The sequence below is a fragment of the Bombus vancouverensis genome, chromosome 17 (assembly GCF_051014615.1).
Source record: "Bombus vancouverensis nearcticus chromosome 17, iyBomVanc1_principal, whole genome shotgun sequence".
NCBI lineage: Eukaryota > Metazoa > Arthropoda > Insecta > Hymenoptera > Apidae > Bombus > Bombus vancouverensis.
In genome coordinates, this window is record NC_134927.1 from 765,364 (window position 1) to 909,542 (window position 144,179).

A 144,179-nucleotide genomic window follows, 5' to 3' on the forward strand; every position below is an offset into this window, starting at 1 on the left:
TACTGTCAAGTGCCGCCACAATGTTTATTAAACCCAAGATACAATTTTAAATACATTTTGGTATTCACAATAAACGGTGAATTTATGTAATGATATCTTAGGCAAAGGTACCGATACGCAACGGTACGACGTAGCCATGCTATAATATGTGTCGGCGCTTTACATTTTTCCTGATTAATATAATTTTTTGGTTTAAGCCGCTGGAGGGAGCGAAGCTTCTATATGATTCTGTTTTCATTTGTTTTTACTGTCCTGAAAACTGGGTCGCAAAACAGGACGCTTCGGTAGTATATTTTTGGGTGCTGTGAAATTTTGGGGAGGGGCGGGATGAGGGGAAGGGGGAGGGGGATGTCTTTAGTGTCTTTCAGAGGGAGGGCCATGTTGTATCTGGTGTTGTGCCTAGTGTCTGCGGTCTGTCCATTTAGGTTTTCTTCGTAAAGTATAGTTTTGATCCCTATTTTTCTTTTTATGTGATAAATTATTGGAATATTATTTATTATGGTCCTGGAGGTAGTTTTTTTCGTCAAGGTATGGGAAAGCTTCTGGCGGGATGTAGCCTGTTGTCAGAGTGTTTTTGTAATATGCGTCATTTGGAAATAAGCAACTGAAGATTAAGCTATTTTCTTTTATCTTTGCCGCTTGCGCGAAGTGGTTTCTTATTAGCTTTAGGATGTGACAGTCTATGCGGTGAACGTTGGCTAGGTCGTATATTATTTTGTTTTTTTACATGTTTTTTGAATCCGCTGTGTTCGGATCTGTAAGTACTCAAGCAAGCCCTGATGCATTTTCTTTCGAATATGCGAATTTTTTCCATTTGGGAGGCTGATATGTTGTACCAGATTGGGCAGCCGTAGGTTATGATCGGTCTGATTAGTGCTTGATAGCATAGAATTTTTACTTTGCTGTCGAGATGTTTGGAGTAGAATAGTTTTTTTTATTTTCCAGAATGCTTTATTGGCCTTAGTAAGTTGAATTTCGGTGTGCTGCTTGTAGTTTAATTTATAGTCTATGTTTACTCCTAGGTATTTTACGCAATTTTTGTCTGGTGTGAGAGAGAGCCCCTTTGTCTGTTTTTTCTCTTAGTTGAAATTTTTTGCAGTGTTCTCTTTCTATTGGGCCGATTTCACTTGACTTGGGTCTAAACAGTATGGTTTCGCATTTACTTATGTTGATTTTTAGTTTCCATGCGTGGTAATAGTCGTTTATTTTCTCAAAGAGTTCTTGGAGTTCCGTTTTTATAGTTTTGGTTTCGCGGCCTGTTACGTATATGATTAGGTCGTCTGCGAAGGCTATGGAGCGTTTATGGGTGGATGTATTGAGATCAAAGAGGTTTAGTAAGTCGCTGTTGTAAATACTGAAAAGTAACGGGGAATTTACTGTACCTTGTTGTAGACCGTTTTTTATGGAGAATTCTTTGCTTGATGAGTGTGAACCTTCAGTCATTACGAATGTTCTGCTTGTGATCATGTCCCAGACTATTTTAATCAGGTATTTAGGAAAATTTCTCTTGATCAATTTGTATATGAGACCTGGGATCCAGACTGTGTCGAAGGCTTTTTCGAGGTCTATTAAGCAGGCGGCTACTCGATCTTTTGCGTTTAGAGCCCAGCAGATGTCCGACGTGAGTTTGTTTATTGCGTGGATTGTGGAGTGTTTGTGTCGGAAGCCGAATTGATTCTCTGGGATTATGTTATTTTTTGTGCAGAAGGAGGTTAGGGTGTTGTTTATGATTATTTCAAATACTTTGCTTATGTTGGGTCGTACTTATGGGTCGTAGGTTTGCGGGCGATGAGCCGTCTTTATCCTTTTTTGTTATAGCTATCAGTTTGGCTTTTTTCCATTTTCTGGGGAAGTATGTGTTGTTTAGAGCATCGTTGAAGAGTACCGTGTAGTACCATTTTATTTTGTTCGGTAGGCGCTTGAGTAAGATGTTTGGGATGCCGTCGAAGCCGGAGGATTTTTTGTTGTTTAGTTTGGAGAGGATTGTGTTTAGTTGATTGTAATTTGTGAAGTAGTTTATTTCTGCATCTGATTGTTTGGGGTTGTCTGCGGTGTTTTCGTTTGAGAATGTGCAGACTGTTTTGTCTTGTTCCATTTCATTTTTGAGTTTGTTTGTTTCGGCGATGATAATTCTGTTTAGTTGTTCTCGGCCCATGTGTTCGTTTTGCGTATGTATTTTGGAAAAGTGGGTGCCGATGATGTCTAGTTTTTCTATTGTTTTAGGTATTATGAAGTTACCCGCGGTGTCTTTGATGGTGTTGTGTATCGTTATACCTGCTTTTTGGGTGAGGGAGGCATTTTCTGGGGGCAATTTGAGAGGTGGGATGGGGTTTTGTTCTTTTGGTCTAAAGATTTGATTTATTTGTGGGAACACGTTGGCTGAGTCGTTTTTGGAGATGTTTTTTATTTTGTTTGTCCAGTAATGGTTTATAGAAATTGCGTATTCTTGTTTCAGTTGCGCTTTTATTCTGTGTAGTAGGAACTGTAGGAATTCTAATTCCTCTCTTTTGTCGTAAGAATAGTTAAGTTTTATATTGTTTATTTTGGAGAGTATGTAGCTTTTATCTCGATGTAGATCTTTTATTTTATTGTTTATATAGGGCTCGCATGAATTTTTTTGTTTTATGATTGGCACGGATTTTTGGAGAGCGATTTGTGTGTGTTTTTCTATTTCGTCTAAGAATGAGTCGATTTGTCTGTTTGTTAGGTTGACGTTGTTGCAGATCTTTAGGTCGCAGTTTTGTTCGAGTGTGTTTTGGAACTTTTTCCAGTCTGTCTTTTTGTAGTTGTACCTGGGTGTCTCGGTCTGGGTTTCGAGTGTTAGGAAGTCAGATGTGTTTTTGTTAATTTGAAATACTAGGGCACTTATGGTCACTGTCATAGGCTAAGGTTTTTAGGGTGCTATTTGGACGTAGGTTTTGGAATTTTAGTCGCGCATCTGCTAGGCATATGTCCAGGTATGAGCCTGCCTTTTGGGTAAGAGGGTAGCTCGGAGCTGTACAAGTTTGTTTTGTAGTGGATGCTTTTATTGTCTAGCCAGTTTCTAATGAAGTTGCCTCTCGTGTTGTTTATTTCGTTTTCCCCGCTTGTATGTTTTGCGTTAAGGTCTCCTGCTATTATACAGTAGTTTTCCGGTTTGTTGAGCTGCAAGAGTTCGAAAAGATTATTGAATTCGTAGATAAATTCTTTCTGGTTTCCGTAGGTTGCGTAGGCTGCAGTGATGAATAAATTTTCCTTATTGCTTATTTTTATTTTTATGATCGTTGTTTCTAAGGTTCTGAAACTTGTTTTCTGATTTCATCAATTAGGATCGTTTTGTATTTTATAGGGTTTTTTTATGAGGATCGCTGTTCCTCCTCCTTGACTGGCGTTCGGTCTGTCGTGTCTTATCATGGTGTAGTTTTTGAAGTGTACATTGTGTCTTTTGTTTAGTTTTGTTTCTGAGGTGAGTACCATATCGGGGGCTTCTTTATTTATTAGGGTTAGCATACTGTATCCTTTTTGGTTTGAAATTAAAGAGTTAGCATTTATTGCAATTATTTTCAGATGTTTTAGGTTGAATTTATGTGTTTTTTGCTGTGATTGTTGGTTTGGCGTGTTTTGGTTATTCGTCATCTGTACTATTGAAAGTGCTGAAGATGGCGTCGAGCCTTTCTTCGTGCGTTGATAGTGTATTTTTTATTTCGTTTAATTGCATTTGTTGTTCTTTTAACGCTTGGAGAATACCTTTTTTAAAGTCTTCGATAACGTTTATAATGTTTGCATGGGGGGAGTTATCGATTGTGATTGGGCTTTGGCTTGAGCGCGGATCTAAGTTTGCTGATTGTGATGTGTTTTTGGTTGTTAGATTTGGTTTTGTTTGCTGTTTCACTACGTCAGAGAACTTTAGTTCTGGGACGTATTTGCGGCTTATTTGGGCAATTCGTTGTGTCTTTGCTTTTTTGTCTTTTTTGACTAGTCTTTATCGACTAGCTTTTTACGAAGCTCTACGAGTTTGGGGCAACCTTTGTATGACGCGGGGTGTCCGTAGTTTTTACAGTTGACGCAGAATGTTTTGTCTTTGGTTACTGCGTTTTCCCTTTTTATTTTGCAGTCGCCTGGGCCATGGGGCTCACTGCATTTAACACAGCGGTAGTTTAGGTTGCAGTTTTGCGCTGTGTGGCCTAATCGCTGGCATTTGTGGCATTGAGTTATGTCATCCTTTTTTTTTTTTTTTCCATTATTTTTTCCCATTTTATCTTGTAGTAGTTAAAATGGTTTATTTTTAGTTAGGTTGCTTATATTGCTGTCGGGGGATAGCTGTATTATGTAAATTGGGAGCAATATGTTGTTCTCCCTTGATCTTTTGATCAGTCGTGAATCGTGTGACTTTTATGAATTTTACGTCGTCAATGTGCAAGGCTTGTAGGTCTGTAAGTATTTCTGTTTCGGTGTAGCTATTGTCTAAACCTTTTAACAAGTATGTATGGTGTTTCTCTGTTTTGGGTGTATACGTGTAGAAGGTTGTGTTAGCTGAGAGGAGAGTTTGTTCTGCTTTATGGAAATCGGCGGGTAGGTTTTGGAGGTAGAGCGCGTGTTTACCTGCGTGTATTCTTTCGATGTGAAATTGTTTAATGTCCGCTACTTTCTCTATGAGCGTTACGGTGCCCCTTGGGTCTTGTAGGATTATGTTGATGGGTGGCGGCCTGTTATCTCTTGTGGTGGGTGGGGTGCTCGTACGCTCCTCCGCTCCTCCGCGGAGCATCCGGTGGGGCGTCCGTCGTCCGGTGCTCGGTCCCCCCTTGGCGGTGTTGGAGGCGCCGGGCCTCCTGGGTTGTACGGTGGGGTGCGTCGCCCCTGCTGCGCCGATTGTTCCGGTGGCGTGGTGGGACCGTGCCTTCCCGTTTTGCCTCGTAATGTTTCGTTTTTTTTTTTTTCTGATTTCATCCAGGGTTGAGCTCGAAGTGTGGAGTAGTTTGATGGTCCCGGTTGTGGATGAGGCTCTGGTTCAGATTGCAATATGCTGTATCTATTTTTTGTTTTGATCGCTGGAGGCGAAGTAGCTCTTGTGGGCTTCATGTTTTTGATTTCGTTAGCCTTTTCTTCTTGGCTGGGGTGATAATCTACAACTGTGTTTCCTAGGATGTTTGCTAGACTTTTTGCCCTGGCGACCAGGTTAGGTTGTGGGTTGAGTTTCCGCGTCTTTTGAGCGGGGAGTCTTAAGATATTGTTGATTTCCCTGGCTGTTTTATGTGAGATTATTTTTCTCTTGATGGCTTTTTTTATTGGGTCTACGGTGGGTTCCGTTTCGTTGCTCTTGGCTTCATTATCGGTGGCTTTTATTTTCTTTGTACAGTTTTATTTTGTCTTATCCCATTTTATTTTCTTTTTTGTTCCTATTTGTATTTATGGAGATGATGTCGATGCGGTATTTTTCACTTTTTTGTCACTTTTTTGTCACTTGATCCTTCTACTTTAGTGGATGTTAGTCTACTCCGACGCGCGCACCGAGGGGTCCGACCCGCTCGGCGGTCAACAGTCGACGAGAACGAGTGCACTCAGCGCGGTATGAGCGTTGGCTGAAATTAATAGTTTCCTTATTTGTTTTCCATGGTCAAAAAATAGAATATTTAAAGAAACATAGGTGTGTGCCAAAATGAGAATGATACAATATGCATGATAATGGTCGCGTAATACTAAAACATTTCTCTCTCTCTCGATGCTTCGATTGTAGATTATTAAAAATAGATTGTCAAGAAAAGTAAAAAAATATTGGAAAAATAAAGAAAAGCCAACACCACACAGAGTTCCCAGGCGGTCACCCATCCAAGTACTATCCGTGCCCGGCGCTGCTTAACTTTCGTGATCGGACGAGAACGAGTGCTTTTTTTTTTTTTTTTTAAACTGTTTATTAAAACCCAATATACAATTATAAATACATTATAGTGTTCACAATAAACGGTGAATTTATATAATGGTATCTTAGGCAAAGGTACCGATACGCAACGGTACTACGTAGCCATGCTGTAATATGTGTCGACGCTTTACATTTTTCGTGTTGAATATATCTTTTGGTTTAAGCCGCTGGAGGAGCGGAGCTTCTATGTGATTTTGTTTTTACTTGTTTTTATTGTCCTGGAAACTGGGTCGCAAAAACAGGACGCTTCGGTAGTATGTTTTTGGGTGACGTGGAATTTGGCGGGGGGGGGGGATGAGGGGGCGGGGGAGGGGGATGTTAAATAAATAAGTTTCTTTTAAAAGAAGGAGGATTGCGAAGATTACAATGTTTGCACCTGTGTTGTGCGGGGGCAGAATTGATTTTTATCGGTTTAATAGATTTTCTTTCTTATTTTATTATGGGTTCAGTATCCACCAATATTTTTTTGAATTTTTTCTATGTTTGTCTTTGGTGTCTTTCAGGGGGAGGGCCATGTTGTATCTCCATCTAGTGTCTGCGGTCTGACCGTCTAGGTTTTCCTCGTAAAGTATAGCTTGGGTCCCTATTTTTCTCTTTATAGGATAAATTATCGGGATGTTATTTTGGTCTTGTAGGTAGTTTTTTCCGTCAAGGTATGGGAAAGCTTCCGGCGGGATGTAGCCTGTTGTCAGAGTGTTTTTGTAATATGTGTCATTTGGAAATAAGCAGCTGAAGATTAAACTATTTTCTTTTATCTTTGCCGCTTGCGCGAAGTGGTTTCGTATTAGCTTTAGGATGTGACAGTCTATGCGGTGAACGTTGGCTAGGTCGTATATTATTTTGTTTTTTACGTATTTTTTGAATCCGCTGTGTTCGGATCTGTAAGTGCTCAAGCAAGCCCTGATGCATTTTCTTTCGAATATGCGAATTTTTTCCATTTGGGAGGCTGATATGTTGTACCAGATTGGGCAGCCGTAGGTTATGATCGGTCTGATTAGTGCTTGGTAGCATAGGATTTTTACTTTGTTGTCGAGATGTTTGGAGTGGAATAGTTTTTTCATTTTCCAGAATGCTTTATTGGCCTTGGTAAGTTGAATTTCGGTGTGCTGCTTGTAGTTTAATTTGTAATCTATGTTTACCCCTAAGTATTTTACGCAATTTTTGTGTGGTATGAGGGCCCCTTTGTCTGTTTTTTCTCTTATCTGAAATTTTTTGCAGTGTTCTCTTTCTATTGGGCCGATTTCACTTGACTTGGGTCTAAACAGTATGGTTTCGCATTTACTTATGTTGATTTTTAGTTTCCATGCGTTGTAATAGTCGTTTATTTTCTCAAAGAGTTCTTGGAGTTCCGTTTTTATAGTTTTGGTTTTGCGGCCTGTTACGTATACGATTAGGTCGTCTGCGAAGGCTATGGAGCGTTTATGGGTGGATGTATTGAGCTCAAAGAGGTTTAGTAAGTCGCTGTTGTAAATACTGAAAAGTAACGGGGAATTCACTGTACCTTGTTGTAGACCGTTTTTTATGGAGAATTCTTTGCTTGATGAGTGTGAACCTTCAGTCATTACGAATGTTCTGTTTGTGATCATGTCCCAGGCTATTTTAATCAGGTGTTTAGGGAACTTTTTTTTGATCAGTTTGTATATGAGACCTGGGATCCAGACTGTGTCGAAGGCTTTTTCGAGGTCTATTAAGCAGGCGGCAACTCGTTCTTTTGCGTTTAGAGCCCAGCAGATGTCCGACGTGAGTTTGTTTATTGCGTGAATTGTGGAGTGTTTGTGTCGGAAGCCGAATTGATTCTCTGGGATTATGTTATTTTTTGTGCAGAAGGAGGTTAGGGGGTTGTTTATGATTATTTCGAATACTTTGCTTATGTTGGGGAGGAGACTTATGGGTCGTAGGTTTGCGGGCGATGAGCCGTCTTTATCCTTTTTTGTTATAGCTATCAGTTTGGCTTTTTTCCATTTTCTGGGGAAGTATGTGTTGTTTAGAGCATTGTTGAAGAGTACTGTGTAGTACCATTTTATTTTGTTCGGTAGGCGCTTGAGTAAGATGTTTGGGATGCCGTCGAAGCCGGAGGATTTTTTGTTGTTTAGTTTGGAGAAGATTGTGTTTAGTTGATTGTAATTTGTGAAGTAGTTTATTTCTGGATCTGGTTGTTTGGGGTTGTCTGCGGTGTTTTCGTTTGAGAATGTGCAGACTGTTTTGTTTAGCGTTTTATCTAGTTCCATTTCATTTTTGAGTTTGTTTGTTTCGGCGATGATAATTCTGTTTAGTTGTTCTCGGCCCATGTGTTCGTTTTGCGTATGTATTTTGGAAAAGTGGGTGCCGATAATGTCTAGTTTTTCTGTTGTTTTAGTTATTATGAAGTTACCCTCGGTGTCTTTGATGGTGTTGTGTATCGTTATACCTGCTTCTTGGATGAGGGAGGCATTTTCTGGGGGCAATTTGAGAGGTGGGATGGGGTTTTGTTCTTTTGGTCTAAAGATTTGATTTATTTGTGGGAACATGATGGCTGAGTCGTTTTTGGAGATGTTTTTTATTTTGTTTGTCCAGTAATGGTTTATAGAATTTGCGAATTCTTGTTTCAATTGCGCTTTTATTCTGTGTAGTAGGAACTTTAGGAATTCTAATTCTTCTCTTTTGTCGTAAGAATAGTTAAATTTTATATCGTTTATTTTGGAAAGTATGTAGCTTTTATCTCGCTGTAGATCTTTTATTTTATTGTTTATATAGGGCTCGCATGAATTTTTTTGTTTTATGATTGGCACGGATTTTTGGAGGGCGATTTGTGTGTGTTTTTCTATTTCGTCTAGGAATGAGTCGATTTGTCTGTTTGTTAGGTTGACGTTGTTGTAGATCTCTAGGTCGCAGTTTTGTTCGAGTATGTTTTGGAACTTTTTCCAGTCTGTCTTTTTGTAGTTGTACCTGGGTGTCTCGGTCTGGGTTTCGAGAGTTAGGAAGTCAGATGTGTTTTTGTTAATTTGAAATACTAGGGCGTTATGGTCACTGTCATAGGCTAAGGTTTTTAGGGTATTGTTTGGACGTAGGTTTTGGAATTTTAGTCGCGCATCTGCTAGGCATATGTCCAGGTATGAGCCTCCTTTTGGGTAAGAGGGTAGCTCGGAGCTGTATAAGTTTGTTTTGTAGTGGATGCTTTTATTGTCTAGCCAGTTTCTAATGAAGTTGCCTCTCGTGTTGTTTATTTCGTTTTTCCAGCTTGTGTGTTTTGCGTTAAGGTCTCCTGCTATTATATAGTAGTTTTCCGGTTTGTTGAGCTGCAAGAGTTCGAAAAGGTTATTGAATTCGTAGTTAAATTCTTTCTGGTTTCCGTAGGTTGCGTAGGCTGCAGTGAAGAATAAATTTTCCTTATTGCTTATTTTTATTTTTATGATCGTTGTTTCTAAGGTTCTGAAACGTGTTATTTTATCAATTAGGATCGTTTTGTATTTTATAGGGTTTTTTATGAGGATCGCTGTTCCTCCTCCTTGACTGGCGTTCGGTCTGTCGTGTCTTATCATGGAGTAGTTTTTGAAGTGTACATTGTGTCTTTTGTTTAGCTTTGTTTCTGAGATGAGTACTATATCGGGGGCTTCTTTATTTAATAGGGTTAGCATACTGTATCTTTTTTGGTTTGAAATTAAAGAGTTAGCATTTATTGCGATTATTTTCAGATGTTTTAGGTTAAATTTATTTGTCTTTTGCTGTGATGGTTGGTTTGGCGTGTTTTGGTTATTCGTCGTCTGTACTAATGAAAGTGCTGAAGATGGCGTCGATCCTTTCTTCGTGTGTTAATAGAGTGTTTTTTATTTCGTTTAGTTGCATTTGTTGTTCTTTTAACGCTTGGAGGATACCTTTTTTAAAGTCTTCGATAACGTTTATAATGTTTAGATGGGGGGAGTTATCGATTGTGATTGGGCTTTGGCTTGAGCGCGGATCTAAGTTTGCTGATTGTGGGGAGATTTTGGTTGTTTGATTTAGTGTTGTTTGCTGCTTCACTACGTCAGAGAACTTTAGTTCTGGGACGTATTTGCGGCTTATTTGGGCAATTCGTTGTGTCTTTGCTTCTTTGTCTTTTTTTATTTTATCTGCTACCTTTTTACGGAGCTCTACGAGTTTGGGGCAACCTTTGTATGACGCGGGGTGTCCATAGTTTTTGCAGTTGACGCAGAATATTTTGTCTTTGGTTACTGCGTTTTCCTTTTTTATTGTGCAGTCGCCTGGGCTATGGGGCTCACTGCATTTAACACAGCGGTAGTTTAGGTTGCAGTTTTGCGCTGTGTTGCCTATTCGCTGGCATTTGTGGCACTGAGTTATGTCATCCTTTTTTTTTATTATTTTTTCCCATTTTATCTTGTAGTAGTTAAAGTAGTTTATTTTTAGTAGGTTGCTTGTATTGCTGTTGGGGGATAGTTGTATTATGTAGATTGGGAGCAATATATTGTTCTCCCTTGATCTTTTTGTCGTGAATCGTGTGACTTTTGTGAATTTTACGTCGTCTATTTGCAAGGCTTGTAGGTCTGTGAGTATTTCTGTTTCGGTGTAACTATTGTCTAAACCTTTTAACAAGTATGTATGGTGTTTCTCTGTTTTGGGTGTGTACGTGTAAAAGGTTGTGTTAGCTGAGAGGAGTATTTGCTTTGCTTTGTGGAAATCGGGTAGGTTTCGGAGGTAGAGTGCATGTTTACCTGAGTGTATTCTTTTAATATGGAACTGATTGATGCCCGCTACTTTCTCTATGAGCGTTACCGTGTCCTTGGGGTCTTGTAGGAGTATGTTTATGGGTGGTGGCCTGTTGTCTTTTGTGGTGGGTGGGGTGCTCGTGCGTTCCTCCGCGGAGCATCCGGTGGGGCGTTCGTCCGGTGCTCGGTCCCCCCTTGGCGATGCTGGTGGCGCTGGGCCTCCTGGGTTGTACGATGGGGTCTGTCGCCCCTGCAGTGTTGATTGTTTTGGTGGTATGGTGGGACTGTGTTTTCCTATTTTGCCTCGTAATGTTTCGTTTTTCTTTTTTATTTGTTCTAGCGTTGAGCTCGAAGTAGAGTAGTTTGATGGTCCCGGTTGTGGATGAGGCTCTGGTTCAGATTGTAGTATACTGAATCTGTTTTTTGTTATGATTGCTGGAGGCGAGGTTGCTCTTACGGGCTTCATGTTTTTCATTTCTTTAGCCTTTTCTTCTTGGCTGGAGTGATAATCTACAACTGTGTTTCCTAGGATGTTTACTAGTCTTTTCGTCCTGGCAACCAGGTTTGGTTGTGGGTTGAGTTTCCGCGTCTTTTGAGCGGAAAGTCTTAAATTATTCTTGATTTTGTTGGCCGTTTTTTGTGTGATTATTTTTCTCTTGATGGCTTTTTTTATTGGGTCCACGGTGGGTTCCGTTTCGTTGCTTTTGGCTTCATTATCGGTAACTTCTATCTTTTTATACAATTTTATTTTGTCTTATCTTATTTTATTTTCTTTTTGTTTTTATTTGTATTTATGGAGATGATGACGATGCAGTATTTTTCACTATTTTGTCACTATTTTGTCACTTGATCCTTCTACTTTAGTGGATGTTAGTCTACTCCGACGCGCGCTCCGAGGGGTCCGTCCCGCTCGGTGGTCAACAGTCGACTGACGAGAACGAGTGCACTCAGCGCGGTATGAGCGTTGGCTGAAATTAATAGTTTTCTTATTTGTTTTCCATGGTCAAAAAATAGAATATTTAAAGAAACATAGGTGTGTGCCAAAATGAGAATGATACAATATGCATGATAATGATCGCGTAATACTAAAACATTTCATTTTCTCGATTATTCGATTATAGATTGTTAAACATTGTTTGTTAAGGAAGCCGAATTGATTTTTTTTTTTAGGATTACGCTATTTTTTTTTGTTCAAAAGGAGACTAGGCGGTTATTTATGATTATTTCGAATATTTTGGTTATGTTGGTTAGGAGACTTATATATCGCAGGTTTGAGGGTGAGAAGCGGTCTTTATTTTCTTTTCTTTTGTGATGGCTGCTAATATTATTAAAGAGCACTGTTTAATATCATTTTATTTTGTTGGTTAACCGTTTGAGCAAAATGTTCGGGACGTCGTCGAAAGCGGATGATTTTTTATTGTTTAATTTAGAGGAAATGATTTTTAGTTTGATTATAATTTGTAAAGTAGTTTATTTCTGTGTCTGGTTGTTTGGGGTTGTCCGAGGTGTTTTCATTAGAGAATATGAAGACTGCCTTATTTAGCGATATGTCTCGCTCTATTTTATTTTTCAGTTTATTTGTTTCGGAGATAATAATTCTCGGCCCAGGTGATCGTTGTGTGTGTCTGTTTTGGAAAAGTGAGTGCCGATAACGTATAGTTTTTCCGTTGTTTTACATGTTGTGAAATAACTAGACTCCATGTTTTTATTGATGTTCTGTATCGCTATACCTGCATCTTGGAGGAGGGGAGCTTTCTCTGGAGGTAGTTTGAAAGAAGGGATAGAGTTAGATTCTTTTTACCTAAAAATTTGATTTGTCTGTGGGAACATGCTAGCTGAGTCTTTTTAGACATATTTTTTTTATTTTATTTACCTTCTCTTTTTGTCGTAAGAATTTTGTTGTACTTTAGATTGTTTATTTTGGATAGTATGTAGCTTTTGTCTCGTTGTAGCTCGTTGTTGCTCGCTTTCGCAGTCAAGGCGCTATTTTAGAAGGGTACTCCAATAGCCAAAACGATTCTCTTCAACATTCGTAGCAGTATTTCTAATTTCCTACGCTACGAGTTCCTTGTAAGGATAATTGACGGATTTTAACGGCCCGAGCGGTCGAGCGCCACTCTTACCCAATTACATCGAAGCCTCGCATTCACCCAGGTATCGTTCACGCTCTTCCAGCGAAGGATCTGCCCCGCACTTGGAGCGTATTCACGCAGTAAACGCCATCTTGCGGGCGAATATGGCGCGTGACGATTTTCTTGAAAACCACCAATCAGCGTGCGTATTTGGGGTCCTCCGTTTCGAGCCTTGTTGGAGTCTAACAACGGTATCGGCAGTCTCGTTCGAGTAGTTTAATCGTGAGCATGTAGCAGCGAGTCAGTTTCCGTGCGTTCGAATCGCTAAACGTGGACTAAAGAACCGTTTCAATCTCTTAGCGCTCTTCAAGCGCTCGTGCAGGTGAAATCGTTTCGTCAGTCGCAACGATCAGTGATACTTTTCTGTGCTAGCTTCTTCGATGAGTCAATATCTTGAAGCATTCGTGGACATGGCTGCAAGCGTTGGTGGAGACAGAGTCGTTCCATCAGGCGTGACGATCAGTGGACAGTCCTGTGCGAAATCTTCAATTGTGAACAGTATCTCCAAGCATACGCGAAGGTAAGTATCATTTTAGTGAGCGAACGATTAGTAAACCGTCTCGTGCTGGTCTTTCAATTGCGAGCGGCATCGTCACGCGTGTATCGTTAATCATTCGTATCGTCGTACGATAATTCAGTCGCATTCGTTCAGTCGTACATCGCGTCGCGGCATTCGCTTCAGTTGCTTCGTATCGCATAATCGTCCGCAGTAAGTATTCCTAAATTTCGTCTTAATCGTCGAAAACAATTTGAAACTTTCTCATTGTTTGTTCTTTTTTTCTTTTTTTTTTCCGAGTTTTAACTTCGTCAATTGTTCTTCGCGCATTGAGTCATTACTCTCCCTCGTAAATCTGTCACCCAAGATTAATTCGACGGGGAACGAGTTACAGAGCGCGGTATCGTCCGATATCAGAGACACACGCGCATGTTAGACGTATCGTTGTTTCTTTAACCGATTGAGTACCAAGCAGCGTGATCGCGGTGTTTAGATTTTATGTCGAAAAGTCCCAGTACATTTGAACGCTACGGACGACTGACGGTATTTTGTATTTCATTGTTATCTTAATAATTTTTATTGAACAAAATTTGGAATATTTATAAACTAATAGTACGCATATATAAAAATATAGATGTATTTCATAAAAATAACACGTATGACGAGCGCTATTGTGCCGCTTGTTTCTCTCGCGATCGATTAAGGGGTTATCCTGCCGTTCCGGACTTTTCCACTGTCACGTGAAATAACAAAATAAAAAAAGGAATTTGAGGTGAAAAATAAAAAAAGAAAACTTTATTTTTTTTTCTTTCCAACAACAATACACTTTACAATCTACTTCTGAACTCTAGGCGTGACTTTCTAAGACTGACTCTTACGATTTTACTTTCGATCGGATCCGATTACTTTCTTTTGTCATCCCTCAACATCCATCCCCACCGTCCATGCATTTGCTAGGCGTCCGCGATCGTTGCCACGTGCTCTTTCTTCTAGAACCTTCGGTGGAAGGACCGTTGGGATGTTGATGGTTCATTAGGCACTTCAGCGATATACATTGTCGCCGAGTGCCGCCACATCTTTATCTCTATCGTCAGTCCGTCGGATTTGAAGTATGCCGATCGTGACACGACCCCTTTTGGTTTTTCAAAGACCCCTGGGGCTCGAACGGTTAAATTATGTCAATATTATCAGCAAATAATTATTTTTCTATTTACTCTATATGATTTTCGAAACATTGAAAGATCATTATTACTCGACTACTTCAATATTGATTACGATACTTTTTTAATTGCGGTTAAATTTGTCACTACTGGTGTGAGAGACTGTAAAATTGATTCGAAATAGTATTTTACAGAGACTGATGAAACCGATGAGTTAGATATTTATATAATTAAAAGTTATTTCTATTTCTGAATTTTCTTTCTGAATATTTCTTTTAAATACTATTTTAAGTAGTTGTTGGTCTACAGTACGAATAAAATATTTTGAATATGTAGTAAAAAATAAACTATCTTTATTTTCACAATGTGGTATATAAAATAAAGTATTTTATCTTTGTATTGTAAATAGTGTTTAAAATGTTTCTTAACGATGAAAATAGATTAAGCAGAAGAAGGTTAATATCAGGATGCAAGAAACCAAAATATTTAGAAATTAAATTCATGTTGTTTTTAACCCTGCTGCGGTCTCCGGGTCTCTTTGTTCTTACTGCTCTCCTTTCTTTCTCTAAGAACTTCTGTATTCTTTTGAACGTATAGAGCAAAATTTTATCTGACTCTTGAAACCGACATATTCGAGAAAACAAAAAACGCGCGATCATAGCAAAAATTTAGGGAACGCACTGATACAAAATTATATTATAAGACGGTAATATGACCCGCGTAGGAAAGCTGCAAAAGAAATAGCAGAGGGTGTTATAAATACATTGGAACATTTCAAAGAGAAAATACGAGTTTGTAAAAATTTCACTAATGCCAAAATTTTCTTTGCGATAATAGAATGTACCGGTTCTTTGCAATGAAAGTTATTATGAAGGATATAGTAACGTACCGCTACATTTCCCCGGTCCTTAGTTAGAAGATAAAATAAAGAAAAACGAATCTTTGTATGCAAAGGTAACTTTCTTCTTCAAACTCTTACCGAATAATTTAGTTAAATGGAAGACCGCAGCAGGGTTAAGTGTGGGTATTCGCAAGTAACAAGCATTATAAAAAGTTTTCATCACTTTGATTACTCCTTTATGGGCAAACATGCTATCCGTTTCTTCTTTTTTTTTTTTGTTTGTTTTTTTTTCATTTATTTAATTTGTACTTTACAATTTGGCTTGGACGCGTTGCCGTTCTTTCCTTGTATTTTTTCTTTTTTTTTTCCTTTTTTTGAGTACTTGCCGATTTCTTCTTTGACCATTGGTATTTTTAGGTTTTGCGTATATCCTCGTTTCTGATATTCCATGGGGCGTTGACTACTGTTCTGAGTATTTTCTAGAAGCGATTCTGGTTTAGTTACCTTATTATCCTGGTTTTGGATATTTTCAATTTACTTTCTATGCTGAGTTTACAGTTTCGACTAGTTAGCCAGTACGTCTGTCTCCTTTTTATCCGTATTTTGTCTATAATTGATTTGGTATGTTGCTTTCATGTAAGTTATGAGTCTAAGTGGAGTCTTAGTATTTAACTTGCTTTGTTTGTGTTATGTGCGTGCCATTCAATCGGATATTAGGTGGTTTCCGCTTATTGTAAATGTAAATGTAATGTGGTTAAATTGACTGGGGTTTGCTTTTATCTTGCAGTCATTTTTCTATTTTTCTGATAAGTTCTGGTAGTAATATGTTAAGTTTATGTTGCCTATATGTTAAGTCTATATGTTTAAGTTTATAGTTGGCGAGACTTAAGTTTTGCATGTCCTAGCAACGTGCACATCTTAAATCTTACAGATGTCCTTGAAACTGAAATTTTGGATGTTCTCGGAACATCTCTCCCGAAAGTCCTACGAATATTCTTAAAGTTTATATTTCGAATATTTTACTAATATCCATTTCGTAAATCTAAAGAATTAAATATCAGATGTTCTAAGAACAACCGTTTTGTAGGTTTTACAGATAGAAATATCACTTTACAAATTAAATTAAACATTTACAGATTGAACCACAGATATTGCAAGAACAACCGTTTTCTAGGTTTCACAGTTAAGTTTTGAGTGCTGAAATGTTTTTAGAACATTCATTATAAAAGTACAAGGTTTCCAATTCCACGAATTTTTCCAATTTCCGCAAAGTTTCCATGTTTAGGCTATACACGCACTAGAAATTCTAATTTCAGGAAGTAGTAATGCAATAAATTGTGGCGAAATTGTGGCGAAATTGTGGCGAAATTGACGCGAAATTGACGCGAAATTGACGCGAAGAATCGGTGTCTAACCATTCATAGTTAGAACAAGATGTTCTGGAAAGATATGCTGCCAGACGAAAGTAAATGATTCCCTATTCAAAAGTAAGTCCAAAATGTGCAATGACAATTTTTGATACAAAGTTTTGTTTTCGGAAAAATTGACGCTGAAGTTTCGTCGAGTACGCATGCACTTGAAATTTAACGATATCAATCTGTTATCATAAAATTTCTGCATATCAAGAAACAACGTGACTTCTTTTAGCTTTAAAACATGCAACAATTTATTTGTACGTCTATGAGAGAGTGATACAATGTATGATAATGGTCGCGTAATGCTAAAACATTGCATTTTCTCGATTATTCGATTATAGATTATTAAAAATAGATTGTCAAGAAAAGTAAAAAATATTGGAAAAATAAAAAAAAGCCCACACCACAAGGAGTTCCCAGGCGGTCACCCATCCAGCGCTCCTTAACTTTCGTGATCGGACGAGAACGAGTGCTTTTTTTTTTTTGTTTTTTTTTTTTTTTTAAGATGTTGAGGTGATATGTCGTGATAGGGTCGGAAGGAAAACTCAGATTTACTCAACGATAAATGTTTATTCACCGTAATGTGAATGAGTACACTTGGCGCAGGACTCGCGATTATATTCGGTTCGCGAATGCGCGGTTATAAGTTCGAGCTTGGATAGCTATGATTCGAGATGCGCTACGAGTGCGGACAATGATTGCACGAGATGTCGAGAGCTTAGGTAATTATTCGACTCGAACCGTGTAAGTATAACGATCGTGGTATGTTGACTCGCTGTAATAGACTGACTTTTTTGTCGCGATGCTGCTGCGGAGGAAGACTGCGTTGGGATGTGTCTAAGGATGCGAAGGCATCGGATTCCTTGAGGAAAGCTTTGGTTCGGAAAGTGAGGGAAATGAAATGTACGTTAATGTTTATTGGCTAATTCGTGTTGGTCGTTGGAAAAGGATGCTAGCTGCCCTTGAGAGGGTGTCGCTAGCGGGAAGCATCGTACGTGAGAGATAGCAGATTTCTCGCGTGTCCCCGTGGTAGGTGGTCGACTTCGAGACTGATAAACAAAGACTGTTTGTCTCTTTGGAGGACCTTAGCTGAAATAAATCCTAAGATTTATAGCGGTCCTTAGGCTAGCTGGAAATATTCCGTAGGAATGTATCGACATCTGGCAATCATCTTGTCCGCAGGTATAGGGTCTTTGTGTCGTGCGTCACGCGACGTGAACTGTTGGGAAGTTTACTGTCAAGTGCCGCCACAATGTTTATTAAACCCAAGATACAATTTTAAATACATTTTGGTATTCACAATAAACGGTGAATTTATGTAATGATATCTTAGGCAAAGGTACCGATACGCAACGGTACGACGTAGCCATGCTATAATATGTGTCGGCGCTTTACATTTTTCCTGATTAATATAATTTTTTGGTTTAAGCCGCTGGAGGGAGCGAAGCTTCTATATGATTCTGTTTTCATTTGTTTTTACTGTCCTGAAAACTGGGTCGCAAAACAGGACGCTTCGGTAGTATATTTTTGGGTGCTGTGAAATTTTGGGGAGGGGCGGGATGAGGGGAAGGGGGAGGGGGATGTCTTTAGTGTCTTTCAGAGGGAGGGCCATGTTGTATCTGGTGTTGTGCCTAGTGTCTGCGGTCTGTCCATTTAGGTTTTCTTCGTAAAGTATAGTTTTGATCCCTATTTTTCTTTTTATGTGATAAATTATTGGAATATTATTTATTATGGTCCTGGAGGTAGTTTTTTTCGTCAAGGTATGGGAAAGCTTCTGGCGGGATGTAGCCTGTTGTCAGAGTGTTTTTGTAATATGCGTCATTTGGAAATAAGCAACTGAAGATTAAACTATTTTCTTTTATCTTTGCCGCTTGCGCGAAGTGGTTTCTTATTAGCTTTAGGATGTGACAGTCTATGCGGTGAACGTTGGCTAGGTCGTATATTATTTTGTTTTTTTACATGTTTTTTGAATCCGCTGTGTTCGGATCTGTAAGTACTCAAGCAAGCCCTGATGCATTTTCTTTCGAATATGCGAATTTTTTCCATTTGGGAGGCTGATATGTTGTACCAGATTGGGCAGCCGTAGGTTATGATCGGTCTGATTAGTGCTTGATAGCATAGAATTTTTACTTTGCTGTCGAGATGTTTGGAGTAGAATAGTTTTTTTTATTTTCCAGAATGCTTTATTGGCCTTAGTAAGTTGAATTTCGGTGTGCTGCTTGTAGTTTAATTTATAGTCTATGTTTACTCCTAGGTATTTTACGCAATTTTTGTCTGGTGTGAGAGAGAGCCCCTTTGTCTGTTTTTTCTCTTAGTTGAAATTTTTTGCAGTGTTCTCTTTCTATTGGGCCGATTTCACTTGACTTGGGTCTAAACAGTATGGTTTCGCATTTACTTATGTTGATTTTTAGTTTCCATGCGTGGTAATAGTCGTTTATTTTCTCAAAGAGTTCTTGGAGTTCCGTTTTTATAGTTTTGGTTTCGCGGCCTGTTACGTATATGATTAGGTCGTCTGCGAAGGCTATGGAGCGTTTATGGGTGGATGTATTGAGATCAAAGAGGTTTAGTAAGTCGCTGTTGTAAATACTGAAAAGTAACGGGGAATTTACTGTACCTTGTTGTAGACCGTTTTTTATGGAGAATTCTTTGCTTGATGAGTGTGAACCTTCAGTCATTACGAATGTTCTGCTTGTGATCATGTCCCAGACTATTTCAATCAGGTATTTAGGAAAATTTCTCTTGATCAATTTGTATATGAGACCTGGGATCCAGACTGTGTCGAAGGCTTTTTCGAGGTCTATTAAGCGGGCGGCTACTCGATCTTTTGCGTTTAGAGCCCAGCAGATGTCCGACGTGAGTTTGTTTATTGCGTGGATTGTGGAGTGTTTGTGTCGGAAGCCGAATTGATTCTCTGGGATTATGTTATTTTTTGTGCAGAAGGAGGTTAGGGGGTTGTTTATGATTATTTCAAATACTTTGCTTATGTTGGGGAGGAGACTTATGGGTCGTAGGTTTGCGGGCGATGAGCCGTCTTTATCCTTTTTTGTTATAGCTATCAGTTTGGCTTTTTTCCATTTTCTGGGGAAGTATGTGTTGTTTAGAGCATCGTTGAAGAGTACCGTGTAGTACCATTTTATTTTGTTCGGTAGGCGCTTGAGTAAGATGTTTGGGATGCCGTCGAAGCCGGAGGATTTTTTGTTGTTTAGTTTGGAGAGGATTGTGTTTAGTTGATTGTAATTTGTGAAGTAGTTTATTTCTGGATCTGGTTGTTTGGGGTTGTCTGCGGTGTTTTCGTTTGAGAATGTGCAGACTGTTTTGTCTTGTTCCATTTCATTTTTGAGTTTGTTTGTTTCGGCGATGATAATTCTGTTTAGTTGTTCTCGGCCCATGTGTTCGTTTTGCGTATGTATTTTGGAAAAGTGGGTGCCGATGATGTCTAGTTTTTCTATTGTTTTAGGTATTATGAAGTTACCCGCGGTGTCTTTGATTGTGTTGTGTATCGTTATACCTGCTTCTTGGGTGAGGGAGGCATTTTCTGGGGGCAATTTGAGAGGTGGGATGGGGTTTTGTTCTTTTGGTCTAAAGATTTGATTTATTTGTGGGAACACGTTGGCTGAGTCGTTTTTGGAGATGTTTTTTATTTTGTTTGTCCAGTAATGGTTTATAGAAATTGCGTATTCTTGTTTCAGTTGCGCTTTTATTCTGTGTAGTAGGAACTGTAGGAATTCTAATTCCTCTCTTTTGTCGTAAGAATAGTTAAGTTTTATATTGTTTATTTTGGAGAGTATGTAGCTTTTATCTCGATGTAGATCTTTTATTTTATTGTTTATATAGGGCTCGCATGAATTTTTTTGTTTTATGATTGGCACGGATTTTTGGAGAGCGATTTGTGTGTGTTTTTCTATTTCGTCTAAGAATGAGTCGATTTGTCTGTTTGTTAGGTTGACGTTGTTGCAGATCTTTAGGTCGCAGTTTTGTTCGAGTGTGTTTTGGAACTTTTTCCAGTCTGTCTTTTTGTAGTTGTACCTGGGTGTCTCGGTCTGGGTTTCGAGTGTTAGGAAGTCAGATGTGTTTTTGTTAATTTGAAATAATAGGGCACTTATGGTCACTGTCATAGGCTAAGGTTTTTAGGGTGCTATTTGGACGTAGGTTTTGGAATTTTAGTCGCGCATCTGCTAGGCATATGTCCAGGTATGAGCCTGCCTTTTGGGTAAGAGGGTAGCTCGGAGCTGTACAAGTTTGTTTTGTAGTGGATGCTTTTATTGTCTAGCCAGTTTCTAATGAAGTTGCCTCTCGTGTTGTTTATTTCGTTTTCCCGGCTTGTATGTTTTGCGTTAAGGTCTCCTGCTATTATACAGTAGTTTTCCGGTTTGTTGAGCTGCAAGAGTTCGAAAAGATTATTGAATTCGTAGATAAATTCTTTCTGGTTTCCGTAGGTTGCGTAGGCTGCAGTGATGAATAAATTTTCCTTATTGCTTATTTTTATTTTTATGATCGTTGTTTCTAAGGTTCTGAAACTTGTTTTCTGATTTCATCAATTAGGATCGTTTTGTATTTTATAGGGTTTTTTTATGAGGATCGCTGTTCCTCCTCCTTGACTGGCGTTCGGTCTGTCGTGTCTTATCATGGTGTAGTTTTTGAAGTGTACATTGTGTCTTTTGTTTAGTTTTGTTTCTGAGGTGAGTACCATATCGGGGGCTTCTTTATTTATTAGGGTTAGCATACTGTATCCTTTTTGGTTTGAAATTAAAGAGTTAGCATTTATTGCAATTATTTTCAGATGTTTTAGGTTGAATTTATGTGTTTTTTGCTGTGATTGTTGGTTTGGCGTGTTTTGGTTATTCGTCATCTGTACTATTGAAAGTGCTGAAGATGGCGTCGAGCCTTTCTTCGTGCGTTGATAGTGTATTTTTTATTTCGTTTAATTGCATTTGTTGTTCTTTTAACGCTTGGAGAATACCTTTTTTAAAGTCTTCGATAACGTTTATAATGTTTGCATGGGGGGAGTTATCGATTGTGATTGGGCTTTGGCTTGAGCGCGGATCTAAGTTTGCTGATTGTGATGTGTTTTTGGTTGTTAGATTTGGTTTTGTTTGCTGTTTCACTACGTCAGAGAACTTTAGTTCTGGGACGTATTTGCGGCTTATTTGGGCAATTCGTTGTGTCTTTGCTTTTTTGTCTTTTTTGACTAGTCTTTATCGGCTAGCTTTTTACGAAGCTCTACGAGTTTGGGGCAACCTTTGTATGACGCGGGGTGTCCGTAGTTTTTACAGTTGACGCAGAATGTTTTGTCTTTGGTTACTGCGTTTTCCCTTTTTATTTTGCAGTCGCCTGGGCCATGGGGCTCACTGCATTTAACACAGCGGTAGTTTAGGTTGCAGTTTTGCGCTGTGTGGCCTAATCGCTGGCATTTGTGGCATTGAGTTATGTCATCCTTTTTTTTTTTCCATTATTTTTTCCCATTTTATCTTGTAGTAGTTAAAATGGTTTATTTTTAGTTAGGTTGCTTATATTGCTGTCGGGGGATAGCTGTATTATGTAAATTGGGAGCAATATGTTGTTCTCCCTTGATCTTTTGATCAGTCGTGAATCGTGTGACTTTTATGAATTTTACGTCGTCAATGTGCAAGGCTTGTAGGTCTGTGAGTATTTCTGTTTCGGTGTAGCTATTGTCTAAACCTTTTAACAAGTATGTATGGTGTTTCTCTGTTTTGGGTGTGTACGTGTAAAAGGTTGTGTTAGCTGAGAGGAGTATTTGCTTTGCTTTGTGGAAATCGGGTAGGTTTCGGAGGTAGAGTGCATGTTTACCTGAGTGTATTCTTTTAATATGGAACTGATTGATGCCCGCTACTTTCTCTATGAGCGTTACCGTGTCCTTGGGGTCTTGTAGGAGTATGTTTATGGGTGGTGGCCTGTTGTCTTTTGTGGTGGGTGGGGTGCTCGTGCGTTCCTCCGCGGAGCATCCGGTGGGGCGTCCGTCCGGTGCTCGGTCCCCCCTTGGCGATGCTGGTGGCGCTGGGCCTCCTGGGTTGTACGATGGGGTCTGTCGCCCCTGCAGTGTTGATTGTTTTGGTGGTATGGTGGGACTGTGTTTTCCTATTTTGCCTCTTAATGTTTCGTTTTTCTTTTTTATTTGTTCTAGCGTTGAGCTCGAAGTAGAGTAGTTTGATGGTCCCGGTTGTGGATGAGGCTCTGGTTCAGATTTTAGTATACTGAATCTGTTTTTTGTTATGATTGCTGGAGGCGAGGTTGCTCTTACGGGCTTCATGTTTTTCATTTCTTTAGCCTTTTCTTCTTGGCTGGAGTGATAATCTACAACTGTGTTTCCTAGGATGTTTACTAGTCTTTTCGTCCTGGCAACCAGGTTTGGTTGTGGGTTGAGTTTCCGCGTCTTTTGAGCGGAAAGTCTTAAATTATTCTTGATTTTGTTGGCCGTTTTTTGTGTGATTATTTTTCTCTTGATGGCTTTTTTTATTGGGTCCACGGTGGGTTCCGTTTCGTTGCTTTTGGCTTCATTATCGGTAACTTCTATCTTTTTATACAATTTTATTTTGTCTTATCTTATTTTATTTTCTTTTTGTTTTTATTTGTATTTATGGAGATGATGACGATGCAGTATTTTTCACTATTTTGTCACTATTTTGTCACTTGATCCTTCTACTTTAGTGGATGTTAGTCTACTCCGACGCGCGCTCCGAGGGGTCCGTCCCGCTCGGTGGTCAACAGTCGACTGACGAGAACGAGTGCACTCAGCGCGGTATGAGCGTTGGCTGAAATTAATAGTTTTCTTATTTGTTTTCCATGGTCAAAAAATAGAATATTTAAAGAAACATAGGTGTGTGCCAAAATGAGAATGATACAATATGCATGATAATGATCGCGTAATACTAAAACATTTCATTTTCTCGATTATTCGATTATAGATTGTTAAACATTGTTTGTTAAGGAAGCCGAATTGATTTTTTTTAGGATTACGCTATTTTTTTTTGTTCAAAAGGAGACTAGGCGGTTATTTATGATTATTTCGAATATTTTGGTTATGTTGGTTAGGAGACTTATATATCGCAGGTTTGAGGGTGAGAAGCGGTCTTTATTTTCTTTTCTTTTGTGATGGCTGCTAATATTATTAAAGAGCACTGTTTAATATCATTTTATTTTGTTGGTTAACCGTTTGAGCAAAATGTTCGGGACGTCGTCGAAAGCGGATGATTTTTTATTGTTTAATTTAGAGGAAATGATTTTTAGTTTGATTATAATTTGTAAAGTAGTTTATTTCTGTGTCTGGTTGTTTGGGGTTGTCCGAGGTGTTTTCATTAGAGAATATGAAGACTGCCTTATTTAGCGATATGTCTCGCTCTATTTTATTTTTCAGTTTATTTGTTTCGGAGATAATAATTCTCGGCCCAGGTGATCGTTGTGTGTGTCTGTTTTGGAAAAGTGAGTGCCGATAACGTATAGTTTTTCCGTTGTTTTACATGTTGTGAAATAACTAGACTCCATGTTTTTATTGATGTTCTGTATCGCTATACCTGCATCTTGGAGGAGGGGAGCTTTCTCTGGAGGTAGTTTGAAAGAAGGGATAGAGTTAGATTCTTTTTACCTAAAAATTTGATTTGTCTGTGGGAACATGCTAGCTGAGTCTTTTTAGACATATTTTTTTTATTTTATTTACCTTCTCTTTTTGTCGTAAGAATTTTGTTGTACTTTAGATTGTTTATTTTGGATAGTATGTAGCTTTTGTCTCGTTGTAGCTCGTTGTTGCTCGCTTTCGCAGTCAAGGCGCTATTTTAGAAGGGTACTCCAATAGCCAAAACGATTCTCTTCAACATTCGTAGCAGTATTTCTAATTTCCTACGCTACGAGTTCCTTGTAAGGATAATTGACGGATTTTAACGGCCCGAGCGGTCGAGCGCCACTCTTACCCAATTACATCGAAGCCTCGCATTCACCCAGGTATCGTTCACGCTCTTCCAGCGAAGGATCTGCCCCGCACTTGGAGCGTATTCACGCAGTAAACGCCATCTTGCGGGCGAATATGGCGCGTGACGATTTTCTTGAAAACCACCAATCAGCGTGCGTATTTGGGGTCCTCCGTTTCGAGCCTTGTTGGAGTCTAACAACGGTATCGGCAGTCTCGTTCGAGTAGTTTAATCGTGAGCATGTAGCAGCGAGTCAGTTTCCGTGCGTTCGAATCGCTAAACGTGGACTAAAGAACCGTTTCAATCTCTTAGCGCTCTTCAAGCGCTCGTGCAGGTGAAATCGTTTCGTCAGTCGCAACGATCAGTGATACTTTTCTGTGCTAGCTTCTTCGATGAGTCAATATCTTGAAGCATTCGTGGACATGGCTGCAAGCGTTGGTGGAGACAGAGTCGTTCCATCAGGCGTGACGATCAGTGGACAGCCCTGTGCGAAATCTTCAATTGTGAACAGTATCTCCAAGCATACGCGAAGGTAAGTATCATTTTAGTGAGCGAACGATTAGTAAACCGTCTCGTGCTGGTCTTTCAATTGCGAGCGGCATCGTCACGCGTGTATCGTTAATCATTCGTATCGTCGTACGATAATTCAGTCGCATTCGTTCAGTCGTACATCGCGTCGCGGCATTCGCTTCAGTTGCTTCGTATCGCATAATCGTCCGCAGTAAGTATTCCTAAATTTCGTCTTAATCGTCGAAAACAATTTGAAACTTTCTCATTGTTTGTTCTTTTTTTCTTTTTTTTTTCCGAGTTTTAACTTCGTCAATTGTTCTTCGCGCATTGAGTCATTACTCTCCCTCGTAAATCTGTCACCCAAGATTAATTCGACGGGGAACGAGTTACAGAGCGCGGTATCGTCCGATATCAGAGACACACGCGCATGTTAGACGTATCGTTGTTTCTTTAACCGATTGAGTACCAAGCAGCGTGATCGCGGTGTTTAGATTTTATGTCGAAAAGTCCCAGTACATTTGAACGCTACGGACGACTGACGGTATTTTGTATTTCATTGTTATCTTAATAATTTTTATTGAACAAAATTTGGAATATTTATAAACTAATAGTACGCATATATAAAAATATAGATGTATTTCATAAAAATAACACGTATGACGAGCGCTATTGTGCCGCTTGTTTCTCTCGCGATCGATTAAGGGGTTATCCTGCCGTTCCGGACTTTTCCACTGTCACGTGAAATAACAAAATAAAAAAAGGAATTTGAGGTGAAAAATAAAAAAAGAAAACTTTATTTTTTTTTCTTTCCAACAACAATACACTTTACAATCTACTTCTGAACTCTAGGCGTGACTTTCTAAGACTGACTCTTACGATTTTACTTTCGATCGGATCCGATTACTTTCTTTTGTCATCCCTCAACATCCATCCCCACCGTCCATGCATTTGCTAGGCGTCCGCGATCGTTGCCACGTGCTCTTTCTTCTAGAACCTTCGGTGGAAGGACCGTTGGGATGTTGATGGTTCATTAGGCACTTCAGCGATATACATTGTGGCCGAGTGCCGCCACATCTTTATCTCTGTCGTCAGTCCGTCGGATTTGAAGTATGCCGGTCGTGACATACCCTCCTGGTGAGATTGATCTTGGTCCTCTAAGATCGTAGTAGAATGGAATTATTTAAATGTAGATCATAGTATATGTTTACGCTTTTTTTTCAGGGATCGCTATGAATTGATTTTCTGCATGGGATGGTACAAAAGTTATTTCGTTAATCTTAAATATAGCAATTTTACAATATTTGTTAGTGTTCGAGAAGCTAATAATTTCAGAGGCGTTATCATGTTGTAGTTTTCGTTCGTGAATTGGTTGGGTTTGTTTACAAAGCGTAATTCCTATCCCGTGAATTTAAGGCAACTAATTAAGGGTATTGTTACTAGTGCTAGGGTCAGCATTATCCTGAAAATAGTACGCTTTCAATCAGTTACCATGTATCTTTTTCTTAGCATTGTCGATAGAAATAATGTAATAAGGAGTTTTCACATCGTTAATCCTGTAGGGTCCTAACCATTCAATGTCCAACTTATCTCTTTTATGGTCGTTGTGAATTAAAACAAAGTCTCCTTTCCTAAACACAGTCCGAGTTTTAACAATCTTTCTTTCTTGGTCTCGCTTGTATCGCTGCTTATTCTGAATAAGTGTTTTGTGAGCTGTTTCCCAATATTTATTCAACTGTTTTTGCCAAAGTGAGTACATATCATCATAGGTAAGTGTGGGAAATTTGGATATTGCGGAAGGTAAGTTAGCTTTTCGCCCAAAGGTCAATTCAAAGGGAGAGAATCCTGTTCCTTCATGTTTCGCGGTGTTGTACCCTAAACAAATGAACTTAAGTACTTCATCCCATTCTTTGTCATTGTCATGTAATGCAGTACGAATTAAATCTTTAACTGAGGCATGCGTTCTTTCGAGGGATCCGTTACTTTGTGGGTGAAATGAAGTTGTTTTGATGTGTTTGATTTTAAAAGCTTCTTCAAATTTCGTCATTAAATCACTAACAAAATTTTGTCCCTGATCTGTTAGGATCGTTTTTGGTGCCGAAAATATGTAAATATAGTGTTCAATGAGCGCGTTAATTATGGACTCAGTTCGTTGCGTTTTAAGGGGAACTAGTATGAGATATTTCGTGAGTTCATCGTGTATTGAAAGTATGTATTGGTTTCCGCGTTTGGTTTTCGTCATCGTTCCTATGATGTCCATAGCGATTTTGTCGTTAGGGTTAAGTGGCGTGTCTGAGATTTGTGGGGATTCTTTGGGTCTGATACGTGTTAGTTTCTCCTTTTGACGTGTGTCGCATGTTTTCACAAAGTTTTCTACTCTTTCTAAAAGTCCGGAAATTTTGAATTTATCCTTGATCCGTTGATACGTTTTCTGTATTCCTAAATGTCCTACGGTGTCGTTATGGTTTTCCTTTATTGTTTGTATTATTTCGTTTTCGTCTAGTTTTAAGATGGGATTAGGTGCATAAGTAATTTTCTTGTACGTGTCGTTAAAATATATTAGCATGAGTTTAATCTGTGTTTTCTCTAATTCAGTGAAATCGTTATTTCCTATGCCGATTTTTGTTGTATCTTTAAGAATTTTGTAAAGTCTTCTGATCCAAAGTGTCTCGTCGTATTCTCCTAAGTCGTTTCGATTTAATTGGTAAAATGTTTGGTCATTTGGTGTAATTTCTAAGAGTTTCGGATTCTCGTTGTTGTCTTTCCATGCGTTGAATGAATTAGTGTGATCAATTACTAGGTCGAGGTTAACTACTTCGTCGCGAGTTACTGCGTGAACTCTAGATAAAGCGTCTGCAGTTGTGTTATCTTTACCCTTTGTATATTCGATTTCATAGTCATATTCTTCGAGTCTAAGTCTCCAACGAATCAGTGTGCTAGAAGGGTCTTTGCAATTGTGTAGCCACTTAAGAGCTTGGTGGTCGGTTCGAATAATGAAGCGTCGTCCTAACAAATATCGTCTTAATCTTTTCACGGCCCATACAATGGCTAAGAGTTCCTTTTCTGTCGTGGTATAGTTTCGTTCGGGTGGATTCAGTGTTCTTGAAATGTAACAACAAGGATGACCGTCTTGCGACAGTATTGCGCCTAGTCCTTCGTTACTTGCGTCGTAGTTAAGGTAGTTAAAGGTTTTGTTAAAATCGGGATAAGGGAAATATTGGGAAATTACAGAGTTTGTCTTTTAAAGTATCAAAGCTAATCTGGTGTTTGTCAGTCCAATAGAATGGTGTGTCCTTTTTTGTTAAGTCTGTAAGGCTTTTCGCGATTTTGGAAAAGTTTCGAATAAATTTGCGGTAATAACCTGCTAAACCTAAGAATGATTTCACGTCCGTGGCATTGCGGGGTAATCGAAAGTTTTTTACAGCGTCTAATTTCTTGGGGTTTGGTTTGACTTCTTCGGATGAAACTACATGGCCTAAGTATTCTAATTCCGGTTTTACGAATTCACATTTGTCCGGTTGCAATTTAAGTCCTAATTCTCTGAGTCTCTGAAATACTATCGCGAGGTTTTCGTTATGTTCTTGAATCGTTTTTCCGAATATCACTATGTCACCCAAATAAACAAAGCAGTATTTTCCTACAAGTCCAGTTAAGGCTCTGTCCATTAATCTTTGAAAGGTAGCGGGTGCGTTTTTAAGTCCGAATGGCATTCGATTGAAATGAAAATGCCCTTGCGGTGTCGAAAAAGCGGTATATTTTTTAGATTTCTGGTTCATTGGAATTTGATGGAATCCTGAGGATAAATCAAGTGCCGAAAAGAATTTCGCGTTTCCCAGTTGTGTTAAAATGTCGTCTATATCAGGTAAAGGGTAAGCGTCTTGTTCTGTGAGTTCATTTAGTTTCCTGAAATCGATAACTATCCTCCATTTCTGTTTTCCTGAGGCGTCTAATTTTTTCGGAACTACCCATACCGGAGAGTTATAAGGGGATTCGGATTCTTCTATAATATTTGTCTTCAACATGTCTCCTATTTGTCGCGAAATCTCGTCACGGTGACATTCCGGTGGTCTATACGATCGTGTGTTAATAATTTTGTCTTTGGTTAACGAAATTGTGTGCCGAGTTAAATTAGTACAGGGTAAAAGATCGGTTTCTAAATTAAAGATGTCAATATAATGGAGGATAATCTTTTCGATGGATTCACGGATTGGTTTTTCAATGTGATCTGTTCTCACTAGGCTTTTTAGTTTTGATACGTTGGAAAAGTCATGAGAATTTTGAATATTGCTAGAAATTTCAATGTTTTGCTCACCAGTGTTGATAAAACATACTTTAGTTGGTTTGCCTTCCAAATAGATTGTTTGAACTCTGTTTTCTCCAGGAGTCAAATGTATTGGTTCCTGAAATAAAATGGTTTTGTCGTTTAATCGAATTTTGTCATTGGATATTGAATAGTTATACTTCTCTAAACATGGTAGCCCAATGATTCCGTCTTCGATAATAGGGAAATTGTTCGGTATGTGAAATTGTTCGGAAAAATGTTATTTTGTCCAAAAATTCGTTTCGTTACGTATTCGTTAGTTTCGTATTTGTCTCGTCCCATAGAAAATTTTTGTTTAGGCCCTATTTGTATCGCGTTGACAGTTTTGTTACGTTTCACCAGGTTTATCCCTGCTCCTGTGTCGACCAGAAATACTCGCTCTTCGGTTCGGGTTGACAAAGGTATTGCGAGTAGTCTTCCCGTGGCGATGTTGACTCGTATGTCTCGTACGGTTCGTCCATCTCCTGGTTCGATGTTGTTTCTTGTATTTCGTCCCATTCCTGGACTGCCTGAATCCTTGCGAATCCTTGCGGGTGGTCGATCGCGCTGGCTCGGTGGTAGAAAATTTTGACACTTGTTGGCAATATGTCCCAGCTTTCCGCACTTGAAGCACTTCATCTGCGCGCGTTCAGCAGGTGATCTATTTCCTACTTGGTTAAATGTAGCAGGTTTCTCAGCTACTGGCGTGTTAGGCGATTTTGATGGTACATTAGATCGTCTTACCTGCATATGCTGGTTGTTGGGGCGATTACTAACCAAAGGTAAGCGATTACATGACCAATTAGGTTGTCGTTCTTCTCGCAAGTAGCGTTCTACATCGGCTGCCTTTTTTTCAGCTTCCGGAAGATTCAAGGGTTCACTGCTTAATAGTATTCGCCCTATGTCGCGTCTGAGTCCCTTTAGGTACACACGAACAGTCTTCTTCGTGATTTCATCGGTCATAATTTTACGTGTTAGTGGTTGTGGGTACTCATTGGTTACTGCGTACAGCAAACGGTTGAGTATTCTTCTAAACCGAATATTAAAACTTTGCACTGATTCCTCGCGTCCCTGTCTCAACTCTCGTAATTGTTCTTGGTACTCATCCGAAGTCACTTGTGCTGCTAAGTTATTTCTCAGTGCGTCGTACAGATCACTGTAACACTCAATAGGAATGTTGCGAATACTTTGGGCTGCTTTCCCCACGATTTTTTCCACTTTTATTGCTTTTAGCAATAGATCTTGCTCCATACAGCGATCCTTCATACTTCTCACTTCTTTGATGAAGTCTTCAACTCCTACATCATCATCTCCGTTGAGCGTTGGGATGTAGCGTATTGCATCCTTAGCTCGTAGAGTGGAGAGGAGCGGGCGGAAAATAGCCTCTTTCTTCCACCTCGGGTTGTTCGATGTCGAGGTGGACAGGTGGGGTGTCTGGAGCTGCTAACCCTGACAGTTTGCGTGCTTTTGCCATATTCACGGTGCGATTGATTGCTGTCGACGCACTTTCATTGTCTTCGGTGATAATGGAAGCAAATTCATCGGTCGCAGGGGATCCGAACCCAGTCCGTAGCCCTGCGACGGTTTTCCCGAGATTCTCGATTTCTGCTGTCCTGTGTCTGTTCTCTTCGTCATTTTGCATAGACAAACGTAACATTTCCTCTCGTAAAAGGGCAATGTTCTCGTTCTGTTTTTAAATACTGTCCCATATTGCTCGCAACATTGGGTCAGTTGAGGTTGAAGTTTGAGATTCGTTTGCCTTGGACATTATTGCCCTGATTTATAATTTTCAGACGAAGACGAGTCTTGGCTACTGAAGCTAAATTTTCTTTCACGGTAACGTACAAAGGAATTCAGTTTACCTTTTATTGTTACTTCACTTGGTTCGTGATAGTTACTTTGTTGTTGCGGATGACCGTAGTCCCAAATAATTCGATCTTCCGTAGATGATGAGTGTCTTTTGGTTTCCGAACAAACACTTTTCACTATCCTGGCAGGATCGCCAAAATGTCACGTAAAATAACAAAATAAAAAAAGGAATTTGAGGTGAAAAATAAAAAAAGAAAACTTTATTTTTTTTTAACATCAATACACTTTACAATCTACTTCCGAACTCTAGGCGTGACTTTCTAAGACTGACTCTTACGATTTTACCTTCGATCGGATCCGATTACTTTCTTTTGTCATCCCTCAACATCCATCCCCACCGTCCATGCATTTGCTAGGCGTCCGCGATCGTTGCCACGTGCTCTTTCTTCTAGAACCTTCGGTGGAAGGACCGTTGGGATGTTGATGGTTCATTAGGCACTTCAGCGATATACATTGTCGCCGAGTGCCGCCACATCTTTATCTCTATCGTCAGTCCGTCGGATTTGAAGTATGCCGGTCGTGACACTGGTTTAGTTACCTTATTATCCTGGTTTTGGATATTTTCAATTTACTTTCTATGCTGAGTTTACAGTTTCGACTAGTTAGCCAGTACGTCTGTCTCCTTCTTATCCGTATTTTGTCTATAATTGATTTGGTATGTTGCTTTCATGTAAGTTATGAGTCTAAGTGGAGTCTTAGTATTTAACTTGCTTTGTTTGTGTTATGTGCGTGCCATTCAATCGGATATTAGGTGGTTTCCGTTTTCGTATTGTAAATGTAATGTGGTTAAATTGACTGGGGTTTGCTTTTATCTTGCAGTCATTTTTCTATTTTTCTGATAAGTTCTGGTAGTAATATGACTGCTGTTTCTGGATTAGAGTGTTTGTGTTACGTCGAAGGCACGGGGAGTAGTGAAATTAAGAAATCACTGTTCATTTCCTCGCGTCGTTCGAATGATTTCGCTTAGGTTTAAACGTTTCACGAGCAAGGTAAGAAAAATTCAGACGTTTATTATGTGAATTCAACAGAGTGGCGGTTAAGAATGTTGGGACAGAGTGTGATATAACGACTCTCGATTGACGACTCTTGACTCTTCGGTGGCTAACCGAGGATCAACGGCTGCGGTGCCGAAGAAATACTCTGTGGTGTTTAACGGTATATTTATTAACAATGCTCGCTTTCGACTTTTTACGTACAACTCTCGATTCCAACTGACGATTCTCTGCCCTCGGTTACAACTCAACTGTTTTCTTGATCCGTTTCGTTTCTTTTTGTCATCCGTTAATATCCCTACTACGCACACGTTCGTTACGCGTCCGCCACCGTTGCCATTGTCACGTAAAATTGATACTTGGGTTTGAAGAGAAAAGAAAGCTGAGTCGCGTAACCCAACTATTAATTTTCTTTTATCGAACTTTATTATAATTTTGGCACTTATAATAATAGTATAACACTGAACCGTAAAAAGGGTGTTGTACAAGAATAGCAATTAGAACAAGAACTGCCCGAGCTGGGTGAAGCCTCGGTTTATATACGTTTTGGTTTGAGGATGTTGAGAGGGGCTCGGTGTAGGTTATGATGTAGAAAAGTGTCCGAAGGTCGGGGGTCGATGTCTTGTCTCTGATGTAGGTTGAGATGTGATTGATGTCACACCATCTACGCCTTCTTCCAAATATTCGGCGGAAGAACCGTACGGATATCGGTAGCTCATTAGGCCTGTCGGCATTTGCGCTTCGGTGATACCGTTGGAAAGTTTTGTTGCCGAGTGCCGCGAAGCCCTATTCAAGTTTTCCGACCCTTTCTGCTTCTCGGCATTTGCGCTTTATCGCCGACATTGTCTGTATGTCGGCGATCTTTCCGCGTTACTATAATAGACATCAAAGAAGCCGTTCTACAGTGTCACCTGACTGGTACAGTGTCACGTAAAATTTATGATAAAAAAGGAGTAACTTAACTTGACCGTGTTTTTATAATTTTATAATTTTGTTTTTATAATTTATAATTTTATTCGCGAAAATGATTAAGTATAATATTACAATGAAGTTCAAATCACGGCCAAACTGTACACAAGACTGAACTCAAAACTAAAAAAGACTCTTCTTGGTGGAATGCTTGCGATTTTTATAGGTTGCGTTTGTTGGTGTTGAGGGGCAAGGGGCGGCGGATCCTAATTGCCCTACGTAATGGGGAAAATGTAACGTTGGGCCATGTGCAAAGGTCAAGTCAGGTAGTATGGAATGACGTGGATTTGGATATGGTCGTTGTCACGACAGCCGTGTCGTCCGTGAATGTTGGTATTTTGCTGTTGGTAGTTATACGCAATCCAGTGAAACTAAATAGTTTCAAAATTGAAGTAGGCGAGAAAATTAGAGTATTATGATGGTGCAGGTCGAAAGGGCCTGATTTCCTATACAAAAATAAGTCGAGGATGAAGTGACAATTTTTGACACAAGACTTGGTTTTCCAGAAAATCAATTATGAAGTTCGGTCCACTTGACTCCGCTACTTTTTAAGTATACGCGTATCTACATGACGGAACTTCACAATTCATTGTTTGGGAAACGAAGCCAGGAAAAATTTTATAAATCTGTATGCACGTCTAAAAATACCATTTATCCTCATACATACACGTATGTTTTCTTAAATATTGTGTCTATTCGATAACATGAAATAACAAAACTGATCACTAAAGCTAACGCTCACACCGCGTTGAAAGTACTCGGTCTCGTCTGATCACGAAAGTCAAGCAGCGCTGGGCACGGTTAGTACTTAAACGGGTGATCGCTTTGGAACTCCGTGTGGTGTTGGCTCTTCTTACTTTTCTTAACACTTAGCCATCCGAACCATCGGATCTCTCCTCTGTGGAGAACATCGATGAGTGACCGAACGCGGGGAGATCTCCCTTTTTGATTTTAGCGACGCATCTTCTTTGTTGTTGTTGTTGTTGTTGTTGTTGTAATTATCAGTTATTGTTTACCTGGAATTGTTTCCAATTAATTGCGACTCTTTTTCCGCTTTTATAAAGTGCAATATGTAATAAAATACACCAATTTAGTGTTCTTAAAATTAATTAAAAAGTTACACTATCAGTTATGACTAAGTAAAGTTATAGTCGAACAATACCACACTGTAAAAAAATATTAAAATGCATTATGAATTTTCAACTTCACTTTCAAGTCGTTTCATTTATCTTTAGTCATCTTTAATGTTTTTAATTTTACCTATATCTCCTTATACTTTTAATTTGATGTTTTGTATAAACAATATGTGAAATCGTTAAACAAAATCATTACCGCAAAATATAATTGACCACTTAAATAATTTTTAGACTTCTTTGTTTTTCAAGTATTAGCGAATATAAGTCCTCCTTACTTGGAAAAATGCACGGTGGACAGCGTATAGGTTAGCCTGTGCGAGCGCGGTTGGCTAAGTGTTAATAAGCTGTATAGTCGTATACATCGAGAAAATATCTTTTTAGCATCAAACGATTATCACCATACGTTGTATCATTCTCGCATACACGTTTACTTATACAGGGTGGTTGGTAACTGGTGGTACAAGCGGAAAGGGGGTGATTCTACGCGAAAAAAGAAGTCGAAAATATAGGATAAAAATGTTTCGTTTGAGGCTTTGTTTTCAAGAAAATCGACTTTGAATTTTCGCTCGGTACGTGCGTACTTTAGCACATCTTGTTATAACGGATCTCACTGTAGATCGTTGTCTCGATGGAAAAATTAAAGAAAAAAAAAAATTAAAAAAAAATTGTATTCTATATTTTCGACTTATTTTTTCGCGTAGAATCACCCCCTTTCCGCTTGTACCACCCATTACCAACCACCCTGTATATTGCTTTGTTTATATTTTCCGATAATGTTATATGTATTCAATATTCGAAATTGGAGAACGTACAAGTATTATACATACGTATGTCGTTTGAAAGAATGCAAAGATACATGTGCCGAAAATTGTGACACAAACCGAAGGACGATGATTCCCTGTGCGTGGCGAAAATGAAGTCGAAAATGTAAAATGACATTTTCCGCTTTGTTTTCGCGAAAATCAATTATGAAATTGCCCCTACTTAACTTCGCACTCCATTTTCTTGAAAACGATGCCGGACAAGATTTTACATATCTTTCTTATCCTCCTACATAATTGTACGTTGTAAATATTTTTTATTGAATAATATTAAATAACAAAATTGATTGCTTCAACTAACGCTCATTCCGAGCTGAATGCATTCTTTCTCGTCAGAGTGCTGTGAACCCCCAGCAGGTCCTATCTCACTGGCAAAAAATACCAGGCGTAAGATTTGTTAGTGAGTTTGCCAATTTATGCAGTGATATTCAATAACGAAAAGTGATAAATAATGCTCACTAGAAAAACAATCAAGAAAATAAGAGAAGGAAAGAAGACAGATAGAATGAAAGAAGCAACCAAAAGAATAATATAGCATAAGTGGGTCAAGAACTTTCTTGGCAACACAAGCTTTGGCACCTAAAGGACGCAGAAACTCAACCATTCGCCAAACCTGACCAAGGGAAACAACAGGGCAGAGAGTAGCCAGGAAAGTGTAAGCAAAGAGGAAAGTACAACAGGAGACGCGGACCGCCGAAAAAACGAAACCATAAATTCAGCCGATAGCTCCCCATTATCAGCAATCAGCAACGCCCTCAAATAATAACAATAAAAGAATCCACAATAATAAGGAAAAAGAACGAAAACCTACGAAATAAAGCAAGTAGGCATACGGCCTCTCTGGAGAGGAAATCACAAGTCTGAGAGAGAATAATAAATGGACCGAAAAATGTATCATAACCAACGACACCCTCAACGTCCCTGGCGCAGCCCAGCGAAATACCGCGCTCTGTAACTCGTTCCCCGTCGAATTAATCTTGGGTGACAGATTTACGAGGGAGAGTAATGACTCAATGCGCGAAGAACAATTGACGAAGTTAAAACTCGGGAAAAAAAAAAGAAAAAAAGAACAAACAATGAGAAAGTTTCAAATTGTTTTCGACGATTAAGACGAAATTTAGGAATACTTACTGCGGACGATTATGCGATACGAAGCAACTGAAGCGAATGCCGCGACGCGATGTACGACTGAACGAATGCGACTGAATTATCGTACGACGATACGAATGATTAACGATACACGCGTGACGATGCCGCTCGCAATTGAAAGACCAGCACGAGACGGTTTACTAATCGTTCGCTCACTAAAATGATACTTACCTTCGCGTATGCTTGGAGATACTGTTCACAATTGAAGATTTCGCACAGGACTGTCCACTGATCGTCACGCCTGATGGAACGACTCTGTCTCCACCAACGCTTGCAGCCATGTCCACGAATGCTTCAAGATATTGACTCATCGAAGAAGCTAGCACAGAAAAGTATCACTGATCGTTGCGACTGACGAAACGATTTCACCTGCACGAGCGCTTGAAGAGCGCTAAGAGATTGAAACGGTTCTTTAGTCCACGTTTAGCGATTCGAACGCACGGAAACTGACTCGCTGCTACATGCTCACGATTAAACTACTCGAACGAGACTGCCGATACCGTTGTTAGACTCCAACAAGGCTCGAAACGGAGGACCCCAAATACGCACGCTGATTGGTGGTTTTCAAGAAAATCGTCACGCGGCATATTCGCCCGCAAGATGGCGTTTACTGCGTGAATACGCTCCAAGTGCGGGGCAGATCCTTCGCTGGAAGAGCGTGAACGATACCTGGGTGAATGCGAGGCTTCGATGTAATTGGGTAAGAGTGGCGCTCGACCGCTCGGGCCGTTAAAATCCGTCAATTATCCTTACAAGGAACTCGTAGCGTAGGAAATTAGAAATACTGCTACGAATGTTGAAGAGAATCGTTTTGGCTATTGGAGTACCCTTCTAAAATAGCGCCTTGACTGCGAAAGCGAGCAACAACGAGCTACAACGAGACAAAAGCTACATACTATCCAAAATAAACAATCTAAAGTACAACAAAATTCTTACGACAAAAAGAGAAGGTAAATAAAATAAAAAAAATATGTCTAAAAAGACTCAGCTAGCATGTTCCCACAGACAAATCAAATTTTTAGGTAAAAAGAATCTAACTCTATCCCTTCTTTCAAACTACCTCCAGAGAAAGCTCCCCTCCTCCAAGATGCAGGTATAGCGATACAGAACATCAATAAAAACATGGAGTCTAGTTATTTCACAACATGTAAAACAACGGAAAAACTATACGTTATCGGCACTCACTTTTCCAAAACAGACACACACAACGATCACCTGGGCCGAGAATTATTATCTCCGAAACAAATAAACTGAAAAATAAAATAGAGCGAGACATATCGCTAAATAAGGCAGTCTTCATATTCTCTAATGAAAACACCTCGGACAACCCCAAACAACCAGACACAGAAATAAACTACTTTACAAATTATAATCAAACTAAAAATCATTTCCTCTAAATTAAACAATAAAAAATCATCCGCTTTCGACGACGTCCCGAACATTTTGCTCAAACGGTTAACCAACAAAATAAAATGATATTAAACAGTGCTCTTTAATAATATTAGCAGCCATCACAAAAGAAAAGAAAATAAAGACCGCTTCTCACCCTCAAACCTGCGATATATAAGTCTCCTAACCAACATAACCAAAATATTCGAAATAATCATAAATAACCGCCTAGTCTCCTTTTGAACAAAAAAAAATAGCGTAATCCTAAAAAAAATCAATTCGGCTTCCTTAACAAACAATGTTTAACAATCTATAATCGAATAATCGAGAAAATGAAATGTTTTAGTATTACGCGATCATTATCATGCATATTGTATCATTCTCATTTTGGCACACACCTATGTTTCTTTAAATATTCTATTTTTTGACCATGGAAAACAAATAAGAAAACTATTAATTTCAGCCAACGCTCATACCGCGCTGAGTGCACTCGTTCTCGTCAGTCGACTGTTGACCACCGAGCGGGACGGACCCCTCGGAGCGCGCGTCGGAGTAGACTAACATCCACTAAAGTAGAAGGATCAAGTGACAAAATAGTGACAAAATAGTGAAAAATACTGCATCGTCATCATCTCCATAAATACAAATAAAAACAAAAAGAAAATAAAATAAGATAAGACAAAATAAAATTGTATAAAAAGATAGAAGTTACCGATAATGAAGCCAAAAGCAACGAAACGGAACCCACCGTGGACCCAATAAAAAAAGCCATCAAGAGAAAAATAATCACACAAAAAACGGCCAACAAAATCAAGAATAATTTAAGACTTTCCGCTCAAAAGACGCGGAAACTCAACCCACAACCAAACCTGGTTGCCAGGACGAAAAGACTAGTAAACATCCTAGGAAACACAGTTGTAGATTATCACTCCAGCCAAGAAGAAAAGGCTAAAGAAATGAAAAACATGAAGCCCGTAAGAGCAACCTCGCCTCCAGCAATCATAACAAAAAACAGATTCAGTATACCAAAATCTGAACCAGAGCCTCATCCACAACCGGGACCATCAAACTACTCTACTTCGAGCTCAACGCTAGAACAAATAAAAAAGAAAAACGAAACATTACGAGGCAAAATAGGAAAACACAGTCCCACCATACCACCAAAACAATCAACACTGCAGGGGCGACAGACCCCATCGTACAACCCAGGAGGCCCAGCGCCACCAGCATCGCCAAGGGGGGACCGAGCACCGGACGGACGCCCCACCGGATGCTCCGCGGAGGAACGCACGAGCACCCCACCCACCACAAAAGACAACAGGCCACCACCCATAAACATACTCCTACAAGACCCCAAGGACACGGTAACGCTCATAGAGAAAGTAGCGGGCATCAATCAGTTCCATATTAAAAGAATACACTCAGGTAAACATGCACTCTACCTCCGAAACCTACCCGATTTCCACAAAGCAAAGCAAATACTCCTCTCAGCTAACACAACCTTTTACACGTACACACCCAAAACAGAGAAACACCATACATACTTGCTAAAAGGTTTAGACAATAGTTACACCGAAACAGAAATACTCACAGACCTACAAGCCTTGCAAATAGACGACGTAAAATTCACAAAAGTCACACGATTCACGACAAAAAGATCAAGGGAGAACAATATATTGCTCCCAATCTACATAATACAGCTATCCCCCAACAGCAATACAAGCAACCTACTAAAAATAAACTACTTTAACTACTACAAGATAAAATGGGAAAAAATAATAAAAAAAAAGGATGACATAACTCAGTGCCACAAATGCCAGCGAATAGGCCACACAGCGCAAAACTGCAACCTAAACTACCGCTGTGTTAAATGCAGTGAGCCCCATAGCCCAGGCGACTGCACAATAAAAAAGGAAAACGCAGTAACCAAAGACAAAATATTCTGCGTCAACTGCAAAAACTATGGACACCCCGCGTCATACAAAGGTTGCCCCAAACTCGTAGAGCTCCGTAAAAAGGTAGCAGATAAAATAAAAAAAGACAAAGAAGCAAAGACACAACGAATTGCCCAAATAAGCCGCAAATACGTCCCAGAACTAAAGTTCTCTGACGTAGTGAAGCAGCAAACAACACTAAATCAAACAACCAAAATCTCCACACAATCAGCAAACTTAGATCCGCGCTCAAGCCAAAGCCCAATCACAATCGATAACTCCCCCCTTCTAAACATTATAAACGTTATCGAAGACTTTAAAAAAGGTATCCTCCAAGCGTTAAAAGAACAACAAATGCAACTAAACGAAATAAAAAACACTCTATTAACACACGAAGAAAGGATCGACGCCATCTTCAGCACTTTCATTAGTACAGACGACGAATAACCAAAACACGCCAAACCAACCATCACAGCAAAAGACAAATAAATTTAACCTAAAACATCTGAAAATAATCGCAATAAATGCTAACTCTTTAATTTCAAACCAAAAAAGATACAGTATGCTAACCCTATTAAATAAAGAAGCCCCCGATATAGTACTCATCTCAGAAACAAAGCTAAACAAAAGACACAATGTACACTTCAAAAACTACTCCATGATAAGACACGACAGACCGAACGCCAGTCAAGGAGGAGGAACAGCGATCCTCATAAAAAACCCTATAAAATACAAAACGATCCTAATTGATAAAATAACACGTTTCAGAACCTTAGAAACAACGATCATAAAAATAAAAATAAGCAATAAGGAAAATTTATTCTTCACTGCAGCCTACGCAACCTACGGAAACCAGAAAGAATTTAACTACGAATTCAATAACCTTTTCGAACTCTTGCAGCTCAACAAACCGGAAAACTACTATATAATAGCAGGAGACCTTAACGCAAAACACACAAGCTGGAAAAACGAAATAAACAACACGAGAGGCAACTTCATTAGAAACTGGCTAGACAATAAAAGCATCCACTACAAAACAAACTTATACAGCTCCGAGCTACCCTCTTACCCAAAAGGAGGCTCATACCTGGACATATGCCTAGCAGATGCGCGACTAAAATTCCAAAACCTACGTCCAAACAATACCCTAAAAACCTTAGCCTATGACAGTGACCATAACGCCCTAGTATTTCAAATTAACAAAAACACATCTGACTTCCTAACTCTCGAAACCCAGACCGAGACACCCAGGTACAACTACAAAAAGACAGACTGGAAAAAGTTCCAAAACATACTCGAACAAAACTGCGACCTAGAGATCTACAACAACGTCAACCTAACAAACAGACAAATCGACTCATTCCTAGACGAAATAGAAAAACACACACAAATCGCCCTCCAAAAATCCGTGCCAATCATAAAACAAAAAAATTCATGCGAGCCCTATATAAACAATAAAATAAAAGATCTACAGCGAGATAAAAGCTACATACTTTCCAAAATAAACAATATAAAATTTAACTATTCTTACGACAAAAGAGAAGAATTAGAATTCCTAAAGTTCCTACTACACAGAATAAAAGCGCAATTGAAACAAGAATTCGCAAATTCTATAAACCATTACTGGACAAACAAAATAAAAAACATCTCCAAAAACGACTCAGCCAACATGTTCCCACAAATAAATCAAATCTTTAGACCAAAAGAACAAAACCCCATCCCACCTCTCAAATTGCCCCCAGAAAATGCCTCCCTCATCCAAGAAGCAGGTATAACGATACACAACACCATCAAAGACACCGAGGGTAACTTCATAATAACTAAAACAACAGAAAAACTAGACATTATCGGCACCCACTTTTCCAAAATACATACGCAAAACGAACACATGGGCCGAGAACAACTAAACAGAATTATCATCGCCGAAACAAACAAACTCAAAAATGAAATGGAACAAGAAAAAACAGTCTGCACATTCTCAAACGAAAACACCGCAGACAACCCCAAACAACCAGATCCAGAAATAAACTACTTCACAAATTACAATCAACTAAACACAATCCTCTCCAAACTAAACAACAAAAAATCCTCCGGCTTCGACGGCATCCCAAACATCTTACTCAAGCGCCTACCGAACAAAATAAAATGGTACTACACGGTACTCTTCAACGATGCTCTAAACAACACATACTTCCCCAGAAAATGGAAAAAAGCCAAACTGATAGCTATAACAAAAAAGGATAAAGAAAGCTCATCGCCCGCAAACCTACGTCCCATAAGTCTCCTCCCCAACATAAGCAAAGTATTTGAAATAATCATAAACAACCCCCTAACCTTCTTCTGCACAAAAAATAACATAATCCCAGAGAATCAATTCGGCTTCCGACACAAACACTCCACAATTCACGCAATAAACAAACTTACGTCGGACATCTGCTGGGCTCTAAACGCAAAACAACGAGCAGCCGCCTGCTAAATAGACCTCGAAAAAGCCTTCGACACAGTCTGGATCCCAGGTCTCATATACAAATTGATCAGGAAAAATTTTCCTAAATACCTGATTAAAATAGTCTGGGACATGATCACAAGCAGAACATTCGTAATGACTGAAGGTTCACACTCATCAAGCAAAGAATTCTCCATAAAAAACGGTCTACAACAAGGTACAGTAAATTCCCCGTTACTTTTCAGTATTTACAACAGTGACTTACTAAATCTCTTTAATCTCAATACATCCACCCATAAACGTTCCATAGCCTTCGCAGATGACCTAATCATATACGTAACAGGCCGCAAAACCAAAACAATAAAAACTGAACTTCAAGAACTTTTCAAAAAAATAAACGACTATTACCACGCATGGAAACTAAAAATCAACACAAGCAAATGCGAAACCATACTGTTTAGACCCAAGTCAATTGAAATAGGCCCAATAGAATACTGCAAAAAATTTCAACTAGGAGAAAAAACAGACAAAGGGGCTCTCATACCACACAAAAATTGCGTAAAATACCTAGGAGTAAACATAGACTATAAATTAAACTACAAGCAGCACACCGAAATTCAACTTACTAAGGCCAATAAAGCATTCTGGAAAATAAAAAAAACTATTCTACTCCAAACATCTCGACAGCAAAGTAAAAATTCTATGCTATCAAGCACTAATCAGACCGATCATAACCTACGGCTGCCCAATCTGGTACAACATATCAGCCTCCCAAATGGAAAAAATTCGCATATTCGAAAGAAAATGCATCAGAGCCTGATTGAGTACTTACAGATTCCAAAATGAGAAATGAGATTAGCACTCACGAGCGACATCAGGACGACGGATCAATTACGAAGCGAAATGAGACCTTTCTTTTACGAGGAGAAGCCGATGTCTCCGTCAGGGAAGCCACCATCGAGCCCCGAAAATAAATGAAGCGGGTCACCAGCCTTCCGGAGCAAGTGCCGCCACTACCCTACAGGCAAACTTCTCACAATACGGTTTAACACAAAAACTGGACATGTAACACACTTCATCGACGCAGAAGCAGGAATCAACCTATTGAAAATGACAAAGTAGACTCTCAAACCTTCGAAGCCGATGAACCTCGAATTTTCTCCATGGGACTAGACAAATATACCACTAACGAATTTATTAAATCTAAAATGTTTGCAAAGAACATAAATTTTTTATAGTACCGGAAGACTTTCTCCTAATGGAAGATGGAATAATAGGACTACCTTGTTTAGAGAAGTACCAATATCAAATTTCCAACGGTAGATTAAAACTTGATAATAAGATTTTATACTTTCAGAAACCAGAATCGATACAACCAGGCGAAAAGAGAGTTCGAACCATCTACCTAGAAGGCAAACCAACGCGAGTATGCTTCTTCAATTCTGGTGAGACAAATCATGAAATTTCTAACGACATTGATAACAGTAAAGGATTAGATCAAATTGCTAAACTTAAAACCATAGTGAGAACAAATCATATTAAACGCGAACTCCGCGAACCCATAGAGAAAATATTAATACATTACATTGACGCATTCAATTTAGAAACAGACCTATTACGATGTACTAATCTAACAAAACATACAATCACATTAAAACAAGACGAAATCATAAACACCAAACCATACAGACTCCCAGAGTGCCACAAAAACGAAATCTACGAAAAAAACGAAAAGTAAATAAAAACATTATAGAAGAATCAGACTCTCCGTTCAATTCACCAGTATGGGTTGTTCCCAAGAAATTAGATGCATCAGGAAAACAGAAGTGGAGAATAGTTATTGACTTCAGAAAACTAAACGAACTGACTGACCAAGACGCCTATGCATTACCCGACATAGAAGACATATTAAGCCAACTAGGAGATTAGGATTACAAAACTGTATCAGTAACCTGAAACAACTCGCAAAACACTTGAAAACGTTAATACACACCCGAAGCAAATGAGGTTTACTCAACATCATAGGTTCCGTATCGAAACGTCTATTCGGAACTCTCGACGATGACGATCTTACACTCATAAACCAAAACATGGACAAACTATTCGATGACAACAATAAAATCAAGACTGCAATAGCTAATCAAACAGCACTTATTAGGAAAATTGTAAACTCGGAAAACCTAAACCACCTAGAGAAATCATATAACGATGTATTAAAACAACAACAGCAGGCAAATATCGATAGATTTATGCTTAAAATGATTGTGAAACTCGATACCGTGATGCAAACTTTAAACTTTCAGTTAGACGAGATACTTAACGTCATAATATTAGGCAACACGGAATAATTAGCCCACAAATACTCGACCCCGATGAATTTATAGAAAACTACACCAAAGCGATAGACAACCAGATGTGCAACACCGCTATCTCTGCCAAAACCGAACAGTTTCAGTTTATACTCGACATCAGTGATATTAAAATCATAGTACCTTTAGTCTCTAACACGGAATGGAATATATTACAGGTATATCCTATTCCGAGTAAGAGAAATGGAGTATTTTTGGCTCCAGTAGTCCAGCATCAAATATATTTAACTTCTGGACTTTCATTTATGAACACTGATATCGAATATATCGACAAACTTTGTAAGAATCGAGCCGGAACCACTATATGCAAACAAACACCACCAATCCATGACAGCGAAATAATAAACTTCAAACCTCCTATCGAACATTGTCAAATAACTGTGTTTAAGATTGAAGACATTAGCTTTATATCGCTCAGAACTAGCAACAGCTACATCGCAATACCGGCAAACCCGATAGAAATGGGCACAATTTGCCAAACGAAACACACCTTGCAAAAACTTGACAAGCCCTCCATTATAAGATCCAACACTTCCTGCGATATATTGTACAAAGATGAACACATGGGTATACTCGAGACAAAAAACGAAGTCAAATGCGAAATCAAAACTAAAACCCTAGCGCTCAAAACAAACGATAGCTTCACTAATCTGTTAGACAAACTCGAGCGAGCATCAAAGGTAATAGATAATTTACAAGACTATAAAACCACGATCTATAAAATAGGCGACGAGATAAAAACTCTTAATTTCGAACATAGAATCAAAAGTATACAGTATTGGGTGCTAACCACGCTCCAGATATTGGGGTACATAGCATCAGGCATGCTAGATATATACGGATTAAACAAGATAGGAGTATTCAAATGTATACCGAATAGTTTATGTATCAATTTATATTGCTGCAGAAATGAAACCGTAATCAACAGCCATAATGGGACATCCGCACCAGCACCAAGCGCCCCGGTCGCAAGATCCGACATCTATATCCCGACCAACTCATACCACCTCGAAGAAGAAGAGGAATCAGCTGTGATTTTCAAGCCACGCCGAGTCCGATTCCACAAAAGTCTTCTGAAGAAAACTTGAGGGACCAAGTTCAATCTAAGAAGGGGGGAATGTCACAGATGAAATCCGACTAAACAAAACGATGGGATAGCGAAATTCCAAGCGCCTTAGCATGAGTGACTACCGGGGTAGCATCCGGTCACTCTACCCGTTCTCAGAAATATATGATCGAAGCCTTTTCCCACTCCCACGAATAAAAGAATTTAAATACTCCCCCTAAAATCATCCAAGTCAGTCTTGAACAGTCACGCCTAGAGCTCTGAAGTGTATTGTAAACCAGAAAAAAATAAAGTTCCTTTTTTTCTTAAGTTTCTTTCTATTTTACGTGACAACCACCATGGCATTCAACGTGTTAATATAAACATACATTTTATTATTGTTTTTTACAGTCTACAGCATATTACTTAATTTGTTATATTATTTGTTATTAAATAGGTTTTGGAGTTTGATATTTATTGATTCACACAGATTCAGCTTTTACGTTCTGTATTTCACCACGATGTACAGCCATATAAACACACCAGATACACTCAGATGATTAACACGTGGCGTACGCCAAAACAAAAGAGCGTCGTTAGAAGTCGTACCAACTTTGCATGTAGGAACTAGTAATCACACCAACCTAATATTTTCTTCAACATTATTATAGTAATAATTGTTTATACTAATGAAAAAATGTACACAGTAAAGTTGTAATATTACACCAATTTTGTTTTAATTTGCCTATACCAGAACACGAGTGGTCTGAATTGACACCGCGCGAATCGCGGTTGCTACGTTCAATAGGAATGTTATGTTACTATGCCAGAGATATGTATATGTATATGTATATGAATGTGCATCTCTCAAACGGCGAAATTGGATTTGGAAACAATTTCTCTTTGCTAATTTAAAGATAACCGAATATAGTTCGTAAATATAAAATGGTTTAAGCATAATGTTACTGGGGACACTATTTTAGCTCCGCGTTGTTTTCTCCATTTCCAAATTTATATGCTTTTGCTTAGTTATAGATTTCGAAAGTATTACATTGTCAGTTTTTGTACTGCAGCTGCATTTATTGGGACTCTACTAACGCTTTAATTTCAGCAGCGACGGAAGAGAAAGTTTCTTCAGTTGCCTCTCGCAAAGCGCGTGTTACATATTCCTCCGTAACGTTCTCGTATGCCTCTTTGGCTGTAACATACATAAAGAGAAATGATAATTATTTATCCTGGTTTAAAGTTACAAAGAGATATTCCAATTAATAACCAATATTCAATTAATAAACATGTCTAATCATCCACTTGCACATTAATAACAAAAGCGTCAAAAATAAACAAATACGGCGCTTTATTTTTTCATGCGATAATTATGTAATTCATGATATAGACAGTTTGCTATTTCGTCATACTGAATATTAAAAAAGTTAAACAATACTTTTACAGATGATTACAAACCTTCGTATTTCTAATGGGGATAAAATGTATCGATATCATCATACGTTATAACCCAATTATTCTCTCAAAAACTAGTATAAAAGTTCCATCGTAATATACAGAACGTTTACGTTTCAAAGAAAAATGTAAAGTAAGTGATTATTGTCTGACTGTTTATTAACGCACATTAGAACCATAAATGTGGCGAATCAAATTTTTCAGCAATCAAATAACAGCAAATTATTCTTCCACTTGTGAAATATACCGCTGTGCAGTAATAACTAACTATAACTACTACATTCACTTACTATGTAAGTTAAGAACTAATATTACATCATGTTTCTTGACATTGATCTTGACAGTGATCTGTTGATTTCGTGATTTCCTGTTCTTCCACGTGACAACGGCAGCAAATATCACGATGTTGACTTAAATATCGGAGAGATCTCTACAAAAATTAATAAGTCCACTGCATCTATTTACAATTCCCTGGAAATGCCTAAGAAGTACGGTAAAAACCACAATACTGGTGACAATACTAAATTAACAAGAGAAGATCGTTTACGAATATTCAAAGAAATTGTTATTGGGAATAAAAGAGCCAGCGAAGTGACAAGAATTTTGGACTTTCCGGTGATCGCACAACGTGCCTAAAAAATATTGTGGCAAAATAGAAGATTAAAGTAGACCAAAAAATCATTGAAACCACCTTTTGAGCAGGAGCATAAAAGAGTAAGAATGGAATTCGTTCAAAATCACATGTCATAGCGTGAGAAGTGAAAAGATATTACATTTTCTGATGAAAAAAAATTTAATTTAGTCAGTCCAGGCAGATTTAAACATTATTGACACTCTTTGGTTAAATTTCGGTGAAGGAAGTTTGATGGTGTGTGGATTACATTCAGTTATTTCCAAAAAGCACCAATTTGTATGATCTCTATAAGAATAAATTCAGAACAATACATAGAGTTAGTAGATGATTGTTTGATTACGATCCTTTAAGAAAGTCACGAAGAAAATGTTATCTTTCAACATTCGACAAAAGGATTGGAGACTAAAGTGGTATTCACGCTGCCCGGACTTCCAAAAACTTAGTCGGAATGCTATCAAGAGCCGTATATAAGAGAGGCAAACAATATAATAATGTTACTATACTACAATATTTCAAAAATTAATTTGTAATATGGACTATCGAATATTGGAAATGATTAAGCGTACTAGTGGAAGTACATGTCATTAATATCATAATTTTTATGTTCTTTGTAATAATTTGGTACATTGTACTTTACACATTACGTATTGCATATGCGTTATTTTGTTTTTATTCTTTTTGTCCTGGTTTATGGTATATAATAGGTAAGAAAATGACAGCGTAGGACAATGATTGTAGCGCTTTTCCGATGATTTCATATGTAGTTCCTTAATATTTTCATTAAAAAACGACACTACAAAAAATGTTTCCTACATTTGGCTCATCTCTCGAAATCACTTGAATTTCGTGAAAGTAATTCTCATATCATCGCAGATCGAGAAAATATTTACGTGGCCTGTTTTAGGTGAAGCACCTTGTATATTGGGAATTACATCAGAAATATTGTTTAATAACCGTTTAAGCCTAGCTCGTTTTCAGAAAGTCTGGTGAGTGGCTAAAATAAAACCGCTTTTGAAGAAGAATAAGGATCAATCGGACCCAGTTAGTTATAGGTCCGTATCACTTTTTCCTAATATTAGCAAAATTTTTGAAAAAATCGTAAACAGAAATGTTATCAATTTTTGTCATAATAATGGTCTTATGTCAAACAAATAGTGAGAATTTCGCAACCACCACTCCTAAGAGGTCACCACCACTTCTAAGAAAACTCTACATTTGGTCTAACATAACTGAAAATAACACCCAGCCTCGAGTTTAGCTCCGATCATACACCCATAATAATTACATACAGAAACAAACCAATACTTTACAACAATCCAGAGACACTACGCAACAAAACCATCAAATGGCAAACTTTTAAAGAAATAATCGAGAGCAAAACCAACTGCAACATAAAACACCCGAACACATCGAACAGGCGGTAACAGCACTCACAGAAACTATCCAAGAAGCAGCATGGACGACTACTATATCTGAACCAACCAACAGACAAACGAAAATAATTCCACCAGACATACTTGAACAATTTAGAGAAAAAAGAAAAGCAAAAGCAAAATGGCAAAAACATAGAACACGAGAAAACAAAATACACCTAGACAGACTTGCAAAGGAAATAAAAAAACAAAATAAAAGTGCACAACAATACCGAATTCACAAAATTCATAGAGTCACTCTCTGCACACGAGAACTCCAACTACTCCCTGTGGGAAGTTACGAAAAAAATAAAGAAACCAACAAAACTAGTCCCACTAATCAGAAAAGCAGACAACACATGGGCAAAAAGCAGCGAAGATCAAGCTGAAGAATTTTCCATCCACCTTTACAACACATTTACACCACATAATATCAACAAAAGCAACCATAATAGTCATACGGACGAGGATGCGCAAACCACTAGTACCTCAACTGACAAACACTACACCATACCCAAAACAATAGCACGAAAAATTAGAAACATAATCGAGAAGACAAAAAATAATAAAGCACCAGGAATCGACCTAATCAATGGCAAAATCTTGAAAAACCGTCCGCCAAAAGCGATAAGACAAATTACAATAATAGTTAACGTAATACTAAGAACACAATGCTTTCCTAAAATTTGCAAACTGGCACAGATCATAGTGTTACCTAAACCAGGCAAAGACCCACATCAAACTACATCATACAGACCAATATCACTACTTCCTGTGTTTTCTAAAATACTAGAGAAAATAATATACGATCGCATAAAACCAATAATAGAGAAGGAAAAATTAATACCGGATCACCAATTCGGATTCAGAAACAAATACTCCACTATAGAGCAAATGCACAGACTGGTCAACGAAATAATACTAGCACTAGAAAACAAGCAATACTGTACAGCCGTCTTTATGGACATAGAGAAAGCATTCGACAAAATAAACCACAATAGCCTTCTACAAACAATCAGGAAACAATTCCCGGAGCAAATATACCAATTAATAAAATCTTACTTAGGTAGCAGAACCTTCGTAATAAAAATCAAGGACTCCGAAGTACTCCGAAGTCAAAGACATCAAGGCAGGGGTTACGCAAGGAAGCGTTTTAGGACCAATACTATACACGCTATACACGGCCAACATATCAACAACTACCAATAGCAAAATACTGACATTTGCGGACGACACAGCCGTACTAGTCAGGCACACTAACCCAGAAACAGCAGTCAAATTACTACAAGAACATATCACAAAAATAGAAAAGTGGCTGCAAGTTAAACAAATTAAAGCAAACCCCGAAAAATGCAACCACGTTACATTCACACTGCGAAAACAGATACCACCAAACATTATACTGAACGGCACGCACATAATACAAACAAGGCAAGTCAAATTGCTAGGACTCCACCTAGAAACACAACTCGCATGAAAACAGCATACTAAATCAATAACAGACAGAATACAGATAACAAGGATACAAATGCATTGGCTAACAAGTCGAAAATCGAAATTAAGCATGGAAAATAAATTAAAAATATACAAAACGATCATAAAACCAATCTGGACGTACGGAATACCACTATGGGGAGACAGCAGCAATGAGCCATATAAACAAAATAGAGACAGTACAAGCTAAAATTCTTAGAACAATAGTAAACACCCCATTGTACCTTAGAAACAAAGATATATAGAAGGACCTGGGAATACCAACGGTCATAGAGGAAATTAGCAGACACGCAGGAAAATATAAAGAAAGAATAGGAACACACCCAAACCGGCTAGCTGTGGAAACAATCAACACCTCAAACATGGATAGAAGACTTAAAAGGAAACACCCAACAGACCTCACAAAGGACACAACCTAACCAACACGAAATGGTATCCCACTGGGGGCAGCCACCCACATGATAATCTAACAGCTAAAAAAACTCTACCAAATATCCAAACTGGACAAATTGTGAATGTAAACAATTAAATAAAAAAAAAAGAAAAGAAAAAAAAATTTGGTCTTTTTAGTTTTCTCAAGCACTGAAGCTGAGATGTAGTTGTTGTCCGTGATACTTTTAGCGCTCGCTGTAGATGTGGCTACTGAGGTACTGCTATTTTTCTTCTAATTTAGATGCGTGGAAGAAAAATAGGACACGGGCGCTGGGATTCGAACCCGGGTCCCGAACTTTCGTAACCTAAGGCGCTAACCACTGCCCTACCGTGGTCCGGTTGTAGTTACTGTCGAGTGACGGTATTTGTTGTCGAGTGCCGCCACAAAGCCATAGACAAAAGACTGCGACGAAGTCAGACCATAAACAGTATACAGGCGACGTTGGCTTCGGGATTTTTAGTTATTGGGTAACACAGCTAGCGTGCGGATCTGGACCAACTCAAATTGTATTCTTACTTATAATTACACTTCTGCATTAAAATATATTTCTACCTTACAATTCATCCACGAGTTTCTCTGTTTATACATCAAATAACCTCAACAATAATAAACATTTTTTACAGCCCATCGATACTAACGCGCAATACGCTGCCATGGACACACAGCTATGGATTGAGTTCATTGTACCGATCATTTTTTGCGAATATCTCGGAAACTAAGCGAGACCGTCGATTACGTATGTAGGAAAAATCGGAGGTGAAGTAGCTTTTTTGCAGTTTGACAATTCAGTCTTTTCTTTGAGGTATATTATAATTTACGACCGACCTATTTCAATATTGCCAAGTGAATGTTTCAAGTGAAATTTCCATAGGAAATGAATTTCTACCACATTTTCGAGATTTTCTACAACTGCGGAACATCAGCGTGTGAGCAGCACGTTTCCTCTGACAGCGGTCTCCTGTAATGGTTGCAGATCCTGCAACTGGATCCGCATACAGGTAGCTGTGGTCACAACGGAATAACTATAGCGCGTTGTTTGAACGTACCTCAACTTTGTGCTTATGAAAACCGCACCTGGTAAGGCTTCGCGCCAGGTACAGATACGTGAAGAAAATAATAACGTATTTGCTATCGTAATCTAAAATCTCCGAAAAGTTTTCTATCTTATTCGGGATACCATTTTGTTAATTTATTTTCATCTCGACACAAGTTATAGATTAACTTAGGTATCATTTTTAAAAAATTATAGATTGTGGCTACTAAGTATAAAATATAATATGAATGAACAATAATTTTTTATGAATATACTAGGAAACTGATAAGAATATGATTAGGAATATATACGTATATATACTAACAATTACTCACATTTCATTGACAAGTGTCCAAAAAGTTCGCAAGCTGCCAGATTAAACGCATGAATATCTTTTGCACCTTGAGTAGATTTTCTGGCCCAAATATAAATTCTTACGTCTCTGTACTCCTCTTTATTTTCTTTAATATTTGATTTACCTCTCGTAATATATATATTGTGTGCTATTTGTTTATTTTGCAAATAGTCTATTATCAAAAATGCCCAATTAACAAAGTCATCCATATTCTGGACATTGGAATACTTTATACAAAATCCTTTTGCTGGGTAGTTTCTTAATATTTGTATAGGCCCTGCATGTTCTTCAAGATCCTGAAAAATAGTACTAGTGTAGATAATAATGTTATACAATAACAAATATCAGTGTTAACGAAATTATATTGAAAAGAAAATTACAAAAGTTGCAATAAATAAGCAAAGAATTTAGCCTTTTATCCATCAGTAACATATGATAATTGTTATTTAAATTTTCCGGCATCTATTTCAAGAAGGTTTAATATCTGATAGACATTACAATTAGTTAGACTAACACGTGACGTTATATATCAATAACGTAACGATATATCAATTGTTAATCATCTTCACCATTAAAATGTAATTAAGAAAAGTGAAAGATAAAATGATTGTTTTATATTGTTCTCGTTAATGATATTAATTAGATTAAGTTGCATTTTTCTGTTAATACTCTCCACATATGTCAAAAAATATACTGGATGAGTAATAAAAATGATTGTAGTAAGAAAGTTTAAAAGAAGATTGTAACGAAACAAATTATGAAATAGTATTGTTAAAATTATTACAATTGAAAATCAGTTTACTCTCTGAGAGACTTTCCTAATTACATGTTAGCATGTTTCTATACATCCAAAATAAATACTTGAGCAGATGTCTATCTTCTTCTACACCATTTACAATAGGAGGTGCAGCTACAAATTTCTTTTACTTGGGATGATAAATTTAGTCCCACAAATAATTTTTATATCATTAATAACCATATATTTATTACATATTTTCTATTTTTCACAGAGAATGCTGCAAATAGCGAGTCAGAAGCTTTTAAACAATTTATATATGTCGGGTTATCATTAGAATTTAAGGCGCGTAACGATTCTTCGTTTGAATTAGCCATTGTTTTACGAAACAGAAATTATATTTACGCGAATATACAAGATTTTACAAAATATTATGAATAATGAGTTTAATGAATGATAAGATTAACAAACGATAAGTTTAACTAATGATTAGATTAAAGAATAATAAGTTAAACGAATAATAAGAGGAACGAATAATATGTCTTACGAATAATGAATTTAACGAATAATGAGATTGATATGTTTTACGAATAATGAATTTAATTTACGCTATTAACAATGTTCCGGAGTTCAAACGAATCCACGGTCAACGGGATAACTCTTTACTATGCGTAGAATAATTTTAAACACAAAAATACGATTGCTGAGACACTCGGTAAATTGCTCGATGTATCACTTTCCAAGGCGATCACACGAATGAATATCTGATGAAAATCTTTTTCGCTATACAACTGCATTTGTTTGTTATATGCTCGCTGGAGGCATCGAGAAGGTTCCAATCGACGTTGCTAGGCAGTTTCTGTCAAAAGTTTGTTGTATACTCTTTGGAAGCATCGAGAAAGATCCAAGCGCCGTTGCTAGGCAGTTTCTGTCTGGAGTTTGATTCGTAACACAACGTGTGTCCCATTATATCGACATCTCCAAAGTACAATTCTATGTGATTTCTAGGGAGAACAATACAACCGATCCACACCTTGATCAGGCAAAACGTTTATCCCGTGACCGTGGCTACGTTCGGCGACCAGTTGTCACCTCGAACCCACTTTCGCTATCACAAATATCAAACAATTACAAATGACAATTGCTTAATTACAGCTATGATAAAATCTAGGCTAAAGCATTAGAAGACTTTCTCAAAATTGCAAAGGGAAGGCTCCGGTTTTCCTTTCATCTCCGACATATATATTCAGGGGCTCAGCTCCCTTATCGCGATAGTTAAACAAACGTAATAAAGCTGTTGTCAAACTTTAACTAAAGTCTTATTTAAACCAAAGTCTTCCATTGCTGAAGAATCATGATATTACTTCAACATCTCTTGTATTTTCTCTCCTGGTATAACCAGCAACCACGAAGAAGTCAGCCGATTTCCGTTTTCAAAATATTGGAACCAAACTTCCAGAATTTCAAGTCTACCAATAATATTTCAGCGACGCGGAAGACTGGCGAAAGCAACAATTTGACTTTAAATTACGCAAAAGCTATTATATTTGCAACAAAATCTTTCATACCACAAACTTACATAGCTACATGACATTATCGAGTGACAGCAATTTCGCTTTATGAGAAGTAATATCCAAGCTATTAACCCCTTAACCTACGATTTACGTTCGAGAATTTTGGACCGAAAACGTAAACAAGCTATTATATATTACATTATATATTATATTTGGCCCGATCATCATACATCATACCACTGCCCGTTTACATTTGACCCGATTATCGTACTACGGGCTATGCCCGCAGTTGTAGGTTAAGGGGTTAATAAAAAGATGGAAATCGAAGAGAATGTTACAATCGTCCTATACCCCGCGGCGTACTTTTTATTTGCTTTGCTGAAATTATACGAATTATTGTATACAAGGCAATAATACTCCTTATTTTCTTCATTATTACGTTATTCATTTGTATTCTTCCTCTTGATGTTTTTGATGCGAAGTCTCAAATAACTGGCGATCAGTCAGGTTGCAACTGATCGCTTGATATCACAAACCGTGAACGATATTAACGCTCAAGGTGGAGGTAAATTAAAGATACCGAGTAGTAGTACGTTTAGTTGATTTATTTGCACTCTGTACATGAAGAGAAGCTAGCAAGTTAAGATGCAGAGTAATGTTGTGTTTAGTTGATTTATTTCCAGTGTTTAGTATACACGGAAAGAGTCACTAGCAAGTTACGATGTTGACCGATTGAAGATTGGAAAACTATCATCCTTCGGTGATGATGGTGCTGTCGCTGAGGAAAATTAGTGATAGTTGTATCTAATTTGTATTAGTGATAGTTGTTTGACAATTTGTTTTTAACCTCATCGATTTTCCTTTAACTTTTCCCCACATATCAATAAGTCATCTACGAATAGAACTAAGTATACATCATTGATCTCATACTTTACATAGAGATAAGAATCACTCTCGCTTCTTTGAAATTCTAATTTTTTCATATAATCGTCGAAACACTCATACCAAGCTCTTGAACTTTCACGCAATCCATATAATGCCTTTGATAACTTAGATACTTCCCCGCTTTTGTCGTCGTAACCCATAGATTGTTTTACAAGTATTTCCGACTTTACAGCTCCGTTTAGGAATGCTGTCTCTACATCCATTTGCATAATTATTGAACCATATTGACAGCAATAAAATAATAGTAATTTCAACGCCTGCATTTTTTTTACTGGAGAGTATAAATCTTCCTGTACTTATTTTTGTTGGAAGCCTCGAACAACTAGTCTCGCTCTCTGACGATTATCAGATTTATTCGTATATGTCCATTTCAAATATAATATTTTCTTGTGTTTTAGTTTCTCTACTAATTGTCAAGTTTTATCTTTAATTAAACAATTCATTTCTCGATCCATTGCTTCTTTCTGTGAATCTCTGCCATCTCACTTAAAGTCTCTTCATGGATTTTAGGACTATCTGCGCTAACTACATTCACGTAAATGAGATATGAGCTCGTTTGGCCGTATCTTTGAGGTTTCTTTCTTTCCCGTTCTGACTGTCTCAAACCATTTCCTTTATCATCAAGTTTCCCTTCTGATTTGTTACTTAAGTTCCTGTCCTTTTTTGCTTTAACTTTTTCCGCAGAGGTCTCCGTCCGCGTGTTACCCTCGCTCCGAACCGAACCGAAAACCCAACTTTATTTATATAATCAAGAAACAATTATAAACCTCACTCTTTGATTTCAATGTATAGATCTATGCGCCTTTACTGTAGTGGCCTATAAATGTCAAAAAATATTTTGATCCATCATATCCGGTATTAGTGTGAGACCCATTTAATCCTTTCGCCACTGGAGGTTTCTCCGGCGAGGCGCTCCCGCTGAACGAGCCGCCGTGCCAAAACTGTTGAAATGTTATTGTTATTTCCTTGTATATAATGACTTAAAAGTTGGTGAATTAATTCCAGGTGAAATTTTGCCATTGATATTTGTTTGTCAGTTTTTAATTCATATAAACAATGAGAGTTCCAAACACACATATCTATTAAATAATAAAAATATTTTTATACAACTTCATACTTTTTCGTTCTGAATGCATGGTGTTTATAACCATGTTTGCTTTGTCCACAGTTCCCATCAACCGACTATAATCGACAATACGCTCTGCTTTTTTAATCATTTCTTGCGTGCGATAATGACGTTTCGTGTGAACAAATTTTTCATTGTGGAAAGAACGCAACATATACACTTCCCTCTTGTCACACCATTTCATTGCTAATAAAAGACTTGAGGAGCGGAAACTCGCTTCACCCATTTTTAATTTTTTCTGGGTAATTGGGGTGCCCTTTCGCTTTTCCTTTACAGTTCTATAGGTATTAGTTCCATTTTTATATAAAAAGATAAAAAGTGCTGGGCTTCTGCACCAATTATCCAGATAATTTGCCTAAATAAGGTTTCAATAGTTACACGACTATAGTCTTTGATTCGCAGATAATTTCATTTTCACTGCTTACAGTACTCAATGATCCACTATAAATAATAAGACCCTGTACATACCCAGATTGGGTATCACATAAAATAAAAAATTTTATCCTAAATCTGTTTTTTTTTTAGAGGGAATGTATTGTTTAAACGATAACCTTCCTGTACAAAGGAGTAAATCCTCATCAAGGTACAAGTTTTCGAAAGGGTAAAATGCCTTCTGAAAACTTTGTCTGGGCGTATCGCAAATTTGCCGTATTTTATTGCTGTATTCATAACTCCTCCAAAAATTTTGCTCTTGAACAATTCATCGTTAGACCAATATTCACAATATGACACTTTTTTATTTCGTGGCATTAATAATTTGATGGCGAAAAAGCAACAAATTTCTGGAAGAGAAGTGTTTCGGGAATTTATCGCATTAGCATCCTGATCAATTCTGCTCCGATAATCGTTTGTCGTGCCAACAATGAAATTTATAAAATTTTCAGAAGAGAACAATTGAAAAAAATCTAAAACTGGTGCCGAATAACTAATTGATATTTTTATTCCCGAATGCTCACAATTAAATTTATGAATATTTGGCCGGAATAATTCGTTAGTCCATGTAATTTCTCTGGTATCTTTTCCAGATTCAGTTGAAGTGTTTGAGGTATTTCGTCCGCGAGAAAGAAATGAGGCAAAACAAAATACTAACGCTACGTGTCCAGAGTAAGATACTTGATGTGTAATAACTTCAATCACTCGTCGTATGTACAGTACACGGCATTTTACAAAGAGCAATTATTTCGCCCATAGTACGTCAGTGACATTTTATGCAGAGCGACTGTAGTCGCCCGTAGCAGCGAAAGGGTTAAATCGGTATGTACCAATTCTAAAATTTCGTGTGCTTTACTGCGGTTATTTTGGAAAGGCAAAATGTGCATTTTATTCTGGATGCAGGTTCCACATTTCAATTCTATTCTGTTCACAATTTTCTGGCATTCCCTCAACTAAGTTTTTCTTACATGTCGTATCTAAATAATTAAAACTATTACATGTCCCAAGATTCTGTGAAATTTATCTTTTAGTGTCATCTTTTACATTTTTTGCATGAGACTCTTGCCTTTCAATATAACTATTTATTTTGTATAAACCATGTTCTTTGAATGCAATTCCTATCAAGTTATTGTATTTGTTATAAATTTTTGACGTATTTCTTACTGAAGTAATCTTATTTTCACCCATTACTCTCGCATAGCTAATTAAGTATTTGTCTATTTCTTCTAAGTAAAATACATTGGCTATTGTGATTTTAATTTTCATTTTGTTTACTACAAAGTCAAAAGTTTTCTAACTTTTGCTCCTTTTAAAATTCGTCCGTCTCCAATTTCCACATTTTTTATTCTGCTACGGCTGATATGCACGTCCTTGTCACTGCGCTCCACTACTGGTTCCATCTTTCCACGTGTTTGCGCAAATTCTTACTATGTAACCGTATTTTCCACAGCCACGGCACTTTATGTCCTATTTTTCAACGTTAAATACACTCGACCTTTTCTTGTCACTTTCAATCTGCCCTCGCGTTTCCCACATAGTAATTTTATTTTTTAGAAATTTACAAATGCGATCACTTTTTTCAATAAGTCGATTAAATCACCGATATAACTCAATGGGTCTCGTAGCGTTTTCCGCATGTAGTCTAGCTTTTCACGCTCACTTACATTTGCACCAGCACTTTTTAACTCGTTAATCGTTTTTTCAAACTCCGTGAAAAATGAATTTGAATCTTCAAAGCCTCTCAATTTCTTTCTGTCGAGTCTATTTCTTATGTAAATCTGCAATGCTGTTGTTTCCTTCAAATACATTTCATCAAATTTTCTCATTATTCTTAAAGCAGGGTCACCAACAAATTCCAATTGTTCATTTGTTATACTACAATAGATGGAGTTCATCGCTTTTAGGTTCAATAGGCTCGCGTATCTGTGTCCACTTTCTCTCGTGTAGTCAGTTTATCACACTTTTTCCATTTTAAACACAATAACATCTTTTCTTCCATATCTTGTAATCACGTCCGTCGAATATTTGAAGTTTGATTTCATCGTCCTTTCACATCTTGATTCGTTTTGTATTTTCACCCCTTTTTCTCTTTTTTCACAAATAATTTTCTATAATACCCAGATTTCTTTTATTTGTTCTGCCAATAGCCTTTTTATCTTTTCAGGACTTATTTTCAAGCTTTTTAAATCAAGTTCTATGTATTCATTCCCGATTACACGTAGTTCCATAACCTTAATTTCCGGCAACCAGGAACTTTTGTTACCATGTTGAGAATGGTGAATCTTAGTCGACGAAATAAATGTATAGGAACACACAAATTACACGTAGAAGTGATATTAAAATAGTTTGATATTTATTTAATATGTGATTTACAAGATATTCGTAGATACACATTGCACGCATCTCAGCATTCTTATTTGTCGTACCATCCTTTTTACCGCCATGCGTACGAAACAGTTGCATTCTTCTGTTTTACAAGACGCTGCGCACGCACATACCCCACACTACTCATACTCATATGTGTGTAACTGCGTCCAGAGTGTTATAACAGAGAGCCGATGAGGAATCTGGCTCTTTCGCTGTTTCTTCGTTACAATACGATTGACGATAATCTTCCGGTAGTGATGCAGTTGACTCTAGATCGTTTTTTCTGTTTTCTTCGTTGTTTGGTTTACTTGAGGTGGGACCTTTCCTTGGTTGGTGAATAGAAAATTTTGGGAGCAGCAAATCTCGGCTGCGTGTCCGATTCGTTAATACTTGAAACATTTATTTTCATGCGGTCACCTGATGGTTGGTTAGATGACTGAGTAAAAGTTCGTGGTCTTGGATCGGTAGTATTTCGTTTCGATACTGGCGTAGTGTTGTCAGATTAGCTCTTTGGGCGGTTGGTAACACGGTTTACTTCTCGTAACCATTGTCCTCTGTCGACTAGTAGTCGTTGGGCGAGATTCAGGTTCCTCAGATCGCTGGCTATTACCATCTGTGCTATTTCGTATCGTAAATTAGCAAATATGTCTTAAGTGTTTCGCATTCTTCAATATCCATAGCTACGCGTCGTTCAGTTGACGTGAGGTTTTCGTTTTGAACTGCTTAATTTAATTCATTGAGCTGTTGTCGGAACCTGGAGTTGAAAGATTATACGCTTTCTGCTGCTCCTTGTTTTAAATTTTTCAATTTGTTCCAGCAATTACTAATAGCGGTTAGCAATATATTTCTATATTGACCTACCTTGGTTAGACTTTTTGAGGCGTTCTTAACAATTGATGAACTGAATAATCCGGGATGATAACTTCTTGATTGATATTCCAGCGGAAAAACATAATTCACTTCATCTTTTTTTTGGTTTTCTTATAGATTCTACATATTCTATTCTTCCACCTTTTGTGTTTTCGTTTATGGTGATACGGAGAATAATCTTCAACGGCATGACGTAGAGAAAATCGATTTGTAATAACGTAAATCCTTAGAGTAAATCAGACGATCGATTCTGGAAAATCAATAATCGATTTCCCAAGTCCTGAATTACCATTCTTCTCTCCTGATCTAATCTATTCATCAGAATGACTGCCAATAAAACAAAGCAAAAGTAAAAATGTCAGTAGGCGTGTTACGTCGCGTAACACTCTACCTAGCCCAGGCCACACACCGCGGGCAAGATGGCAACCAGATGTCTTCGGATACTCACTGCGTACCCTCAATAATCTCAAGTACCTTCCATAAATCTCAGGAATTTCCTAGTCGAGGTCCTTCAAACCAAACAAACGTCTGTTTCCGAAGCATTTCTAAAGACCATTGTCTACCACGGCTTGACAAGGGAAAGTTAGTTTTTCTCACGCATGATGCAACTTTCCTCCCACGAACCACTTTCTCTCGAGGGCGGTTAAGACCCTTCGTTTAACCAATTAACAACGAAGCCTATTTCCCTCACTCTCTTAACTAAAATCATCACCAACAAATCCGATGGTCCCGTGCGCTAGACACACCCATCCTTAGCTTTCCTCCGACACAGCATCGTCTCCCAAGGGAGTACTGATTTTACATCCTTCGAACGGTCAACATCCTTCGACCGGGTATACACACCCGTAGATCAGTCACTCACTCATCTCGTACATACGCACCAGCGTAACTGCCATCGTTACAAGTTGTTGGAATAAACGGTGAAATATAACTTACTATACTGTGTCATACTCATTCAACCACCTCTGTTATCTTAACCGAAACAGGGAAACGACTACTTCGCGGCGTCGATTAACCGAATCGTAGCGAGAATTTACGCCTCTCGCTGACGCGTTTCCCTCGCGACCGCGTCTCTCCGCGAACAATCGTAACAAGGCGAGTAACTTGAATTCTATAGAATTTACATATACATTTTAATATATATGTCGGGTTTACATTAGAATTAGGGTTAAGGGCGTGAAACGAATCTTCGTTTGGGTTACACGTTGTCGTTATGCAATAGAGAAGACATTGACTAGTGCAAATACGATTATTATAGAACCGGACAAGTAACCGCGGTAGTTAGGTACTCGAGAAACTAATGACAATGATCCTAGGCTCAATAACGAATCCGCGGTCGACGGGATGATAGATGAACGTACTCACAAAATCTAAGTCGGACGCGTAATACTCACTGGTCGCAAAGAGCTACTCCTTTCATCAATGAGATCGCGAGCGAGAATGTCTTTCCCGTCCCGATGATGCCACAGAGGAAAACTATAATGGGGTGTGTCTAAGGACACGAGATCATCGGATTCGTCGAGAAAAGCCTTCGTTCAGAAAGTAAGGGAAATTGGCGTTGCTGCTAATTGGTCAATCTCCATATCGGTGGTTAGAAAAAGATGCTAGCCGCCCTCGAGGGAAAGTTGCTAGTGGGAGACGCCGCTCGTTGAAAAATATGTCTCCCCTATCTTCCCGTAGTTGGGACAAAGACTGTTTGTCTGTTTGAAGGACTTTAGTTAACTAAACCTTAAGATTTATAACGGGCCCTCGGGCTAGCCGAACATGTACTGCGGAGACGCATCGACATCTGGCAATCATCTTACTCGAAGAATAGGGTCTGCGTGTGGCGAGCCACGGGACAGAAACCGTTGGAATGTTTACTGTCGCGTGTCGCCACGAATATTTCTTTTAAGGAGAGCAATAGAATTACTCCATACCTTTGTTAGGCAAAGCGTTCATCCCGTGACCGCGGCTACGTTCGGCGACTGACTGTCGCCTCGAGCCCAAGCTCATTATCACAACTCTCGAACAATTACAATCGGGTTGAATAACTACAATTGTTCAGTTACAGCTATAGTAGACTTTAGGTTACAATGTTGCGGGATTATCCAAAATTCCAAAGGCTCCGGTGTTCTTTCATCTCCGACATATACATATGTTATCTATCGTGCATCGACCTATTCTGAATCTTGGTTGTGTTTCTGAGAGTATTTTCTTCCTCTCTACTTTTTTCATTGGTTGTTCTTTTAACATCATTGCGTAAACCTTATATGCAGTATTCAATGGTAATAGCCCTCTGTAGTTGTCTACTTCATGTTTACTACCATTTTTATTTATGGTTGTTATTTCTCCCTTTCTCCAATCTGTCGAGAGGTCTTCTTCATTCCAGATTCTTCTTACTATTTCCTTTAGTTTCCTTCTGGCTTCTCCTGCACCATATATTCATGCTTTATTTTGTATCTTGTCTCTGCTTACTGCTTTTCTCTTGTTTATTCTTCCTATTTAATCCTCTATTTCCCTTTCTTCTACTTCTCCTGCATATCCCTTGTTTATCTTGTAATAGGTCACTGAAATGTTATTTCCACTCTTCCATCTTTATATGAGCAATTGTCTTGCTTTTCTTCTTTCTCTTCCCATTAACATATGCCCATATTTCTGCCTTCGTTTTACAACCCCTTACCTCTTTCATCTTTTCGTATATTTTTTGTTCTTCTTTTTCTTTACATAATATTTTATACTCTTCTTTTTCTGCTCTTTATACTTTTATATTCTTCTTATGTCATACTTGTTTTACTTTTTTGGTCTTTCCAAGGTCAGTGCCTTTTTCGTTTCCCAGTATTCTGCATCCTACAACTTTAGTCTTCTTGTTCTTCCTCAGATCAGAATTTCACAACTGGATTCCATTGAACAATAAAATCACAAACTTAACCGTTTGAGTGCCAAGCAGCGCGATCGCGCTGTTTAGATTTTGTGTCGAAAGGTCCCAGTACATTTGAACTGTATTCTGTATTTCATTATTACCTTCTCAATAATTTTTATTGAACAAAACTTGAAATATTTATAAACTATGTCATAAAAATAACAAATATGACGAGTGCTATTGCGCCGCTTGTTTCTCTTCGCAATCGATTAAGACAAGCGTTAGCACGCTGTTCGCGATTTTTCGACACCTGAGACTCAAACGGTTAAGACATTTATTATTGCATGTTGCACAAATCCAAGATAGTTAATCCATTGCCTTATGATTTAAGTTCCAACATCGCGTGCTGTAACCAACGGCAGGGTCGAGCCATTTCACAGTCTGGCTGAGCGTTCAAAGTTGTGTAAATCGCACCATTCTTCTGATCAGTAAGGTACAACTGTAGAGGACAGGTATATATGGATGTTTGACCGTGAGATTTATTGGAGGTTATCGTTTGTTGTCGTAACCGTCGAATTTATTTAAAATAATAAATTAATGTACAGCCTATATTCGCTGAGGCTTTAGCACAAAGTATAAATCGCAAAATAAAATCGCGGATAAACACTCGATAAATGCTCGTCGCGTAACTTGGTAGATAACTCGTAATAACACTTGAATCGCTCGTTACATACAGAAAGATGCTCGTAATACTCGTAGATACTAAACTCTTTTTGGTTGCGTCGGTTTATTTATACTGGTCGATGGGGGGGAGGAGAGTCGGAAGATTAAATCGTCTTTGTTCGACGGTTATGCGTAACGGTAACATTGTTTTTCCCGGAGTCTATTTGTTCTTACATTACTTGTGTCCTAACGATCTTGATAATCCGAAACAACAACATGATATGAATTGTCCTCTGACTCATGTGCCGCTACACAACTAACTTTATGTTGCAAGATGTTTGATAAATAGCTACTACCAATTGATCATTGAACAAGAAAGATTTATGGGACTTTCGGTTCGATTCGGAGCGAGGGTAACACGTGGACGGAGACCTCTGCGGAAAAAGTGAAGTGTGAAGGGAAAAAGGAAAAGGACGCACAAACTGGCATGAAGAAGGGAAAATAAAGAGTGAGCATACGAGGAGCAAGCAAAAGAAAAGCGAAAAAAAAGACTAGAACAAGAGAGAGCTATAAATAAAAAAAACTAGAAAAGAAGAGGTTAGGAGGTCAGAAGCGCGGCAAAACAAAGTAAGGTAGGGAAACGGCAGATGGCGACAAACAAGGGAAGACCAAGGAGCACTGGTAAAATGGGAAATAAGGCAGTCTTCAAAAATACACTGGACAAATACAGCTCGACAGAAAAAGAGACACCAGCCAGGGAGAAAGGAATGGAAGTAATGATGGAAAAAGCAGAGAAAATGGAAAGAGGATTTAAGGCAATGATAAAAGAAATAAAAGGGATATTCGAAAAAAAGTGGAGGAGATGAAGAGGGAAATGAAAGAGGAAGAGGAAAGAAGTGAGAGAGAAGAGTGGGAAAGGGAAAAGAAGGAACCATTGGGCAGAATTAGAAGAATCGCGGAGGAGAAAGACAGAGCAGAGAGAGAGAGAGAGAGAGAAAAGAAGAAGGAACATAGTAATTAAAGGACTGGAACGAAGGAAGCAATGAAGAGACAGTAAAGGAGTTCATAAACGAAAAAATGAAGATAGGGGCAGAAGTAGAAAGAGCACATATGATAAAGGGGGGGGGCAAGAACACAATAATAGTGGCGACGATGAAATCGATGGAGGAAAAGATACGGATAACGAAGGAGAAAAGCAAATTGGAAAAGGGTGTATACATAGACGAAGATCTGACGAGAAAAGAAAGGGAAGTACAGTTACACATAAGAAGGGTAGCCAGAGAAAGAAGGGAAAAGAGCGAATATGTAAAGATAGGATACAAGAAACTAAAAATAGAAAACAAATGGTACAGATGGAACGAAAATGAAGAGAGGCTGGAAGAAGAAAGATAGAGAGGGGGAGAAAAATGAAAAAAGGGGGAAAGGGGGGTTACAAAGGGGACGAAAACGTACTTCTGGAATGTATCAGGGCTAATAAGCAACAACAGGGAGGTGTGGGAATATCTGAAGACATTCGACGTGATCGGACTCACGGAAACATGGATAAAGGAAGGCAAATGGGGAAAAATTAAAATATAGACTGCCCAAAGAATTCGACTGGAAATGCAGGACAGCAATGAGAGTAAGGAAAAAAGGTAGTGCAAAGGGGGGGGGGGGATAATAACGGGTATAAATAAAGAACTAAGAGAAATAGAATATAAAGAAATAAGTGATAATATAGTTGAAAGAAAAATAATATACAATGACAAGACATATAGAATAATGATGGTTTATAATCAAGATACAAAAGGGACATGGAAAAAATAGAGGAAAGAGTAGACGGAAGAGAAGAGGAAGTGATGATCATCAGCGTAGACTGGAACGCAAGAACGGGAAAAGAGGGAGACAAAAGACAAGACAGTAAACATGGAAGGAAGAACACTGCTAAAGTATCTGGAAGAGAGAGGCTGGACGATAATCAATGGCAGAGATAAAGAAGGAGAGGAATGGACCTATATTGGGGAGAGAGGAAACTCAGTAATAGACTATGCGATTGGCAATCAGGAGGCGACAGAAGAAATAATTGACATGAAGTAGGAAAAAGAACAGAGTCGGACCACATGCCGTTAGAAATAGAAATAGGGGGCTGGAATTACAAAAAAATGAGGAAAAGAAAGAAGAAGAGAAGGAGAAAAGAGAATGAACAAACGGAAGTGTGGAAAAATACTTGGAGGAATGTAAAGACTGGACCTACAATGGAAGAACAGTAGACGAAATGTGGACAGAAATCAAAAAGAAGATAAACGAAGCAATGCCAAAGAAGAAAGTGAAGATGAGGAAATGGGGCATGGGAGAGAAAGTGTGGTACGACAAGAAGTGGAAAGAGAGGAAAAGAGAGATAAGAAGGAAAGTGAGAAAGTTTATGAAAGGAAAATGCAGTAGAGAAGCGCTCATAGAGGGGAAAAAGGCATTCAAACAGTGGTGCAATCAAAGAAAGAAAAGACACGAAGAAGAAGAAATGGAGAAAATCAAGCAGATCAAAACAGAACAAACAGCGTGGAAATACATAAATAAATGATACAATACTTCTTAATGATACAATAAGGTTAATTGAAAATACTTATAAACTATAAACAACAATGTGATATTAGTAGTGTAAATAGTTATAATGTAAATATTTTTAAATGTCAGAAAATGTTAATAAATCATGCCAAAATTTCAAAATTTTTATTTTTCCTATTAAATTGGAATTGCATCACTGATTAAGTTTTATGTTATAACAATTAGAGTTTCAAAAATAAAATAGAATCATAAAATAATTACTTCTTTATTCATAAAGCATTACTACAATAATCTTATTTTATTAACTGAATAATGCTTAATAAATATTATTAAGAAAAATGAAATTTATGAGAGTACTGTGTATGTTTTATTAACTTTCCTTTGACATTGCATTTTTTAACAATCAACATATGTATTTATAAATTAATTAAAGATTTAATTTCTGTACTTTTGCTTCAAAGGTGGAATATACTTACGAAGACAAACTCAAGGAAAACAACTCAATAGCTTTCAATAAGCTATGCTTTGTTACAAGTTGAGGTAATTGTTTACATCTTTGTGGCAACAGCAGAGAATGACAGTATTCAATCGGACTAGCATTAATTGCAATTATATCATCTTTGTCTGTATTATTTAAATTCATTATTTGTTCTTCTGACACAAGTTTTGTAAAGTTAAAGTCTTTCTCATTGAAAGGTTGGTTCATCGAAATAATATTTTCTGGAGATCTTCTTTTATAATCGCGATCAATATTTAGCTAAAATTAATAAAAATTGTCAGTATTAAATATTAAGAAAAATAAATATTATTTATTATAAGATTATTAATAATAAAGAAAATTTTTATATGATTAAAACAAGTTTGTATATGTTTTGTCAGAGGACAATATATAATTGGATTGTTCATATAAAACCTTTATAAAAATTTGAATCATTAAATATTTTAAACATTTAATGCCTGTGTCTAATGAATAGAAAATATCAGTACATATAAGAATTAATCTTATATAAAGTACTATTTATCTTCATCTTCTCCTTATAATGTATTTTTTCTTTTGTGAATCTGTTTTTTGATTTTTGGATTTAATGTCTAGATTTACATAAAATATTGTCCAATTTTTTTAACACCTTGTATATAACACCTTAAACAATTTACTGGCTTAGCAGTTTCTGGAAGTATGTATATCTCTCTAAATAACAGATGAATTTCAGTGTATTTATAATTCAAAGGGGTTTATTTACATGGTTAAGGAGATTCCCAAACCGCATTTCTCTGGTGATGAACTATTCAATAGGTTAACAAAGAGAAACATCATACAAAAAATTTCTGTAGAAAATTGTGGCATATTACAAACATTACGAACTTTTTGACAATTTTCTTTTCGTAAAAGATGACAAATTTATAGAATTACAGATTATATATATATGTAATAATGTAAATGCTTAGAATAAATCGGACGATCGATTCTGGAAAATCGAGTTTATTTTGAGAATAATTAAATTCAATACAAGAACAGTTAATAACAAATCCACTACAAATTTTACCTGGAAAATCGATTTTCTAAGTCCTAAATTACATTTCTTCTCTCGTGATCTATTCTATTCATACAGTTACATATATATATTAGGTTGTCCGAAAAGTTTCATTCGTTTTATAAGGCAATAATAGATGCACAATGTTTTTTGTTTTATATTATTTTATTGAATTATGCACGAACATAATAATAGAAATATAATGGAATGTGTCATACCTAATTCAATAAAATAATATAAAACAGAAATTGTTGTTCATGTATTATCACCTTATGAAACGAAAGAAACTTTTCGAATAACCTAATATATATAGAACTATATAATTTATAAATTTATAGATTTTTAGGCTTTTTAATAAGATATTCCAGTGGTGAATGTGTCAAAAATCGATTTCCTCAAAAATTTCACGCAAAAAAGTAGCTTTTATGTTTTGGATATTTTAATACCTTCTATATATAATAAATATAGTATGAAATTTTAGAATTTGTGTTAATTTGAAGTATCGTTCAATAATGTGACTTACAAAGTAGTTGAGTGAATTCGAGCTCAATATAAGATCAATTATTTTTTAGATGAGAAAAAAGTTGAAATTTGATATAAGATGTTTTTTTGGTACTATCATATGGCACATCATTACATAAATTTGGTTGGAGGACTCTTTTGACCCCGTTCACTCGCTATACCTATTAGATAAAAGTAGCTTTAGATAAAAGCTACCATTTTACTAATTTTCAATTTCTTATGATGTTTAGATATTTTGCAAATTTTTAACCACAATTTTTATGGATTAAATTACTGGAAGTCATATTCACAAGGCACAAGTATTCCAAGATCTGGTTAATGACTAAATGTACAAAAGAAGGTGCAACATCCCATTGGGAGATAAAGTATATTATTGGCAAACAAATACAGGTACAGGTACAAGCTTATGAGTACAGAAGTCTTCCAACAAAGTCTCAGCCACCATAAATGTCCGATGCTGAGAAGATAGACAAAACTGTGTAGGTTCGGCATGCCATAGGTAACCACATCATTGTTCAAATCAATACCAACTCATTTTGCCAACTAACACTCTGGCAACGCACACATGTTAATCTTTTTTGCAAAAAGATGTTAACGAGATGCTAGTCACAACAATTCAGTAATAGGTGACATTTATAGCAGCGATGCATGTTTAACCATTTATGACGGATATACTCATCACGTCAAAAAAAGGCAATATTTCATGTTATAACAATTCATGTCAGCAATAAAATTAAAAAATAAAACAGTCACTTCATTATAACTTAATTCTATATTATAACAGCCACACATACTCTGTATTTGGCCATTATACTTCATCGCTTACTTTCTGTGACACATTTTAGGTATACAATTTTCAAAGTTTTCAAAGAAGGCGCAACAGCTAACTGGTTAATCAGCAATTGTATACTCCAATGAATGTACCATGGCGCGCAATATGATTTTTTTCAAATATTAAATTTTCTAAGAATGCACCCTATGGGCATTAAAGTACTGAATACTACAGTATTGCAAATTTATTTACTATGCAAAAAAAGACAATGTTATATTTATGATTGTATATATCTTTGATTATATATATTGTATATATCTTGTATATTTGACCTTTGCTCTTATAATGGAATACTTTTGCAGAGTGAGGATCTTCCCATATGCAGAATTTTAACTAAATCAGTAATACAAATGTCTTGCAGTTCCCATGTTATTTGTTGATGAATTTACATATATATGAATCAATAGAATTGTTTTTTTCCTTTCATTGTGTTACAGTTATATTAACTAAGTCATACTAGAGTAACTTAACACATTAGCACCGTGACTCACATATATGTCATTTGAATTCCTTTGCTAGAATCTAAATGATATATATATATATATATTAGTTTCTAAATGCTCTGATGCCAATGTGTTAAAAGATTATAAGTTCTTTGAAATACAATAGGGGCGAGAGACATTATGATTCTCATAATTATAAATCATAAAACATTAAATAATTTTAGTTCATCAATAGATATATATTCCTAAAAGTATAATACATTGATTAATAAATAAACAATCCTGATATTGTATTGACAATAACAAATATATATTCATTGCTACTTCTTTAACTGTTATTTTATATATGATTTTGCACTATAAAATTAATTTATATAATTTTACTCTTATAAATATTCCTAGAATAAACAATATTATCTATATTATATTATTAGATATAATTACAGTTACATAATATTTATTTCATTTTTATTTTTGTAAATTATCACTGATTTTGTAAATATTTTTGTTTTATCTGCTTATTTTTATTTTATAAGTTATCAACAAAATGTACTTGAGAGTATTAAAACAAAGAGATAAGCATATGTAACCAGATTTACATGTACTTTTGTATTAATGACATTAATACACAAAACATATTTGTAATTATTAAAATTTGAACTAGAAAATTATCTCATGAATATTTATGCAAGAGATGGTAAAATTAAAGCATACATTTACACATATGACAAGTGAACAATAAAAACATGTAAAATATTTTATCCTGTAAATTACTATATTACTTAAACAAAATTGTAACAATTAAAAAATATTTGAAAATAAATTAAACAAATATTTATTATAATTAATTATTTAATAACATTACCTGGACTAAAAAGTGATATTTGCCTTCCAATATTTTTGAATCTTGAATGTTTAATATATAACGAAACACTCCATTTTTCTGGGCTTCCATCCACTTTTCTTTTAAAACCAAATCAAAATTAGATTCCTCATCTTTTTTAATATCTTTACTACAAGCACAATTCGTTTCAGTAGAAGAATTGCAGGACATGATTGTGTCGGATTTTGTTATGTAGATTTAAATAATATGAAATCATTTAGCACAACTAACCACAGCCTATTTTAGGTATAAACCATGTGGTGATCTAAACATAACCTAGTTAATATTCTATGTAATATATATATATATATATATATACATATGTATGTATGTACTTCACCATAGATTTCCTGCGAAATTAAAAGATACTGACACGATAAAAAAATTATAATGCAGTGAGTTAGAATATGCAATAGTGAATACAATACATGTAAAATGAATTTATACCATATTTAGATTAACTAGTTATATTTATTGTTTTCTTGTGTATCATAATTACTTAGATGAAGTGAGAAGTGTTGTATAATATTAAATATTTATTTTGTATCTTTTATCTTAGGTATTTTACTCTACAATATGATAGTATTACATAATTTTTTTTACATTAAGATCTTATTAATAATATCATTGTATTACTGTAACACTAGTTACAAGAAAGTTATGATACAACTTTTTTTAAGAATTAAGGCATGATATCTTTATTATATTAGAAAATATGTTTAACCCTTTGCACTCCAAATTTTATTTCAATTTTGTTATCAGCAGCTCCTAACGCTTCTAAGTGTTTTATTTGAAATTTACTTTAACCAAAAAATAAGGCAATTTAAATAAATAAAGGAAGAAACAAATTCACTTAAATACCAGTTTTATTCACACTATTGTTGTATTTTGTAATTTTTAGGCGTATGATATATCTTGAAACAATTTCCAGGATGCAATCCTTGTTTTCTTTCGCACATTTCACAAAAAAAGGTGGAACTGAAAGAATGTCGAGTGGGACTCAACAAAGTAGCTCCTGAAATAAAAACTGATGTTGAGTCACACTCGACATAGGAGTGCAAAGGGTTAATACATTAATAAAAAATTAATAATACAAAATTTAACAAAGAAGAAATTAAAAGAAGACATTAAATTATATTTAAAATTTGTATTTCATATTGAATTTTTTGATCTCTGTTAAAAGTTTCTCATGGTAGTATTAAAGCTAGTAAGTATAAGTAAATAAAGATAATTAGTTTAAAAATTGTTATTTTAATGTTTGATCTCTGAATTAATTTTTTCATTTTGATGCTAATTTGAAATTTTATTAATTTTAAATGAAATCTTGTATTAGATTTAACTTTTGTTGAAAAATATAAGAGAACATTTTTTTCTATTGTAACTTTGGGAATATTTTGATTACAATTTTTTTCTATTTTCTTTTCAATATTATTTTTACTATCTGATATTAGTTATGAAAATCATTGTTAAAGCTTGGAAACGCGCACGTCGATTATATTAACTATTCGTTACAAACACGCACAAGGGCCGACTTCCGAAAATATGCATGCCTAACCGAATAGAATAGTGGAAAACCATAAATAAGGGAAGAGAATAAGAAGCGTATCAACGCTATGTTACAAACAGCACGCCAGCGACATCCATATACCCATTCATCAAACACGCACAAATGTCGAAGGACACTTGAATTCCTTTCTTTCTTTTTTTTTTATTTATTAAAATTTACAATCAATTCTCGCATTGAGAATTTTCAGTAATTTTTTCTGGCGTGGCGCAGTGACATGGCTAATTATTTATAATAAGTTAATACTTATTATAGATAAGTATAATTTATAAGTAAGTATTATAAATAAGTAAATATTACTTAATTTAAATAACTAATTGAATCTAGCGTTTAGGTCTAGCGGGTAGTGTCTCTTCAGCCTGCGGATCTGATCCGACGTATCAAATAGTCTAGTGATTAGGGGTTTCGGTGTTTGTTGACTCTTTTGCTATATCTGTCGCTATATTTTTCTATTTCCTCTTTGACTGTTGGTATCTTGAGATCGTCATGTATTAGTTCGTTGGTGACATACCTGTTAATTGATGTAGGTTTGGGGTTGATAATTAATCGATTCACACAGATTCGATTTTCTCTATATATTTCTCCGCCTCGTACAACACGTCTTAACTCACAGGATACACTTGGTCAATTAACACGTGGTCGACTTCTAAGACAAAAGAGCGTCGCTAGAAGTCGTACCAACTTAGCTTGTAGTAACTAGCGATCATACCAACCTAACTTTTCTCAACAATACCAGGGTGCATTTATAATGGATCTTAGCGTTTTCCATTGGAAGCGTTGAAGTATTTCAATGTTGGAATTATTTCTTGTTCCCTATAGTTGGATTCCGTAGGTCCAGACAGGTTTTATTATGGCCTTATAGAGGGTAATTTTATTCTGTGTGCTTAGTTTGGAGGATCGGCTAGTAAGCCAATAGAATTTTTTGAGTTTGTCCTTTAATTGCTTCGTTTTGTCTGTGATGTGATTTTTCCAGGTCAACCTCCTGTCCAGGATCATGCCCAGGTATCTGACTGTGTCCTTGCTAGGAATTGTTGTATTGTTGATGGTGACCTGGGGGCAGGTTTGCTTTGGGAGCGTGAACGTTACATGTATGGGTTTTTTTTCATTAATTTTGAAGCCCTATTTATGAAACCACTTTTCCATAGAGTCGAGATATCGTTGGAGAGTGGATAAAGCAATTATCGGGTTTGCGTCTATTGTCTAGAGCGTCAAGGAAGTTATCAAACTTTTCTTTGGCGATGGAGTGTCTGGGAGGGCAGTATACCGCTGAAGTGGTGATTGTACCATGGCAGTCTTCTATTGCTACGTTTGTTGCTTGAAGGTAGTCTTTCTGGAATGTTGGAAGTTCGTAGTGCTTAATGCTGGCTTTGATAATGACTCCGGTGCCGCCGAGGGCCTTTCCACAAAGACTGTTTGTCTGTTTGAAGGACTTTAGGTAATTAGATCGTAATGTTTATAACGGCCCTTAGGCTAGCTGAACATGTACTGTGGAGATGCATCGACATCTGGTAATTATCTCGCCTGAAGAATAGGGTCTGTGTGTGGCGAGCCACGGGACAGAAACCGTTGGAATATTTACTGTCGCGTACCGCTGCAAATATTTCTTTTAAGGAGAGCTATAGAATAATCCATGCCTTTGTTAGACAAAGCGTTCATCCCGTGACCGCGGCTACGTTCGGTGACTGGTTGCCGCCTCGAGCCCAAGCTCATTATCACAAATCTCGAACAAATACGTCTCCCACTAACAACTTTTCCTCGAGAGCGGCTAGCATCCTTTTCTAACCACCGATATGGAAATTGACCAATTAGCAGCAACGCCAAATTCCCTCACCTTCTGAACGAAGGCTATCCTCGACGAATCCAATGATCTCGTGTCCTCAGACACACCCCATCATAGCTTTCCTCTGCAGCATCATCGCGACGGAGAGTCATTCTCCGTGAGGTCGTATTAGCGAGTTACTTTGTGTCTGTACGCTCAGTGGATATTCCACGTTTTCGCAAAGAGTCCGACTTAGATTTTTGTGAGCACGTATATCTATCATCCCATTGACCGCGGCTTCGTTATTGAACCTAAGACCAACATCACTAGTATCGCGAGTGTCCAACCGCCGCGGTTGATTGTCGAGTCGGTAGTATCCATACTTGTATTAACAGACCGTACCTTCATTATAACCCAACGATGGCCAATTCCAATGAAGATTTATCAAACGCCCACAACCCTATTCCTGACGTTTCTCCGACATGTATATTATTTTACTATTTCATTAATAGTATTAGTAAATTATTAATAAATAATAAATTAAATATGAATTATATAAATTGTACACAAAATAGTAAATTATTATTTTATAATAATGATATTGTTGAATTTATTTATTTATTGAAATTACTTTTGAATTTACCAGAAACAATGATAGAAAGAACGAATTATTAATTAGATAAATAAATATTAGTCAAATTGTATCATGTTCGATCTCGCTTTCGTCGGAAAAGGTTCGTCAGTATCAAAATCTTTTTTCGCAGGGAACCGAAAAGAAAGAAGGTTTGCCGTTGCAACGGTGATATTCCCTGATACGTAAACTTTTAATCTTTTTCTATTGTTCCCGCCCTGTACTGTATTGTACCCCTACTGTATCCCTCTCTGTTGTACATTCGGTATTTTTTCAGTATTTTTCGCTACCGGCAAAACACAAAGCGTATGGAGAATTTATTCTATCGCCGTATCCCTTCCAGAAGAAGTAAGATTGGTGATTCGTTAGAAGTTTTTAAAATCACCTACCAAATTAAGAGAACAGGAATATAAATTATATCATTGATTCCATGTGTTAATTTTTCTAACATGCGCTAAAAATGAACCCCTCAATCAAAGAATGCTAATACATGATAACTACCGCTTGTAATTGTACTTATTAAAATTTTTTTAACAAATTTATTTCAATATGTTTGTTTGCTTACGAAGGCTATGTATATGTACAGTTTTGTTTTTCGTTTAATATTTACTCCCAAACGTAGAACTTACTGAGCAAACTACGTACTGATAAAGTTTATGTTACAGTGAATCGTTTTAAGAGCTTATTTATTTCGTGGAAATTTTGTTCTGCATGTTGAGCTATTTTTCCTTCCGGTAGAATTTTTGGTTCATACTTCAGCAATTGATAGCCATCAACTAAATACTTCTTTGACTCCTGCTGCAAAAAAAAAACAAACCGTCAAATATTTGTTAATGTAAAGTGCAAATAAATGATGGCAGAAATTTTTGTTCACAGTTTATATAATTGTCTGTTAATATTGTATAATTATCGTATTATGTAAAAAATGCTTCAGCCCCTTACCGCTCGCGTTAGAACTATAATTACCATTAGAACACGCGTATATTATCGAAAGGAATAGAAACAAGGGCGACCGAAGACAATACAAAAAATGTGTTTTGTAGATTAAATATGTTGAATATATGGTATATTTGTATTGTACGTGTAGAGTGAGGAAACGTAGAGAGAAACGATACACAAGTATAATATGTATCCCCTCCATAGTATGTATGATAGTGTTGCATGATGGCCTAGGACTCCGTTGAGAAAAAAGAGAGAAGTGCAATGTGAAATCTCGTGCCATAGGCCTCTGGCGAGTAGCCCACGCGGCGAGCAGAGTTATGTGAATATTCTAATATTCTAGTATTCTAATACTAGGGAGGGGATACATACTTGTTTGTGTTTTCGCTCTACGTTCTCTCTCCCTCGCACGTACAATACAAATATACTATATATTTAACAAAGACTAATGGTGTTGAATCTACTGATTAGTAATATTATAAAAAATTCCTTATTGACTATTTTTGACTAGTAGTTTTCAGAATCCACGAGTCAACAACTTATCGCAGATAACGTAATTTTTCACGTGCGGATCCATGATCTTAAAAATGATCAATTATTTATCAGTTATTTTGTTTATAAAAATAGTACTTACAAGTTGTTATACTCCAAATTTTTATAGAAAATTGCTCTGCGACGACAGTATCTTCAAAATGATTAATAAGTACAATATTCTACACTTATTACATTCGTTACGAAATAGTCGAATAAGTAGACAAATATCTTCGAACAATTGAATACTATACAACTTTTTGTAATGAACTTTGCAACGTACGGCAGTCAACTTGGATAAAATTTTAAGTATTTGAGGTCGTATTAACGTGTTAGTTTATTAAAGAGATGAGTGGTAAAAATGTAATAGTTAATTATATTAAAATCATTTTAGGTACAAGTACAGAGATAGTGTATGTCGGTTGTAACCGTCGCTCACTTGATTCTATCGTATGACTCGCTATGCTGCTCGCTATATTCTTCGCTATACTGATTCGCTCTAAAGACTCCTTTTCCTAGAGAGGATGTCCGTCTATTTATATTGTCCGGTGGATTTACAGAAGATCATATGTGGTTTCAGTTGACAATTATTCATAACGGCGATAATGTTTTTGCCCGGAGTTTGTTTATTCTTAAATCTCGCAAATTAAAACAGCGTTGATACTATAAGGCACAACAATATGAGTCACTCCCGATTCGAATCGTCCTATGACTCATGTGCCGCTACATATTCATGTTTATAAGAGCAGTAATAGGCCACATACTTAGCCTTATCAGAAATTATTTTAGCTTCTTTTCAAATTACAGACGATGAAATCAAGGTTTTCGAAAACTTTACATGATCTTTGAAACGGTATTTGAGATTTTGAGTGGCCGTCCGTTTATGGCTCGGATAGCACCTATCCCTTCTTTGGGAAATTTCGAACTACCTGTCCTCCCCGAGCTCTAAGTCTGATGATTCAGAGGTCAGGAAGAAACTCCAGGGAAAACCCCCGGTCGGGAAGGCATGATGGATGGAGGAGACCCAACGGCTGATGGGGGGAATCAGCGACATACTAGGACAGTCAACAGAGCGTCGTACCGTGTGGGTGAAATACTTCACTCTCAACAAAACATTACAACCGTCGTGTTCGGAACATCAAACTTTACTTTAATACAACAAGTGCAAATAAAGTGCCAAATTACACTAACACTCGATTTATTAAACCTCCTCCACCTTGAGCGTTAGTCGCTCTTTAGTTGATAACTTGCAACAAGCGGTCCGCAAGATAACATCACAGATACAGATTTTCAGAATGTTGTCTCAAAATTTTCATGTTATCTTAAAACTTGAAAATGAAATGACAACTAAATTATGGATACAATATTTCGATATGATTACAATAATAAAGCACTTCAATGAGGCTGAAAGAAGCGGCAACTGGAAATTACATTTCGGCGCTTTAAGAAGAATGAGCCCGCATTTTCATGTCAGTGGTTACTACCTTTATATAAAGCCTTGCCAATTATATTTGCAAGACATGCAGTAGCAAGAAACACAGACATACTCCATGTTGAAAAGTTTTCAAGCAAAAGATTTTTCACGGCTCGGCGGTTAAATAAATTTTGGTCGGGGATTACGTTTGATGTAACTATAGAATAAATCTTAATACGATCCGGAATGAAATGTGACATTCAGAAATGAGAGAAATGAAAAGTATGCCGAAAAAGGGGAATAAGAATGAAGCGACATAGACGATGAAGAATTTTAAGAAAAACCGAGATTATTGTAATCGAAATCAAATTTTAATTGATTTTTTTTGTGAATATCTCTAAACTTAAGACCGAGCGACGGTAATATATACGGAAAAGTTGTTTAGAACGACAACATATCTCAAGGTCACCGAAATCGATAAGGTGTAACCTTCTGTAAATAATTACCATAGTTTTTTCTGTACTTTTCTGCGACTATACTCCTCTTTTCTTAATATCCTTTCTTTTCTCAGACATTGATTTGTCGTCGATGATGACATCATGGGTAGTTATAAACGCTCCAGTCCCTTACCGCTCGCGTTAAAACTATAATTACTTAATTATAGGATATTACCGAAAAGAATAGAAACAAGAACGACCAAAGTTAAGATAAGAAAAGTGTTACGATTACCGAAGTCCCTTTCTACCATTTGTATCTTCCCGTGATCGGTAATTGCGTTCTTTATGCAAAGAATTTAGCGTTCCGCAACGTGTGCATTTATTATAAGTTATGCGAACAATATCATTATATCATATGTAAATAGTCACACCCATCACATCGTGTTACCAATGGCGTTGTGTTCCGAATAAAATTCATTCGATTCGACCAGGATCGTGAATCATTTTGCTCTTCTCGCACAAACCTATGTGTTCTTCTCAGCATAGACTCCAACCTTTATACAGTCCGCTATAAAACTAAACATGTTTCAATGGAGATTTCTTTCCATATATTTCGCACATTTGTTCTCGGACGGAAATTCTTCGTGTTCTTCTTCGGACATTTCTTTATGAATTTTTGTATATTTAGAGTGAGTTCTACCGACCACTTTCCACACTTTAAGAAAGGATTTACCTTCTGAATATAATTTTGTAACAAGATCTCGTACTGGAATGTCACTTTACTTTCTCTCATTAGCCATGTTGGTGGTATGATCGCCAGGTTACGGACAAGAGTTAGTGTTTTATTTTTCGTTGCTTAACAATTGTTTTACGAATTATTTGAACACAATTTCGTCGGACTTCCTCCTCGATAACACCAATATTCAACAAATACATACTTGTATTATTTAAGTAAGTGTACTTTTACGTTTCTGTCAAAATACCCATAAATATTTATTTTATTAAAAAAATGTTTACAAATTACTTATTAAAATATATATGAAATATATGTAGAATGAGTGGACACGAATATGCCGAAAATTAACGTGAAGTAAAGAATATGAAAACATTAACTTAAATTTTATAAATGTTATTTTCTCAAATGTAGTAATTTTAGATGGTGTGACAACGTAATTTGGAAGTAAAGATATAAAGATTATCCTATTGTACATAGCACTATATATAAACGGATGTTCTATATAATATTATATATTTAAAAAGGGTGTTTGGCTACAGTTGTAACAAAATTTAAAGTGATTCTTGAAGCTAAAGTAAGATGAAAATCAAGAATAAAAAATTGCGTTTTCTTTGTTTTTTAGTTATTGTCAGTTAGAAACTAGCTGAAACATCCCTGTGCGCGAACAAACCTCTTTACATGAACGAAAGTAGTGTTATTAAATATAGTTTTGGGGTTGATATTTAATACATTCACACAGATTGAATTTTACTTTCTATATTTCACCACCTCGTACAAAACGTCTGAACACACCGGATACACTCAGATAATTAACACATGGTCGACTCCTAAGACAAAAGAGCGTCGTTAGGAGTCGTACCAACTTAGCTTGTAGGAACTAACGATTATACCAACTTAACGTTTCTCAACAAGTAGGTCAATCTAAGTAGCGGACTGTACAGGAATTTTCGAATCGAACGATACATGGGCAGCAGCTTATCTTGTACAAGTTGTAGGGAAGAAAATTGTATATACGTATACAGAATGTTTTGTTTAACTGAAATTATTGTTCCAGTAGCGGGATAGGTTTTAAGGTCAACCATATATCTTTTAATACATTAATCGATCTATCTTATTATTTCCCATAAAAAGATATTAACTTATTTATGTCGAAAAACTCTTACATAATTTAGTAGGTAGTTTAGCTTTAATTTGTAAAATTTAATGTATGAAAGACAAGGAAGGATGTATAGCGGTATTTTTGTGTTTATAAAGTCATATCTTGTGTGAATCATTTCTACAAAGAATTTTTAAAATTAGAGAAATTTATTTTACCAAGAACATAGTTCCATAACATTTCTAATCTTGAGAGTTTATTAAGACTGTTTTGCCTTATCTTTAGCGATTTTGCTAATTCCTCGGTAATGAAATTCATACTAGATCCGATGTCCAGCAACGCTCGACAACGGATTGGTTGCTGTTTATCATTCAAAACGTTAATCTACGCTGTGATGACTAGATCATTGGATAATAATTCGGATGCTATTGGTCTGATATGTTCGGTCATCAACGGAGTCGTCGATCGTCGGCGTCATTGGTTATGTGTTCGTCTGTCACTGGGAGGTGGACTTGGAGACGCGGCTGTTCGTGGTGTTTCCGATCTGTGGTCTGTTGTGTGCTAAGCAGCACATGTCCTAGGCCCGGAAACAGTGTAAAGTCTTTAAATTTTGACGATAGACTCCGATTTTGCAGAAGCTAATCGTAATCGTGACTACATTTCCATCGAAATCGATTAATGTTGCTACGAGTTAGAAACAATGAAAAAAATTGTGAAAAATTGTCACAATTTTTGACCTGTAATTGTAACAAATCTAATGATTCTTACATTTTTCTAATGCCTATCACTTTTTTCTGTATCAATCGATTTTAGCGAAATATTCAGCATGCACGTGGCAGTAAACGTATTATTTAAATTTTCACTACAGACCCAGATAAAACTGTTGTAAAAAGGGAGTTTTACGACTTTTTTCGCAATTACACCTCATCGGCGTAAGAGTACAATTTGCATGCTTTTCATCGAAATCAATATTTCATAAACTACACATACCATATCATAATGCACATATCATAATAAAGAAGTTACATTTAAATTACAATACGTCCTCATAAATTATTAACTTTTTAAAGCTCTTGACTTTTGTCCCCTTTTTCTAGATGGTCTTTATCTCTTTCAAGCTCATTGTGTTTTTCCATTGTTCATATTAATGAAGAAATTAAAAATACCCCATTAAAATTTCTAACCAGGCATCTGTATTGTAATTTTATCAAAGATGGTAATTTTTTGTGTTTGTGTTATACATATTATTATTTAAATATGTAGTATTATTTAAGTACGTGTTAAATTTGATATTTCATCTTACCAATAATGGCACTAAAATCTCCATTTCTGTATGCCTCCTACTAAGGTCTGCGTGGGCTGCATGTAATTCGAAAAGAATCAGACCTCGAATTCGATTTTCAGCTGAAACAAAGACCTCAAATTATGCGTACTATTATTATCCGTACCACGTGGATGAGATACAATGAAATCACAAAGTAAAGCATGACGTAAATAAGCGTACTAATTGATTTGATTGCAGATAGGATCGTGCTTATTTCGCACATACATACCTAGGCAACCGTATCAATTTTTGAAATTGCCGATTTTTATTGTTTTATGCAATTGACGATTTTTAAGAAAGCATACTACAGTTATATTTGAAATAAAAATAGAATTAAAATTAAAGATAATGTTTTTTCGTTACAGCTTTGCTTTCTGATAAATTTGTAAAAGTTTATCAATTGCATGTTTATTGTTTTCGCTTATATACACCTATCATGTATCCCTATAAGTGATATGCAGTGATATTTGTACCTATCATATCAAATTGCAAAGGAAGAAATATTAGTAGTAATATCATAATATCAACATATCTTCTATACAAGGATTATTGGTAATTATTTACAACGCGGACAAACTTGTCGATTTCACTGACCTTGAAATATGTCATCAAGGTCAACGTTCTGAGCAATTTTTCCCTATATACATGTCGAGTTATCATAAGGGTTAGGGATGTGTAACGAATCTTCAGTTGGATTACACATTGTTGTTATGCAATAGAGAAGACATTGACTAGTGCAAATATGATTATTACAGAATTTGACAAGTAACCCTGATAATTATATACTCGAGATGCCAATAGCAATGATCTTAGGCTCAATAACAAATTCACGGTCAACGGGTTAGACAATGTGCTTTCTTCCAAAGTCCAAGTCGAACTGAACTCACTGGCCCACAATTCAAGTGTAATTCCACTTACTCGTCCACAAGTAGAACTCCACTAACTTCTTCAGTCCAAATCGAACTACATCTATATACTCCTCTCCGTACCTCTCTGTACCCCTCGGGTCAATTATATTTTTAAGGAGAGCTATACAATTACTCCATACCTCTGTTAGATAAAAACGTCCATCCCGTGACCGTGGCTACGTTCAGCGACCCGTTGTATCACTTCGAGCCCAAGCCTATTGTCATAATTTTCGGGCACACATGATCGGATTAAATCATAAACAACTACTTCTAAGTTTTATTATTCAAGTACCGCTATAATGAAAGGTCTAAACTACAGTATTGGCAATCTTCCCAAAAATTCCAAAAGATAGGTCCTGATGTCCTTTTATCTCCGACATACATATATATCTGCAGTACGGCTTTAGTTTTCAAGTTATTCGTAAAAACGTATTCGATACTATATGTGATATTTTGCTGTTTACACATGTATGTTATTGGTCTGTGACACTCTACATTTCAGATAGTAATCAAAACAGTAATGCACATACAGAAAATATACAATGTATGTGGCAGGAAATCATAGCGATTATTCCACGGTATGGAACTTGCAAATTATATTGGCTACTTAGTTGAGTTTCTGTTTAGACGCCAGTATAATTTTGATAATCGAATATTCGCTTATTGTCAATATTGTGGCTGAAATATTCTCAATATTAACGGCAGTACCTAAAGCTTAATACGAATCTAAACTTATTTTACTCTTGCGTTACAGGCATATCTAATAGTTGTAACTGTTAAAGTAATAATCTGTGACGTTTTATTAAATATAAAAATTATATGTAACATAATAACAATTTTGTATGTAACAAAATAGCTAGAAGTATTAATGTACACCGCTCTTTTCTCTTATACATCTGAAACAGGAATGAATTTGTTTTATTGCACATTCATTCATTTAACACACACGCGATGCGTTCGTTTCATGGCGTTTTCCTTTTGTCTTCCTTTCCGTCATTCCTCGCAAAGTAACAAGTTATTAGATTTCTTTATTTGATTCTGCCATAGACGGCCTAGAATAAATCTTCCTGTTTCAACTCTCCATGAAATAATTTGATAAGGTTACATAAAAATGCGACCAATTAAACCATAAACAAACAACAAATTTAATAACTTGTTATAATATAGATACGAAAACATGCAAGTAAACAATACTAGAACTGTGTGTGTAGTGCGAAACACATCCTGTCAGAAGCAGTATATGACATAATATCTTGGAAACTAAAGCCGAGTGACGGTTGTACATATGTATAATGAAATAGTCTAAAATGTCGACCTTGAAAAACATTTCATGGTCATGGAAATCGGTTATTACTGGTTCGAAATTGGTGATGATCGAAAATTTCTAAATTATTTGTCGTTAATGCAAACTTTTGCAAGTAATCACCATTTTTAAATATAATTGCATTCTGTACAAGATACGGCATTTAAATGAGAGCACTTGGATATCTCCGCTATTAAAGATCCTATGAAAAAGATTCTTAGGACAATGTTATTCAATGTTTCGACCATTCGCGGGGAGACGCGATCGCGAGAAAGCACGTCAACGGGAGTCGTAAATTCCCGTTAAGATTGGATAATCGACGCCACGAAATGATCGATCTCCTGATTTCTGTTGCGATAATAGGGGTGGTTGAATTGACTTTACACTGAATTAATAGATATAATTAATGTTTATTCCAACAACTTCTTAACTAGAAATGTACAATTAATTCGATTGATAGCTAGAATAACAAGGTGTTGTACGCGACGCACGCTTAGATGTTGAAGGTTCAAAAAATGTATGAAGACTGACTTTCGGTAACGATGATGCAGCGGAGGACACTTGCGATGGGTGGGTCTAATGATGCGAGAAAAGCTGATTTGTTAAGACCAAGTTCTTGTTGGGAGAGTGAGGGAAGGACTTCTCTGGTAATTGGTTAATTTTCTGAATTGGTGTGGAAGGGTGGAGGAAGGGTGTTAACCGCCCCGGAGACAAAGTTGCTAGTGTGAAACATCGTACATGAGAAAAACGAACTTCTTCTATCTTTCCGTAATAAACATTCCATAAAACATTCCATAATAAACATTAGAAATTCCTAAGATTTATGATCGGCTCTTAAGACTATTGAAGATACGCAGTGAAGGCGTGCGGACATCTGGTTGCCATCCTGTCAGCGGTGTGTGGCCTGGTCTAGGTAGAATGTCGCACGACGTAACAAGCTAAATGAACATTTTTATGAAATTTCCAAGTCAGCGCAATTTTTTAATGATGGAACTATATATATGTCGGAGATGAAAGGACACCGGATCCTTCCCTTTGGAATTTTGGGAAAGTCCCTTAACACTTTAATCTAGATTCTACCATAGCCGTAATTAAGCAATTGTCGTCATTCAATCCGATTGTATTTGTTCGAGATTTATGATAGTGAGCTTGGGCTCGAGGTGACAACCAGTCACCGAACGTAGCCGCGGTCAAAGGATGAACGTTTTTACCTAACAGAGGTATGGAGTAGTTCTATAGCTCTCTTTAAAAGAAATAGTTGTAGCAGCACGCGACAGTAAACATTCCAACGGTTTCTGTCCCGTGGCTTACCACACACAGACCCTATTTTTCGGGCGAGATGATTACTAGATGTCGATGCATCTCCACAGTACATGTTCAGCTAGCCTGAGGGCCGTTATAAACATAACGATCTAATTACCTAAAATCCTTCAAACAGACAAACAGTCTTTGTCCCAACTACGGGAAGATAGGGGAAATCTTCTTTAACTACCAACATTGAAATTGACCAATTAACAACAACGTCACTTTCCCTCACTTTCTGAACGAAGGCTATCCTCGACGAATCCGATGATCTCGTGTCCTTGGACACACCCCATCATAGTTTTCCTCTGCAGCATTATCGTGGCGGAAAGTCATCTTCGTGATGTCGTATTAGCGAGTTACTTAGCGGCTTTAGGTTCGATGGACATTCCACGTTTTAACAAAGAGTTAGTTTAGTAATACTTGTACCATAGCCAAGCAAGTCGAGTACGACTTGGGCTTTGGAAGAAAGCGCATTCTGTTATCCCGTTGACCGCGGATTCGTTATTGAACCTAGGATCATTGTCATTAGCTTCTCGAGTATCTAATTACCACGGTCACATTACTTGTCAAATTCTGTAATAATCGTATTTGCACTAGTCAATGTCTTCTCTATTGCATAACGACAATGTGTAATCCAAATGAAGATTCGTTGCACGCCCCTAACCCTAATCATAATGTGAACCCGACATATATATATATATATATATATATATATATATTTCATTTTTATATATCTTTTTCCTGTATAAAACAGGATTAAAGCATTTTAGGCCCAAAATTACTTGGTGTACAACGTAGTATACAAATGTAGTTTACGTATGACAGACAAGGTAGGGTATAAAATAGCACCGTGTTTATATTTTCTTCATTTTTCACACTGAATTTGATGATATTAAAATTGAAATACCTCTTAAACTAAGCATTTCTAAATAAAAATACTACATTAACACTTTTGTATGGAGGAGGGAGCATCAGGTCAATTGATATATAGAGAAATATAGAGTCCCATCTAAGAAAACATTTATGATCTCAGAATCTTAAAAATAAAATAACATTACTTTGTACATAACATTATTATTTTTAATTCTTCCGAGCCGAGGCTCCGAGCAACGCGAGAGACCAGCGAGGACATTCTATGGAATGATGCTGCGGTGTGCTAGCGGATATGAGAACGTACCTGATTCTAGGTCAGGGAGCCACACGAGAAGGAAGAAAGTTACGGCTCAGGGGATTTCGGAGCCCCCAGGCTCCGTCGGTGTTGCGGATAGTGCTTCTTCAGTCTCGCTCTGACGGTCATCACACGACTGGGTGAACAACGACGAGAGGATGGTCAGTCCCAGGGCCACCTCTCACGCGGTAAAAGCGACCAGGGATCAAGCGCTATTGGAGAGTGACACGGAGAGGAGATTAGAGGAGGCTTCGATTAGACTAATCGGAATGAAGGACAGCACTAAGGAGGAAGTTGGGTCAGGATAGTGAGATGGATCAAAGTAGCTACCTGACCCCCGATACGAACAGAACCAGAAAGGGGAAGCGCATTCATAAGATCGTCTACGGCCCACAGCACTGTATCGCATGCAGCGCCGTGCGTATTGGCGGGCACAATGCCGATTTACTACAAAGCGGAACTCCGGGCCAAGATGTATGAAGTAAAGGAGAATTACCAACAAGAACATTGTGAGAGTCGGCCTAGAGCAGGAATTGCCTCAAATTTCGTGGAAAGCATGAGGGCAGTGAAAGAACGTATAGACGACAAGTGGAGGGAAGAATGGAGCTCTTATAGAAATGACAATTGGACGAAGTAACTAAGAGGAGACGCTTGTACTTTCAAGAAGTGTAAGAAAAAATATTGATCATTGGACGATACAACTATTGACCGGACACGGGATATTCAACGTGTACCGTAGGACGACCAGCAAAGAGGTTCATTCCAGATGCTGGGATTGCGACACAGAAGGGAGGACACGGAGCATGCGTTGTTACACTGCCGTAGGTGGATCTTCGGCAGGACCAAATTGGGGAGCCATGTCGGCACGCCATTAACGACGGAAAATATTATTGAAGAGGTAATCAAGATGACAACTGGACTAAGTTCCAGGCATTCTACGAAAGAATTATTATGGGGAGACGAAAGCAGAAGATGGATATAGAAAAAAGACGAACAAGAGCCAATAGAAATGGAAATAATTGAAAAGATGTAACGAATGAGGGGTACATGCTAGGGTTAATCCTGAAGAATGCTGAAAGGCGCTTCCGGGGTTGGTACCTGTACGTTAAGAAGAGCGGTCAGACGAGGGGTTTTTAGTGGGTATGGCGTTCCACCTGCTGAGTCCCCCTTAACTCAGTGACGCGGGTCACTGGGTATGCATGCATTTTGCCCTCCTCGTGAAAAAAAGGCCAGGGAGCCACAGGATTATTGATTGCGGATGAGGATGAATATATAAGTAGGGTGTCACTAGAGTGAAGTCACTTGCGGTCCTTGACGTAAAGTCCGGGAGGTTCAAACTAGGAGAACCCAATGTGAAATCCGAAAGCCACTGGGAAAAACGGCGTAGATGAACTCAATGACGTGCTATTATTTATTAATTATTTATGGAGGGAAAGGATTAAAGGAAATATTAATACTTTGTACTCGAAAATTCTATGCGGTAACCAAAAAAAGTAGCTACGGTCAAGACATGTAGCTAAACCATGGGAGAAAGAGAACAAAGCTAAAGGCTAAAACATTATATACTGGTGGACACGGGAGATTGAGATGGGTGGGAAAGAACTGATCAAGAAAAGGCATATTTTGAAAACTTTGAAATAGAGAAGTACACTACACCTAGAAGAGTTTCGTAGTACTGAGAGAAGGAATGGCTAAAAATGAGGGGAAATGACATGATGTACTCGGTTAAACTTCGGCCTAGCTAGGAAGTTAAATGAGTTAGTTCGAAAGTAACTCTAGGTTATGCGCGCGCTCATGATCACGGTACCCGAGGAGGAGAGAGTGGAGAACGACGAATTGGAAATTGTACAATTACCCTCATCCCCCGGGGATCCCTGACGCCTAACCAACAAGAATTTGGTACTTTCTAGGCTGTGCAGTTTCTACGAATATTTACATTTTTTGAAAAAAAGGGAAATTCTCAACTGCTTCAGGCAATGCGCAATACGCACCCAGAAGAAAAAGTAAAGAAATACGAGGGTTTCTGTGAAAATGTTGGACGGACAGGTATACGATTGTATTAAATACATTATAATTTGTTAAAAAATACCCTGATCCCTCCATCACATGCCTATAACAATAACAACGGTGGCATCAGAAAATGTTAATCGAGTAAACAAATTAAATAACAAAACGTTCCCAGGAATTCCTTGAAATCCTACCATCATGTATTTGTATTTGAGTATTTTGCGTATCTGTGGTAAAGTTAATCAGCCAGTTTTAAAACATAGGACTCGTTGAATTCGTCAGAAATGAGTAAAGGTAATATGGAATAATTGTCGTTAGTTATCATTTCTTAAATAAAATACATTACCAGGAACGAGTGTCTTGAGCAATTTATCCAGTTTTTTGCATAATTCTATTTTCTCGATGAGAAGATCTGTTTCAACTGCTGCTAATCCTCCAGTTTGTTGTCCAATCAATTGAGCCAGAGCAATCGTTACATCAATATTGTAAAAATGATTTGGGTGGAGGGTACTTTCGTAACGACTTATAAATTCTTTACATGCAATAATGTCATTTTTCTTGATAGTTGAAAGGTATATACCAATATCTTCTAACATTTTTTCAATTTCCACATAAGGAACAATTGATTCACAAATTTTGCATATATAATCCTGTTCCTGTTCAAAAAATGTTTTGGGTAATATGTATCCTGGACAATTCCTGGAAAGAAGTAAACAGATCAAATCATTCTTGCATACAAATAATTTGAAAAATAATGTTCCCCAACTTTTCGTGGTATTTTTGTGTTAAAGAGAAAGAGTTTAAGACTTTAAAAGCTCATAGTACTTTTCAAGAGAATGTGTAATTATCATGGATTCTGAAAGCAACTCTTTTGTTGTAAAATTAACTTTTCTTATTTACAAGTATCTGACATTCTATTGACATCAGCCTCTTCGCAACATATTCCAAATAAGCCACAGTTTAGAGTTAGTTTAAAAGTACTAGGTAACGGAGTGAGTAACACCCTCACTCCTGGATCATCAACGTAAAAATGACTACTTTATGTTATTTTTATTTTTATTTATAAAAAATTGTATTTTAGTTTAAATGATGTATTTTTCTTTAGGTTTAATCACGATTATTATTGATATAAGCTAGCGTTCGTTTTTTTATATTTTTTTGTAAAAAATTAGCAACAAAATATATTCGAGGCCAGACACTGCGCATCCACGTGAGTGCACCACATAATCACGACTATCAAGCATAAATAGAGGGCTGGTAGTTCGATTCAGTTCCTCGATTAATGGCTTCAAGAACCAACTTAGAGATTAGATCTTTGAGAAACCAAGAGACTCACAGTCGGTTGGTTCGCTTTAAGTTTAATGAGCTCGCGAAGAGCTTAATCACCGAAACCCTAGAATTTACCTGATCCGGTTTTATCTGTCTGTGTAGAGCTCTCAAGATCAACTTGATTAAATTAGCCAGCGAAGGAACAATTTTAGTTCAAGGACACGCTCTGAGCTAAACCTAATGTTGATTTAAAGTTCATTCTACGTCTAATGATCTAGCGAGGAGCAGAGCTTCTTTGTAACGGTGTTGCTCAATAAAACTTACTGGGTTTACTGCGTTTGAGCTTTATCTACAAAGCTCGTCGGTCTAGCCTGCACATGTGCAGTCAATTTAATTAATAAGATAGATTTTAAGCATCTTAATTATCGTACATATTGAAAACGTTTCAGAATATTATAAACTTTCGTGTTCAAACTTTCAATATTATATCATAATCATTCAAATACTTGTCATTTTAGTTTATTATATTAGTACTATTGTATTTATTGTTTCACTATTATTGTTGATATTATTTTCATTGAATAAATCTCTGTTTAAAGATCTTAACTTTTGGATTTCTATTGTTAACAGTGCGCCAAATGTACATTATTTCCACTCTTACGCCACTGATGCTAATAGTTCTTTTTATCAATAACAGATGCCATAATCTCTGGGAGCGTTTCTCCAAGATTATCGTTATAATATTTATTAATACCAACAAAAATTATTTCATAACAATCTAAATGAAGAAGCTAGAATTACAAGCTCTTTTGGACAGTAGAATTTCCATTATCCGAATTTATGGAGGAAATTAATGGAGTGATGACTGCTTGAATGAGGGAATTTGTGGATGGTGGAACACGCGTGTTTTATTATCATTATCGGTCCATTTTTCAAAAAGTATAATTCAAGAACAATTACAAAAAATACAATATAATATAAACGTAATATTTTTTTAATTCATTTATGGATTCCATATCTTTTTTACTGCTATATCAAATAAATTTGTTAATAGCTTGAGCTGCGTTAAATCATCCTATTTGTATCTGAAGACAGTGGTTTCCAACGTGGGAGGCGCGGAGTATTGCTACGGGAGGCAACAACATTTCTTAATAAAATATTAATTTTCATACCATAATATTTACAAATAAATAGAACTTCATATCGTAAAACACGTATATGTTATAGCAAAATCTTGTTATTATTCTGTTAATTGTAGTTTTCAGCTTTTTCTATTATTTAAAACGTGTTTATATTATTATATCTATAAAAAAGTAAAAGGTAGGGAGGCGCGGAAAGAAATTTTTTTCAGGGGAGGCGTAGTAGCATAAAGGTTGGAAACCGCTGTCTCGAAACACTTAGGTCCATTAATGTCATAAACGTTTCCAAATAAGAAGACTTTCTTATGTCTGAAGATTATTTTCTTGTGGACTTCCTTTTTCAGCATGCGAACTTAAAATGTGGGAAACAATATTTATCCAAATTTGAAAACTTCTTCGCATAATAACGTAGCTAGAATGAAAAACTGGCGTTTCCTTATTGCTGATTTATAGAAACAATTATTATACAGCAGAGTTTAGATACCTATTTCTCAATTCCTTTATAGTTTTTCTATACCTTGAAACACCTCAGTAGTTTTCAATTACATGTATCTGCTTTTTGACGTTATGAACTGTAGATCTAATCTAGACTGTAGTTTAATACTTAATACGACATGATTCCTGCTTGATATCATTATACGCGAAATACTAACGCGTTCTACCTCAAACATAATGTAATAGAAAGATATGAAATTATAGAAGGACATAAGTAGAAATATTGTGTAATTAATGACACGTTTGGGTAGTGGAACGTCTGAATAATAAAATATTCAGATAATAGGTCTTCAAATACTGGGAGTTTCACTATATTGACTTTTACCCAGAAAAGATACAAAAGTTGCGCACAGCTCGAACTTAGCTTACTATTTGGCTTTTTGTGTTTTATATTTAAACCAAAATTCGTCTGTGACTCCTGAATTAGATAGAATGGAGGTTATTAATCCGTTAGGAAGATACTTTCGTTTAGGTAAGAATCTGATGGAAGAATAAAAGATTTGTTGAATCCTCATGTCGGAAGTTGGCGAAAATACGGAAGAATTCTATAGAACAGTCGTCACAGGACCAGAAAAAAATATTAAGTCATCTAGTACATCGATGGAAGACATTTACAGGTAGATGGGAATAACCGATTTTTCTACTAAATACCATTCCGAAAATTCCTAATTTATAAATTTATTGGAAAAGCATAGGGAGAATTTAAATTACGGAATATGTATGTTATAAATACTATCTTGTGTTGGTAACCTTAAATGAATGTACAGATATACATTGAATGTAGTACTGTGTTACATGATGGCACAATAATGAAATTCATTTAAAATCGAACGAGTAAAAAGATTTGACTTTACATCAGGATTTTGATGTAAAGCATATATTATATAGGTAATACAAATATATTTATAGGTATACTATTTATATATTTATATATTTATATATATTTAAATATTTATATATTTATAGGTATAGGCATATATTATATAGGTGATACAAATAAATAAGGAATTGCATATATATATGTCGGAGATGAAAGGACATCGGAGCCTTCCCTTTGGAACTTCGGGAAAAATCCCTTAATACCGAAATATAGATTCTATCATAGGCGTAATTAAACAATTGTCGTTATTCGACCCAATTATAATTGTTCGAGATTTGTGATAATGAGCTTGGGCTCGAGGCGACAACCAGTCGCCGAATGTAGCTGCGGTCAGGAGACGAACGTTTTTACCTAACAGGGGTTTGGAGTAATTCTATAGCTCTCCTTAAAAGAAATATTTGTAGTGGCACGCGACAGTAAACATTCCAACGGTTTCTGTGCCGTGGCTCGCCACACGCAGATCCTATTCTTCGGGTATGATGGTTACTAGATGCCGACGCATCTCCACAGTACATGTTCAGCTAGCCTGAGGATCCGTTATAAATCTCAAGATCTAATTAACTAAGGTCCTACAAACAGACAAACGTTTGTTTGTATTTTATATATGGGCAATGTCACGATTTGCTTTCTGTTGTCATTGTTATCTTGTGAACTGACGTTCACTGTAGCTAAAGCCGCTGGAGTACTTTCTGTGGGGTACATTAAAATAACATAACATGTTGTGAAAAACACCAGGGGATATGAACGAATAAATTCGCGAAGCATGCATTGGGTTCGATGCAGAGGCAATTCAGAGTGTAGCTCTCATGATTATTTATAAATCTCAAACGTCTATGATACTATGACAGTGAATACGATGCGAGTACTATGAGGTAAAATCTGTAGTATCGATAAACCGGTCTCTTACGAAAATCTTTGATGATGTTGAATTTCCAACCTGATATTACAAAAAGTATATTTTCAGGAAACAAAGCGAAATTATTCGTCGACTCGTATTTATGACTCATAAAGGTTAATTCCTCTTTACTCAGGATTCAATACTCTTTTGTATGTTCATATAAAAAATATAGCATTCCCTTTAAAATATATAAATTGTCCTTGAAATCTTCAAAATGTCTTCACGTATTAAAAAAACAATACATGCACAATATAATGAGCCCCTCCAAACCCTGCAATTTTTGTATGTAAAATTATTTCATACGACGCATAGTGTTCGGAATTCGCCCAGCCGAATTTTTATAGAATGCACAGTGTGCTGTGTTGTCAATTAAACAGTAGAACTATTTCTGGAAATCTTGTTTACTTTTCAAGATATCTATGCGTAATTCATTCCTTTTGCCCTTAAATATAGGTTCCAAAGCAGTCACATCCTGGATTCTTTTCTTTTCGAGTCCTATGAACCCAACGTCTCGCGCTATTCGTTTCTTTTCTAAAGGTAGCAATTTCGTCACTTCACCAGTAATTCGCCCAGTTTACTCTTTTGAGAGTAATGTCACATAAATCCTGTATTGCTATGTTGTATCTAACAAAATGATCCAATTTTTGTTCTTCATGGGTGCTCCACTCTGAGATCGTATTGTCGTAAAGAACAAGTAGAGCCTCGCTGTCGAGATTATTCAGATTATAACCATATTTCGAATTAAAATCCTCCGAAACAATTAATCGAAAATCGGATCTTCTAGCTTCGATAATGTCGACCTCCGATATGTACAAATATAATTGAAATATTGCCACAATCAAATGTTCGGTGAAGTGTAACAACTAAAAAATCTAGCGTTATCCGAAATTTCGAAGACAAACCCATTGTTACTTTTGGCAGAGCCCGCACCATAGTAAACATTATTATGTCTTGTTGCCTAAATTGCCATATTGCCGCCTTAGTCAGTGTGCCAGCCGTTACTTATGGAATGCGGTTTTATGGAAAGCTTAATTGCTGTCTTATACAGCAACTTGTGGGCTAACTTGTATCTATTACAGTTTACTTGGAAAAATTTTATTTTTGTATCATCAACGATGTTGTCTGATTAATTAATTCCCTATAAATAAGACAAGGCAGAGAGGCCGTTACATGATTTATTTTATCTTCATCCATGTTTCTCTTTTTACATATAACGCACCTTTGAGGCGTGGGCAGTTTTTCTGGTGTATCCCTCGGCGCTACTTCTTCCACGTAACTCTTCTCCATTTAATATTTAATTAAATTTAAATTCAGCGCTCGTACGATCAAATCTGTAGCGACAGGAGCATCAAACGACTGGCGGTACAATCTGAATAGGAAAATTTATAAGGCCCATTTCAATCCTTTCACCTTCTTTTATTTTATCCCTAAATTCGCCTGAAATCTCGGCCAGAGCAGTTCGCGTACCATTGAAGCTTCTTCTTAACCCTTAGAGTGCTGAATACTCGAGGCCTATGCGGTCCGTACGGACGGCGCTCGGCCAGCGCTGACGATCGCTGTGGACGGAGTACTTTTCCGCTAGACTGAACTTTGTTGATTGACTATTCAAAGAGCAAATCGTAATAAGTTATAGTCATTCTTTTGCACGAGATTAAATGATTCGAGAGCGTTATTTTGTAGTATTAATTATTTATTATAAACATTGAAATTTACAATAAACTAGAATTTGGGTAATAAACTAGAAAACAATAAACTAGAAAACTAAATTTAGTAAATATAATACAAGTTAATAATTCAGTTGTCTGTGAAAATTTTTAAACAATTATCGATACATAATCCGACATCGCATTTTCTGCATTCGTATCGCGTGTCGCTCCTTCTCTTATTTTTCAAACAAACAACACATTTTCTTCTTGATAATTGTGTTGTGCCGGCACGATTAGGGCATTTTGATGGAAAATGTCTATCAATTAAACAAAATGGTAAATCCTCAGACTTTCCCTTTCCTCCTCCTACCATGTTCCTACGTTGGAAATATTTTCGTAAAATGTGTCTTATCAACACTAAATGAAATTCACTAAATTTTTGTTTCGAAGCAGTAGATTTTTGATATAAAATATTTATCTCACACAAACGTAATAGTATTACTTCTGTATAGGTGTACGGAAAAATTGACTAACGCATATATGTGTTCTTCTTCCACACCGATAGCTTTCGCTAAACGCATATATGCGTCCATAGCACTCTAAGGGTTAAGGCCCCCAATTCAACGTCTTCCTCTTTGTCGGTACGTAGAGCGACCGTGGTATTATTGACTATTTCTCCTTTCTCAATGATAGAATCAAGATCTCTACACTGAAATGTAATCGTCTGATTCATTGCTTTAACCACAGTGTCTTCGCCCAGTACTCTTCTTATATCCTCATTCAAGGCAGCTATTCTTCTTCATCTCGATGAGAAGTGTTCCTATCCTTTTTCTATATTTTCCAGTATTTTCACCAATCTTTAAGGTGATAGCTCATTGTGAAGCTCAGTAAAATCTTTACCTTTATCGATTATAACAAGAATTGCATCGTTTTTCGTTCAAAGTCTTCTTCTGAACTGAGGTTCTCTTAGAGATCCCGTCGTAAGTCTATCAGAGTTGACTTTATCTCCCTTTTGGACGCTACTGTGTATTGTGAATTCGACTTTTTATGCAATTTCAATGCATAAAGAGAATGAATGAACGAAAAGAATATATGTACAGCGCCACTTAAAAGATTTAAATTCAGTGATAGAAAAATGCACTTTTAAAAGTTTCTGTTTACAGAAATATAATAAATCAATATAATAGATTCTCTGCTTATTACCAATGAAATTTAATTTAAAATATTTGTTTACTGACGAATAACAATTTATTGATATTATATACTACGTATTGAAGAATAAAATTGAACTATTTATTTTGTTTTGACTCCTCTTAAAAGGGAAACAATGATCTGACCCAAATCTCTGATCTTCGCATTCTCTTGACTCATATGTTGAATTTTGATTAGTTATATTGAAGCGATCTTCCTCGTTTGTTAGTGATATTTGTTCTGTTGGCAGATAGAATAAGATATCATAGTAATAAAAATATTAACTGGGATATAACAAATTGAAATAGCAAAACACAGACGTCGGTCAAGAAGTGTGTGATGTAAAATATTTTCCGAATATATCTGACATACATCGGATACATCTCACAAATACAAACATTTGTTCTTACGTCAAATAAGGATAAAGTACTGATATATGCATCACAAGTTAAACGTCGAGATAAATAATTCTGTAAGCATTTCCCGTAACCATGCAATTGTATTATACAAGCTTTTCAACACTTAGGCAACCGAATAGGGAGATCTCCCTTTTTGACTTTAGCAACGCGTTTTATTTTTTTTTTTTTTTTTTTTTTAGTCCGTTACGACTAAATAAAGTTATAATCGAACGATACGACACTGTAAAAAAATATTGAAATGCATCATGAATTTTTAATTTCATGTTCAAGTTGTGTTATTTATCTTTAGTCGTCTTGAACGTTTTTAATATTACCTATATTTTTTTATACTTTTAAACACAATGTTTTGTATAAACATTGAAATCGTTAAATAAAATCATTACCACAAAATATAATTAACTACTTAGAGAATTTTTAGACTTTTTTGTTTTTTAAGTACTGAAAATTGGTCCTCGATACTTGAAGAAATGCGCAATGGAAACGTATAGCTCGCTGTGACGCGCGCTGGTTGGCTAAATGTTGAAAGATTTATATTCGAAATATAATGTAATAGTTTGAAACATCCTCTATATCTCCGCGAATACAGGAACAATTACGAAATTGTGCTTTCTTTCCTAAATTCTATTACAGTAGAGCCTTCTTTATCTGAACATCCATTATCCGAATACAGTATTATTCGAACGTTCTGCTATCCCAACATAGTACTTCTCAGTAATAAATATCTTTTTCCATTTCAGGTATGTACATATTAAATTGGTGTTCGTATACAATGTATTCTTTCCTTAATTCAATTGAGTGATTGCTAATTGTAAGAATTTGGTACAGAACTTGTTGCGATTTATCAACTAGACGGCGATGAGCCCGGTGCAAACTGTTATCTTGAGGTCGCAGTCCGTGAACGATATTACCGCTCAAGGTGGAGGTAGACTAACGATGCAGAGTAATCTTGTGTTTAGTTGGTTTATTTGCAGTTTAGTATACATTGCGATGGTCGGAGTTCGCGTGAGACCTCTACTTTGTGAGAAAAATTGAAAACAGTACTCCAAAATTAGGGTCAAAGCTGGCCCCGTCAGCTTTACTTAATATTTACAAATATCTGCAAATTGATATTGCCAAACTATTGTATATCAATGTATTAGTTGAAGCCCACGGAATTCATTGAACCTAACGGGAATCGTATAGTTCTTGTAATTTTGCTATAAATTGAGGTCAAAGTTAAAAAATTGCAATCGTGTTGAACAGTTTAATCTAACGCTGCGTCTCCCCACGAAGCAGACGGTGCATTCGGGCGCTGCCTTACAGAAAAAACCCTGAATATCGGCGCCAGTGTCAACGTGTTAATTTGCCTTGTTTGTGTTATGTGCGTGCCATTCAATTGGATATTTGGTGTTTTCAGTTTTCTTAGTGTAAATCTAATATGGTGGCATTTACTGGGGTTTGCTTTTATTTGTTTATCTTGTAGCCACTTTTCTATTTTTGTGATGTGTTCTTGTAGTAATTTGACTGCTGTTTCTGGGTTAGTGTGCCTGACTAGTACAACTGTGTCGTCCGCGAATGTCAGTATTTTGCTATTAGTAGTTGTTGGTATGTTGGCCGTGTATAGTGTATATAATGTTGGGCCCAAGATACTTCCTTGCGGTAGCCCTGCCTTCATGTTTTTACTTCAGAATATACATCCTTTATTTTTACTACAAAGGTTGGGGTTAGGTTGGGTATGATTTGAGTAAGTAATGGATTTATTCCGGGAAGTGTTTTTTGATTGTTTGTAAGAGGCTTTCATGGTCCACTTTGTCAAATGCTTTCTCAATGTACATGAAAAGGGATGTACAGCATTGTTTCTTTTCTATTGCTAGTAAAATTTCGTTGACGAGCCTGTGCATTTGCTCTATAGTGGAGTGTTTGTTACTGAATCCAAATTGGTAATCTGGTACTAATTTTTTTTCTCTATTGTTGGTTTTAGGCGATCGCATATTATTTTCTCTAGTATTTTGGAAAGCACAGGAAGTAGTGATATTGGTCTGTAAAATGCAGTTTGGTGTGTGTCTTTGCCTGGCTTAGCTAACATTATGATCTGTGCTAGCTTCTAGAATTCTTAAAATTGCATTGAATATTATTGTGATTAAACGTATTGCTTTTGAAGGAAGGTTTTTAAAAATTTTACCATTGATTAGGTCGATTCCTGGTGTTTTATTGTATTTTGTTTTCTCGATTATGATTCTAACTTGTTGTGCTGTTGTATTAAATATGTCTTCGTCTCAGTGACATTTGGTTTTACTGTTGTTAGTATTATATGGAGTAAATGTGTTACAAAGGTGGTTGAAGAATTCTGCAGCTTGCTCTTCGTTGCTTCTGGCCTATGTGTTGTCTGCTTTTCTGATTGCTGGGATTAGTTTTATTGGCTTCCTTATTTTATTCGTCGCTTTTCATAGAGAATAGTTGGCATTCGCGTGCACAGAGAGTGTTTCTATGAATTTTGAGAATTCGTTACTATTATGATCTTTTATTTTACTTTTTACTTTCTTTGCGAGTTTGTTTAGATGTTTTTTGTTTTCACGTGTTCTATGTTTTTGCCATTTTGCTTTCGCTTTCCTTTTTTCTCTGATTTTGTCAAGGATATTTGATTTTGTTTGGTTTATAAATAATAGTTAGCCATGCTGCTTCTTGCATGATTTCTGTCAATGTTGTTACTGCCTGTTCGATGCGTTTGGGTGTTTTTAATGGAATATTGCAGTTGATTTCGCTCTTGATTAGTTCTTTAAATGTTTGCCATTTGGTACTCTTATTGCAAAGCGACTCTGATTTGTTATTAAATATTGGTTTGCTTGTATATTCTATTATTATCGGTGTATGATGGGAGCTAAGCTCCAGACTGGGTGTTACTTTTAATTTGTTTGCGTTTGCTCCTTTTATACCTGCAAAATTAAGGAAGTCAGCAATTTTGTTTAGATCTGTCTGCCAGTGTGTTGGTCTTCCTGTGGATAATATGTTGAGATTATTAGTTCTAATAAATTTTTCTAGTGTTCTACCTCGGGGCGTGTTAATTCTTGAGCCCTATAGCGTGTGCTTTGCATTGAAGTCTCCCGCTGCGATGTAATTACTTACGTTGAAAGAATTACGTGTCTTAGCAGCCAAAAAGATATGGATATTCAATATTTAGAGAAGCTATCGATTAATCTTAATTTGTATTTGAAATAAATGAAATTTCACACAAGAATAGTGATTGTTGTATTATGAGAAAATTCCATTATCCGAACAGTATGCCTGCTTATAAATTCTCATAAAGAAGACTCTACTGTACTTGCATCAGTTCTATACAATATTGTAAAGTGGGAAAATATTTTTATTTATAGTAATCCATTCTTCGTGTTCATAATAATTTGTATAAGACTTGATTTTTAATTTAACTTACATTCGATTGCACCTTAAAGCGTCAAACATTGTTCCAAATTCTGTGGGATCCTTGCATCGATCACAAGTACATTCAAAAAATTTTGTTTTAAGAAGATGGTGTCTTCTGTTTGCAGTACCCCACAATGGATCCGTATAACATATAGAAATGTGGTCTCCTAAAATATTTCATACAAATTTATACAGTTATCTACAAGATTTAGGCTAAGAACAGACAATTTATTCGACGCGATTTTTGAAGAATTGGTCACATCGCCTTATACTCGATAGCTGAATTGCTTACAGAAAAAGACACAGAATTTCTTAATTACGCACAAAGATTTTCAATTCTACCATCGCAAGCGCTTTTATTCTTTACACCGTTGATTTATTTTCATCCATGGAAGGTACAAGTACACACAAGAAACAGTTCTTTAGCATAAATGTATGTATATATGTCCGGTTTACATTAGAATTAGGGTTAGGGGCGTGAAACGAATCTTCGTTTGGGTTACACGTTGTCGTTATGCAATAGAGAAGACATTGACTAGTGCAAATACGATTATTATAGAACCGGACAAGTAACCGCGGTAGTTAGGTACTCGAGAAACTAATGACAATGATCCTAGGCTCAATAACGAATCCGCGGTCGACGGGATGATAGATGAACGTACTCACAAAATCTAAGTCGGACGCGTAATACTCACTGGTCGCAAAGAGCTACTCCTTTCATCAATGAGATCGCGAGCGAGAATGTCTTTCCCGTCCCGATGATGCCACAGAGGAAAACTATAATGGGGTGTGTCTAAGGACACGAGATCATCGGATTCGTCGAGAAAAGCCTTCGTTCAGAAAGTAAGGGAAATTGGCGTTGCTGCTAATTGGTCAATCTCCATATCGGTGGTTAGAAAAAGATGCTAGCCGCCCTCGAGGGAAAGTTGCTAGTGGGAGACGCCGCTCGTTGAAAAATATGTCTCCCCTATCTTCCCGTAGTTGGGACAAAGACTGTTTGTCTGTTTGAAGGACTTTAGTTAACTAAACCTTAAGATTTATAACGGGCCCTCGGGCTAGCCGAACATGTACTGCGGAGACGCATCGACATCTGGCAATCATCTTACTCGAAGAATAGGGTCTGCGTGTGGCGAGCCACGGGACAGAAACCGTTGGAATGTTTACTGTCGCGTGTCGCCACGAATATTTCTTTTAAGGAGAGCTATAGAATTACTCCATACCTTTGTTAGGCAAAGCGTTCATCCCGTGACCGCGGCTACGTTCGGCGACTGACTGTCGCCTCGAGCCCAGGCTCATTATCACAACTCTCGAACAATTACAATCGGGTTGAATAACTACAATTGTTCAGTTACAGCTATAGTAGACTCTAGGTTACAATGTTGCGGGATTATCCAAAATTCCAAAGACTCCGGTGTTCTTTCATCTCCGACATATATATATACACGAACAGAGCATACAGCTGGAACCACTCCGATCACTGCATCTTCACTATTTCAGTGAAAAGTATTTCAGATAAAAGTTGAATGGTTTCAAGGAGGACAGAATTTTACGCGATTAGTGTCTTTGTAGGAGAATGCGTAAAATACATATGAAGGCCAGATCTGTCTTCTTAAATGAAATCATATACCGTTTATTATGTTAGTCTATCCAACTCATAATTCTATATAAAAAAGAATTAACCTATTAATATTAAAAACCATTAGTTTATAAGTGGCATAACTGAAGCCACTGCAATAACTCTAAAAATAGTAACTTGAATTCAAGCAGTTGACAAAAATCAAAACTTGACCTTCTGCGCATCTTGAAACCATTCAACTTATATCTGAAAAATTTGTCACGAAAATCATGACATACACAGTGATCGAAGTGGTTCCGGTTACCTTCATTCCGTATATTAAATATTGTCAGTAGATGTCCATATTACGTATTCATAGGAAATTTTAAAGTGTAAAATTACACAAAGTGCGTATAATGTGATAAAAGAATTTTCTACCGAGATTCCTCCCTACCTATATTCTCAAGAAGATGAATTTGCATAAAAACACTCAATCCAATTATTAGCAAATTTCTATCGTAACATATAAAGATGTCCACATAGTTGATGATTCGTTTATGTTTTGAAGAATGGCTGTAACAAAAGCTAATATTTTAAATTACTTATTGTCTTACTTAGAAAGAGAGGAAGAGATAAGCATGGATATTTACATAAATATTGGAAAATTATTTTGCTGTAATTTTCTTCAATCGACATTGTAATATTTTCAATCAACATGAACTTCACTACTCGTATATGTAATCAACAGTTTGTAATTGAAATCTATTTTGTAATAGTACTGTGACTAATTTCTATAAAATTTATTTGGTATTCTCAACGTCTTTTTGTCGACTCTCGTCGCCGACTTTCGTGAAAACTACCCTGTGTGTACAGTTAAGAAACAATTAAAAGAGCCTATTACTTCTTTAAAAATTGCTTTGCGTGTTCTTAGTCATAATGATGCTTCTATATGTATATATACAGGTCATTTATATGTCGGCGATGAAAGGACACCAGAGCCCACCCTTTGGAACTTTGGGAAAAACCCTTAAAATTATAATCTAGATTCTTTAGTCAATCCGATTGCATTTGTTCAATATTTGTAATAGTGAGCTTGGGTTCGAGGCGACAACCAGTCGCCGAACGTACCTGCGGTCAGGGGGATAAACGTTTTGTCTAACAAAGATATAGGGTAATAGTATAGCTTTCCTTAAAAGAAATACTTGTAGCAGCACTCGGCATTAAACATTCCAACGGTTTCTATTCCGTGGCTCGCCACACGCAGGCCCTATTCTTCGGGCAAGACGATCATCATATGTCAACGCATCTCCACGGTACATGTTCAGCTAGCCCGAGGACCCGTTATAAATCTTAAGTCCTTCAAACAGACAAACAGTCTTTGTTCCAACTACGGGAAGATAGAAGAACTTTATTTTTTTCTCACGAACGACGCTTTCCGCTAGCAACTTTCCCTCAAGGGCGGCTAGCATCCTTCTCTAACTACCAACATGGAAATTGACCAATTAACAGCAACATCAATTTCCAACACTTTCCGAACGAAGGCCTCTCTCCACGAATCTGGTGATCTCATGCCCTTAGACACACCCCATTATAGTTTTCCTCTGCAACATCACCGTGACGGAGAGACACTCTCTCTCGCGCACTCTCAGCAACTAATTACACAGCGTTTTGATCTACGCTCTAACATAGAGTCCAACTTAGACTTTGACGAAACAATAAATTCGTTATCCCGTTGACCGCGGATATCGAACCCGAGGTTATTGTCATTAGAGTCGCGAGTGCCCAGTCGCCGTCGTTAATTGTCAAGTCTGTAGTATCCATACTTGTGTTAATAAACTGTATCTTTGTTATACCACAACGATGGCTAATTTTAATGAAGATTCATAAAAACAGCCACAACCCTACCCACAACGCCAACCCGACATATAAATATGTGATATCAAATTATTTGTAAATATCAAAACGGTAAAATAGGTTAATATGTAGAAATACTGGATAAATGATAAACAATTTAACTTTACACTACAAAATGTTTATGTAGACGTCAGCCGTTTTGCCTCAGCGTACACATTTGCCGGAATGACAGACAAAACGTTCAATAACATCATTTGTTAAGCAGAGTCGAAATGTTCAACACACATATGCACACGTGTAATATAGAGTATTCTAGTCACTCATCGTAAAACATTTCCAGCGTATTCTATAATTAAGAATAAAAGAACCATATAAACATAGGCTTATAAACTTTTTATTAAAAAGTTGTAATGATGATACGAAATTAGCGAAATTTTCGTTTAAATATAATAGGCAACGAGTACCAACAATGTCGCACCTCAACAACGTCGAGTAATTCTTTGGTTCAACCAGATTTTTAATTGCGGGCAATTGTAAACGACGAAATTCATGTAACAAGATTTAATGCACGCCAGGAATCAATATAAAGAAATCAATGAGAAGTTTGTAATATAACGAGTTTACGTTTTTTGCATTTCGACTGGAACAAATAAAACTGATATAAATATCGTCAATCTGTATCTTTTATCGAACGAAAAATTAGTCGGTTGTTTCGCCTTTGTGTTCTAATTTTTTAGAAATGCATTAGCACAACATTTTTCCCCTTATTTTTAGTCATAGCATATGCCAACACCGTTTTGCACAAAAGACTGGAATATGCCGTACTATTTGTTGCTCAGAAAATGATATTTGAGACTGCAGAGTAGCAAGAGCATTACTCTGCTACTTCGCTCACCATCACACGATGCCGTATGGTCTTACTTGTAGATGCAAAGTTTTTAACCGACACGCATATCTATTTTTGTGATTGGGGCTATCCAAAACAACAAAAATGAAAGCTACATTCTTTCCAAGTGCCTTCTTCTGAACAACGAGTTATATACAGGGTGTTCGACTACAGATGTAGAAAAATTTAGGGGGTGATTATTAAAGCTAAAATAAGATGAAAATCAAGAATAAAAAGGTCGTTTTATGGAGTAATGTGTAATAATACAAATTGTTGAACTGAATCTCACTTCTAGGAAAACTCTACATCTTCTCTAGTGTTTAGTTTTTGGCACAACGATCCTCTTTACAGCGGCTTTTCTGGTTTCTATTATAGTGCCGCGGAAAGATCGCCGACATACGGATAATGTCGATGATAAAGCGCAAATGCCGACAAGTCGAAAAGGTCGGAAAACTTCAATAGGTCTAACGGCCATCGATATATTTTAGCACCGCAGCCATTGATGTTCAGTTCACCGGAAAGTCCAGAGTCAAGAGTCGTTAATCGAGAGTTGTCATATCATACTACTGCATTAAGTGCACGTTAAGTAATCATCGTTTGCGGTTTAATCCACTGTAATAAATCCATCTATCAATACATTATCATATCGAATAGAAACCATTGGAAATTCTAATTTCTAACATTTCTGAATAAAGCATTTCTATAATACATTAATTCACACGTTTGCTCTCTCTATTCCGATATATATACGTCGAATCATGACCGTAACACGGGTCCGGGTCGCTATCATAGTAAGGATTTGGGGTATGTAACGAATCTTCACTGGAGCTATCCATCTTCTTACACCACTGAAGTGACGTTTATTGACACAAATAAAGATATTACAGAATTGGCGAAGAATCACGATGGTTAGACACTTGTGACATTGGTCTAAGACTCGATAACGAATCCGCAGTCAACGGGTTAGTAGGCTTATTTCTTCGTGAAAGTCTAAGTTGGAATTGACACCAAGCGTGGAGTAATCACAGATAACAAGGCGTAGTTAACTCGCCCAAGAGCTCGTACACCAGCAAGAGTGACTTTCCGTCACGGTGACGCTGTCGAGGAAAACTATGATGGGGCGTGTCTAAGAGCACGAGATCATCGGATTCGTGGAGAGACGTCTTCGTTCGGAAAGTGAGAGAAATTGATGTTGCTGTTAATTGGTCAATTTCCATGTTGGTGGTTAGAGATGGATGCTAGCCGCCCTTGAGGGAAAGTTGCTAGCGGGAAGCGTCGTTCGTGAGAAAAATAGATTTCCCCTATTTTCCCGTAGTTGGGACAAAGACTGTTTGTTTGTTTGAAGGACTTTAGTTAATTAAATCCTAAGATTTACAGCGGCTCCTCAGGCTAGCTAAACATGTACTGTGAAGATGCATTGACATCTGGTAATCATCTTGCTCGAAGAATAGGGTCTGCGTGTGGCGAGCCACAGGACAGAAACCGTTGGAATGTTTACTGTGGCGTGCCGCTACAGCTATTTCTTTTAAGGAGAGCTATAGAATTACTCCATCCCTATGTTACGTAAAAACGTTCATCCCGTAACCACGGCTACGTTCAGCGACTTGTTGTCGCCTCGAGCCCAAGCTCATTATCACAAATCTCGAACAATTATAATCGAGTTAAGTTATAGAGGCTAAAATATTGGGGGTTTTCCGAAGAATTCCGAAGAAAGGCTCCGGTGTCCTTTCATCTCCGACATATATAAAAACCTCAACACAAATTAATGTGCAGCAAAATAAAAAATTATACTTATAGTATTGAATAACTCTTTTAAGTTTCTGGTAAGTAGGTATACCCAACAATACTTTTGAAAGAAGCACCTCAGCTATCGTGCCTGACCCTGGTTAATTTCGAGAAAACTATACAAAGAAAATGAAAGCGTTGGTAAAGAATATCGTAAACTTTTTTCTGAACGAACTCTCCACTGCTACCTTGTTATGTAACATGTTGTAGTCAGGAGAATTGTATAAACATAAAGCTGGAGTTAATTGTAGATTCAATATAGGTTTAAGTTATTCCGCTGTAGATTTTTTCGGGCTTCTTCACTTTTAATTTTTTGAATATTTTTATTTCCTTTATTTTTTTATTCTTTTTATTTTTTGAATTTCTTTTGTTAGTTCCAACGCGAGTGATTTGGGTGTGTGATGAGTATGTAGTGTATACAGTGCGTGTTGTATGTACCGTGCTTATTGTGTATTTCGTTTCCAAGAAAATGGAGCATATATTGAACACGTACTGTAACATAAAACGATTGCTATTTTCGTTACAATTTTTCTATGTACAGGCTGAACACTTGTGGCGCGTGTGTGGTTTTTCTGTGTAACATGTAACAACAACAATAAACATTGTTTATATGTGTTACTATTTATTAATTTGAGGTGGTGTGTCGCGATAGGTGCGTAAGAAATACTCAGATGTTTTAACGAACAATTGCTTATTAAGAACGAATTAACAGTCAGAGTCAACAAATAACAATTAACAGATACGATTAACAAATAATTGGTAACAATTAACAAGTAACAATAGACACCAAGAGATCATTCGACGCGTTGCTATGCAATGGTACTGAGGAGTTATACATTTAACGGCGTAAGACAGACTGACTGCCCTTTTGTTCTGGATCGAACGGATTCTTCCCTTTGTTGCCCATCGATATCCCCCACTAACATGCATCCATTAGCTGTGCCGCCGCGGCTGGCATGTGTATGCTCCTTCGAGAATTCGGCGGAAAGAGCGTGAAGATATCGATGGTACATTGGGCATGTCGGTGTTGCGTTTTGACGGCGTCGCGCTTTGTATCCAGAGCCGTTGGAAAGTTCCGTGGCCCATGCCGCTACAAATTATTTATAAACACAAAAGATTAGAGAAGACGTTAATCTTTCTACTTGAAAATTTCATGAGTTTTATGTTGTTATGGATTTTAATTAGTAGACTGGTATAATACTTTTAATCTACGATTTTTCTCATAAAATGTTGCGCGGGATAGTTTACGTCTTCGAATGTCATGATCTTCCTCTCTACGACTTGTACCGGGTAAGCTGTTGCACACATATCGTTCGATTTGAGAATCGCTGTGCAGCCTGATGGCTGACCGGGCAGCTGACCTATTCTCGTCCATGTGAGGAGATTTGCATGCGTATAGGGGCATTTTAGGTAATTTTAACTAACAATAACTAAAAAACAAAGCCGAAAACGCAATTTCTTTATTCTTGATTTCCATCTTTACTGTTCTTCAAAAATCACCCCTTAAATTCTTTTACACCTGTAGCCGAACACCCTCTATATTACTATACTTTATAGAATATATATATATAATATAGTCACCTTTTGCAATAGGTACTGCAGCATGAATAATCAGCCCTCCAGTATCAGTGAAACTTTTCGAGCAATTTGCTTTACAGTTATGCTCAAGTAACGATGTCAGTTCGTAAACTGCTACGTATGGTGGATCAGTAAGCGGAACTTCATGTCCATTAACCTGCAATTTAAGTGTTTGTCATTCACTTATTCAGATATATTTCTAAACCGATAGAATATATGATATGTTTGTATTTGATCAAGATAATTAAAAGAATGCTAATTGAAAATAATATACGGTCGGATCCCGTATGAGACGATGCTTCTCTAACGTGGACTAAAAATTACGCCAATGCTTCCATATAACGCGATTAAGAAGCTGCAGGAAATGACTCTTTTCTAATATGAAAATATGTAAGTCTTTGAATTGACTCGATGCACGGTTTTGCATTAACTCTTGTGCGATAATGAGTTGGTATTGTGAACAGTTATTATTGTGGGTCGCATATTATTTTGTCATATTAAGAAAAGACTGCATATTTATTTAATTATATTCTTTTGCGCTCTTGAATTCTTGCGTTATAATTCTAGCGTTATAGGAGGTGCTATTGTACTACATTGTTCAGTTATATACACAGATTCATTGATCAATATCCGAAACAGGTCTTTACGTCTGAAAGTTTAAGCTTTCAAGCATTAACTCAAGGATCTGTCAGGTTAAACACGATGCGTAGACGAGAAGTCAAGCCACATTTTGTACTTTTGCTGCGAATTCGCCTCAAACCGAGGAGTAACGGGCACAAACCCGGCCATGATACTGAGACGCGATCTAATGCGGTGCAAATATCCATCGAGTATATATATTTAGAAATTAAATTCATGTTGTTTTTAACCCTGCTGCGGTCTCCGGGTCTCTTTGTTCTTACTGCTCTCCTTTCTTTCTCTAAGAACTTCTGTATTCTTTTGAACGTATAGAGCAAAATTTTATCTGACTCTTGAAACCGACATATTCGAGAAAACAAAAAACGCGCGATCATAGCAAAAATTTAGGGAACGCACTGATACAAAATTATATTATAAGACGGTAATATGACCCGCGTAGGAAAGCTGCAAAAGAAATAGCAGAGAGTGTTATAAATACATTGGAACATTTCAAAGAGAAAATACGAGTTTGTAAAAATTTCACTAATGCCAAAATTTTCTTTGCGATAATAGAATGTACCGGTTCTTTGCAATGAAAGTTATTATGAAGGATATAGTAACGTACCGCTACATTTCCCCGGTCCTTAGTTAGAAGATAAAATAAAGAAAAACGAATCTTTGTATGCAAAGGTAACTTTCTTCTTCAAACTCTTACCGAATAATTTAGTTAAATGGAAGACCGCAGCAGGGTTAAGTGTGGGTATTCGCAAGTAACAAGCATTATAAAAAGTTTTCATCACTTTGATTACTCCTTTATGGGCAAACATGCTATCCGTTTCTTCTTTTTTTTTTTTTTTTTTTTTTGTTTTTTTTCATTTATTTAATTTGTACTTTACAATTTGGCTTGGACGCGTTGCCGTTCTTTCCTTGTATTTTTTCTTTTTTTTTTTTCTCCTTTTTTTGAGTACTTGCCGATTTCTTCTTTGACCATTGGTATTTTTAGGTTTTGCGTATATCCTCGTTTCTGATATTCCATGGGGCGTTGACTACTGTTCTGAGTATTTTCTAGAAGCGATTCTGGTTTAGTTACCTTATTATCCTGGTTTTGGATATTTTCAATTTACTTTCTATGCTGAGTTTACAGTTTCGACTAGTTAGCCAGTACGTCTGTCTCCTTTTTATCCGTATTTTGTCTATAATTGATTTGGTATGTTGCTTTCATGTAAGTTATGAGTCTAAGTGGAGTCTTAGTATTTAACTTGCTTTGTTTGTGTTATGTGCGTGCCATTCAATCGGATATTAGGTGGTTTCCGCTTATTGTAAATGTAAATGTAATGTGGTTAAATTGACTGGGGTTTGCTTTTATCTTGCAGTCATTTTTCTATTTTTCTGATAAGTTCTGGTAGTAATATGTTAAGTTTATGTTGCCTATATGTTAAGTCTATATGTTTAAGTTTATAGTTGGCGAGACTTAAGTTTTGCATGTCCTAGCAACGTGCACATCTTAAATCTTACAGATGTCCTTGAAACTGAAATTTTGGATGTTCTCGGAACATCTCTCCCGAAAGTCCTACGAATATTCTTAAAGTTTATATTTCGAATATTTTACTAATATCCATTTCGTAAATCTAAAGAATTAAATATCAGATGTTCTAAGAACAACCGTTTTGTAGGTTTTACAGATAGAAATATCACTTTACAAATTAAATTAAACATTTACAGATTGAACCACAGATATTGCAAGAACAACCGTTTTCTAGGTTTCACAGTTAAGTTTTGAGTGCTGAAATGTTTTTAGAACATTCATTATAAAAGTACAAGGTTTCCAATTCCACGAATTTTTCCAATTTCCGCAAAGTTTCCATGTTTAGGCTATACACGCACTAGAAATTCTAATTTCAGGAAGTAGTAATGCAATAAATTGTGGCGAAATTGTGGCGAAATTGACGCGAAATTGACGCGAAATTGACGCGAAATTGACGCGAAATTGACGCGAAATTGACGCGAAGAATCGGTGTCTAACCATTCATAGTTAGAACAAGATGTTCTGGAAAGATATGCTGCCAGACGAAAGTAAATGATTCCCTATTCAAAAGTAAGTCCAAAATGTGCAATGACAATTTTTGATACAAAGTTTTGTTTTCGGAAAAATTGACGCTGAAGTTTCGTCGAGTACGCATGCACTTGAAATTTAACGATATCAATCTGTTATCATAAAATTTCTGCATATCAAGGAACAACGTGACTTCTTTTAGCTTTAAAACATGCAACAATTTATTTGTACGTCTATGAGAGAGTGATACAATGTATGATAATGGTCGCGCAATGCTAAAACATTGCATTTTCTCGATTATTCGATTATAGATTATTAAAAATAGATTGTCAAGAAAAGTAAAAAATATTGGAAAAATAAAAAAAAGCCCACACCACAAGGAGTTCCCAGGCAGTCACCCATCCAGCGCTCCTTAACTTTCGTGATCGGACGAGAACGAGTGCTTTTTTTTTTTTTCTTTTTTTTTTTTTAAGATGTTGAGGTGATATGTCGTGATAGGGTCGGAAGGAAAACTCAGATTTACTCAACGATAAATGTTTATTCACCGTAATGTGAATGAGTACACTTGGCGCAGGACTCGCGATTATATTCGGTTCGCGAATGCGCGGTTATAAGTTCGAGCTTGGATAGCTATGATTCGAGATGCGCTACGAGTGCGGACAATGATTGCACGAGATGTCGAGAGCTTAGGTAATTATTCGACTCGAACCGTGTAAGTATAACGATCGTGGTATGTTGACTCGCTGTAATAGACTGACTTTTTTGTCGCGATGCTGCTGCGGAGGAAGACTGCGTTGGGATGTGTCTAAGGATGCGAAGGCATCGGATTCCTTGAGAAAAGCTTTGGTTCGGAAAGTGAGGGAAATGAAATGTACGTTAATGTTTATTGGCTAATTCGTGTTGGTCGTTGGAAAAGGATGCTAGCTGCCCTTGAGAGGGTGTCGCTAGCGGGAAGCATCGTACGTGAGAGATAGCAGATTTCTCGCGTGTCCCCGTGGTAGGTGGTCGACTTCGAGACTGATAAACAAAGACTGTTTGTCTCTTTGGAGGACCTTAGCTGAAATAAATCCTAAGATTTATAGCGGTCCTTAGGCTAGCTGGAAATATTCCGTAGGAATGTATCGACATCTGGCAATCATCTTGTCCGCAGGTATAGGGTCTTTGTGTCGTGCGTCACGCGACGTGAACTGTTGGGAAGTTTACTGTCAAGTGCCGCCACAATGTTTATTAAACCCAAGATACAATTTTAAATACATTTTGGTATTCACAATAAACGGTGAATTTATGTAATGATATCTTAGGCAAAGGTACCGATACGCAACGGTACGACGTAGCCATGCTATAATATGTGTCGGCGCTTTACATTTTTCCTGATTAATATAATTTTTTGGTTTAAGCCGCTGGAGGGAGCGAAGCTTCTATATGATTCTGTTTTCATTTGTTTTTACTGTCCTGAAAACTGGGTCGCAAAACAGGACGCTTCGGTAGTATATTTTTGGGTGCTGTGAAATTTTGGGGAGGGGCGGGATGAGCGGAAGGGGGAGGGGGATGTCTTTAGTGTCTTTCAGAGGGAGGGCCATGTTGTATCTGGTGTTGTGCCTAGTGTCTGCGGTCTGTCCATTTAGGTTTTCTTCGTAAAGTATAGTTTTGGTCCCTATTTTTCTTTTTATGTGATAAATTATTGGAATATTATTTATTATGGTCCTGGAGGTAGTTTTTTTCGTCAAGGTATGGGAAAGCTTCTGGCGGGATGTAGCCTGTTGTCAGAGTGTTTTTGTAATATGCGTCATTTGGAAATAAGCAACTGAAGATTAAACTATTTTCTTTTATCTTTGCCGCTTGCGCGAAGTGGTTTCTTATTAGCTTTAGGATGTGACAGTCTATGCGGTGAACGTTGGGCTAGGTCGTATATTATTTTGTTTTTTTACATGTTTTTTGAATCCGCTGTGTTCGGATCTGTAAGTACTCAAGCAAGCCCTGATGCATTTTCTTTCGAATATGCGAATTTTTTCCATTTGGGAGGCTGATATGTTGTACCAGATTGGGCAGCCGTAGGTTATGATCGGTCTGATTAGTGCTTGATAGCATAGAATTTTTACTTTGCTGTCGAGATGTTTGGAGTAGAATAGTTTTTTTTATTTTCCAGAATGCTTTATTGGCCTTAGTAAGTTGAATTTCGGTGTGCTGCTTGTAGTTTAATTTATAGTCTATGTTTACTCCTAGGTATTTTACGCAATTTTTGTGTGGTGTGAGAGAGAGCCCCTTTGTCTGTTTTTTCTCTTAGTTGAAATTTTTTGCAGTGTTCTCTTTCTATTGGGCCGATTTCACTTGACTTGGGTCTAAACAGTATGGTTTCGCATTTACTTATGTTGATTTTTAGTTTCCATGCGTGGTAATAGTCGTTTATTTTCTCAAAGAGTTCTCGGAGTTCCGTTTTTATAGTTTTGGTTTCGCGGCCTGTTACGTATATGATTAGGTCGTCTGCGAAGGCTATGGAGCGTTTATGGGTGGATGTATTGAGATCAAAGAGGTTTAGTAAGTCGCTGTTGTAAATACTGAAAAGTAACGGGGAATTTACTGTACCTTGTTGTAGACCGTTTTTTATGGAGAATTCTTTGCTTGATGAGTGTGAACCTTCAGTCATTACGAATGTTCTGCTTGTGATCATGTCCCAGACTATTTCAATCAGGCATTTAGGAAAATTTCTCTTGATCAATTTGTATATGAGACCTGGGATCCAGACTGTGTCGAAGGCTTTTTCGAGGTCTATTAAGCAGGCGGCTACTCGATCTTTTGCGTTTAGAGCCCAGCAGATGTCCGACGTGAGTTCGTTTATTGCGTGGATTGTGGAGTGTTTGTGTCGGAAGCCGAATTGATTCTCTGGGATTATGTTATTTTTTGTGCAGAAGGAGGTTAGGGGGTTGTTTATGATTATTTCAAATACTTTGCTTATGTTGGGGAGGAGACTTATGGGTCGTAGGTTTGCGGGCGATGAGCCGTCTTTATCCTTTTTTGTTATAGCTATCAGTTTGGCTTTTTTCCATTTTCTGGGGAAGTATGTGTTGTTTAGAGCATCGTTGAAGAGTACCGTGTAGTACCATTTTATTTTGTTCGGTAGGCGCTTGAGTAAGATGTTTGGGATGCCGTCGAAGCCGGAGGATTTTTTGTTGTTTAGTTTGGAGAGGATTGTGTTTAGTTGATTGTAATTTGTGAAGTAGTTTATTTCTGGATCTGGTTGTTTGGGGTTGTCTGCGGTGTTTTCGTTTGAGAATGTGCAGACTGTTTTGTCTTGTTCCATTTCATTTTTGAGTTTGTTTGTTTCGGCGATGATAATTCTGTTTAGTTGTTCTCGGCCCATGTGTTCGTTTTGCGTATGTATTTTGGAAAAGTGGGTGCCGATGATGTCTAGTTTTTCTATTGTTTTAGGTATTATGAAGTTACCCGCGGTGTCTTTGATGGTGTTGTGTATCGTTATACCTGCTTCTTGGGTGAGGGAGGCATTTTCTGGGGGCAATTTGAGAGGTGGGATGGGGTTTTGTTCTTTTGGTCTAAAGATTTGATTTATTTGTGGGAACACGTTGGCTGAGTCGTTTTTGGAGATGTTTTTTATTTTGTTTGTCCAGTAATGGTTTATAGAAATTGCGTATTCTTGTTTCAGTTGCGCTTTTATTCTGTGTAGTAGGAACTGTAGGAATTCTAATTCCTCTCTTTTGTCGTAAGAATAGTTAAGTTTTATATTGTTTATTTTGGAGAGTATGTAGCTTTTATCTCGATGTAGATCTTTTATTTTATTGTTTATATAGGGCTCGCATGAATTTTTTTGTTTTATGATTGGCACGGATTTTTGGAGAGCGATTTGTGTGTGTTTTTCTATTTCGTCTAAGAATGAGTCGATTTGTCTGTTTGTTAGGTTGACGTTGTTGCAGATCTTTAGGTCGCAGTTTTGTTCGAGCGTGTTTTGGAACTTTTTCCAGTCTGTCTTTTTGTAGTTGTACCTGGGTGTCTCGGTCTGGGTTTCGAGTGTTAGGAAGTCAGATGTGTTTTTGTTAATTTGAAATACTAGGGCACTTATGGTCACTGTCATAGGCTAAGGTTTTTAGGGTGCTATTTGGACGTAGGTTTTGGAATTTTAGTCGCGCATCTGCTAGGCATATGTCCAGGTATGAGCCTGCCTTTTGGGTAAGAGGGTAGCTCGGAGCTGTACAAGTTTGTTTTGTAGTGGATGCTTTTATTGTCTAGCCAGTTTCTAATGAAGTTGCCTCTCGTGTTGTTTATTTCGTTTTCCCGGCTTGTATGTTTTGCGTTAAGGTCTCCTGCTATTATACAGTAGTTTTCCGGTTTGTTGAGCTGCAAGAGTTCGAAAAGATTATTGAATTCGTAGATAAATTCTTTCTGGTTTCCGTAGGTTGCGTAGGCTGCAGTGATGAATAAATTTTCCTTATTGCTTATTTTTATTTTTATGATCGTTGTTTCTAAGGTTCTGAAACTTGTTATTTCATCAATTAGGATCGTTTTGTATTTTATAGAGTTTTTTTATGAGGATCGCTGTTCCTCCTCCTTGACTGGCGTTCGGTCTGTCGTGTCTTATCATGGTGTAGTTTTTGAAGTGTACATTGTGTCTTTTGTTTAGTTTTGTTTCTGAGGTGAGTACCATATCGGGGGCTTCTTTATTTATTAGGGTTAGCATACTGTATCCTTTTTGGTTTGAAATTAAAGAGTTAGCATTTATTGCAATTATTTTCAGATGTTTTAGGTTGAATTTATGTGTTTTTTGCTGTGATTGTTGGTTTGGCGTGTTTTGGTTATTCGTCATCTGTACTATTGAAAGTGCTGAAGATGGCGTCGAGCCTTTCTTCGTGCGTTGATAGTGTATTTTTTATTTCGTTTAATTGCATTTGTTGTTCTTTTAACGCTTGGAGAATACCTTTTTTAAAGTCTTCGATAACGTTTATAATGTTTGCATGGGGGGAGTTATCGATTGTGATTGGGCTTTGGCTTGAGCGCGGATCTAAGTTTGCTGATTGTGATGTGTTTTTGGTTGTTAGATTTGGTTTTGTTTGCTGCTTCACTACGTCAGAGAACTTTAGTTCTGGGACGTATTTGCGGCTTATTTGGGCAATTCGTTGTGTCTTTGCTTTTTTGTCTTTTTTGACTAGTCTTTATCGGCTAGCTTTTTACGAAGCTCTACGAGTTTGGGGCAACCTTTGTATGACGCGGGGTGTCCGTAGTTTTTACAGTTGACGCAGAATGTTTTGTCTTTGGTTACTGCGTTTTCCCTTTTTATTTTGCAGTCGCCTGGGCCATGGGGCTCACTGCATTTAACACAGCGGTAGTTTAGGTTGCAGTTTTGCGCTGTGTGGCCTAATCGCTGGCATTTGTGGCATTGAGTTATGTCATCCTTTTTTTTTTTTTTTTTTTTTCATTATTTTTTCCCATTTTATCTTGTAGTAGTTAAAATGGTTTATTTTTAGTTAGGTTGCTTATATTGCTGTCGGGGGATAGCTGTATTATGTAAATTGATCTTTTGATCAGTCGTGAATCGTGTGACTTTTATGAATTTTACGTCGTCAATGTGCAAGGCTTGTAGGTCTGTAAGTATTTCTGTTTCGGTGTAGCTATTGTCTAAACCTTTTAACAAGTATGTATGGTGTTTCTCTGTTTTGGGTGTATACGTGTAGAAGGTTGTGTTAGCTGAGAGGAGAGTTTGTTCTGCTTTATGGAAATCGGCGGGTAGGTTTTGGAGGTAGAGCGCGTGTTTACCTGCGTGTATTCTTTCGATGTGAAATTGTTTAATGTCCGCTACTTTCTCTATGAGCGTTACGGTGCCCCTTGGGTCTTGTAGGATTATGTTGATGGGTGGCGGCCTGTTATCTCTTGTGGTGGGTGGGGTGCTCGTACGCTCCTCCGCTCCTCCGCGGAGCATCCGGTGGGGCGTCCGTCGTCCGGTGCTCGGTCCCCCCTTGGCGGTGTTGGAGGCGCCGGGCCTCCTGGGTTGTACGGTGGGGTGCGTCGCCCCTGCTGCGCCGATTGTTCCGGTGGCGTGCTGGGACCGTGCCTTCCCGTTTTGCCTCGTAATGTTTCGTTTTTTTTTTTTTTTTGTCTGATTTCATCCAGGGTTGAGCTCGAAGTGTGGAGTAGTTTAATGGTCCCGGTTGTGGATGAGGCTCTGGTTCAGATTGCAATATGCTGTATCTATTTTTTGTTTTGATCGCTGGAGGCGAAGTAGCTCTTGTGGGCTTCATGTTTTTGATTTCGTTAGCCTTTTCTTCTTGGCTGGGGTGATAATCTACAACTGTGTTTCCTAGGATGTTTGCTAGACTTTTTGCCCTGGCGACCAGGTTAGGTTGTGGGTTGAGTTTCCGCGTCTTTTGAGCGGGGAGTCTTAAGATATTGTTGATTTCCCTGGCTGTTTTATGTGAGATTATTTTTCTCTTGATGGCTTTTTTTATTGGGTCTACGGTGGGTTCCGTTTCGTTGCTCTTGGCTTCATTATCGGTGGCTTTTATTTTCTTTGTACAGTTTTATTTTGTCTTATCCTATTTTATTTTCTTTTTTGTTCCTATTTGTATTTATGGAGATGATGTCGATGCGGTATTTTTCACTTTTTTGTCACTTTTTTGTCACTTGATCCTTCTACTTTAGTGGATGTTAGTCTACTCCGACGCGCGCACCGAGGGGTCCGTCCCGCTCGGCGGTCAACAGTCGACGAGAACGAGTGCACTCAGCGCGGTATGAGCGTTGGCTGAAATTAATAGTTTCCTTATTTGTTTTCCATGGTCAAAAAATAGAATATTTAAAGAAACATAGGTGTGTGCCAAAATGAGAATGATACAATATGCATGATAATGGTCGCGTAATACTAAAACATTTCATTTTCTCGATTATTCGATTATAGATTGTTAAACATTGTTTGTTAAGGAAGCCGAATTGATTTTTTTTTTAGGATTACGCTATTTTTTTTTGTTCAAAAGGAGACTAGGCGGTTATTTATGATTATTTCGAATATTTTGGTTATGTTGGTTAGGAGACTTATATATCGCAGGTTTGAGGGTGAGAAGCGGTCTTTATTTTCTTTTCTTTTGTGATGGCTGCTAATATTATTAAAGAGCACTGTTTAATATCATTTTATTTTGTTGGTTAACCGTTTGAGCAAAATGTTCGGGACGTCGTCGAAAGCGGATGATTTTTTATTGTTTAATTTAGAGGAAATGATTTTTAGTTTGATTATAATTTGTAAAGTAGTTTATTTCTGTGTCTGGTTGTTTGGGGTTGTCCGAGGTGTTTTCATTAGAGAATATGAAGACTGCCTTATTTAGCGATATGTCTCGCTCTATTTTATTTTTCAGTTTATTTGTTTCGGAGATAATAATTCTCGGCCCAGGTGATCGTTGTGTGTGTCTGTTTTGGAAAAGTGAGTGCCGATAACGTATAGTTTTTCCGTTGTTTTACATGTTGTGAAATAACTAGACTCCATGTTTTTATTGATGTTCTGTATCGCTATACCTGCATCTTGGAGGAGGGGAGCTTTCTCTGGAGGTAGTTTGAAAGAAGGGATAGAGTTAGATTCTTTTTACCTAAAAATTTGATTTGTCTGTGGGAACATGCTAGCTGAGTCTTTTTAGACATATTTTTTTTATTTTATTTACCTTCTCTTTTTGTCGTAAGAATTTTGTTGTACTTTAGATTGTTTATTTTGGATAGTATGTAGCTTTTGTCTCGTTGTAGCTCGTTGTTGCTCGCTTTCGCAGTCAAGGCGCTATTTTAGAAGGGTACTCCAATAGCCAAAACGATTCTCTTCAACATTCGTAGCAGTATTTCTAATTTCCTACGCTACGAGTTCCTTGTAAGGATAATTGACGGATTTTAACGGCCCGAGCGGTCGAGCGCCACTCTTACCCAATTACATCGAAGCCTCGCATTCACCCAGGTATCGTTCACGCTCTTCCAGCGAAGGATCTGCCCCGCACTTGGAGCGTATTCACGCAGTAAACGCCATCTTGCGGGCGAATATGCCGCGTGACGATTTTCTTGAAAACCACCAATCAGCGTGCGTATTTGGGGTCCTCCGTTTCGAGCCTTGTTGGAGTCTAACAACGGTATCGGCAGTCTCGTTCGAGTAGTTTAATCGTGAGCATGTAGCAGCGAGTCAGTTTCCGTGCGTTCGAATCGCTAAACGTGGACTAAAGAACCGTTTCAATCTCTTAGCGCTCTTCAAGCGCTCGTGCAGGTGAAATCGTTTCGTCAGTCGCAACGATCAGTGATACTTTTCTGTGCTAGCTTCTTCGATGAGTCAATATCTTGAAGCATTCGTGGACATGGCTGCAAGCGTTGGTGGAGACAGAGTCGTTCCATCAGGCGTGACGATCAGTGGACAGTCCTGTGCGAAATCTTCAATTGTGAACAGTATCTCCAAGCATACGCGAAGGTAAGTATCATTTTAGTGAGCGAACGATTAGTAAACCGTCTCGTGCTGGTCTTTCAATTGCGAGCGGCATCGTCACGCGTGTATCGTTAATCATTCGTATCGTCGTACGATAATTCAGTCGCATTCGTTCAGTCGTACATCGCGTCGCGGCATTCGCTTCAGTTGCTTCGTATCGCATAATCGTCCGCAGTAAGTATTCCTAAATTTCGTCTTAATCGTCGAAAACAATTTGAAACTTTCTCATTGTTTGTTCTTTTTTTCTTTTTTTTTTTTTTTCCGAGTTTTAACTTCGTCAATTGTTCTTCGCGCATTGAGTCATTACTCTCCCTCGTAAATCTGTCACCCAAGATTAATTCGACGGGGAACGAGTTACAGAGCGCGGTATCGTCCGATATCAGAGACACACGCGCATGTTAGACGTATCGTTGTTTCTTTAACCGATTGAGTACCAAGCAGCGTGATCGCGGTGTTTAGATTTTATGTCGAAAAGTCCCAGTACATTTGAACGCTACGGACGACTGACGGTATTTTGTATTTCATTGTTATCTTAATAATTTTTATTGAACAAAATTTGGAATATTTATAAACTAATAGTACGCATATATAAAAATATAGATGTATTTCATAAAAATAACACGTATGACGAGCGCTATTGTGCCGCTTGTTTCTCTCGCGATCGATTAAGGGGTTATCTTGCCGTTCCGGACTTTTCCACTGTCACGTGAAATAACAAAATAAAAAAAGGAATTTGAGGTGAAAAATAAAAAAAGAAAACTTTATTTTTTTTTCTTTCCAACAACAATACACTTTACAATCTACTTCTGAACTCTAGGCGTGACTTTCTAAGACTGACTCTTACGATTTTACTTTCGATCGGATCCGATTACTTTCTTTTGTCATCCCTCAACATCCATCCCCACCGTCCATGCATTTGCTAGGCGTCCGCGATCGTTGCCACGTGCTCTTTCTTCTAGAACCTTCGGTGGAAGGACCGTTGGGATGTTGATGGTTCATTAGGCACTTCAGCGATATACATTGTCGCCGAGTGCCGCCACATCTTTATCTCTATCGTCAGTCCGTCGGATTTGAAGTATGCCGATCGTGACACGACCCCTTTTGGTTTTTCAAAGACCCCTGGGGCTCGAACGGTTAAATTATGTCAATATTATCAGCAAATAATTATTTTTCTATTTACTCTATATGATTTTCGAAACATTGAAAGATCATTATTACTCGACTACTTCAATATTGATTACGATACTTTTTTAATTGCGGTTAAATTTGTCACTACTGGTGTGAGAGACTGTAAAATTGATTCGAAATAGTATTTTACAGAGACTGATGAAACCGATGAGTTAGATATTTATATAATTAAAAGTTATTTCTATTTCTGAATTTTCTTTCTGAATATTTCTTTTAAATACTATTTTAAGTAGTTGTTGGTCTACTGTACGAATAAAATATTTTGAATATGTAGTAAAAAATAAACTATCTTTATTTTCACAATGTGGTATATAAAATAAAGTATTTTATCTTTGTATTGTAAATAGTGTTTAAAATGTTTCTTAACGATGAAAATAGATTAAGCAGAAGAAGGTTAATATCAGGATGCAAGAAACCAAAATATTTAGAAATTAAATTCATGTTGTTTTTAACCCTGCTGCGGTCTCCGGGTCTCTTTGTTCTTACTGCTCTCCTTTCTTTCTCTAAGAACTTCTGTATTCTTTTGAACGTATAGAGCAAAATTTTATCTGACTCTTGAAACCGACATATTCGAGAAAACAAAAAACGCGCGATCATAGCAAAAATTTAGGGAACGCACTGATGATACAAAATTATATTACAAGACGGTAATATGACCCGCGTAGGAAAGCTGCAAAAGAAATAGCAGAGAGTGTTATAAATACATTGGAACATTTCAAAGAGAAAATACGAGTTTGTAAAAATTTCACTAATGCCAAAATTTTCTTTGCGATAATAGAATGTACCGGTTCTTTGCAATGAAAGTTATTATGAAGGATATAGTAACGTACCGCTACATTTCCCCGGTCCTTAGTTAGAAGATAAAATAAAGAAAAACGAATCTTTGTATGCAAAGGTAACTTTCTTCTTCAAACTCTTACCGAATAATTTAGTTAAATGGAAGACCGCAGCAGGGTTAAGTGTGGGTATTCGCAAGTAACAAGCATTATAAAAAGTTTTCATCACTTTGATTACTCCTTTATGGGCAAACATGCTATCCGTTTCTTCTTTTTTTTTTTTTTTTTTTTTTTGTTTTTTTTCATTTATTTAATTTGTACTTTACAATTTGGCTTGGACGCGTTGCCGTTCTTTCCTTGTATTTTTTCTTTTTTTTTTTTTTCCTTTTTTTGAGTACTTGCCGATTTCTTCTTTGACCATTGGTATTTTTAGGTTTTGCGTATATCCTCGTTTCTGATATTCCATGGGGCGTTGACTACTGTTCTGAGTATTTTCTAGAAGCGATTCTGGTTTAGTTACCTTATTATCCTGGTTTTGGATATTTTCAATTTACTTTCTATGCTGAGTTTACAGTTTCGACTAGTTAGCCAGTACGTCTGTCTCCTTTTTATCCGTATTTTGTCTATAATTGATTTGGTATGTTGCTTTCATGTAAGTTATGAGTCTAAGTGGAGTCTTAGTATTTAACTTGCTTTGTTTGTGTTATGTGCGTGCCATTCAATCGGATATTAGGTGGTTTCCGCTTATTGTAAATGTAAATGTAATGTGGTTAAATTGACTGGGGTTTGCTTTTATCTTGCAGTCATTTTTCTATTTTTCTGATAAGTTCTGGTAGTAATATGTTAAGTTTATGTTGCCTATATGTTAAGTCTATATGTTTAAGTTTATAGTTGGCGAGACTTAAGTTTTGCATGTCCTAGCAACGTGCACATCTTAAATCTTACAGATGTCCTTGAAACTGAAATTTTGGATGTTCTCGGAACATCTCTCCCGAAAGTCCTACGAATATTCTTAAAGTTTATATTTCGAATATTTTACTAATATCCATTTCGTAAATCTAAAGAATTAAATATCAGATGTTCTAAGAACAACCGTTTTGTAGGTTTTACAGATAGAAATATCACTTTACAAATTAAATTAAACATTTACAGATTGAACCACAGATATTGCAAGAACAACCGTTTTCTAGGTTTCACAGTTAAGTTTTGAGTGCTGAAATGTTTTTAGAACATTCATTATAAAAGTACAAGGTTTCCAATTCCACGAATTTTTCCAATTTCCGCAAAGTTTCCATGTTTAGGCTATACACGCACTAGAAATTCTAATTTCAGGAAGTAGTAATGCAATAAATTGTGGCGAAATTGTGGCGAAATTGACGCGAAATTGACGCGAAATTGACGCGAAATTGACGCGAAATTGACGCGAAATTGACGCGAAGAATCGGTGTCTAACCATTCATAGTTAGAACAAGATGTTCTGGAAAGATATGCTGCCAGACGAAAGTAAATGATTCCCTATTCAAAAGTAAGTCCAAAATGTGCAATGACAATTTTTGATACAAAGTTTTGTTTTCGGAAAAATTGACGCTGAAGTTTCGTCGAGTACGCATGCACTTGAAATTTAACGATATCAATCTGTTATCATAAAATTTCTGCATATCAAGAAACAACGTGACTTCTTTTAGCTTTAAAACATGCAACAATTTATTTGTACGTCTATGAGAGAGTGATACAATGTATGATAATGGTCGCGCAATGCTAAAACATTGCATTTTCTCGATTATTCGATTATAGATTATTAAAAATAGATTGTCAAGAAAAGTAAAAAATATTGGAAAAATAAAAAAAAGCCCACACCACAAGGAGTTCCCAGGCGGTCACCCATCCAGCGCTCCTTAACTTTCGTGATCGGACGAGAACGAGTGCTTTTTTTTTTTTGTTTTTTTTTTTTTTAAGATGTTGAGGTGATATGTCGTGATAGGGTCGGAAGGAAAACTCAGATTTACTCAACGATAAATGTTTATTCACCGTAATGTGAATGAGTACACTTGGCGCAGGACTCGCGATTATATTCGGTTCGCGAATGCGCGGTTATAAGTTCGAGCTTGGATAGCTATGATTCGAGATGCGCTACGAGTGCGGACAATGATTGCACGAGATGTCGAGAGCTTAGGTAATTATTCGACTCGAACCGTGTAAGTATAACGATCGTGGTATGTTGACTCGCTGTAATAGACTGACTTTTTTGTCGCGATGCTGCTGCGGAGGAAGACTGCGTTGGGATGTGTCTAAGGATGCGAAGGCATCGGATTCCTTGAGAAAAGCTTTGGTTCGGAAAGTGAGGGAAATGAAATGTACGTTAATGTTTATTGGCTAATTCGTGTTGGTCGTTGGAAAAGGATGCTAGCTGCCCTTGAGAGGGTGTCGCTAGCGGGAAGCATCGTACGTGAGAGATAGCAGATTTCTCGCGTGTCCCCGTGGTAGGTGGTCGACTTCGAGACTGATAAACAAAGACTGTTTGTCTCTTTGGAGGACCTTAGCTGAAATAAATCCTAAGATTTATAGCGGTCCTTAGGCTAGCTGGAAATATTCCGTAGGAATGTATCGACATCTGGCAATCATCTTGTCCGCAGGTATAGGGTCTTTGTGTCGTGCGTCACGTGACGTGAACTGTTGGGAAGTTTACTGTCAAGTGCCGCCACAATGTTTATTAAACCCAAGATACAATTTTAAATACATTTTGCTATTCACAATAAACGGTGAATTTATGTAATGATATCTTAGGCAAAGGTACCGATACGCAACGGTACGACGTAGCCATGCTATAATATGTGTCGGCGCTTTACATTTTTCCTGATTAATATAATTTTTTGGTTTAAGCCGCTGGAGGGAGCGAAGCTTCTATATGATTCTGTTTTCATTTGTTTTTACTGTCCTGAAAACTGGGTCGCAAAACAGGACGCTTCGGTAGTATATTTTTGGGTGCTGTGAAATTTTGGGGAGGGGCGGGATGAGCGGAAGGGGGAGGGGGATGTCTTTAGTGTCTTTCAGAGGGAGGGCCATGTTGTATCTGGTGTTGTGCCTAGTGTCTGCGGTCTGTCCATTTAGGTTTTCTTCGTAAAGTATAGTTTTGATCCCTATTTTTCTTTTTATGTGATAAATTATTGGAATATTATTTATTATGGTCCTGGAGGTAGTTTTTTTCGTCAAGGTATGGGAAAGCTTCTGGCGGGATGTAGCCTGTTGTCAGAGTGTTTTTGTAATATGCGTCATTTGGAAATAAGCAACTGAAGATTAAACTATTTTCTTTTATCTTTGCCGCTTGCGCGAAGTGGTTTCTTATTAGCTTTAGGATGTGACAGTCTATGCGGTGAACGTTGGGCTAGGTCGTATATTATTTTGTTTTTTTACATGTTTTTTGAATCCGCTGTGTTCGGATCTGTAAGTACTCAAGCAAGCCCTGATGCATTTTCTTTCGAATATGCGAATTTTTTCCATTTGGGAGGCTGATATGTTGTACCAGATTGGGCAGCCGTAGGTTATGATCGGTCTGATTAGTGCTTGATAGCATAGAATTTTTACTTTGCTGTCGAGATGTTTGGAGTAGAATAGTTTTTTTTATTTTCCAGAATGCTTTATTGGCCTTAGTAAGTTGAATTTCGGTGTGCTGCTTGTAGTTTAATTTATAGTCTATGTTTACTCCTAGGTATTTTACGCAATTTTTGTGTGGTGTGAGAGAGAGCCCCTTTGTCTGTTTTTTCTCTTAGTTGAAATTTTTTGCAGTGTTCTCTTTCTATTGGGCCGATTTCACTTGACTTGGGTCTAAACAGTATGGTTTCGCATTTACTTATGTTGATTTTTAGTTTCCATGCGTGGTAATAGTCGTTTATTTTCTCAAAGAGTTCTCGGAGTTCCGTTTTTATAGTTTTGGTTTCGCGGCCTGTTACGTATATGATTAGGTCGTCTGCGAAGGCTATGGAGCGTTTATGGGTGGATGTATTGAGATCAAAGAGGTTTAGTAAGTCGCTGTTGTAAATACTGAAAAGTAACGGGGAATTTACTGTACCTTGTTGTAGACCGTTTTTTATGGAGAATTCTTTGCTTGATGAGTGTGAACCTTCAGTCATTACGAATGTTCTGCTTGTGATCATGTCCCAGACTATTTCAATCAGGCATTTAGGAAAATTTCTCTTGATCAATTTGTATATGAGACCTGGGATCCAGACTGTGTCGAAGGCTTTTTCGAGGTCTATTAAGCAGGCGGCTACTCGATCTTTTGCGTTTAGAGCCCAGCAGATGTCCGACGTGAGTTCGTTTATTGCGTGGATTGTGGAGTGTTTGTGTCGGAAGCCGAATTGATTCTCTGGGATTATGTTATTTTTTGTGCAGAAGGAGGTTAGGGGGTTGTTTATGATTATTTCAAATACTTTGCTTATGTTGGGGAGGAGACTTATGGGTCGTAGGTTTGCGGGCGATGAGCCGTCTTTATCCTTTTTTGTTATAGCTATCAGTTTGGCTTTTTTCCATTTTCTGGGGAAGTATGTGTTGTTTAGAGCATCGTTGAAGAGTACCGTGTAGTACCATTTTATTTTGTTCGGTAGGCGCTTGAGTAAGATGTTTGGGATGCCGTCGAAGCCGGAGGATTTTTTGTTGTTTAGTTTGGAGAGGATTGTGTTTAGTTGATTGTAATTTGTGAAGTAGTTTATTTCTGGATCTGGTTGTTTGGGGTTGTCTGCGGTGTTTTCGTTTGAGAATGTGCAGACTGTTTTGTCTTGTTCCATTTCATTTTTGAGTTTGTTTGTTTCGGCGATGATAATTCTGTTTAGTTGTTCTCGGCCCATGTGTTCGTTTTGCGTATGTATTTTGGAAAAGTGGGTGCCGATGATGTCTAGTTTTTCTATTGTTTTAGGTATTATGAAGTTACCCGCGGTGTCTTTGATGGTGTTGTGTATCGTTATACCTGCTTCTTGGGTGAGGGAGGCATTTTCTGGGGGCAATTTGAGAGGTGGGATGGGGTTTTGTTCTTTTGGTCTAAAGATTTGATTTATTTGTGGGAACACGTTGGCTGAGTCGTTTTTGGAGATGTTTTTTATTTTGTTTGTCCAGTAATGGTTTATAGAAATTGCGTATTCTTGTTTCAGTTGCGCTTTTATTCTGTGTAGTAGGAACTGTAGGAATTCTAATTCCTCTCTTTTGTCGTAAGAATAGTTAAGTTTTATATTGTTTATTTTGGAGAGTATGTAGCTTTTATCTCGATGTAGATCTTTTATTTTATTGTTTATATAGGGCTCGCATGAATTTTTTTGTTTTATGATTGGCACGGATTTTTGGAGAGCGATTTGTGTGTGTTTTTCTATTTCGTCTAAGAATGAGTCGATTTGTCTGTTTGTTAGGTTGACGTTGTTGCAGATCTTTAGGTCGCAGTTTTGTTCGAGCGTGTTTTGGAACTTTTTCCAGTCTGTCTTTTTGTAGTTGTACCTGGGTGTCTCGGTCTGGGTTTCGAGTGTTAGGAAGTCAGATGTGTTTTTGTTAATTTGAAATACTAGGGCACTTATGGTCACTGTCATAGGCTAAGGTTTTTAGGGTGCTATTTGGACGTAGGTTTTGGAATTTTAGTCGCGCATCTGCTAGGCATATGTCCAGGTATGAGCCTGCCTTTTGGGTAAGAGGGTAGCTCGGAGCTGTACAAGTTTGTTTTGTAGTGGATGCTTTTATTGTCTAGCCAGTTTCTAATGAAGTTGCCTCTCGTGTTGTTTATTTCGTTTTCCCGGCTTGTATGTTTTGCGTTAAGGTCTCCTGCTATTATACAGTAGTTTTCCGGTTTGTTGAGCTGCAAGAGTTCGAAAAGATTATTGAATTCGTAGATAAATTCTTTCTGGTTTCCGTAGGTTGCGTAGGCTGCAGTGATGAATAAATTTTCCTTATTGCTTATTTTTATTTTTATGATCGTTGTTTCTAAGGTTCTGAAACTTGTTATTTCATCAATTAGGATCGTTTTGTATTTTATAGGGTTTTTTTATGAGGATCGCTGTTCCTCCTCCTTGACTGGCGTTCGGTCTGTCGTGTCTTATCATGGTGTAGTTTTTGAAGTGTACATTGTGTCTTTTGTTTAGTTTTGTTTCTGAGGTGAGTACCATATCGGGGGCTTCTTTATTTATTAGGGTTAGCATACTGTATCCTTTTTGGTTTGAAATTAAAGAGTTAGCATTTATTGCAATTATTTTCAGATGTTTTAGGTTGAATTTATGTGTTTTTTGCTGTGATTGTTGGTTTGGCGTGTTTTGGTTATTCGTCATCTGTACTATTGAAAGTGCTGAAGATGGCGTCGAGCCTTTCTTCGTGCGTTGATAGTGTATTTTTTATTTCGTTTAATTGCATTTGTTGTTCTTTTAACGCTTGGAGAATACCTTTTTTAAAGTCTTCGATAACGTTTATAATGTTTGCATGGGGGGAGTTATCGATTGTGATTGGGCTTTGGCTTGAGCGCGGATCTAAGTTTGCTGATTGTGATGTGTTTTTGGTTGTTAGATTTGGTTTTGTTTGCTGCTTCACTACGTCAGAGAACTTTAGTTCTGGGACGTATTTGCGGCTTATTTGGGCAATTCGTTGTGTCTTTGCTTTTTTGTCTTTTTTGACTAGTCTTTATCGGCTAGCTTTTTACGAAGCTCTACGAGTTTGGGGCAACCTTTGTATGACGCGGGGTGTCCGTAGTTTTTACAGTTGACGCAGAATGTTTTGTCTTTGGTTACTGCGTTTTCCCTTTTTATTTTGCAGTCGCCTGGGCCATGGGGCTCACTGCATTTAACACAGCGGTAGTTTAGGTTGCAGTTTTGCGCTGTGTGGCCTAATCGCTGGCATTTGTGGCATTGAGTTATGTCATCCTTTTTTTTTTTTTTTTTTTTTCATTATTTTTTCCCATTTTATCTTGTAGTAGTTAAAATGGTTTATTTTTAGTTAGGTTGCTTATATTGCTGTCGGGGGATAGCTGTATTATGTAAATTGATCTTTTGATCAGTCGTGAATCGTGTGACTTTTATGAATTTTACGTCGTCAATGTGCAAGGCTTGTAGGTCTGTAAGTATTTCTGTTTCGGTGTAGCTATTGTCTAAACCTTTTAACAAGTATGTATGGTGTTTCTCTGTTTTGGGTGTATACGTGTAGAAGGTTGTGTTAGCTGAGAGGAGAGTTTGTTCTGCTTTATGGAAATCGGCGGGTAGGTTTTGGAGGTAGAGCGCGTGTTTACCTGCGTGTATTCTTTCGATGTGAAATTGTTTAATGTCCGCTACTTTCTCTATGAGCGTTACGGTGCCCCTTGGGTCTTGTAGGATTATGTTGATGGGTGGCGGCCTGTTATCTCTTGTGGTGGGTGGGGTGCTCGTACGCTCCTCCGCTCCTCCGCGGAGCATCCGGTGGGGCGTCCGTCGTCCGGTGCTCGGTCCCCCCTTGGCGGTGTTGGAGGCGCCGGGCCTCCTGGGTTGTACGGTGGGGTGCGTCGCCCCTGCTGCGCCGATTGTTCCGGTGGCGTGCTGGGACCGTGCCTTCCCGTTTTGCCTCGTAATGTTTCGTTTTTTTTTTTTTTTTGTCTGATTTCATCCAGGGTTGAGCTCGAAGTGTGGAGTAGTTTAATGGTCCCGGTTGTGGATGAGGCTCTGGTTCAGATTGCAATATGCTGTATCTATTTTTTGTTTTGATCGCTGGAGGCGAAGTAGCTCTTGTGGGCTTCATGTTTTTGATTTCGTTAGCCTTTTCTTCTTGGCTGGGGTGATAATCTACAACTGTGTTTCCTAGGATGTTTGCTAGACTTTTTGCCCTGGCGACCAGGTTAGGTTGTGGGTTGAGTTTCCGCGTCTTTTGAGCGGGGAGTCTTAAGATATTGTTGATTTCCCTGGCTATTTTATGTGAGATTATTTTTCTCTTGATGGCTTTTTTTATTGGGTCTACGGTGGGTTCCGTTTCGTTGCTCTTGGCTTCATTATCGGTGGCTTTTATTTTCTTTGTACAGTTTTATTTTGTCTTATCCTATTTTATTTTCTTTTTTGTTCCTATTTGTATTTATGGAGATGATGTCGATGCGGTATTTTTCACTTTTTTGTCACTTTTTTGTCACTTGATCCTTCTACTTTAGTGGATGTTAGTCTACTCCGACGCGCGCACCGAGGGGTCCGTCCCGCTCGGCGGTCAACAGTCGACGAGAACGAGTGCACTCAGCGCGGTATGAGCGTTGGCTGAAATTAATAGTTTTCTTATTTGTTTTCCAGGGTCAAAAAATAGAATATTTAAAGAAACATAGGTGTGTGCCAAAATGAGAATGATACAATGTGCATGATAATGATCGCGTAATACTAAAACATTTCATTTTCTCGATTATTCGATTATAGATTGTTAAACATTGTTTGTTAAGGAAGCCGAATTGATTTTTTTTTTAGGATTACGCTATTTTTTTTTTGTTCAAAAGGAGACTAGGCGGTTATTTATGATTATTTCGAATATTTTGGTTATGTTGGTTAGGAGACTTATATATCGCAGGTTTGAGGGTGAGAAGCGGTCTTTATTTTCTTTTCTTTTGTGATGGCTGCTAATATTATTAAAGAGCACTGTTTAATATCATTTTATTTTGTTGGTTAACCGTTTGAGCAAAATGTTCGGGACGTCGTCGAAAGCGGATGATTTTTTATTGTTTAATTTAGAGGAAATGATTTTTAGTTTGATTATAATTTGTAAAGTAGTTTATTTCTGTGTCTGGTTGTTTGGGGTTGTCCGAGGTGTTTTCATTAGAGAATATGAAGACTGCCTTATTTAGCGATATGTCTCGCTCTATTTTATTTTTCAGTTTATTTGTTTCGGAGATAATAATTCTCGGCCCAGGTGATCGTTGTGTGTGTCTGTTTTGGAAAAGTGAGTGCCGATAACGTATAGTTTTTCCGTTGTTTTACATGTTGTGAAATAACTAGACTCCATGTTTTTATTGATGTTCTGTATCGCTATACCTGCATCTTGGAGGAGGGGAGCTTTCTCTGGAGGTAGTTTGAAAGAAGGGATAGAGTTAGATTCTTTTTACCTAAAAATTTGATTTGTCTGTGGGAACATGCTAGCTGAGTCTTTTTAGACATATTTTTTTTATTTTATTTACCTTCTCTTTTTGTCGTAAGAATTTTGTTGTACTTTAGATTGTTTATTTTGGATAGTATGTAGCTTTTGTCTCGTTGTAGCTCGTTGTTGCTCGCTTTCGCAGTCAAGGCGCTATTTTAGAAGGGTACTCCAATAGCCAAAACGATTCTCTTCAACATTCGTAGCAGTATTTCTAATTTCCTACGCTACGAGTTCCTTGTAAGGATAATTGACGGATTTTAACGGCCCGAGCGGTCGAGCGCCACTCTTACCCAATTACATCGAAGCCTCGCATTCACCCAGGTATCGTTCACGCTCTTCCAGCGAAGGATCTGCCCCGCACTTGGAGCGTATTCACGCAGTAAACGCCATCTTGCGGGCGAATATGCCGCGTGACGATTTTCTTGAAAACCACCAATCAGCGTGCGTATTTGGGGTCCTCCGTTTCGAGCCTTGTTGGAGTCTAACAACGGTATCGGCAGTCTCGTTCGAGTAGTTTAATCGTGAGCATGTAGCAGCGAGTCAGTTTCCGTGCGTTCGAATCGCTAAACGTGGACTAAAGAACCGTTTCAATCTCTTAGCGCTCTTCAAGCGCTCGTGCAGGTGAAATCGTTTCGTCAGTCGCAACGATCAGTGATACTTTTCTGTGCTAGCTTCTTCGATGAGTCAATATCTTGAAGCATTCGTGGACATGGCTGCAAGCGTTGGTGGAGACAGAGTCGTTCCATCAGGCGTGACGATCAGTGGACAGTCCTGTGCGAAATCTTCAATTGTGAACAGTATCTCCAAGCATACGCGAAGGTAAGTATCATTTTAGTGAGCGAACGATTAGTAAACCGTCTCGTGCTGGTCTTTCAATTGCGAGCGGCATCGTCACGCGTGTATCGTTAATCATTCGTATCGTCGTACGATAATTCAGTCGCATTCGTTCAGTCGTACATCGCGTCGCGGCATTCGCTTCAGTTGCTTCGTATCGCATAATCGTCCGCAGTAAGTATTCCTAAATTTCGTCTTAATCGTCGAAAACAATTTGAAACTTTCTCATTGTTTGTTCTTTTTTTCTTTTTTTTTTTTTTTCCGAGTTTTAACTTCGTCAATTGTTCTTCGCGCATTGAGTCATTACTCTCCCTCGTAAATCTGTCACCCAAGATTAATTCGACGGGGAACGAGTTACAGAGCGCGGTATCGTCCGATATCAGAGACACACGCGCATGTTAGACGTATCGTTGTTTCTTTAACCGATTGAGTACCAAGCAGCGTGATCGCGGTGTTTAGATTTTATGTCGAAAAGTCCCAGTACATTTGAACGCTACGGACGACTGACGGTATTTTGTATTTCATTGTTATCTTAATAATTTTTATTGAACAAAATTTGGAATATTTATAAACTAATAGTACGCATATATAAAAATATAGATGTATTTCATAAAAATAACACGTATGACGAGCGCTATTGTGCCGCTTGTTTCTCTCGCGATCGATTAAGGGGTTATCTTGCCGTTCCGGACTTTTCCACTGTCACGTGAAATAACAAAATAAAAAAAGGAATTTGAGGTGAAAAATAAAAAAAGAAAACTTTATTTTTTTTTCTTTCCAACAACAATACACTTTACAATCTACTTCTGAACTCTAGGCGTGACTTTCTAAGACTGACTCTTACGATTTTACTTTCGATCGGATCCGATTACTTTCTTTTGTCATCCCTCAACATCCATCCCCACCGTCCATGCATTTGCTAGGCGTCCGCGATCGTTGCCACGTGCTCTTTCTTCTAGAACCTTCGGTGGAAGGACCGTTGGGATGTTGATGGTTCATTAGGCACTTCAGCGATATACATTGTCGCCGAGTGCCGCCACATCTTTATCTCTGTCGTCAGTCCGTCGGATTTGAAGTATGCCGATCGTGACACGACCCCTTTTGGTTTTTCAAAGACCCCTGGGGCTCGAACGGTTAAATTATGTCAATATTATCAGCAAATAATTATTTTTCTATTTACTCTATATGATTTTCGAAACATTGAAAGATCATTATTACTCGACTACTTCAATATTGATTACGATACTTTTTTAATTGCGGTTAAATTTGTCACTACTGGTGTGAGAGACTGTAAAATTGATTCGAAATAGTATTTTACAGAGACTGATGAAACCGATGAGTTAGATATTTATATAATTAAAAGTTATTTCTATTTCTGAATTTTCTTTCTGAATATTTCTTTTAAATACTATTTTAAGTAGTTGTTGGTCTACAGTACGAATAAAATATTTTGAATATGTAGTAAATATAAACTATCTTTATTTTCACAATGTGGTATATAAAATAAAGTATTTTATCTTTGTATTGTAAATAGTGTTTAAAATGTTTCTTAACGATGAAAATAGATTAAGCAGAAGAAGGTTAATATCAGGATGCAAGAAACCAAAATATTTAGAAATTAAATTCATGTTGTTTTTAACCCTGCTGCGGTCTCCGGGTCTCTTTGTTCTTACTGCTCTCCTTTCTTTCTCTAAGAACTTCTGTATTCTTTTGAACGTATAGAGCAAAATTTTATCTGACTCTTGAAACCGACATATTCGAGAAAACAAAAAACGCGCGATCATAGCAAAAATTTAGGGAACGCACTGATGATACAAAATTATATTACAAGACGGTAATATGACCCGCGTAGGAAAGCTGCAAAAGAAATAGCAGAGAGTGTTATAAATACATTGGAACATTTCAAAGAGAAAATACGAGTTTGTAAAAATTTCACTAATGCCAAAATTTTCTTTGCGATAATAGAATGTACCGGTTCTTTGCAATGAAAGTTATTATGAAGGATATAGTAACGTACCGCTACATTTCCCCGGTCCTTAGTTAGAAGATAAAATAAAGAAAAACGAATCTTTGTATGCAAAGGTAACTTTCTTCTTCAAACTCTTACCGAATAATTTAGTTAAATGGAAGACCGCAGCAGGGTTAAGTGTGGGTATTCGCAAGTAACAAGCATTATAAAAAGTTTTCATCACTTTGATTACTCCTTTATGGGCAAACATGCTATCCGTTTCTTCTTTTTTTTTTTTTTTTTTTTTTGTTTTTTTTCATTTATTTAATTTGTACTTTACAATTTGGCTTGGACGCGTTGCCGTTCTTTCCTTGTATTTTTTCTTTTTTTTTTTTTCCTTTTTTTGAGTACTTGCCGATTTCTTCTTTGACCATTGGTATTTTTAGGTTTTGCGTATATCCTCGTTTCTGATATTCCATGGGGCGTTGACTACTGTTCTGAGTATTTTCTAGAAGCGATTCTGGTTTAGTTACCTTATTATCCTGGTTTTGGATATTTTCAATTTACTTTCTATGCTGAGTTTACAGTTTCGACTAGTTAGCCAGTACGTCTGTCTCCTTTTTATCCGTATTTTGTCTATAATTGATTTGGTATGTTGCTTTCATGTAAGTTATGAGTCTAAGTGGAGTCTTAGTATTTAACTTGCTTTGTTTGTGTTATGTGCGTGCCATTCAATCGGATATTAGGTGGTTTCCGCTTATTGTAAATGTAAATGTAATGTGGTTAAATTGACTGGGGTTTGCTTTTATCTTGCAGTCATTTTTCTATTTTTCTGATAAGTTCTGGTAGTAATATGTTAAGTTTATGTTGCCTATATGTTAAGTCTATATGTTTAAGTTTATAGTTGGCGAGACTTAAGTTTTGCATGTCCTAGCAACGTGCACATCTTAAATCTTACAGATGTCCTTGAAACTGAAATTTTGGATGTTCTCGGAACATCTCTCCCGAAAGTCCTACGAATATTCTTAAAGTTTATATTTCGAATATTTTACTAATATCCATTTCGTAAATCTAAAGAATTAAATATCAGATGTTCTAAGAACAACCGTTTTGTAGGTTTTACAGATAGAAATATCACTTTACAAATTAAATTAAACATTTACAGATTGAACCACAGATATTGCAAGAACAACCGTTTTCTAGGTTTCACAGTTAAGTTTTGAGTGCTGAAATGTTTTTAGAACATTCATTATAAAAGTACAAGGTTTCCAATTCCACGAATTTTTCCAATTTCCGCAAAGTTTCCATGTTTAGGCTATACACGCACTAGAAATTCTAATTTCAGGAAGTAGTAATGCAATAAATTGTGGCGAAATTGTGGCGAAATTGACGCGAAATTGACGCGAAATTGACGCGAAATTGACGCGAAATTGACGCGAAATTGACGCGAAGAATCGGTGTCTAACCATTCATAGTTAGAACAAGATGTTCTGGAAAGATATGCTGCCAGACGAAAGTAAATGATTCCCTATTCAAAAGTAAGTCCAAAATGTGCAATGACAATTTTTGATACAAAGTTTTGTTTTCGGAAAAATTGACGCTGAAGTTTCGTCGAGTACGCATGCACTTGAAATTTAACGATATCAATCTGTTATCATAAAATTTCTGCATATCAAGAAACAACGTGACTTCTTTTAGCTTTAAAACATGCAACAATTTATTTGTACGTCTATGAGAGAGTGATACAATGTATGATAATGGTCGCGCAATGCTAAAACATTGCATTTTCTCGATTATTCGATTATAGATTATTAAAAATAGATTGTCAAGAAAAGTAAAAAATATTGGAAAAATAAAAAAAAGCCCACACCACAAGGAGTTCCCAGGCGGTCACCCATCCAGCGCTCCTTAACTTTCGTGATCGGACGAGAACGAGTGCTTTTTTTTTTTTTGTTTTTTTTTTTTTAAGATGTTGAGGTGATATGTCGTGATAGGGTCGGAAGGAAAACTCAGATTTACTCAACGATAAATGTTTATTCACCGTAATGTGAATGAGTACACTTGGCGCAGGACTCGCGATTATATTCGGTTCGCGAATGCGCGGTTATAAGTTCGAGCTTGGATAGCTATGATTCGAGATGCGCTACGAGTGCGGACAATGATTGCACGAGATGTCGAGAGCTTAGGTAATTATTCGACTCGAACCGTGTAAGTATAACGATCGTGGTATGTTGACTCGCTGTAATAGACTGACTTTTTTGTCGCGATGCTGCTGCGGAGGAAGACTGCGTTGGGATGTGTCTAAGGATGCGAAGGCATCGGATTCCTTGAGAAAAGCTTTGGTTCGGAAAGTGAGGGAAATGAAATGTACGTTAATGTTTATTGGCTAATTCGTGTTGGTCGTTGGAAAAGGATGCTAGCTGCCCTTGAGAGGGTGTCGCTAGCGGGAAGCATCGTACGTGAGAGATAGCAGATTTCTCGCGTGTCCCCGTGGTAGGTGGTCGACTTCGAGACTGATAAACAAAGACTGTTTGTCTCTTTGGAGGACCTTAGCTGAAATAAATCCTAAGATTTATAGCGGTCCTTAGGCTAGCTGGAAATATTCCGTAGGAATGTATCGACATCTGGCAATCATCTTGTCCGCAGGTATAGGGTCTTTGTGTCGTGCGTCACGCGACGTGAACTGTTGGGAAGTTTACTGTCAAGTGCCGCCACAATGTTTATTAAACCCAAGATACAATTTTAAATACATTTTGGTATTCACAATAAACGGTGAATTTATGTAATGATATCTTAGGCAAAGGTACCGATACGCAACGGTACGACGTAGCCATGCTATAATATGTGTCGGCGCTTTACATTTTTCCTGATTAATATAATTTTTTGGTTTAAGCCGCTGGAGGGAGCGAAGCTTCTATATGATTCTGTTTTCATTTGTTTTTACTGTCCTGAAAACTGGGTCGCAAAACAGGACGCTTCGGTAGTATATTTTTGGGTGCTGTGAAATTTTGGGGAGGGGCGGGATGAGCGGAAGGGGGAGGGGGATGTCTTTAGTGTCTTTCAGAGGGAGGGCCATGTTGTATCTGGTGTTGTGCCTAGTGTCTGCGGTCTGTCCATTTAGGTTTTCTTCGTAAAGTATAGTTTTGATCCCTATTTTTCTTTTTATGTGATAAATTATTGGAATATTATTTATTATGGTCCTGGAGGTAGTTTTTTTCGTCAAGGTATGGGAAAGCTTCTGGCGGGATGTAGCCTGTTGTCAGAGTGTTTTTGTAATATGCGTCATTTGGAAATAAGCAACTGAAGATTAAACTATTTTCTTTTATCTTTGCCGCTTGCGCGAAGTGGTTTCTTATTAGCTTTAGGATGTGACAGTCTATGCGGTGAACGTTGGGCTAGGTCGTATATTATTTTGTTTTTTTACATGTTTTTTGAATCCGCTGTGTTCGGATCTGTAAGTACTCAAGCAAGCCCTGATGCATTTTCTTTCGAATATGCGAATTTTTTCCATTTGGGAGGCTGATATGTTGTACCAGATTGGGCAGCCGTAGGTTATGATCGGTCTGATTAGTGCTTGATAGCATAGAATTTTTACTTTGCTGTCGAGATGTTTGGAGTAGAATAGTTTTTTTTATTTTCCAGAATGCTTTATTGGCCTTAGTAAGTTGAATTTCGGTGTGCTGCTTGTAGTTTAATTTATAGTCTATGTTTACTCCTAGGTATTTTACGCAATTTTTGTGTGGTGTGAGAGAGAGCCCCTTTGTCTGTTTTTTCTCTTAGTTGAAATTTTTTGCAGTGTTCTCTTTCTATTGGGCCGATTTCACTTGACTTGGGTCTAAACAGTATGGTTTCGCATTTACTTATGTTGATTTTTAGTTTCCATGCGTGGTAATAGTCGTTTATTTTCTCAAAGAGTTCTCGGAGTTCCGTTTTTATAGTTTTGGTTTCGCGGCCTGTTACGTATATGATTAGGTCGTCTGCGAAGGCTATGGAGCGTTTATGGGTGGATGTATTGAGATCAAAGAGGTTTAGTAAGTCGCTGTTGTAAATACTGAAAAGTAACGGGGAATTTACTGTACCTTGTTGTAGTCCGTTTTTTATGGAGAATTCTTTGCTTGATGAGTGTGAACCTTCAGTCATTACGAATGTTCTGCTTGTGATCATGTCCCAGACTATTTCAATCAGGCATTTAGGAAAATTTCTCTTGATCAATTTGTATATGAGACCTGGGATCCAGACTGTGTCGAAGGCTTTTTCGAGGTCTATTAAGCAGGCGGCTACTCGATCTTTTGCGTTTAGAGCCCAGCAGATGTCCGACGTGAGTTCGTTTATTGCGTGGATTGTGGAGTGTTTGTGTCGGAAGCCGAATTGATTCTCTGGGATTATGTTATTTTTTGTGCAGAAGGAGGTTAGGGGGTTGTTTATGATTATTTCAAATACTTTGCTTATGTTGGGGAGGAGACTTATGGGTCGTAGGTTTGCGGGCGATGAGCCGTCTTTATCCTTTTTTGTTATAGCTATCAGTTTCGCTTTTTTCCATTTTCTGGGGAAGTATGTGTTGTTTAGAGCATCGTTGAAGAGTACCGTGTAGTACCATTTTATTTTGTTCGGTAGGCGCTTGAGTAAGATGTTTGGGATGCCGTCGAAGCCGGAGGATTTTTTGTTGTTTAGTTTGGAGAGGATTGTGTTTAGTTGATTGTAATTTGTGAAGTAGTTTATTTCTGGATCTGGTTGTTTGGGGTTGTCTGCGGTGTTTTCGTTTGAGAATGTGCAGACTGTTTTGTCTTGTTCCATTTCATTTTTGAGTTTGTTTGTTTCGGCGATGATAATTCTGTTTAGTTGTTCTCGGCCCATGTGTTCGTTTTGCGTATGTATTTTGGAAAAGTGGGTGCCGATGATGTCTAGTTTTTCTATTGTTTTAGGTATTATGAAGTTACCCGCGGTGTCTTTGATGGTGTTGTGTATCGTTATACCTGCTTCTTGGGTGAGGGAGGCATTTTCTGGGGGCAATTTGAGAGGTGGGATGGGGTTTTGTTCTTTTGGTCTAAAGATTTGATTTATTTGTGGGAACACGTTGGCTGAGTCGTTTTTGGAGATGTTTTTTATTTTGTTTGTCCAGTAATGGTTTATAGAAATTGCGTATTCTTGTTTCAGTTGCGCTTTTATTCTGTGTAGTAGGAACTGTAGGAATTCTAATTCCTCTCTTTTGTCGTAAGAATAGTTAAGTTTTATATTGTTTATTTTGGAGAGTATGTAGCTTTTATCTCGATGTAGATCTTTTATTTTATTGTTTATATAGGGCTCGCATGAATTTTTTTGTTTTATGATTGGCACGGATTTTTGGAGAGCGATTTGTGTGTGTTTTTCTATTTCGTCTAAGAATGAGTCGATTTGTCTGTTTGTTAGGTTGACGTTGTTGCAGATCTTTAGGTCGCAGTTTTGTTCGAGCGTGTTTTGGAACTTTTTCCAGTCTGTCTTTTTGTAGTTGTACCTGGGTGTCTCGGTCTGGGTTTCGAGTGTTAGGAAGTCAGATGTGTTTTTGTTAATTTGAAATACTAGGGCACTTATGGTCACTGTCATAGGCTAAGGTTTTTAGGGTGCTATTTGGACGTAGGTTTTGGAATTTTAGTCGCGCATCTGCTAGGCATATGTCCAGGTATGAGCCTGCCTTTTGGGTAAGAGGGTAGCTCGGAGCTGTACAAGTTTGTTTTGTAGTGGATGCTTTTATTGTCTAGCCAGTTTCTAATGAAGTTGCCTCTCGTGTTGTTTATTTCGTTTTCCCGGCTTGTATGTTTTGCGTTAAGGTCTCCTGCTATTATACAGTAGTTTTCCGGTTTGTTGAGCTGCAAGAGTTCGAAAAGATTATTGAATTCGTAGATAAATTCTTTCTGGTTTCCGTAGGTTGCGTAGGCTGCAGTGATGAATAAATTTTCCTTATTGCTTATTTTTATTTTTATGATCGTTGTTTCTAAGGTTCTGAAACTTGTTATTTCATCAATTAGGATCGTTTTGTATTTTATAGGGTTTTTTTATGAGGATCGCTGTTCCTCCTCCTTGACTGGCGTTCGGTCTGTCGTGTCTTATCATGGTGTAGTTTTTGAAGTGTACATTGTGTCTTTTGTTTAGTTTTGTTTCTGAGGTGAGTACCATATCGGGGGCTTCTTTATTTATTAGGGTTAGCATACTGTATCCTTTTTGGTTTGAAATTAAAGAGTTAGCATTTATTGCAATTATTTTCAGATGTTTTAGGTTGAATTTATGTGTTTTTTGCTGTGATTGTTGGTTTGGCGTGTTTTGGTTATTCGTCATCTGTACTATTGAAAGTGCTGAAGATGGCGTCGAGCCTTTCTTCGTGCGTTGATAGTGTATTTTTTATTTCGTTTAATTGCATTTGTTGTTCTTTTAACGCTTGGAGAATACCTTTTTTAAAGTCTTCGATAACGTTTATAATGTTTGCATGGGGGGAGTTATCGATTGTGATTGGGCTTTGGCTTGAGCGCGGATCTAAGTTTGCTGATTGTGATGTGTTTTTGGTTGTTAGATTTGGTTTTGTTTGCTGCTTCACTACGTCAGAGAACTTTAGTTCTGGGACGTATTTGCGGCTTATTTGGGCAATTCGTTGTGTCTTTGCTTTTTTGTCTTTTTTGACTAGTCTTTATCGGCTAGCTTTTTACGAAGCTCTACGAGTTTGGGGCAACCTTTGTATGACGCGGGGTGTCCGTAGTTTTTACAGTTGACGCAGAATGTTTTGTCTTTGGTTACTGCGTTTTCCCTTTTTATTTTGCAGTCGCCTGGGCCATGGGGCTCACTGCATTTAACACAGCGGTAGTTTAGGTTGCAGTTTTGCGCTGTGTGGCCTAATCGCTGGCATTTGTGGCATTGAGTTATGTCATCCTTTTTTTTTTTTTTTTTTTTTCATTATTTTTTCCCATTTTATCTTGTAGTAGTTAAAATGGTTTATTTTTAGTTAGGTTGCTTATATTGCTGTCGGGGGATAGCTGTATTATGTAAATTGATCTTTTGATCAGTCGTGAATCGTGTGACTTTTATGAATTTTACGTCGTCAATGTGCAAGGCTTGTAGGTCTGTAAGTATTTCTGTTTCGGTGTAGCTATTGTCTAAACCTTTTAACAAGTATGTATGGTGTTTCTCTGTTTTGGGTGTATACGTGTAGAAGGTTGTGTTAGCTGAGAGGAGAGTTTGTTCTGCTTTATGGAAATCGGCGGGTAGGTTTTGGAGGTAGAGCGCGTGTTTACCTGCGTGTATTCTTTCGATGTGAAATTGTTTAATGTCCGCTACTTTCTCTATGAGCGTTACGGTGCCCCTTGGGTCTTGTAGGATTATGTTGATGGGTGGCGGCCTGTTATCTCTTGTGGTGGGTGGGGTGCTCGTACGCTCCTCCGCTCCTCCGCGGAGCATCCGGTGGGGCGTCCGTCGTCCGGTGCTCGGTCCCCCCTTGGCGGTGTTGGAGGCGCCGGGCCTCCTGGGTTGTACGGTGGGGTGCGTCGCCCCTGCTGCGCCGATTGTTCCGGTGGCGTGCTGGGACCGTGCCTTCCCGTTTTGCCTCGTAATGTTTCGTTTTTTTTTTTTTTTTGTCTGATTTCATCCAGGGTTGAGCTCGAAGTGTGGAGTAGTTTAATGGTCCCGGTTGTGGATGAGGCTCTGGTTCAGATTGCAATATGCTGTATCTATTTTTTGTTTTGATCGCTGGAGGCGAAGTAGCTCTTGTGGGCTTCATGTTTTTGATTTCGTTAGCCTTTTCTTCTTGGCTGGGGTGATAATCTACAACTGTGTTTCCTAGGATGTTTGCTAGACTTTTTGCCCTGGCGACCAGGTTAGGTTGTGGGTTGAGTTTCCGCGTCTTTTGAGCGGGGAGTCTTAAGATATTGTTGATTTCCCTGGCTATTTTATGTGAGATTATTTTTCTCTTGATGGCTTTTTTTATTGGGTCTACGGTGGGTTCCGTTTCGTTGCTCTTGGCTTCATTATCGGTGGCTTTTATTTTCTTTGTACAGTTTTATTTTGTCTTATCCTATTTTATTTTCTTTTTTGTTCCTATTTGTATTTATGGAGATGATGTCGATGCGGTATTTTTCACTTTTTTGTCACTTTTTTGTCACTTGATCCTTCTACTTTAGTGGATGTTAGTCTACTCCGACGCGCGCACCGAGGGGTCCGTCCCGCTCGGCGGTCAACAGTCGACGAGAACGAGTGCACTCAGCGCGGTATGAGCGTTGGCTGAAATTAATAGTTTCCTTATTTGTTTTCCATGGTCAAAAAATAGAATATTTAAAGAAACATAGGTGTGTGCCAAAATGAGAATGATACAATATGCATGATAATGGTCGCGTAATACTAAAACATTTCTCTCTCTCGATGCTTCGATTGTAGATTATTAAAAATAGATTGTCAAGAAAAGTAAAAAAATATTGGAAAAATAAAGAAAAGCCAACACCACACGGAGTTCCCAGGCGGTCACCCATCCAAGTACTATCCGTGCCCGGCGCTGCTTAACTTTCGTGATCGGACGAAAACGAGTGCTTTTTTTTTTTTTTTTTAAACTGTTTATTAAAACCCAATATACAATTATAAATACATTATAGTGTTCACAATAAACGGTGAATTTATATAATGGTATCTTAGGCAAAGGTACCGATACGCAACGGTACTACGTAGCCATGCTGTAATATGTGTCGACGCTTTACATTTTTCGTGTTGAATATATCTTTTGGTTTAAGCCGCTGGAGGAGCGGAGCTTCTATGTGATTTTGTTTTTACTTGTTTTTATTGTCCTGGAAACTGGGTCGCAAAAACAGGACGCTTCGGTAGTATGTTTTTGGGTGATGTGGAATTTGGGGGGGGGATGAGGGGGCGGGGGAGGGGGATGTTAAATAAATAAGTTTCTTTTAAAAGAAGGAGGATTGCGAAGATTACAATGTTTGCACCTGTGTTGTGCGGGGGCAGAATTGATTTTTATCGGTTTAATAGATTTTCTTTCTTATTTTATTATGGGTTCAGTATCCACCAATATTTTTTTGAATTTTTTCTATGTTTGTCTTTGGTGTCTTTCAGGGGGAGGGCCATGTTGTATCTCCACCTAGTGTCTGCGGTCTGACCGTCTAGGTTTTCCTCGTAAAGTATAGTTTGGGTCCCTATTTTTCTCTTTATATGATAAATTATCGGGATGTTATTTTGGTCTTGTAGGTAGTTTTTTCCGTCAAGGTATGGGAAAGCTTCCGGCGGGATGTAGCCTGTTGTCAGAGTGTTTTTGTAATATGTGTCATTTGGAAATAAGCAGCTGAAGATTAAACTATTTTCTTTTATCTTTGCCGCTTGCGCGAAGTGGTTTCGTATTAGCTTTAGGATGTGACAGTCTATGCGGTGAACGTTGGCTAGGTCGTATATTATTTTGTTTTTTACGTATTTTTTGAATCCGCTGTGTTCGGATCTGTAAGTGCTCAAGCAAGCCCTGATGCATTTTCTTTCGAATATGCGAATTTTTTCCATTTGGGAGGCTGATATGTTGTACCAGATTGGGCAGCCGTAGGTTATGATCGGTCTGATTAGTGCTTGGTAGCATAGAATTTTTACTTTGCTGTCGAGATGTTTGGAGTGGAATAGTTTTTTCATTTTCCAAAATGCTTTATTGGCCTTGGTAAGTTGAATTTCGGTGTGCTGCTTGTAGTTTAATTTGTAATCTATGTTTACCCCTAAGTATTTTACGCAATTTTTGTGTGGTATGAGGGCCCCTTTGTCTGTTTTTTCTCTTATCTGAAATTTTTTGCAGTGTTCTCTTTCTATTGGGCCGATTTCACTTGACTTGGGCCTAAACAGTATGGTTTCGCATTTACTTATGTTGATTTTTAGTTTCCATGCGTGGTAATAGTCGTTTATTTTCTCAAAGAGTTCTTGGAGTTCCGTTTTTATAGTTTTGGTTTTGCGGCCTGTTACGTAGATGATTAGGTCGTCTGCGAAGGCTATGGAGCGTTTATGGATGGATGTATTGAGCTCAAAGAGGTTTAGTAAGTCGCTGTTGTAAATACTGAAAAGTAACGGGGAATTTACTGTACCTTGTTGTAGACCGTTTTTTATGGAGAATTCTTTGCTTGATGAGTGTGAACCTTCAGTCATTACGAATGTTCTGTTTGTGATCATGTCCCAGGCTATTTTAATCAGGTGTTTAGGGAACTTTTTTTTGATCAGTTTGTAAATGAGACCTGGGATCCAGACTGTGTCGAAGGCTTTTTCGAGGTCTATTAAGCAGGCGGCAACTCGTTCTTTTGCGTTTAGAGCCCAGCAGATGTCCGACGTGAGTTTGTTTATTGCGTGAATTGTGGAGTGTTTGTGTCGGAAGCCGAATTGATTCTCTGGGATTATGTTATTTTTTGTGCAGAAGGAGGTTAGGGGGTTGTTTATGATTATTTCGAATACTTTGCTTATGTTGGGGAGGAGACTTATGGGTCGTAGGTTTGCGGGCGATGAGCCGTCTTTATCCTTTTTTGTTATAGCTATCAGTTTGGCTTTTTTCCATTTTCTGGGGAAGTATGTGTTGTTTAGAGCATTGTTGAAGAGTACCGTGTAGTACCATTTTATTTTGTTCGGTAGGCGCTTGAGTAAGATGTTTGGGATGCCGTCGAAGCCGGAGGATTTTTTGTTGTTTAGTTTGGAGAGGGTTGTGTTTAGTTGATTGTAATTTGTGAAGTAGTTTATTTCTGGATCTGGTTGTTTGGGGTTGTCTGCGGTGTTTTCGTTTGAGAATGTGCAGACTGTTTTGTTTAGCGTTTTATCTAGTTCCATTTCATTTTTGAGTTTGTTTGTTTCGGCCATGATAATTCTGTTTAGTTGTTCTCGGCCCATGTGTTCGTTTTGCGTATGTATTTTGGAAAAGTGGGTGCCGATAATGTCTAGTTTTTCTGTTGTTTTAGTTATTATGAAGTTACCCTCGGTGTCTTTGATGGTGTTGTGTATCGTTATACCTGCTTCTTGGATGAGGGAGGCATTTTCTGGGGGCAATTTGAGAGGTGGGATGGGGTTTTGTTCTTTTGCTCTAAAGATTTGATTTATTTGTGGGAACATGTTTGCTGAGTCGTTTTTGGAGATGTTTTTTATTTTGTTTGTCCAGTAATGGTTTATAGAAATTGCGAATTCTTGTTTCAGTTGCGCTTTTATTCTGTGTAGTAGGAACTTTAGGAATTCTAATTCTTCTCTTTTGTCGTAAGAATAGTTAAATTTTATATTGTTTATTTTGGACAGTATGTAGCTTTTATCTCGCTGTAGATCTTTTATTTTATTGTTTATATAGGGCTCGCATGAATTTTTTTGTTTTATGATTGGCACGGATTTTTGGAGGGCGATTTGTGTGTGTTTTTCTATTTCGTCTAGGAATGAGTCGATTTGTCTGTTTGTTAGGTTGACGTTGTTGTAGATCTCTAGGTCGCAGTTTTGTTCGAGTATGTTTTGGAACTTTTTCCAGTCTGTCTTTTTGTAGTTGTACCTGGCTGTCTCGGTCTGGGTTTCGAGAGTTAGGAAGTCAGATGTGTTTTTGTTAATTTGAAATACTAGGGCGTTATGGTCACTGTCATAGGCTAAGGTTTTTAGGGTATTGTTTGGACGTAGGTTTTGGAATTTTAGTCGCGCATCTGCTAGGCATATGTCCAGGTATGAGCCTCCTTTTGGGTAAGAGGGTAGCTCGGAGCTGTATAAGTTTGTTTTGTAGTGGATGCTTTTATTGTCTAGCCAGTTTCTAATGAAGTTGCCTCTCGTGTTGTTTATTTCGTTTTTCCAGCTTGTGTGTTTTGCGTTAAGGTCTCCTGCTATTATATAGTAGTTTTCTGGTTTGTTGAGTTGTAAGAGTTCGAAAAGGTTATTGAATTCGTAGTTAAATTCTTTCTGGTTTCCGTAGGTTGCGTAGGCTGCAGTGATGAATAAATTTTCCTTATTGCTTATTTTTATTTTTATGATCGTTGTTTCTAAGGTTCTGAAACGTGTTATTTTATCAATTAGGATCGTTTTGTATTTTATAGGGTTTTTTATGAGGATCGCTGTTCCTCCTCCTTGACTGGCGTTCGGTCTGTCGTGTCTTATCATGGTGTAGTTTTTGAAGTGTACATTGTGTCTTTTGTTTAGCTTTGTTTCTGAGATGAGTACTATATCGGGGGCTTCTTTATTTAATAGGGTTAGCATACTGTATCCTTTTTGGTTTGAAATTAAAGAGTTAGCATTTATTGCAATTATTTTCAGATGTTTTAGGTTGAATTTATGTGTTTTTTGCTGTGATTGTTGGTTTGGCGTGTTTTGGTTATTCGTCGTCTGTACTAATGAAAGTGCTGAAGATGGCGTCGATCCTTTCTTCGTGCGTTAATAGAGTGTTTTTTATTTCGTTTAGTTGCGTTTGTTGTTCTTTTAACGCTTGGAGGATACCTTTTTTAAAGTCTTCGATAACGTTTATAATGTTTAGATGGGGGGAGTTATCGATTGTGATTGGGCTTTGGCTTGAGCGCGGGTCTAAGTTTGCTGATTGTGGGGAGATTTTGGTTGTTTGATTTAGTGTTGTTTGCTGCTTCACTACGTCAGAGAACTTTAGTT

At 37.3% G+C, this 144,179-nt stretch overlaps 2 protein-coding genes and 1 pseudogene across 4 annotated transcripts; 1 reads left to right on the top strand and 2 right to left on the bottom strand.

Moving 5' to 3' along the window:
* The first annotated feature begins 33,905 nt into the window (after positions 1-33,905).
* Positions 33,906-34,024, top strand: LOC117165477 (5S ribosomal RNA; annotated as a pseudogene).
* Positions 34,025-46,524: 12,500 nt separating this feature from the next.
* Positions 46,525-72,600, bottom strand: LOC117165682 (GDP-D-glucose phosphorylase 1-like). Of its 3 annotated transcripts, none has more exons than XM_076625928.1 (4): positions 72,054-72,600; positions 70,514-70,611; positions 52,264-52,579; positions 46,525-46,662 (listed from the first exon to the last, which is right to left on the bottom strand). In XM_076625928.1, the coding sequence occupies exons 2-4, from the start codon at positions 70,601-70,603 to the stop codon at positions 46,544-46,546; spliced, it is 525 nt and encodes a 174-aa protein (XP_076482043.1). In that variant the 5' UTR covers positions 70,604-70,611; positions 72,054-72,600; the 3' UTR covers positions 46,525-46,543. The 3 variants fall into 3 exon arrangements, with proteins under 3 accessions (XP_076482043.1, XP_076482042.1, XP_076482044.1); XM_076625927.1 differs by having other exon boundaries at positions 70,514-70,796; positions 71,934-72,600; XM_076625929.1 differs by lacking the exon at positions 46,525-46,662 and adding an exon at positions 66,796-67,076 and having other exon boundaries at positions 52,398-52,579; positions 70,514-70,796; positions 71,934-72,600.
* A 2,311-nt stretch (positions 72,601-74,911) lies between these two features.
* LOC143302402 (uncharacterized) lies at positions 74,912-106,816 on the bottom strand (the record flags this gene model as incomplete). The annotated part of the gene is made up of 5 exons (XM_076626035.1): positions 74,912-75,283; positions 80,942-81,042; positions 88,000-88,352; positions 99,000-99,156; positions 106,651-106,816. Coding segments are annotated over 5 exons (921 nt in total), but the record flags the coding sequence as incomplete, so codon positions are not given.
* Between the last annotated feature and the right edge of the window lie 37,363 nt (positions 106,817-144,179).

Bases quoted from the DNA above. Each gene is read 5' to 3' on its own strand.
- LOC117165682 (XM_076625927.1), bottom strand. From the start codon at position 70,702: ATGTCCTGCAATTCTTCTACTGAAACGAATTGTGCTTGTAGTAAAGAT. The intron at 52,580-70,513 runs GTAATGTTATTA...ACTATTTTTCAG, and splicing joins AATATCACTTTTTAGTCCAG to GATCTTGAAGAACATGCAGG. The intron at 46,663-52,263 runs GTGAGTAATTGT...TGTATGTTACAG, and splicing joins TGGACACTTGTCAATGAAAT to CCAAAGAGGCATACGAGAAC.